Source organism: Symphalangus syndactylus, chromosome 16 (genome assembly GCF_028878055.3).
Source record: "Symphalangus syndactylus isolate Jambi chromosome 16, NHGRI_mSymSyn1-v2.1_pri, whole genome shotgun sequence".
Taxonomy (NCBI): Eukaryota; Metazoa; Chordata; class Mammalia; order Primates; family Hylobatidae; genus Symphalangus; species Symphalangus syndactylus.
This window is the reverse complement of record NC_072438.2, coordinates 5,068,425-5,212,603: the sequence shown is the minus strand read 5'-3', so window position 1 is coordinate 5,212,603 and position 144,179 is coordinate 5,068,425.

Below are 144,179 nucleotides of genomic sequence, written 5' to 3'. Positions count from 1 at the left end.
CTGTAGAAAATGCAAGGGGAGATTCGGAGCGCTAAGAGGGTAATAGTGGAAAAAGGAATGTCTCCAAATATAAACTACACGGAATCATTCTGTGAAACTTCTTTCTGATCTGTGCATTCAGCTAACAGAGTTAAACTATACTTTTGATTGAGCAGATCTGAACACTCTTTCTGTAGAAAATGCAACTGGACATTTGGAGCGCTAAGAGAGTACTAGTGGAAAAAGGAATATATTCAAATATAAACTACACAGAAGCATTCTGTGAAACTTCTTTCTGATCTGAGCATTCATCTAACAGAGTTAAACCATACTTTTGATTGAGCAGTTTTGAAACACTCTGTCTGTAGAAAATGCAACTGGACATTCGTAGCGCTAAGTGGGTAATAGTGGAAAAAAGAATATGTTCAAATATAAACTACACAGAAGCATTGTATGAAACTTTTTTCTGTTCTGTGCATTCAACTAACAGAGTTGAACCTTACTTTTGATTGAGCCGTTCTGAAACAGTCTTTCTGTAGAAACTGCAATTGGACATTCTGAGCGCTAAGGGGCCTATATTGGGAAAAAGAATGTCTACAAATAAAAACTACACAGAAGAATTGTGTGAAACTTCTTTCTGTTCTGTTTGTTCAACTAAAAGTGTTGAACCTTAGTTTTGATTGAGCCGTTCTGAAACACTCTTTCTGTAGAAAATGCAAGTGGAGATTCGGAGCGCTAAGAGGGTAATAGTGGAAAAAGGAATGTCTCCAAATATAAACTACACAGAATCATTCTGTGAAACTTCTTTCTGATCTGTGCATTCAGCTAACAGAGTTAAACCATACTTTTGATTGAGCAGATCTGAACACTCTTTCTGTAGAAAATGCAACTGGACATTTGGAGCGCTAAGAGAGTAGTAGTGGAAAAAGGAATATATTCAAATATAAACTACACAGAAGCATTCTGTGAAACTTCTTTCTGATCTGAGCATTCAGCTAACAGAGTTAAACCATACTTTTGATTGAGCAGTTTTGAAACACTCTGTCTGTAGAAAATGCAACTGGACATTCGTAGCGCCAAGTGGGTAATAGTGGAAAAAAGAATATGTTCAAATATAAACTACACAGAAGCATTGTATGAAACTTCTTTCTGTTCTGTGCATTCAACTAACAGAGTTGAACCTTACTTTTGATTGAGCCTTTCTGAAACACTCTTTCTGTAGAAACTGCAATTGGACATTCTGAGCGCTAAGAGGCCTCTATTGGGAAAAATAATATCTTCAAATAAAAACTACACAGAAGCATTGTGTGAAACTTATTTCTGATATGTTCATTAAGCTAGCAGAGTTAAACCATACTTTTGATTGCGAAGTTCTGAACACCCTTTCTGTAGAAAATGCAAGTGGACATTCGGAGCGCTAAGAGGGTAATAGTGGAAAAAGGAATATATTCAAATATAAACTACACAGTAGCATTCTGTGAAAATTCTTTCTGTTCTGTGCATTCAACTAACAGAGTTGAACCTTACTTTTGATTGAGCCGTTCTGAAACACTCTTTCTGTAGAAACTGCAATTGGACATGCTAAGCGCTAAGAGGCCTACATTGGGAAAAAGAATATCTTCAAATAAAAACTACACAGATGCATTCTGTGAAACTTATTTCTGATCAATAAATTCAGTTAACAGAGATAAAACATATTTTTGATTGAGCAGTTATGAAACACTCTTTTTGTAGAAAATGCAAGTGGAGATTCGGAACGCTATGAGGGTAATAGTGGAAAATGGAATGTCTTCAAATATAAACTACACAGAATAATTCGGTGAAACTTCTTTCTGATCTGTGCATTCAGCTAACAGAGTTAAACCATACTTTTGATTGAGCAGATCTGAACACTCTTTCTGTAGAAAATGCAACTGGACATTTGGAGCGCTAAGAGCGTAGTAGTGGAAAAAGTAATATATTCAAATATAAACTACACAGAAGCATTCTGTGAAACTTCTTTCTGATCTGAGCATTCAGCTAACAGAGTTAAACCATACTTTTGATTGAGCAGTTTTGAAACACTCTGTCTGTAGAAAATGCAACTGGACATTCGTAGCGCTAAGTGGGTAATAGTGGAAAAAAGAATATGTCCAAATATAAACTACACAGAAGCATTGTATGAAACTTCTTTCTGTTCTGTGCATTCAACTAACAGAGTTGAACCTTACTTTTGATTGAGCCGTTCTGAAACACTCTTTCTGTAGAAACTGCAATTGGACATTCTGAGCGCTAAGAGGCCTATATTGGGAAAAAGAATGTCTACAAATAAAAACTACACAGAAGAATTGTGTGAAACTTCTTTCTGTTCTGTTTGATCAACTAAAAGAGTTGAACCTTAGTTTTGATTGAGCCGTTCTGAAACACTCTTTCTGTAGAAAATGCAAGTGGAGATTCGGAGCGCTAAGAGGGTAATAGTGGAAAAAGTAATGTCTCCAAATATAAACTACACAGAATCATTCTCTGAAACTTCTTTCTGATCTGTGCATTCAGCTAACAGAGTAAAACCATACTTTTGATTGAGCAGATCTGAACAGTTTTTCTGTAGAAAATGCAACTGGACATTTGGAGCGCTAAGAGAGTAGTAGTGGAAAAAGGAATATATTCAAATATAAACTACACAGAAGCATTCTGTGAAACTTCTTTCTGATCTGAGCATTCAGCTAACAGAGTTAAACCATACTTTTGATTGAGCAGTTTTGAAACACTCTGTCTGTAGGAAATGCAACTGGACATTCGTAGCGCCAAGTGGGTAATAGTGGAAAAAAGAATATCTTCAAATATAAACTACACAGAAGCATTGTATGAAATTTCTTTCTGTTCTGTGCATTCAACTAACAGAGTTGAACCTTACTTTTGATTGAGCCTTTCTGAAACACTCTTTCTGTAGAAACTGCAATTGGACATTCTGAGCGCTAAGAGACCTATATTGGGAAAAATAATATCTTCAAATAAAAACTACACAGAAGCATTGTGTGAAACTTATTTCGGATATGTTCATTAAGCTAACAGAGTTAAACCATACTTTTGATTGCGCAGTTCTGAACACTCTTTCTGTAGAAAATGCAAGTGGACATTCGGAGCGCTAAGAGGGTAATAGTGGAGAAAGGAATATATTCAAATATAAACTACACAGTAGCATTCTGTGAAAATTCTTTCTGTTCTGTGCATTCAACTAACAGAGTTGAACCTTACTTTTGATTGAGCCATTCTGAAACCCTCTTTCTGTAGAAACTGCAATTATACATGCTAAGCGCTAAGAGGCCTACATTGGGAAAAAGAATATCTTCAAATAAAAACTACACAGATGCATTCTGTGAAACTTATTTCTGATCTGTAAATTCAGTTAACGGAGATAAAACATATTTTTGATTGAGCAGTTATGAAACACTCTTTTTGTAGAAAATGCAAGTGGAGATTCGGAGCGCTAAGTGGGTAATAGGGGAAAAATGAATGTCTTCAAATATAAACTACACAGAATCATTCGGTGAAACTTCTTTCTGATCTGTGCATTCAGCTAACAGAGTTAAACCATACTTTTGATTGAGCAGATCTGAACACTCTTTCTGTAGAAAATGCAACTGGACATTTGGAGCGCTAAGAGCGTAGTAGTGGACAAAGGAATATATTAAAATATAAACTACACAGAAGCATTCTGTGAAACTTCTTTCTGATCTGAGCATTCAGCTGACAGAGTTAAACCATACTTTTGATTGAGCAGTTTTGAAACACTCTGTCTGTAGAAAATGCAACTGGACATTCGTAGCGCTAAGTGGGTAATAGTGGAAAAAAAAATATGTTCAAATATAAACTACACAGAAGCATTGTATGAAACTTCTTTCTGTTCTGTGCATTCAACTAACAGAGTTGAATCTTACTTTTGATTGAGCCTTTCTGAAACACTCTTTCTGTAGAAACTGCAATTGGACATTCTGAGCGCTAAGAGGCCTCTATTGGGAAAAATAATATCTTCAAATAAAAACTACACAGAAGCATTGTGTGAAACTTATTTCTGATATGTTCATTAAGCTAACAGAGTTAAACCATACTTTTGATTGCGCAGTTCTGAACACTCTTTCTGTAGAAAATGCAAGTGGACATTCGCAGCGCTAAGAGGGTAATAGTGGAAAAAGGAATATATTCAAATATAAACTACACAGTAGCATTCTGTGAAAATTCTTTCTGTTCTGTGCATTCAACTAACAGAGTTGAACCTTACTTTTGATTGAGCCGTTCTGAAACACTCTTTCTGTAGAAACTGCAATTGGACATGCTAAGCGCTAAGAGGGCTACATTGGGAAAAAGAATATCTTCAAATAAAAACTACACAGATGCATTCTGTGAAACTTATTTCTGATCTGTAAATTCAGTTAACAGAGATAAAACATATTTTTGATTGAGCAGTTATGAAACAATCTTTTTGTAGAAAATGCAAGTGGAGATTCGGAGCGCTACGAGGGTAATAGTGGAAAAAGTATGTCTTCAAATATAAACTACACAGAATCATTCGGTGAAACTTCTTTGTGATCTGTGCATTCAGCTAACAGAGTTAAACCATACTTTTGATTGAGCAGATCTGAATATTCTTTCTGTAGAAAATGCAACTGGACATTTGGAGCGCTAAGAGCGTAGTAGTGGAAAAAGGAATATATTCAAATATAAACTACACAGAAGCATTCTGTGAAACTTCTTTCTGATCTGAGCATTCAGCTAACAGAGTTAAACCATACTTTTGATTGAGCAGTTTTGAATCACTCTCTCTGTAGAAAATGCAACTGGACATTCGTAGCGCTAAGTGGGTAATAGTGGAAAAAAAAATATGTTCAAATATAAACTACACAGAAGCATTGTATGAAACTTCTTTCTGTTCTGTGCATTCAACTAACAGAGTTGAACCTTACTTTTGATTGAGCCTTTCTGAAACTCTCTTTCTGTAGAAACTGCAATTGGACATTCTGAGCGCTAGGAGGCCTATATTGGGAAAAAGAATGTCTACAAATAAAAACTACACAGAAGAATTGTGTGAAACTACTTTCTGTTCTGTTTGTTCAACTAAAAGAGTTGAACCTTAGTTTTGATTGAGCCGTTCTGAAACACTCTTTCTGTAGAAAATGCAAGTGGAGATTCGGAGCGCTAAGAGGGTAATAGTGGAAAAAGGAATGTCTCCAAATATAAACTACACAGAATTATTCTGTGAAACTTCTTTCTGATCTGTGCATTCAGCTAACAGAGTTAAACCATACTTTTGATTGAGCAGATCTGAACACTCTTTCTGTAGAAAATGCAACTGGACATTTGGAGCGCTAAGAGAGTAGTAGTGGAAAAAGGAATATATTCAAATATAAACTACACAGAAGCATTCTGTGAAACTTCTTTCTGATCTGAGCATTCAGCTAACAGAGTTAAACCATACTTTTGATTGAGCAGTTTTGAAACACTCTGTCTGTAGAAAATGCAACTGGACATTCGTAGCGCTAAGTGGGTAATAGTGGAAAAAAGAATACGTTCAAATATAAACTACACAGAAGCATTTTATGAAACTTCTTTCTGTTCTGTGCATTCAACTAACAGAGTTGAACCTTACTTTTGATTGAGCCTTTTTGAAACACTCTTTCTGTAGAAACTGCAATTGGACATTCTGAGCGCTAAGAGGCCTCTATTGGGAAAAATAATATCTTCAAATAAAAACTACACAGAAGCATTGTGTGAAACTTATTTCTGATATGTTCATTAAGCTAACAGAGTTAAACCATACTTTTGATTGCGCAGTTCTGAACACTCTTTCTGTAGAAAATGCAAGTGGACATTCGGAGCGCTAAGAGGGTAATAGTGGAAAAAGGAATATATTCAAATATAAACTACACAGTAGCATTCTGTGAAAATTCTTTCTGTTCTGTGCATTCAACTAACAGAGTTGAACCTTACTTTTGATTGAGCCGTTCTGAAACACTCTTTCTGTAGAAAATGCAATTGGACATGCTAAGCGCTAAGAGGCCTACATTGGGAAAAAGAATATCTTCAAATAAAAACTACACAGATGCATTCTGTGAAACTTATTTCTGATCTGTAAATTCAGTTAACAGAGATAAAACATATTTTTGATTGAGCAGTTATGAAACACTCTTTTTGTAGAAAATGCAAGTGGAGATTCGGAGCGCTAAGAGGGTAATAGTGGAAAAAGGAATGTCTTCAAATATAAACAACACAGAATTATTCGGTGAAACTTCTTTCTGATCTGTGCATTCAGCTAACAGAGTTAAACCATACTTTTGATTGAGCAGATCTGAACGTTCTTTCTGTAGAAAATGCAACTGGACATTTGGAGCGCTAAGAGCGTAGTAGTGGAAAAAGGTATATATTCAAATATAAACTACTCAGAAGCATTCTGTGAAACTTCTTTCTGATCTGAGCATTCAGCTAACAGAGTTAAACCATACTTTTGATTGAGCAGTTTTGAAACACTCTGTCTGTAGAAAATGCTACTGGACATTCGTAGCGCTAATTTGGTAATAGTGGAAAAAAGAATATGTTCAAATATAAACTACACAGAAGCATTGTATGAAACTTCTTTCTGTTCTGTGCATTCAACTAACAGAGTTGAACCTTAATTTTGATTGAGCCGTTCTGAAACACTCTTTCTGTAGAAACTGCAATTGGACATTCTGAGCGCTAAGGGGCCTATATTGGGAAAAAGAATGTCTACAAATAAAAACTACACAGAAGAATTGTGTGAAACTTCTTTCTGTTCTGTTTGTTCAACTAAAAGAGTTGAACCTTAGTTTTGATTGAGCCGTTCTGAAACACTCTTTCTGTAGAAAATGCAAGTGGAGATTCGGAGCGCTAAGAGGGTAATAGTGGAAAAAGGAATGTCTCCAAATATAAACTACACAGAATCATTCTGTGAAACTTCTTTCTGATCTGTGCATTCAGCCAACAGAGTTAAACCATACTTTTGATTGAGCAGATCTGAACACTCTTTCTGTAGAAAATGCAACTGGACATTTGGAGCGCTAAGAGAGTAGTAGTGGAAAAAGGAATATATTCAAATATAAACTACACAGAAGCATTCTGTGAAACTTCTTTCTGATCTGAACATTCAGCTAACAGAGTTAAACCATACTTTTGATTGAGCAGTTTTGAAACACTCTGTCTGTAGAAAATGCAACTGGACATTCGTAGCGCCAAGTGGGTAATAGTGGAAAAAAGAATATGTTCAAATATAAACTACACAGAAGCATTGTATGAAACTTCTTTCTGTTCTGTGCATTCAACTAACAGAGTTGAACCTTACTTTTGATTGAGCCTTTCTGAAACACTCTTTCTGTAGAAAATGCAATTGGACATTCTGAGCGCTAGGAGGCCTATATTGGGAAAAAGAATGTCTACAAATAAAAACTACACAGAAGAATTGTGTGAAACTACTTTCTGTTCTGTTTGGTCAACTTAAAGAGTTGAACCTTAGTTTTGATTGAGCCGTTCTGAAACACTCTTTCTGTAGAAAATGCAAGTGGAGATTCGGAGCGCTAAGGGGGTAATAGTGGAAAAAGGAATGTCTCCAAATATAAACTACACAGAATTATTGTGTGAAACTTCTTTCTGATCTGTGCATTCAGCTAACAGAGTTAAACCATACTTTTGATTGAGCAGATCTGAACAGTCTTTCTGTAGAAAATGCAACTGGACATTTGGAGCGCTAAGAGAGTAGTAGTGGAAAAAGGAATATATTCAAATATAAACTACACAGAAGCATTCTGTGAAACTTCTTTCTGATCTGAGCATTCAGCTAACAGAGTTAAACCATACTTTTGATTGAGCAGTTTTGAAACACTCTGTCTGTAGAAAATGCAACTGGACATTCGTAGCGCTAAGTGGGTAATAGTGGAAAAAAGAATACCTTCAAATATAAACTACACAGAAGCATTGTATGAAACTTCTTTCTGTTCTGTGCATTCAACTAACAGAGTTGAACCTTACTTTTGATTGAGCCTTTCTGAAACACTCTTTCTGTAGAAACTGCAATTGGACATTCTGAGCGCTAAGAGGCCTATATTGGGAAAAATAATATCTTCAAATAAAAACTACACAGAAGCATTGTGTGAAACTTATTTCTGATATGTTCATTAAGCTTACAGAGTTAAATCATATTTTTGATTGCGCAGTTCTGAACACTCTTTCTGTAGAAAATGCAAGTGGACATTCGGAGCGCTAAGAGGGTAACAGTGGAAAAAGGAATATATTCAAATATAAACTACACAGTAGCATTCTGTGAAAATTCTTTCTGTTCTGTGCATTCAACTAACAGAGTTGAACCTTACTTTTGATTGAGCCGTTCTGAAACACTCTTTCTGTAGAAACTGCAATTGGACATGATAAGCGCTAAGAGGCCTACATTGGGAAAAAGAATATCTTCAAATAAAAACTACACAGATGCATTCTGTGAAACTTATTTCTGATCTGTAAATTCAGTTAACAGAGATAAAACATATTTTTGATTGAGCAGTTATGAAAGATTCTTTTTGTAGAAAATGCAAGTGGAGATTCAGAGCGCTAAGAGGGTAATAGTGGAAAAAGTAATGTCTTCAAATATAAGCTACACAGAATCATTCGGTGAAACTTCTTTCTGATCTGTGCATTCAGCTAACAGAGTTAAACCATACTTTTGATTGAGCAGATCAGAACACTCTTTCTGTAGAAAATGCAACTGGACATTTGGAGCGCTAAGAGCGTAGTAGTGGAAAAAGGAATATATTCAAATATAAACTACACAGAAGCATTCTGTGAAACTTCTTTCTGATCTGAGCATTCAGCTAACAGAGTTAAACCATACTTTTGATTGAGCAGTTTTGAAACACTCTGTCTGTAGAAAATGCAACTGGACATTCGTAGCGCTAAGTGGGTAATAGTGGAAAAAAGAATATGTTCAAATATAAACTACACAGAAGCATTGTATGAAACTTCTTTCTGTTCTGTGCATTCAACTAACAGAGTTGAACCTTACTTTTGATTGAGCCGTTCTGAAACACTCTTTCTGTAGAAACTGCAATTGGACATTCTGAGCGCTAAGGGGCCTATATTGGGAAAAAGAATGTCTACAAATAAAAACTACACAGAAGAATTGTGTGAAACTTCTTTCTGTTCTGTTTGTTCAACTAAAAGTGTTGAACCTTAGTTTTGATTGAGCCGTTCTGAAACACTCTTTCTGTAGAAAATGCAAGTGGAGATTCGGAGCGCTAAGAGGGTAATAGTGGAAAAAGGAATGTCTCCAAATATAAACTACACAGAATCATTCTGTGAAACTTCTTTCTGATCTGTGCATTCAGCTAACAGAGTTAAACCATAATTTTGATTGAGCAGATCTGAACACTCTTTCTGTAGAAAATGCAACTGGACATTTGGAGCGCTAAGAGAGTAGTAGTGGAAAAAGGAATATATTCAAATATAAACTACACAGAAGCATTCTGTGAAACTTCTTTCTGATCTGAGCATTCAGCTAACAGAGTTAAACCATACTTTTGATTGAGCAGTTTTGAAACACTCTGTCTGTAGAAAATGCAACTGGACATTCGTAGCGCCAAGTGGGTAATAGTGGAAAAAAGAATATGTTCAAATATAAACTACACAGAAGCATTGTATGAAACTTCTTTCTGTTCTGTGCATTCAACTAACAGAGTTGAACCTTACTTTTGATTGAGCCTTTCTGAAACACTCTTTCTGTAGAAACTGCAATTGGACATTCTGAGCGCTAAGAGGCCTCTATTGGGAAAAATAATATCTTCAAATAAAAACTACACAGAAGCATTGTGTGAAACTTATTTCTGATATGTTCATTAAGCTAGCAGAGTTAAACCATACTTTTGATTGCGAAGTTCTGAACACCCTTTCTGTAGAAAATGCAAGTGGACATTCGGAGCGCTAAGAGGGTAATAGTGGAAAAAGGAATATATTCAAATATAAACTACACAGTAGCATTCTGTGAAAATTCTTTCTGTTCTGTGCATTCAACTAACAGAGTTGAACCTTACTTTTGATTGAGCCGTTCTGAAACACTCTTTCTGTAGAAACTGCAATTGGACATGCTAAGCGCTAAGAGGCCTACATTGGGAAAAAGAATATCTTCAAATAAAAACTACACAGATGCATTCTGTGAAACTTATTTCTGATCAATAAATTCAGTTAACAGAGATAAAACATATTTTTGATTGAGCAGTTATGAAACACTCTTTTTGTAGAAAATGCAAGTGGAGATTCGGAACGCTATGAGGGTAATAGTGGAAAATGGAATGTCTTCAAATATAAACTACACAGAATAATTCGGTGAAACTTCTTTCTGATCTGTGCATTCAGCTAACAGAGTTAAACCATACTTTTGATTGAGCAGATCTGAACACTCTTTCTGTAGAAAATGCAACTGGACATTTGGAGCGCTAAGAGCGTAGTAGTGGAAAAAGTAATATATTCAAATATAAACTACACAGAAGCATTCTGTGAAACTTCTTTCTGATCTGAGCATTCAGCTAACAGAGTTAAACCATACTTTTGATTCAGCAGTTTTGAAACACTCTGTCTGTAGAAAATGCAACTGGACATTCGTAGTGCTAAGTGGGTAATAGTGGAAAAAAGAATATGTTCAAATATAAACTACACAGAAGCATTGTATGAAACTTCTTTCTGTTCTGTGCATTCAACTAACAGAGTTGAACCTTACTTTTGATTGAGCCGTTCTGAAACACTCTTTCTGTAGAAACTGCAATTGGACATTCTGAGCGCTAAGAGGCCTATATTGGGAAAAAGAATATCTACAAATAAAAACTACACAGAAGAATTGTGTGAAACTTCTTTCTGTTCTGTTTGTTCAGCTAAAAGAGTTGAACGTTAGTTTTGATTGAGCCGTTCTGAAACACTCTTTCTGTAGAAAATGCAAGTGGAGATTCGGAGCGCTAAGAGGGTAATAGTGGAAAAAGGAATGTCTCCAAATATAAACTACACAGAATCATTCTGTGAAACTTCTTTCTGATCTGTGCATTCAGCTAACAGAGTAAAACCATACTTTTGATTGAGCATATCTGAACACTTTTTCTGTAGAAAATGCAACTGGACATTTGGAGCGCTAAGAGAGTAGTAGTGGAAAAAGGAATATATTCAAATATAAACTACACAGAAGCATTCTGTGAAACTTCTTTCTGATCTGAGCATTCAGCTAACAGAGTTAAACCATACTTTTGATTGAGCAGTTTTGAAACACTCTGTCTGTAGGAAATGCAACTGGACATTCGTAGCGCCAAGTGGGTAATAGTGGAAAAAAGAATATCTTCAAATATAAACTACACAGAAGCATTGTATGAAATTTCTTTCTGTTCTGTTCATTCAACTAACAGAGTTGAACCTTACTTTTGATTGAGCCTTTCTGAAGCACTCTTTCTGTAGAAACTGCAATTGGACATTCTGAGCGCTAAGAGGCCTATATTGGGAAAAATAATATCTTCAAATAAAAACTACACAGAAGCATTGTGTGAAACTTATTTCTGATATGTTCATTAAGCTAACAGATTTAAACCATACTTTTGATTGCGCAGTTCTGAACACTCTTTCTGTAGAAAATGCAAGTGGACATTCGGAGCGCTAAGAGGGTAATAGTGGAGAACAGAATATATTCAAATATAAACTACACAGTAGCATTCTGTGAAAATTCTTTCTGTTCTGTGCATTCAACTAACAGAGTTGAACCTTACTTTTGATTGAGCCATTCTGAAACACTCTATCTGTAGAAACTGCAATTGGACATGCTAAGCGCTAAGAGGGCTACATTGGGAAAAAGAATATCTTCAAATAAAAACTACACAGATGCATTCTGTGAAACTTATTTCTGATCTGTAAATTCAGTTAACAGAGATAAAACATATTTTTGATTGAGCAGTTATGAAGCACTCTTTTTGTAGAAAATGCAAGTGGAGATTCGGAGCGCTAAGAGGGTAATAGTGGAAAAAGGAATGTCTTCAAATATAAACTACACAGAATCATTCGGTGAAACTTCTTTCTGATCTGTGCATTCAGCTAACAGAGTTAAACCATATTTTTGATTGAGCAGATCTGAACACTCTTTCTGTAGAAAATGCAACTGGACATTTGGAGCGCTAAGAGCGTAGTAGTGGAAAAAGGAATATATTAAAATATAGACTACACAGAAGCATTCTGTGAAACTTCTTTCTGATCTGAGCATTCAGCTGACAGAATTAAACCATACTTTTGTTTGAGCAGTTTTGAAACACTCTGTCTGTAGAAAATGCAACTGGACATTCGTAGCGCTAAGTGGGTAATAGTGGAAAAAAAAATATGTTCAAATATAAACTACACAGAAGCATTGTATGAAACTTCTTTCTGTTCTGTGCATTCAACTAACAGAGTTGAATCTTACTTTTGATTGAGCCTTTCTGAATCACTCTTTCTGTAGAAACTGCAATTGGACATTCTGAGCGCTAAGAGGCCTCTATTGGGAAAAATAGTATCTTCAAATAAAAACTACACAGAAGCATTGTGTGAAACTTATTTCTGATATGTTCATTAAGCTAACAGAGTTAAACCATACTTTTGATTGCGCAGTTCTGAACACTCTTTCTGTAGAAAATGCAAGTGGACATTCGCAGCGCTAAGAGGGTAATAGTGGAAAAAGGAATATATTCAAATATAAACTACACAGTAGCATTCTGTGAAAATTCTTTCTGTTCGGTGCATTCAACTAACAGAGTTGAACCTTACTTTTGATTGAGCCGTTCTGAAACACTCTTTCTGTAGAAACTGCAATTGGACATGCTAAGCGCTAAGACGCCTACATTGGGAAAAAGAATATCTTCAAATAAAAACTACACAGATGCATTCTGTGAAACTTATTTCTGATCTGTAAATTCAGTTAACAGAGATAAAACATATTTTTGATTGAGCAGTTATGAAACACTCTTTTTGTAGAAAATGCAAGTGGAGATTCGGAGCGCTAAGAGGGTAATAGTGGAAAAAGAATGTCTTCAAATATAAACTACACAGAATCATTCGGTGAAACTTCTTTGTGATCTGTGCATTCAGCTAACAGAGTTAAACCATACTTTTGATTGAGCAGATCTGAACATTCTTTCTGTAGAAAATGCAACTGGTCATTTGGAGCGCTAAGAGCGTAGTAGTGGAAAAAGGAATATATTCAAATATAAACTACACAGAAGCATTCTGTGAAACTTATTTCTGATCTGAGCATTCAGCTAACAGAGTTAAACCATACTTTTGATTGAGCAGTTTTGAAACACTCTGTCTGTAGAAAATGCAACTGGACATTCGTAGCGCTAAGTGGGTAATAGTGGAAAAAAGAATATGTTCAAATATAAACTACACAGAAGCATTGTATTAAACTTCTTTCTGTTCTGTGCATTCAACTAACAGAGTTGAACCTTACTTTTGATTGAGCCGTTCTGAAACACTCTTTCTGTAGAAACTGCAATTGGACATTCTGAGCGCTAAGAGGCCTATATTGGGAAAAAGAATGTCTACAAATAAAAACTACACAGAAGAATTGTGTGAAACTTCTTTCTGTTCTGTTTGTTCAACTAAAAGAGTTGAACCTTAGTTTTGATTGTGCCGTTCTGAAACACTCTTTCTGTAGAAAATGCAAGTGGAGATTCGGAGCGCTAAGAGGGTAATAGTGGAAAAAGGAATGTCTCCAAATATAAACTACACAGAATCATTCTGTGAAACTTCTTTCTGATCTGTGCATTCAGCTAACAGGGTTAAACCATACTTTTGATTGAGCAGATCTGAACACTCTTTCTTTAGAAAATGCAACTGGACATTTGGAGCGCTAAGAGAGTAGTAGTGGAAAAAGTAATATATTCAAATATAAACTACACAGAAGCATTCTGTGAAACTTGTTTCTGATCTGAGAATTCAGCTAACAGAGTTAAACCATACTTTTGATTGCGCAGTTTTGAAACACTCTGTCTGTAGAAAATGCAACTGGACATTCGTAGCGCTAAGTGGGTAATAGTGGAAAAAAGAATATGTTCAAATATAAACTACACAGAAGCATTGTATGAAACTTCTTTCTGTTCTGTGCATTCAACTAACAGAGTTGAACCTTACTTTTGATTGAGCCGTTCTGAAACACTCTTTCTGTAGTAACTGCAATTGGACATTCTGAGCGCTAAGAGGCCTATATTGGGAAAAAGAATGTCTACAAATAAAAACTACACAGAAGAATTGTGTGAAACTTCTTTCTGTTCTGTTTGTTCAACTAAAAGAGTTGAACCTTAGTTTTGATTGAGCCGTTCTGAAACACTCTTTCTGTAGAAAATGCAAGTGGAGATTCGGAGCGCTAAGAGGGTAATAGTGGAAAAAGGAATGTCTCCAAATATAAACTACACAGAATCATTCTCTGAAACTTTTTTCTGATCTGTGCATTCAGCTAACAGAGTAAAACCATACTTTTGATTGAGCAGATCTGAACACTTTTTCTGTAGAAAATGCAACTGGACATTTGGAGCGCTAAGAGAGTAGTAGTGGAAAAAGGAATATATTCAAATATAAACTACACAGAAGCATTCTGTGAAACTTATTTCTGATCTGAGCATTCAGCTAACAGAGTTAAACCATACTTTTGATTGAGCAGTTTTGAAACACTCTGCCTGTAGGAAATGCAACTGGACATTCGTAGCGCCAAGTGGGTAATAGTGGAAAAAAGAATATCTTCAAATATAAACTACACAGAAGCATTGTATGAAATTTCTTTCTGTTCTGTGCATTCAACTAACAGAGTTGAACCTTACTTTTGATTGAGCCTTTCTGAAACACTCTTTCTGTAGAAACTGCAATTGGACATTCTGAGCGCTAAGAGGCCTATATTGGGAAAAATAATATCTTCAAATAAAAACTACACAGAAGCATTGTGTGAAAGTTATTTCTGATATGTTCATTAAGCTAACAGAGTTAAACCATACTTTTGATTGCGCAGTTCTGAACACTCTTTCTGTAGAAAATGCAAGTGGACATTCGGAGCGATAAGAGGGTAATAGTGGAGAAAGGAATATATTCAAATATAAACTACACAGTAGCATTCTGTGAAAATTCTTTCTGTTCTGTGCATTCAACTAACAGAGTTGAACCTTACTTTTGATTGAGCCATTCTGAAACACTCTTTCGGTAGAAACTGCAATTATACATGCTAAGTGCTAAGAGGCCTACATTGGGAAAAAGAATATCTTCAAATAAAAACTACACAGATGCATTCTGTGAAACTTATTTCTGATCTGTAAATTCAGTTAACAGAGATAAAACATATTTTTGATTGAGCAGTTATGAAACACTCTTTTTGTAGAAAATGCAAGTGGAGATTCGGAGCGCTAAGTGGGTAATAGTGGAAAAAGGAATGTCTTCAAATATAAACTACACAGAATCATTCGGTGAAACTTCTTTCTGATCTGTGCATTCAGCTAACAGAGTTAAACCATACTTTTGATTGAGCAGATCTGAACACTCTTTCTGTAGAAAATGCAACTGGACATTTGGAGCGCTAAGAGCGTAGTAGTGGACAAAGGAATATATTAAAATATAAACTACACAGAAGCATTCTGTGAAACTTCTTTCTGATCTGAGCATTCAGCTGACAGAGTTAAACCATACTTTTGATTGAGCAGTTTTGAAACACTCTGTCTGTAGAAAATGCAACTGGACATTCGTAGCGCTAAGTGGGTAATAGTGGAAAAAAAAATATGTTCAAATATAAACTACACAGAAGCACTGTATGAAACTTCTTTCTGTTCTGTGCATTCAACTAACAGAGTTGAATCTTACTTTTGATTGAGCCTTTCTGAAACACTCTTTCTGTAGAAACTGCAATTGGACATTCTGAGCGCTAAGAGGCCTCTATTGGGAAAAAGAATGTCTTCAAATAAAAACTACACAGAAGCATTGTGTGAAACTTATTTCTGATATGTTCATTAAGCTAACAGAGTTAAACCATACTTTTGATTGCGCAGTTCTGAACACTCTTTCTGTAGAAAATGCAAGTGGACATTCGCAGCGCTAAGAGGGTAATAGTGGAAAAAGGAATATATTCAAATATAAACTACACAGTAGCATTCTGTGAAAATTCTTTCTGTTCTGTGCATTCAACTAACAGAGTTGAACCTTACTTTTGATTGAGCCGTTCTGAAACACTCTTTCTGTAGAAACTGCAATTGGACATGCTAAGCGCTAAGAGGCCTACATTGGGAAAAAGAATATCTTCAAATAAAAACTACACAGATGCATTCTGTGAAACTTATTTCTGATCTGTAAATTCAGTTAACAGAGATAAAACATATTTTTGATTGAGCAGTTATGAAACACTCTTTTTGTAGAAAATGCCAGTGGAGATTCGGAGCGCTAAGAGGGTAATAGTGGAAAAAGAATGTCTTCAAATATAAACTACACAGAATCATTCGGTGAAACTTCTTTGTGATCTGTGCATTCAGCTAACAGAGTTAAACCATACTTTTGATTGAGCAGATCTGAACATTCTTTCTGTAGAAAATGCAACTGGTCATTTGGAGCGCTAAGAGCGTAGTAGTGGAAAAAGGAATATATTCAAATATAAACTACACAGAAGCATTCTGTGAAACTTATTTCTGATCTGAGCATTCAGCTAACAGAGTTAAACCATACTTTTGATTGAGCAGTTTTGAAACACTCTGTCTGTAGAAAATGCAACTGGACATTCGTAGCGCTAAGTGGGTAATAGTGGAAAAAAGAATATGTTCAAATATAAACTACACAGAAGCATTGTATTAAACTTCTTTCTGTTGTGTGCATTCAACTAACAGAGTTGAACCTTACTTTTGATTGAGCCGTTCTGAAACACTCTTTCTGTAGTAACTGCAATTGGACATTCTGAGCGCTAAGAGGCCTATATTGGGAAAAAGAATGTCTACAAATAAAAACTACACAGAAGAATTGTGTGAAAGTTCTTTCTGTTCTGTTTGTTCAACTAAAAGAGTTGAACCTTAGTTTTGATTGAGCCGTTCTGAAACACTCTTTCTGTAGAAAATGCAAGTGGAGATTCGGAGCGCTAAGAGGGTAATAGTGGAAAAAGGAATGTCTCCAAATATAAACTACACAGAATCATTCTCTGAAACTTCTTTCTGATCTGTGCATTCAGCTAACAGAGTAAAACCATACTTTTGATTGAGCAGATCTGAACAATTTTTCTGTAGAAAATGCAACTGGACATTTGGAGCGCTAAGAGAGTAGTAGTGGAAAAAGGAATATATTCAAATATAAACTACACAGAAGCATTCTGTGAAACTTCTTTCTGATCTGAGCATTCAGCTAACAGAGTTAAACCATACTTTTGATTGAGCAGTTTTGAAACACTCTGTCTGTAGGAAATGCAACTGGACATTCGTAGCGCCAAGTGGGTAATAGTGGAAAAAAGAATATCTTCAAATATAAACTACACAGAAGCATTGTATGAAATTTCTTTCTGTTCTGTGCATTCAACTAACAGAGTTGAACCTTACTTTTGATTGAACCTTTCTGAAACACTCTTTCTGTAGAAACTGCAATTGGACATTCTGAGCGATAAGAGGCCTATATTGGGAAAAATAATATCTTCAAATAAAAACTACACAGAAGCATTGTGTGAAACTTATTTCTGATATGTTCATTAAGCTAACAGAGTTAAACCATACTTTTGATTGTGCAGTTCTGAACACTCTTTCTGTAGAAAATGCAAGTGGACATTCGGAGCGCTAAGAGGGTAAGAGTGGAGAAAGGAATATATTCAAATATAAACTACACAGTAGCATTCTGTGAAAATCCTTTCTGTTCTGTGCATTCAACTAACAGAGTTGAACCTTACTTTTGATTGAGCCATTCTGAAACCCTCTTTCTGTAGAAACTGCAATTATACATGCTAAGCGCTAAGAGGCCTACATTGGGAAAAAGAATATCTTCAAATAAAAACTACACAGATGCATTCTGTGAAACTTATTTCTGATCTGTAAATTCAGTTAACGGAGATAAAACATATTTTTGATTGAGCAGTTATGAAACACTCTTTTTGTAGAAAATGCAAGTGGAGATTCGGAGCGCTAAGTGGGTAATAGTGGAAAAAGTAATGTCTTCAAATATAAACTACACAGAATCATTCGGTGAAACTTCTTTCTGATCTGTGCATTCAGCTAACAGAGTTAAACCATACTTTTGATTGAGCAGATCTGAACACTCTTTATGTAGAAAATGCAACTGGACATTTGGAGCGAAAAGAGCATAGTAGTGGACAAAGGAATATATTAAAATATAAACTACACAGAAGCATTCTGTGAAACTTCTTTCTGATCTGAGCATTCAGCTGACAGAGTTAAACCATACTTTTGATTGAGCAGTTTTGAAACACTCTGTCTGTAGAAAATGCAACTGGACATTCGTAGCGCTAAGTGGGTAATAGTGGAAAAAAAAATATGTTCAAATATAAACTACACAGAAGCATTGTATGAAACTTCTTTCTGTTCTGTGCATTCAACTAACAGAGTTGAATCTTACTTTTGATTGAGCCTTTCTGAAACACTCTTTCTGTAGAAACTGCAATTGGACATTCTGAGCGCTAAGAGGCCTCTATTGGGAAATATAATATCTTCAAATAAAAAGTACACAGAAGCATTGTGTGAAACTTATTTCTGATATGTTCATTAAGCTAACAGAGTTAAACCATACTTTTGATTGCGCAGTTCTGAACACTCTTTCTGTAGAAAATGCAAGTGGACATTCGCAGTGCTAAGAGGGTAATAGTGGAAAAAGTAATATATTCAAATATAAACTACACAGTAGCATTCTGTGAAAATTCTTTCTGTTCTGTGCATTCAACTAACAGAGTTGAACCTTACTTTTGATTGAGCCGTTCTGAAACACTGTTTCTGTAGAAACTGCAATTCGACATGCTAAGCGCTAAGAGGGCTACATTGGGAAAAAGAATATCTTCAAATAAAAACTACACAGATGCATTCTGTGAAACTTATTTCTGATCTGTAAATTCAGTTAACACAGATAAAACATATTTTTGATTGAGCAGTTATGAAACAATCTTTTTGTAGAAAATGCAAGTGGAGATTCGGAGCGCTACGAGGGTAATAGTGGAAAAAGAATGTCTTCAAATATAAACTACACAGAATCATTCGGTGAAACTTCTTTGTGATCTGTGCATTCAGCTAACAGAGTTAAACCATACTTTTGATTGAGCAGATCTGAACATTCTTTCTGTAGAAAATGCAACTGGACATTTGGAGCGCTAAGAGCGTAGTAGTGGAAAAAGGAATATATTCAAATATAAACTACACAGAAGCATTCTGTGAAACTTCTTTCTGATCTGAGCATTCAGCTAACAGAGTTAAACCATACTTTTGATTGAGCAGTTTTGAAACACTCTGTCTGTAGAAAATGCAACTGGACATTCGTATCGCTAAGTGGGTAATAGTGGAAAAAAGAATATGTTCAAATATAAACTACACAGAAGCATTGTATGAAACTTCTTTCTGTTCTGTGCATTCAACTAACAGAGTTGAACCTTACTTTTGATTGAGCCGTTCTGAAACACTCTTTCTGTAGTAACTGCAATTGGACATTCTGAGCGCTAAGAGGCCTATATTGGGAAAAAGAATGTCTACAAATAAAAACTACACAGAAGAATTGTGTGAAACTCCTTTCTGTTCTGTTTGTTCAACTAAAAGAGTTGAACCTTAGTTTTGATTGAGCCGTTCTGAAACACTCTTTCTGTAGAAAATGCAAGTGGAGATTCGGAGCGCTAAGAGGGTAATAGTGGAAAAAGGAATGTCTCCAAATATAAACTACACAGAATCATTCTCTGAAACTTCTTTCTGATCTGTGCATTCAGCTAACAGAATAAAACCATAGTTTTGATTGAGCAGATCTGAACACTTTTTCTGTAGAAAATGCAAATGGACATTTGGAGCGCTAAGAGAGTAGTAGTGGAAAAAGGAATATATTCAAATATAAACTACACAGAAGCATTCTGTGAAACTTCTTTCTGATCTGAGCATTCAGCTAACAGAGTTAAACCATACTTTTGATTGAGCAGTTTTGAAACACTCTGTCTGTAGGAAATGCAACTGGACATTCGTAGCGCCAAGTGGGTAATAGTGGAAAAAAGAATATCTTCAAATATAAACTACACAGAAGCATTGTATGAAATTTCTTTCTGTTCTGTGCATTCAACTAACAGAGTTGAAACTTACTTTTGATTGAGCCTTTCTGAAACACTCTTTCTGTAGAAACTGCAATTGGACATTCTGAGCGCTAAGAGGCCTCTATTGGGAAAAATAATATCTTCAAATAAAAACTACACAGAAGCATTGTGTGAAACTTATTTCTGATATGTTCATTAAGCTAACAGAGTTAAACCATACTTTTGATTGCGCAGTTCTGAACACTCTTTCTGTAGAAAATGCAAGTGGACATTCGGAGCGCTAAGAGGGTAATAGTGGAGAAAGGAATATATTCAAATATAAACTACACAGTAGCATTCTGTGAAAATTCTTTCTGTTCTGTGCATTCAACTAACAGAGTTGAACCTTACTTTTGATTGAGCCATTCTGAAACACTCTTTCTGTAGAAACTGCAATTATACATGCTAAGCGCTAAGAGGCCTACATTGGGAAAAAGAATATCTTCAAATAAAAACTACACAGATGCATTCTGTGAAACTTATTTCTGATCTGTAAATTCAGTTAACAGAGATAAAACATATTTTTGATTGAGCAGTTATGAAACACTCTTTTTGTAGAAAATGCAAGTGGAGATTCGGAGCGCTAAGTGGGTAATAGTGGAAAAAGGAATGTCTTCAAATATAAACTACACAGAATCATTCGGTGAAACTTCTTTCTGATCTGTGCATTCAGCTAACAGAGTTAAACCATACTTTTGATTGAGCAGATCTGAACACTCTTTCTGTAGAAAATGCAACTGGACATTTGGAGCGCTAAGAGCGTAGTAGTAGACAAAGGAATATATTAAAATATAAACTACACAGAAGCATTCTGTGAAACTTCTTTCTGATCTGAGCATTCAGCTGACAGAGTTAAACCATAATTTTGATTGAGCAGTTTTGAAACACTCTGTCTGTAGAAAATGCAACTGGACATTCGTAGCGCTAAGTGGGTAATAGTGGAAAAAAAATATGTTCAAATATAAACTACACAGAAGCATTGTATGAAACTTCTTTCTGTTCTGTGCATTCAACTAACAGAGTTGAATCTTACTTTTGATTGAGCCTTTCTGAAACACTCTTTCTGTAGAAACTGCAATTGGACATTCTGAGCGCTAAGAGGCCTCTATTGGGAAAAATAATATCTTCAAATAAAAACTACACAGAAGCATTGTGTGAAACTTATTTCTGATATGTTCATTAAGCTAACAGAGTTAAACCATACTTTTTATTGCGCAGTTCTGAACACTCTTTCTGTAGAAAATGCAAGTGGACATTCGCAGCGCTAAGAGGGTAATAGTGGAAAAAGGAATATATTCAAATATAAACTACACAGTAGCATTCTGTGAAAATTCTTTCTGTTCTGTGCATTCAACTAACAGAGTTGAACCTTACTTTTGATTGAGCCGTTCTGAAACACTCTTTCTGTAGAAACTGCAATTGGACATGCTAATCGCTAAGAGGGCTACATTGGGAAAAAGAATATCTTCAAATAAAAACTACACAGATGCATTCTGTGAAACTTATTTCTGATCTGTAAATTCAGTTAACAGAGATAAAACATATTTTTGATTGAGCAGTTATGAAACACTCTTTTTGTAGAAAATGCAAGTGGAGATTCGGAGCGCTAAGAGGGTAATAGTGGAAAAAGAATGTCTTCAAATATAAACTACACAGAATCATTCGGTGAAACTTCTTTGTGATCTGTGCATTCAGCTAACAGAGTTAAACCATACTTTTGATTGAGCAGATCTGAACATTCTTTCTGTAGAAAATGCAACTGGACATTTGGAGCGCTAAGAGCGTAGTAGTGGAAAAAGGAATATATTCAAATATAAACTACACAGAAGCATTCTGTGAAACTTCTTTCTGATCTGAGCATTCAGCTAACAGAGTTAAACCATACTTTTGATTGAGCAGTTTTGAAACACTCTGTCTGTAGAAAATGCAACTGGACATTCGTAGCGCTAAGTGGGTAATAGTGGAAAAAAGAATATGTCCAAATATAAACTACACAGAAGCATTGTATGAAACTTCTTTCTGTTCTGTGCATTCAACTAACAGAGTTGAACCTTACTTTTGATTGAGCCGTTCTGAAACACTCTTTCTGTAGAAACTGCAATTGGACATTCTGAGCGCTAAGAGGCCTATATTGGGAAAAAGAATGTCTACAAATAAAAACTACACAGAAGAATTGTGTGAAACTTCTTTCTGTTCTGTTTGATCAACTAAAAGAGTTGAACCTTAGTTTTGATTGAGCCGTTCTGAAACACTCTTTCTGTAGAAAATGCAAGTGGAGATTCGGAGCGCTAAGAGGGTAATAGTGGAAAAAGTAATGTCTCCAAATATAAACTACACAGAATCATTCTCTGAAACTTCTTTCTGATCTGTGCATTCAGCTAACAGAGTAAAACCATACTTTTGATTGAGCAGATCTGAACAGTTTTTCTGTAGAAAATGCAACTGGACATTTGGAGCGCTAAGAGAGTAGTAGTGGAAAAAGGAATATATTCAAATATAAACTACACAGAAGCATTCTGTGAAACTTCTTTCTGATCTGAGCATTCAGCTAACAGAGTTAAACCATACTTTTGATTGAGCAGTTTTGAAACACTCTGTCTGTAGGAAATGCAACTGGACATTCGTAGCGCCAAGTGGGTAATAGTGGAAAAAAGAATATCTTCAAATATAAACTACACAGAAGCATTGTATGAAATTTCTTTCTGTTCTGTGCATTCAACTAACAGAGTTGAACCTTACTTTTGATTGAGCCTTTCTGAAACACTCTTTCTGTAGAAACTGCAATTGGACATTCTGAGCGCTAAGAGACCTATATTGGGAAAAATAATATCTTCAAATAAAAACTACACAGAAGCATTGTGTGAAACTTATTTCGGATATGTTCATTAAGCTAACAGAGTTAAACCATACTTTTGATTGCGCAGTTCTGAACACTCTTTCTGTAGAAAATGCAAGTGGACATTCGGAGCGCTAAGAGGGTAATAGTGGAGAAAGGAATATATTCAAATATAAATTACACAGTAGCATTCTGTGAAAATTCTTTCTGTTCTGTGCATTCAACTAACAGAGTTGAACCTTACTTTTGATTGAGCCATTCTGAAACCCTCTTTCTGTAGAAACTGCAATTATACATGCTAAGCGCTAAGAGGCCTACATTGGGAAAAAGAATATCTTCAAATAAAAACTACACAGATGCATTCTGTGAAACTTATTTCTGATCTGTAAATTCAGTTAACGGAGATAAAACATATTTTTGATTGAGCAGTTATGAAACACTCTTTTTGTAGAAAATGCAAGTGGAGATTCGGAGCGCTAAGTGGGTAATAGGGGAAAAAGGAATGTCTTCAAATATAAACTACACAGAATCATTCGGTGAAACTTCTTTCTGATCTGTGCATTCAGCTAACAGAGTTAAACCATACTTTTGATTGAGCAGATCTGAACACTCTTTCTGTAGAAAATGCAACTGGACATTTGGAGCGCTAAGAGCGTAGTAGTGGACAAAGGAATATATTAAAATATAAACTACACAGAAGCATTCTGTGAAACTTCTTTCTGATCTGAGCATTCAGCTGACAGAGTTAAACCATACTTTTGATTGAGCAGTTTTGAAACACTCTGTCTGTAGAAAATGCAACTGGACATTCGTAGCGCTAAGTGGGTAATAGTGGAAAAAAAAATATGTTCAAATATAAACTACACAGAAGCATTGTATGAAACTTCTTTCTGTTCTGTGCATTCAACTAACAGAGTTGAAACTTACTTTTGATTGAGCCTTTCTGAAACACTCTTTCTGTAGAAACTGCAATTGGACATTCTGAGCGCTAAGAGGCCTCTATTGGGAAAAATAATATCTTCAAATAAAAACTACACAGAAGCATTGTGTGAAACTTATTTCTGATATGTTCATTAAGCTAACAGAGTTAAACCATACTTTTGATTGCGCAGTTCTGAACACTCTTTCTGTAGAAAATGCAAGTGGACATTCGCAGCGCTAAGAGGGTAATAGTGGAAAAAGGAATATATTCAAATATAAACTACACAGTAGCATTCTGTGAAAATTCTTTCTGTTCTGTGCATTCAACTAACAGAGTTGAACCTTACTTTTGATTGAGCCGTTCTGAAACACTCTTTCTGTAGAAACTGCAATTGGACATGCTAAGCGCTAAGAGGGCTACATTGGGAAAAAGAATATCTTCAAATAAAAACTACACAGATGCATTCTGTGAAACTTATTTCTGATCTGTAAATTCAGTTAACAGAGATAAAACATATTTTTGATTGAGCAGTTATGAAACAATCTTTTTGTAGAAAATGCAAGTGGAGATTCGGAGCGCTACGAGGGTAATAGTGGAAAAAGAATGTCTTCAAATATAAACTACACAGAATCATTCGGTGAAACTTCTTTGTGATCTGTGCATTCAGCTAACAGAGTTAAACCATACTTTTGATTGAGCAGATCTGAATATTCTTTCTGTAGAAAATGCAACTGGACATTTGGAGCGCTAAGAGCGTAGTAGTGGAAAAAGGAATATATTCAAATATAAACTACACAGAAGCATTCTGTGAAACTTCTTTCTGATCTGAGCATTCAGCTAACAGAGTTAAACCATACTTTTGATTGAGCAGTTTTGAAACACTCTGTCTGTAGAAAATGCAACTGGACATTCGTATCGCTAAGTGGGTAATAGTGGAAAAAAGAATATGTTCAAATATAAACTACACAGAAGCATTGTATGAAACTTCTTTCTGTTCTGTGCATTCAACTAACAGAGTTGAACCTTACTTTTGATTGAGCCGTTCTGAAACACTCTTTCTGTAGTAACTGCAATTGGACATTCTGAGCGCTAAGAGGCCTATATTGGGAAAAAGAATGTCTACAAATAAAAACTACACAGAAGAATTGTGTGAAACTTCTTTCTGTTCTGTTTGTTCAACTAAAAGTGTTGAAACTTAGTTTTGATTGAGCCGTTCTGAAACACTCTTTCTGTAGAAAATGCAAGTGGAGATTCGGAGCGCTAAGAGGGTAATAGTGGAAAAAGGAATGTCTCCAAATATAAACTACACAGAATCATTCTGTGAAACTTGTTTCTGATCTGTGCATTCAGCTAACAGAGTTAAAACATACTTTTGATTGAGCAGATCTGAACACTCTTTCTGTAGAAAATGCAACTGGACATTTGGAGCGCTAAGAGAGTAGTAGTGGAGAAAGGAATATATTCATATATAAACTACACAGAAGCATTCTGTGAAACTTCTTTCTGATCTGAGCATTCAGCTAACAGAGTTAAACCACACTTTTGATTGAGCAGTTTTGAAACACTCTGTCTGTAGAAAATGCAACCGGACATTCGTAGCGCCAAGTGGGTAATAGTGGAAAAAAGAATATGTTCAAATATAAACTACACAGAAGCCTTGTATGAAATTTCTTTTGTTCTGTGCATTCAACTAACAGAGTTGAACCTTACTTTTGATTGAGCCTTTCTGAAACACTCTTTCTGTAGAAACTGCAATTGGACATTCTGAGCGCTAAGAGGCCTCTATTGGGAAAAATAATATCTTCAAATAAAAACTACACAGAAGCATTGTGTGAAACTTATTTCTGATATGTTCATTAAGCTAACGGAGTTAAACGATACTTTTGATTGCGCAGTTCTGAACACTCTTTCTGTAGAAAATGCAAGTGGACATTCGGAGCGCTAAGAGGGTAATAGTGGAGAAAGGAATATATTCAAATATAAACTACACAGTAGCATTCTGTGAAAATTCTTTCTGTTCTGTGCATTCAACTAACAGAGTTGAACCTTACTTTTGATTGAGCCGTTCTGAAACACTCTTTCTGTAGAAACTGCAATTCGACATGCTAAGCGCTAAGAGGCCTACATTGGGAAAAAGAATATCTTCAAATAAAAACTACACAGATGCATTCTGTGAAACTTATTTCTGATCTGTAAATTCAGTTAACAGAGATAAAACATATTTTTGATTGAGCAGTTATGAAACACTCTTTTTGTAGAAAATGCAAGTGGAGATTCGGAGCGCTATGAGGGTAATAGTGGAAAAAGGAATGTCTTCAAATATAAACTACACAGAATCATTCGGTGAAACTTCTTTCTGATCTGTGCATTCAGCTAACAGAGTTAAACCATACTTTTGATTGAGCAGATCTGAACACTCTTTCTGTAGAAAATGCAACTGGACATTTGGAGCACTAAGAGCGTGGTAGTGGAAAAAGGAATATATTCAAATATAAACTACACAGAAGCATTCTGTGAAACTTCTTTCTGATCTGAGCATTCAGCTAACAGAGTTAAACCATACTTCTGATTGAGCAGTTTTGAAACACTCTGTCTGTAGAAAATGCAACTGGACATTCGTAGTGCTAAGTGGGTAATAGTGGAAAAAAGAATATGTTCAAATATAAACTACACAGAAGCATTGTATGAAACTTCTTTCTGTTCTGTGCATTCAACTAACAGAGTTGAACCTTACTTTTGATTGAGCCGTTCTGAAACACTCTTTCTGTAGAAACTGCAATTGGACATTCTGAGCGCTAAGAGGCCTATATTGGGAAAAAGAATGTCTACAAATAAAAACTACACAGAAGAATTGTGTGAAACTTCTTTCTGTTCTGTTTGTTCAACTAAAAGAGTTGAACCTTAGTTTTGATTGAGCCGTTCTGAAACACTCTTTCTGTAGAAAATGCAAGTGGAGATTCGGAGCGCTAAGAGGGTAATAGTGGAAAAAGGAATGTCTCCAAATATAAACTCCACAGAATCATTCTGTGAAACTTCTTTCTGATCTGTGCATTCAGCTAACAGAATTAAACCATACTTTTGATTGAGCAGATCTGAACACTCTTTCTGTAGAAAATGCAACTGGACATTTGGAGCGCTAAGAGAGTAGTAGTGGAAAAAGGAATATATTCAAATATAAACTACACAGAAGCATTCTGTGAAACTTCTTTCTGATCTGAGCATTCAGCTAACAGAGTTAAACCATACTTTTGATTGAGCAGTTTTGAAACACTCTGTCTGTAGAAAATGCAACTGGACATTTGGAGCGCTAAGAGAGTAGTAGTGGAAAAAGGAATATATTCAAATATAAACTACACAGAAGCATTCTGTGGAATTTCTTTCTGATCTGAGCATTCAGCTAACAGAGTTAAACCATACTTTTGATTGAGCAGTTTTGAAACACTCTGTCTGTAGAAAATGCAACTGGACATTCGTAGCGCCAAGTGGGTAATAGTGGAAAAAAGTATATGTTCAAATATAAACTACACAGAAGCATTGTATGAAACTTCTTTCTGTTCTGTGCATTCAACTAACAGAGTTGAAACTTAGTTTTGATTGAGCCTTTCTGAAACACTCTTTCTGTAGAAACTGCAATTGGACATTCTGAGCGCTAAGAGGCCTCTATTGGGAAAAATAATATCTTCAAATAAAAACTACACAGAAGCATTGTGTGAAATTATTTCTGATATGTTCATTAAGCTAACAGAGTTAAACCACACTTTTGATTGCGCAGTTCTGAACACTCTTTCTGTAGAAAATGCAAGTGGACATTCGGAGCGCTAAGAGGGTAATAGTGGAAAAAGGAATATATTCAAATATAAACTACACAGTAGCATTCGGTGAAAATTCTTTCTGTTCTGTGCATTCAACTAACAGAGTTGCACCTTACTTTTGATTGAGCCATTCTGAAACACTCTTTCTGTAGAAACTGCAATTGGACATGCTAAGCGCTAAGAGGCCTACATTGGGAAAAAGAATATCTTCAAATAAAAACTACACAGATGCATTCTGTGAAACTTATTTCTGATCTGTAAATTCAGTTAACAGAGATAAAACATATTTTTGATTGAGTAGTTATGAAACACTCTTTTTGTAGAAAATGCAAGTGGAGATTCGGAGCGCTAAGATTGTAATAGTGGCAAAAGTAATGTCTTCAAATATAAACTACACAGAAACATTCTGTGAAACTTCTTTCTGATCTGTGCATTCAGCTAACAGAGTTAAACCATACTTTTGATTGAGCAGATCTGAACACTCTTTCTGTAGAAAATGCAACTGGACATTTGGAGCGCTAAGAGCGTAGTAGTGGAAAAAGGAATATATTCAAATATAAACTACACAGAAGCATTCTGTGAAACTTCTTTCTGATCTGAGCATTCAGCTAACAGAGTTAAACCATACTTTTGATTGAGCAGTTTTGAAACACTCTGTCTGTAGAAAATGCAACTGGACATTCGTAGCGCTAAGTGGGTAATAGTGGAAAAAAGAATATGTTCAAATATAAACTACACAGAAGCATTGTATGAAACTTCTTTCTGTTCTGTGCATTCAACTAACAGAGTTGAACCTTACTTTTGATTGAGCCGTTCTGAAACACTCTTTTTGTAGAAAATGCAATTGGACATTCTGAGCGCTAAGAGGCCTATATTGGGAAAAAGAATGTCTACAAATAAAAACTACACAGAAGAATTGTGTGAAACTTCTTTCTGTTCTGTTTGTTCAACTAAAAGAGTTGAACCTTAGTTTTGATTGAGCCGTTCTGAAACACTCTTTCTGTAGAAAATGCAAGTGGAGATTCGGAGCGCTAAGAGGGTAATAGTGGAAAAAGGAATGTCTCCAAATATAAACTACACAGAATCATTCTGTGAAACTTCTTTCTGATCTGTGCATTCAGCTAACAGATTTAAACCATACTTTTGATTGAGCAGATCTGAACACTCTGTAGAAAATGCAACTGGATATTTGGAGCGCTAAGACAGTATTAGTGGAAAAAGGAATATATTCAAATATAAACTATACAGAAGCATTCTGTGAAACTTCTTTCTGATCTGAGCATTCAGCTAACAGATTTAAACCATACTTTTGATTGAGCAGTTTTGAAACACTCTGTCTGTAGAAAATGCAACTGGACATTCGTAGCGCCAAGTGGGTAATAGTGGAAAAAAGAATATGTTCAAATATAAACTACACAGAAGCATTGTCTGAAACTTCTTTCTGTTCTGTGCATTCAACTAACAGAGTTGAACCTTACTTTTGATTGAGCCTTTCTGAAACACTCTTTCTGTAGAAACTGCAACTGGACATTCTGAGCGCTAAGAGGCCTCTATTGGGAAAAATAATAACTTCAAATAAAAACTACACAGAAGCATTGTGTGAAACTTATTTCTGATATGTTCATTAAGCTAACAGAGTTAAACCATACTTTTGATTGCGCAGTTCTGAACACACTTTCTGTAGAAAATGCAAGTGGACATTCGGAGCGCTAAGAGGGTTATAGTGGAAAAAGGAATATATTCAAATATAAACTACACAGTAGCATTCTGTGAAAATTCTTTCTGTTCTGTGCATTCAACTAACAGAGTTCAACCTTACTTTTGATTGAGCCGTTCTGAAACACTCTTTCTGTAGGAACTGCAATTGGACATGCTAAGCGCTAAGAGGCCTACATTGGGAAAAAGAATATCTTCAAATAAAAACTACACAGATGCATTCTGTGAACTTATTTCTGATCTGTAAATTCAGTTAACAGAGATAAAACATATTTTTGATTGAGCAGTTATGAAACACTCTTTTTGTAGAAAATGCAAGTGGAGATTCGGAGCGCTAAGTGGGTAATAGTGGAAAAAGGAATGTCTTCAAATATAAACTACACAGAATCATTCGGTGAAAATTCTTTCTGATCTGTGCATTCAGCTAACAGACTTAAACCATACTTTTGATTGAGCAGATCTGAACAGTCTTTCTGTAGAAAATGCAACTGGACATTTGGAGCGCTAAGAGCGTAGTAGTGGAAAAAGGAATATATTCAAATATAAACAACACAGAAGAATTCTGTGAAACTTCTTTCTGATCTGAGCATTCAGCTAACAGAGTTAAACCATACTTTTGATTGAGCAGTTTTGAAACACTCTGTCTGTAGAAAATGCAACTGGACATTCGTATCGCTAAGTGGGTAATAGTGGAAAAAAGAATATGTTCAAATGTAAACTACACAGAAGCATTGTATGAAACTTCTTTCTGTTCTGTGCATTCAACTAACAGAGTTGAACCTTACTATTGATTGAGCCGTTCTGATACACTCTTTCTGTAGAAACTGCAATTGGACATTCTGAGCGCTAAGAGGCCTATATTGGGAAAAAGAATGTCTACAAATAAAAACTACACAGAAGAATTGTGTGAAACTTCTTTCTGTTCTGTTTGTTCAACTAAAAGAGTTGAACCTTAGTTTTGATTGTGCCGTTCTGAAACACTCTTTCTGTAGAAAATGCAAGTGGAGATTCGGAGCGCTAAGAGGGTAATAGTGGAAAAAGGAATGTCTCCAAATATAAACTACACAGAATCATTCTGTGAAACTTCTTTCTGATCTGTGCATTCAGCTAACAGAGTTAAACCATACTTTTGATTGAGCAGATCTGAACACTCTTTCTGTAGAAAATGCAACTCGACATTTGGAGCGCTAAGAGAGTAGTAGTGGAAAAAGGAATATATTCAAATATAAACTACACAGAAGCATTCTGTGGAACTTCTTTCTGATCTGAGCATTCAGCTAACAGAGTTAAACCATACTTTTGATTGAGCAGTTTTGAAACACTCTGTCTGTAGAAAATGCAACTGGACATTCGTAGCGCCAAGTGGGTAATAGTGGAAAAAAGAATATGTTCAAATATAAACTACACAGAAGCATTGTATGAAACTTCTTTCTGTTCTGTGCATTCAACTAACAGAGTTGAACCTTACTTTTGATTGAGCCTTTCTGAAACACTCTTTCTGTAGAAACTGCAATTGGACATTCTGAGCGCTAAGAGGCCTCTATTGGGAAAAATAATATCTTCAAATAAAAACTACACAGAAGCATTGTGTGAAACTTATTTCTGATATGTTCATTAAGCTAACAGAGTTAAACCACACTTTTGATTGCGCAGTTCTGAACACTCTTTCTGTAGAAAATGCAAGTGGACATTCGGAGCGCTAAGAGGGTAATAGTGGAAAAAGGAATATATTCAAATATAAACTACACAGTAGCATTCTGTGAAAATTCTTTCTGTTCTGTGCATTCAACTAACAGAGTTGAACCTTACTTTTGATTGAGCCGTTCTGAAACACTCTTTCTGTAGAAACTGCAATTGGACATGCTAAGCGCTAAGAGGCCTACATTGGGAAAAAGAATATCTTCAAATAAAAACTACACAGATGCATTCTGTGAAACTTATTTCTGATCTGTAAATTCAGTTAACAGAGATAAAACATAGTTTTGATTGAGTAGTTATGAAACACTCTTTTTGTAGAAAATGCAAGTGGAGATTCGGAGCGCTAAGATTGTAATAGTGGAAAAAGTAATGTCTTCAAATATAAACTACACAGAATCATTCTGTGAAACTTCTTTCTGATCTGTGCATTCAGCTAACAGAGTTAAACCATACTTTTGCTTGAGCAGATCTGAACACTCTTTCTGTAGAAAATGCAACTGGACATTTGGAGCGCTAAGAGCGTAGTAGTGGAAAAAGGAATATATTCAAATATAAACTACACAGAAGCATTCTGTGAAACTTCTTTCTGATCTGAGCATTCAGCTAACAGAGTTAAACCATACTTTTGATTGAGCAGTTTTGAAACACTCTGTCTGTAGGAAATGCAACTGGACATTCGTAGCGCTAAGTGGGTAATAGTGGAAAAAAGAATATGTTCAAATATAAACTACACAGAAGCATTGTATGAAACTTCTTTCTGTTCTGTGCATTCAACTAACAGAGTTGAACCTTACTTTTGATTGAGCCGTTCTGAAACACTCTTTCTGTAGAAACTGCAATTGGACATTCTCAGCGCTAAGAGGCCTATATTGGGAAAAAGAATGTCTACAAATAAAAACTACACAGAAGAATTGTGTGAAAATTCTTTCTGTTCTGTTTGTTCAACTAAAAGAGTTGAACCTTAGTTTTGATTGAGCCGTTCTGAAACACTCTTTCTGTAGAAAATGCAAGTGGAGATTCGGAGCGCTAAGAGGGTAATAGTGGAAAAAGGAATGTCTCCAAATATAAACTACACAGAATCATTCTGTGAAACTTCTTTCTGATCTGTGCATTCAGCTTACAGAGTTAAACCATACTTTTGATTGAGCAGATCTGAACACTCTTTCTGTAGAAAATGCAACTGGACATTTGGAGCGCTAAGAGAGTAGTAGTGGAAAAAGGAATATATTCAAATATAAACTACACAGTAGCATTCTGTGAAAATTCTTTCTGTTCTGTGCATTCAACTAACAGAGTTGAACCTTACTTTTGATTGAGCCGTTCTGAAACACTCTTTCTGTAGAAACTGCAATTGGACATGCTAAGCGCTAAGAGGCCTACATTGGGAAAAAGAATATCTTCAAATAAAAACTACACAGATGCATTCTGTGAAACTTATTTCTGATCTGTAAATTCAGTTAACAGAGATAAAACATATTTTTGATTGAGCAGTTATGAAACACTCTTTTTGTAGAAAATGCAAGTGGAGATTCGGAGCGCTAAGAGGGTAATAGTGGAAAAAGGAATGTCTTCAAATATAAACTACACAGAATCATTCGGTGAAACTTCTTTCTGATCTGTGCATTCAGCTAACAGAGTTAAACCATACTTTTGATTGAGCAGATCTGAACACTCTTTCTGTAGAAAATGCAACTGGACATTTGGAGCGCTAAGAGCGTAGTAGTGGAAAAAGGAATATATTCAAATATAAACTACACAGAAGCATTCTGTGAAACTTCTTTCTGATCTGAGCATTCAGCTAACAGAGTTAAACCATACTTTTGATTGAGCAGTTTTGAAACACTCTGTCTGTAGAAAATGCAACTGGACATTCGTAGCGCTAAGTGGGTAATAGTGGAAAAAAGAATATGTTCAAATATAAACTACACAGAAGCATTGTATGAAACTTCCTTCTGTTCTGTGCATTCAACTAACAGAGTTGAACCTTACTTTTGATTGAGCCGTTCTGAAACACTCTTTCTGTAGAAACTGCAATTGGACATTCTGAGCGCTAAGAGGCCTATATTGGGAAAAAGAATGTCTACAAATAAAAACTACACAGAAGAATTGTGTGAAACTTCTTTCTGTTCTGTTTGTTCAACTAAAAGCGTTGAACCTTAGTTTTGATTGAGCCGTTCTGAAACACTCTTTCTGTAGAAAATGCAAGTGGAGATTCGGAGCGCTAAGAGGGTAATAGTGGAAAAAGGAATGTCTCCAAATATAAACTACACAGAATAATTCTGTGAAACTTCTTTCTGATCTGTGCATTCAGCTAATAGAGTTAAACCATACTTTTGATTGAGCAGATCTGAACACTCTTTCTGTAGAAAATGCAACTGGACATTTGGAGCGCTAAGAGAGTACTAGTGGAAAAAGGAATATATTCAAATATAAACTACACAGAAGCATTCTGTGAAACTTCTTTCTGATCTGAGCATTCAGCTAACAGAGTTAAACCATACTTTTGATTGAGCAGTTTTGAAACACTCTGTCTGTAGAAAATGCAACTGGACATTCGTAGCGCCAAGTGGGTAATAGTGGAAAAAAGAATATGTTCAAATATAAACTACACAGAAGCATTGTATGAAACTTCTTTCTGTTCTGTGCATTCAACTAACAGAGTTGAACCTTACTTTTGATTGAGCCTTTCTGAGACACACTTTCTGTAGAAACTGCAATTGGACATTCTGAGCGCTAAGAGGCCTCTATTGGGAAAAAAAATATCTTCAAATAAAAACTACACAGAAGCATTGTGTGAAACTTATTTCTGATATGTTCATTAAGCTAACAGAGTTAAACCATACTTTTGATTGCGCAGTTCTGAACACTCTTTCTGTAGAAAATGCAAGTGGACATTCGGAGCGCTAAGAGGGTAATAGTGGAAAAAGGAATATATTCAAATATAAACTACACAGTAGCATTCTGTGAAAATTCTTTCTGTTCTGTGCATTCAACTAACAGAGTTGAACCTTACTTTTGATTGAGCCGTTCTGAAACACTCTTTCTGTAGAAACTGCAATTGGACATGCTAAGCACTAAGAGGCCTACATTGGGAAAAAGAATATCTTCAAATAAAAACTACACAGATGCATTCTGTGAAACTTATTTCTGATCTGTAAATTCAGTTAACAGAGATAAAACATATTTTTGATTGAGCAGTTATGAAACACTCTTTTTGTAGAAAATGCCAGTGGAGATTCGGAGCGCTAAGAGGGTAATAGTGGAAAAAGGAATGTCTTCAAATATAAACTACACGGAATCATTCGGTGAAACTTCTTTCTGATCTGTGCATTCAGCTAACAGAGTTAAACCATACTTTTGATTGAGCAGATCTGAACACTCTTTCTGTAGAAAATGCAACTGGACATTTGGAGCGCTAAGAGCGTAGTAGTGGAAAAAGGAATATATTCAAATATAAACTACACAGAAGCATTCTGTGAAACTTCTTTCTGATCTGAGCATTCAGCTAACAGAGTTAAACCATACTTTTGATTGAGCAGTTTTGAAACACTCTGTCTGTAGAAAATGCAACTGGACATTCGTAGCGCTAAGTGGGTAATAGTGGAAAAAAGAATATGTTCAAATATAAACTACACAGAAGCCTTGTATGAAACTTCTTTCTGTTCTGTGCATTCAACTAACAGAGTTGAACCTTACTTTTGATTGAGCCGTTCTGAAACACTCTTTCTGTAGAAACTGCAATTGGACATTCTGAGCGCTAAGAGGCCTATATTGGGAAAAAGAATGTCTACAAATAAAAACTACACAGAAGAATTGTGTGAAACTTCTTTCTGTTCTGTTTGTTCAACTAAAACAGTTGAACCTTAGTTTTGATTGAGCCGTTCTGAAACACTCTTTCTGTAGAAAATGCAAGTGGAGATTCGGAGCGCTAAGAGGGTAATAGTGGAAAAAGGAATGTCTCCAAATATAAACTACACAGAATCATTCTGTGAAACTTCTTTCTGATCTGTGCATTCAGCTAACAGAGTTAAACCATACTTTTGATTGAGCAGATCTGAACACTCTTTCTGTAGAAAATGCAACTGGACATTTGGAGCGCTAAGAGGGTAGTAGTGGAAAAAGGATTATATTCAAATATAAACTACACAGAAGCATTCTGTGAAACTTCTTTCTGATCTGAGCATTCAGCTAACAGAGTTAAACCATACTTTTGATTGAGCAGTTTTGAAACACTCTGTCTGTAGAAAATGCAACTGGACATTCGTAGCGCTAAGTGGGTAATAGTGGAAAAAAGAATATGTTCAAATATAAACTACACAGAAGCATTGTATGAAACTTCTTTCTGTTCTGTGCATTCAACTAACAGAGTTGAACCTTACTTTTGATTGAGCCTTTCTGAAACACTCTATCTGTAGAAACTGCAATTGGACATTCTGAGCGCTAAGAGGCCTATATTGGGAAAAATAATATCTTCAAATAAAAACAACACAGAAGCATTGTGTGAAACTTATTTCTGATATGTTCATTAAGCTAACAGAGTTAAACCATACTTTTGATTGCGCAGTTCTGAACACTCTTTCTGTAGAAAATGCAAGTGGACATTCGGAGCGCTAAGAGGGTAATAGTGGAAAAAGGAATATATTCAAATATAAACTAAACAGTAGCATTCTGTGAAAATTCTTTCTGTTCGGTGCATTCAACTAACAGAGTTGAACCTTACTTTTGATTGAGCCGTTCTGAAACACTCTTTCTGTAGAAAATGCAAGTGGAGATTCGGAGCGCTAAGAGGGTAATAGTGGAAAAAGGAATGTCTCCAAATATAAACTACACTGAATCATTCTGTGAAACTTCTTTCTGATCTGTGCATTCAGCTAACAGAGTTAAACCATACTTTTGATTGAGCAGATCTGAACACTCTTTCTGTAGAAAATGCAACTGGACAATTGGAGCGCTAAGAGCGTAGTAGTGGAAAAAGGAGTATATTCAAATATAAACTACACAGAAGCATTCTGTGAAACTTCTTTCTGATCTGTGCATTCAGCTAACAGAGTTAAACCATACTTTTGATTGAGCAGTTTTGAAACACTCTGTCTGTAGAAAATGCAACTGGACATTCGTAGCGCTAAGTGGGTAATAGTGGAAAAAAGAATATGTTCAAATATAAACTACACAGAAGCATTGTATGAAACTTCTTTCTGTTCTGTGCATTCAACTAACAGAGTTGAACCTTACTTTTGATTGAGCCTTTCTGAAACACTCTTTCTGTAGAAACTGCAATTGGACATTCTGAGCGCTAAGAGGCCTATATTGGGAAAAATAATATCTTCAAATAAAAAGTACACAGAAGCATTTTGTGAAACTTATTTCTGATATGTTCATTAAGCTAACAGAGTTAAACCATACTTTTCTGAACACTCTTTCTGTAGAAAATGCAAGTGGACATTCGGAGCGCTAATAGGGTAATAGTGGAAAAAGGAATATATTCAAATATAAACTACACAGTAGCATTCTGTGAAAATTCTTTCTGTTCTGTGCATTCAACTAACAGAGTTGAACCTTACTTTTGATTGAGCCGTTCTGAAACACTCTTTCTGTAGAAACTCCAATTGGACATGCTAAGCACTAAGAGGCCTACATTGGGAAAAAGAATATCTTCAAATAAAAACTACACAGATGCATTCTGTGAAACTTATTTCTGATCTGTAAATTCAGTTAACAGAGATAAAACATATTTTTGATTGAGCAGTTATGAAACACTCTTTTTGTAGAAAATGCAAGTGGAGATTCGGAGCGCTAAGAGGGTAATAGTGGAAAAAGGAATGTCTTCAAATATAAACTACACGGAATCATTCGGTGAAACTTCTTTCTGATCTGTGCATTCAGCTAACAGAGTTAAACCATACTTTTGATTGAGCAGATCTGAATACTCTTTCTGTAGAAAATGCAACTGGACATTTGGAGCGCTAAGAGCGTAGTAGTGGAAAAAGGAATATATTCAAATATAAACTACACGGAAGCATTCTGTGAAACTTCTTTCTGATCTGAGCATTCAGCTAACAGAGTTAAACCATACTTTTGATTGAGCAGTTTTGAAACACTCTGTCTGTAGAAAATGGAACTGGACATTCGTAGCGCTAAGTGGGTAATAGTGGAAAAAAGAATATGTTCAAATATAAACTACACAGAAGCATTGTATGAAACTTCTTTCTGTTCTGTGCATTCAACTAACAGAGTTGAACCTTACTTTTGATTGAGCCGTTCTGAAACAGTCTTTCTGTAGAAACTGCAATTGGACATTCTGAGCGCTAAGAGGCCTATATTGGGAAAAAGAATGTCTACAAATAAAAACTACACAGAAGAATTGTGTGAAACTTCTTTCTGTTCTGTTCGTTCAACTAAAAGTGTTGAACCTTAGTTTTGATTGAGCCGTTCTGAAACACTCTTTCTGTAGAAAATGCAAGTGGAGATTCGGAGCGCTAAGAAGGTAATAGTGGAAAAAGGAATGTCTCCAAATATAAACTACACAGAATCATTCTGTGAAACTTCTTTCTGATCTGTGCATTCAGCTAACAGAGTTAAACCATACTTTTGATTGAGCAGATCTGAACACTCTTTCTGTAGAAAATGCAACTGGACATTTGGAGCGCTAAGAGGGTAGTAGTGGAAAAAGGAATATATTCAAATATAAACTACACAGAAGCATTCTGTGAAACTTCTTTCTGATCTGAGCATTCAGCTAACAGAGTTAAACCATACTTTTGATTGAGCAGTTTTGAAACACTCTGTCTGTAGAAAATGCAACTGGACATTCGTAGCGCTAAGTGGGTAATAGTGGAAAAAAGAATATGTTCAAATATAAACTACACAGAAGCATTGTATGAAACTTCTTTCTGTTCTGTGCATTCAACTAACAGAGTTGAACCTTACTTTTGATTGAGCCTTTCTGAAACACTCTTTCTGTGGAAACTGCAATTGGACATTCTGAGCGCTAAGAGGCCTATATTGGGAAAAATAATATCTTCAAATAAAAACTACACAGAAGCATTGTGTGAAACTTATTTCTGATATGTTCATTAAGCTAACAGAGTTAAACCATACTTTTGATTGCGCAGTTCTGAACACTCTTTCTGTAGAAAATGCAAGTGGACATTCGGAGCGCTAAGAGGGTAATAGTGGAAAAAGGAATATATTCAAATATAAACTACACAGTAGCATTCTGTGAAAATACTTTCTGTTCTGTGCATTCAACTAACAGAGTTGAACCTTACTTTTGATTGAGCCGTTCTGAAACACTCTTTCTGTAGAAACTGCAATTGCACATGCTAAGCGCTAAGAGGCCTACATTGGGAAAAAGAATATCTTCAAATAAAAACTACACAGATGCATTCTGTGAAACTTATTTCTGATCTGTAAATTCAGTTAACAGAGATAAAACATATTTTTGATTGAGCAGTTATGAAACACTCTTTTTGTAGAAAATGCAAGTGGAGATTCGGAGCGCTAAGAGGGTAATAGTGGAAAAAGGAATGTCTTCAAATATAAACTACACGGAAACATTCGGTGAAACTTTTTTCTGATCTGTGCATTCAGCTAACAGAGTTAAACCATACTTTTGATTGAGCAGATCTGAACACTCTTTCTGTAGAAAATGCAACTGGACATTTGGAGCGCTAAGAGCGTAGAGGTGGAAAAAGGAATATATTCAAATATAAACTACACAGAAGCATTCTGTGAAACTTCTTTCTGATCTGAGCTTTCAGCTAACAGAGTTAAACCATACTTTTGATTGAGCAGTTTTGAAACACTCTGTCTGTAGAAAATGCAACTGGACATTCGTAGCGCTAAGTGGGTAATAGTGGAAAAAAGAATATGTTCAAATATAAACTACACAGAAGCCTTGTATGAAACTTCTTTCTGTTCTGTGCATTCAACTAACAGAGTTGAACCTTACTTTTGATTGAGCCGTTCTGAAAAACTCTTTCTGTAGAAACTGCAATTGGACATTCTGAGCGCTAAGAGGCCTATATTGGGAAAAAGAATATCTACAAATAAAAACTACACAGAAAAATTGTGTGAAACTTCTTTCTGTTCTGTTCGTTCAACTAAAAGAGTTGAACCTTAGTTTTGATTGAGCCGTTCTGAAACACTCTTTCTGTAGAAAATGCAAGTGGAGATTCGGAGCGCTAACAGAGTAATAGTGGAAAAAGGAATGTCTCCAAATATAAACTACACAGAATCATTCTGTGAAACTTCTTTCTGATCTGTGCATTCAGCTAACAGAGTTAAACCATACTTTTGATTGAGCAGATCTGAACACTCTTTCTGTAGAAAATGCAACTGGACAATTGGAGCGCTAAGAGCGTAGTAGTGGAAAAAGGAATATATTCAAATATAAACTACACAGAAGCATTTTGTGAAACTTCTTTCTGATCTGAGCATTCAGCTAACAGAGTTAAAACATACTTTTGATTGAGCAGTTTTGAAACACTCTGTCTGTCGAAAAAGCAACTGGACATTCGTAGCGCTAAGTGGGTAATAGTGGAAAAAAGATTGTGTTCAAATATGAACTACACAGAAGCATTGTATGAAACTTCTTTCTGTTCTGTGCATTCAACTAACAGAGTTGAACCTTACTTTTGATTGAGCCTTTCTGAAACACTCTTTCTGTAGAAAGTGCAATTGGACATTCTGAGCGCTAAGAAGCCTCTATTGGGAAAAATAATATCTTCAAATAAAAACTACACAGAAGCATTGTGTGAAACTTATTTCTGATATGTTCATTAAGCTAACAGAGTTAAACCATACTTTTGATTGCGCAGTTCTGAACACTCTTTCTGTAGAAAATGCAAGTGGACATTCGGAGCGCTAATAGGGTAATAGTGGAAAAAGGAATATATTCAAATATAATCTACACAGTAGCATTCTGTGAAAATTCTTTCTGTTCCGTGCATTCAACTAACAGAGTTGAACCTTACTTTTGTTTGAGCCGTTCTGAAACACTCTTTCTGTAGAAACTCCAATTGGACATGCTAAACGCTAAGAGGCCTACATTGGGAAAAAGAATATTTTCAAATAAAAACTACACAGATGCATTCTGTGAAACTTATTTCTGATCTGTAAATTCAGTTAACAGAGATAAAACCTATTTTTGATTGAGCAGTTATGAAACACTCTTTCTGTAGAAAATGCAAGTGGAGATTCGGAGCGCTAAGAGGGTAATAGTGGAAAAAGGAATGTCTTCAAATATAAACTACACGGAATCATTCGGTGAAACTTCTTTCTGATCTGTGCATTCAGCTAACAGAGTTAAACCATACTTTTGATTGAGCAGATCTGAACACTCTTTCTGTAGAAAATGCAACTGGACATTTGGAGCGCTAAGAGCGTAGTAGTGGAAAAAGAAATATATTCAAATATAAACTACACAGAAGCATTCTGTGAAACTTCTTTCTGATCTGAGCAGTCAGCTAACAGAGTTAAACCATACTTTTGATTGAGCAGTTTTGAAACACTCTGTCTGTAGAAAATGCAACTGGACATTCGTAGCGCTAAGTGGGTAATAGTGGAAAAAAGAATATGTTCAAATATAAACTACACAGAAGCCTTGTATGAAACTTCTTTCTGTTCTGTGCATTCAACTAACAGAGTTGAACCTTACTTTTGATTGAGCCGTTCTCAAACACTCTTTCTGTAGAAACTGCAATTGGACATTCTGAGCGCTAAGAGGCCTATATTGGGAAAAAGAATGTCTACAAATAAAAACTACACAGAAGAATTGTGTGAAACTTCTTTCTGTTCTGTTTGTTCAACTAAAAGAGTTGAACCTTAGTTTTGATTGAGCCGTTCTGAAACACTCTTTCTGTAGAAAATGCAAGTGGAGATTCGGAGCGCTAAGAGGGTAATAGTGGAAAAAGGAATGTCTCCAAATATAAACTACACAGAATCATTCTGTGAAACTTCTTTCTGATCTGTGCATTCAGCTAACAGAGTTTAACCATACTTTTGATTGAGCAGATCTGAACACTCTTTCTGTAGAAAATGCAACTGGACAATTGGAGCGCTAAGAGCGTAGTAGTGGAAAAAGGAGTATATTCAAATATAAACTACACAGAAGCATTCTGTGAAACTTCTTTCTGATCTGTGCATTCAGCTAACAGAGTTAAACCATACTTTTGATTGAGCAGTTTTGAAACACTCTGTCTGTAGAAAATGCAACTGGACATTCGTAGCGCTAAGTGGGTAATAGTGGAAAAAAGAATATGTTCAAATATAAACTACACAGAAGCATTGTATGAAACTTCTTTCTGTTCTGTGCATTCAACTAACAGAGTTGAACCTTACTTTTGATTGAGCCTTTCTGAAACACTCTTTCTGTAGAAACTGCAATTGGACATTCTGAGCGCTAAGAGGCCTATATTGGGAAAAATAATATCTTCAAATAAAAAGTACACAGAAGCATTTTGTGAAACTTATTTCTGATATGTTCATTAAGCTAACAGAGTTAAACCATACTTTTCTGAACTCTCTTTCTGTAGAAAATGCAAGTGGACATTCGGAGCGCTAAGAGGGTAATAGTGGAAAAAGGAATATATTCAAATATAAACTACACAGTAGCATTCTGTGAAAATTCTTTCTGTTCTGTGCATTCAACTAACAGAGTTGAACCTTACTTTTGATTGAGCCGCTCTGAAACACTCTTTCTGTAGAAACTGCAATTGGACATGCTAAGCGCTAAGAGGCCTACATTGGGAAAAAGAATATCTTCAAATAAAAACTACACAGATGCATTCTGTGAAACTTATTTCTGATCTGTAAATTCAGTTAACAGAGATAAAACATATTTTTGATTGAGCAGTTATGAAACACTCTTTTTGTAGAAAATGCAGGTCTAGATTCGGAGCGCTAAGTGGGTAATAGTGGAAAAAGGAATGTCTTCAAATATAAACTACACGGAATCATTCGGTGAACCTTCTTTCTGTTCTGTGCATTCAGCTAAAAGTGTTAAACCATACTTTTGATTGAGCAGATCTGAACACTCTTTCTGTAGAAAATGCAACTGGATATTTGGAGCGCTAAGAGCGTAGTAGTGGAAAAAGGAATATATTCAAATATAAACTACTCAGAAGCATTCTGTGAAACTTCTTTCTGATCTGAGCATTCAGCTAACAGAATTAAACCATACTTTGATTGAGCAGTTTTGAAACACTCTGTCTGTAGAAAATGCAACTGGACATTCGTAGCGCTAAGTGGGTAATAGTGGAAAAAAGAATATGTTCAAATATAAACTACACAGAAGCATTGTATGAAACTTTTTTCTGTTCTGTGCATTCAACTAACAGAGTTGAACCTTACTTTTGATTGAGCCGCTCTGAAACACTCTTTCTGTAGAAACTGCAATTGGACATTCTGAGCGCTAAGAGGCCTATATTGGGAAAAAGAATGTCTACAAATAAAAACTACACAGAAGAATTGTGTGAAACTTCTTTCTGTTCTGTTTGTTCAACTAAAAGATTTGAACCTTAGTTTTGATTGAGCCGTTCTGAAACACTCTTTCTGTAGAAAATGCAAGAGGAGATTCGGAGCGCTAAGAGGGTAATAGTGGAAAAAGGAATGTCTCCAAATATAAACTACACAGAATCATTCTGTGAAACTTCTTTCTGATCTGTGTATTCAGCTAACAGAGTTAAACCATACTTTTGATTGAGCAGATCTGAACACTCTTTCAGTAGAAAATGCAACTGGACATTTGGAGCGCTAAGAGAGTAGTAGTGGAAAAAGGAATATATTCAAATATAAACTACACAGAAGCATTCTGTGAAACTTCTTTCTGATCTGAGCATTCAGCTAACAGAGTTAAACCATACTTTTGATTGAGCAGTTTTGAAACACTCTGTCTGTAGAAAATGCAACTGGACATTCGTAGCGCCAAGTGGGTAATAGTGGAAAAAAGAATGTGTTCAAATATAAACTACACAGAAGCATTGTATGAAACTACTTTCTGTTCTGTGCATTCAACTAACAGAGTTGAACCTTACTTTTGATTGAGCCTTTCTGAAACACTCTTTCTGTAGAAACTGCAATTGGACATTCTGAGCGCTAAGAGGCCTCTATTGGGGAAAATAATATCTTCAAATAAAAACTACACAGAAGCATTGTGTGAAACTTATTTCTGATATGTTCATTAAGCTAACAGAGTTAAACCATACTTTTGATTGCGCAGTTCTGAACACTCTTTCTGTAGAAAATGCAAGTGGACATTCGGAGCGCTAAGAGGGTAATAGTGGAAAAAGGAATATATGCAAATATAAACTACACAGTAGCATTCTGTGAAAATTCTTTCTGTTCTGTGCATTCAACTAACAGAGTTGAACCTTACTTTTGATTGAGCCGTTCTGAAACACTCTTTCTGTAGAAACTGCCATTGGACATGCTAAGCGCTAAGAGGCCTACATTGGGAAAAAGAATATCTTCAAATAAAAACTACACAGATGCATTCTGTGAAACTTATTTCTGATCTGTAAATTCAGTTAACAGAGATAAAACATATTTTTGATTGAGCAGTTATGAAACACTCTTATTGTAGAAAATGCAAGTGGAGATTCGGAGCGCTAAGAGGGTAATAGTGGAAAAAGGAATGTCTTCAAATATAAACTACACGGAATCATTCGGTGAAACTTCTTTCTGATCTGTGCATTCAGCTAACAGAGTTAAACCATACTTTTGATTGAGCAGATCTGAACATTCTTTCTGTATAAAATGCAACTGGACATTTGGAGCGCTAAGAGCGTAGTAGTGGAAAAAGGAATATATTCAAATATAAACTACACAGAAGCATTCTGTGAAACTTCTTTCTGATCTGAGCATTCAGCTAACAGAGTTAAACCATACTTTTGATTGAGCAGTTTTGAAACACTCTGTCTGTAGAAAATGCAACTGGACATTCGTAGCGCTAAGTGGGTAAGAGTGGAAAAAAGAATATGTTCAAATATAAACTACACAGAAGCATTGTATGAAACTTCTTTCTGTTCTGTGCATTCAAGTAACAGAGTTGAACCTTACTTTTGATTGAGCCTTTCTGAAACACTCTTTCTGTAGAAACTGCAATTGGACATTCTGAGCGCTAAGAGGCCTATATTGGGAAAAATAATATCTTCAAATAAAAAGTACACAGAAGCATTTTGTGAAACTTATTTCTGATATGTTCATTAAGCTAACAGAGTTAAACCATACTTTTGATTGCGCAGTTCTGAACACTCTTTCTGTAGAAAATGCAAGTGGACATTCGGAGCGCTAATAGGGTAATAGTGGAAAAAGGAATATATTCAAATATAAACTACACAGTAGCATTCTGTGAAAATTCTTTCTGTTCTGTGCATTCAACTAACAGAGTTGAACCTTACTTTTGATTGAGCCGTTCTGAAACACTCTTTCTGTAGAAACTGCAATTGGACATTCTGAGCGCTAAGAGGCCTATATTGGGAAAAAGAATGTCTACAAATAAAAACTACACAGAAGAATTGTGTGAAACTTCTTTCTGTTCTGTTTGTTCAACTAAAAGATTTGAACCTTAGTTTTGATTGAGCCGTTCTGAAACACTCTTTCTGTAGAAAATGCAAGTGGAGATTCGGTGCGCTAAGAGGGTAATAGTGGAAAAAGGAATGTCTCCAAATATAAACTACACAGAATCATTCTGTGAAACTTCTTTCTGATCTGTGCATTCAGCTAACAGAGTTAAACCATACTTTTGATTGAGCAGATCTGAACACTCTTTCTGTAGAAAATCAACTGGACATTTGGAGCGCTAAGAGAGTAGTAGTGGAAAAAGGAATATATTCAAATATAAACTACACAGAAGCATTCTGTGAAATTTCTTTCTGATCTGAGCATTCAGCTAACAGAGTTAAACCATACTTTTGATTGAGCAGATTTGAAACACTCTGTCTGTAGAAAATGCAACTGGACATTCGTAGCGCTAAGTGGGTAATAGTGGAAAAAAGAATATGTTCAAATATAAACTACCCAGAAGAATTGTATGAAACTTCTTTCTGTTCTGTGCATTCAACTAACAGAGTTGGACCTTACTTTTGATTGAGCCGTTCTGAAACAGTCTTTCTGTAGAAACTGCAATTCGACATTCTGAGCGCTAAGAGGCCTATATTGGGAAAAAGAATGTCTACAAATAAAAACTACACAGAAGAATTGTGTGAAACTTCTTTCTGTTCTGTTTGTTCAACTAAAAGAGTTGAACCTTAGTTTTGATTGAGCCGTTCTGAAACACTCTTTCTGTAGAAAATGCAAGTGGATATTCGGAGCGCTAAGAGGGTAATAGTGGAAAAAGGAATGTCTCCAAATATAAACTACACAGAATCATTCTGTGAAACTTTTTTCTGATCTGTGCATTCAGCTAACAGAGTTAAAACATACTTTTGATTGAGCAGATCTGAACACTCTTTCTGTAGAAAATGCAACTGGACATTTGGAGCGCTAAGAAAGTAGTAGTGGAAAAAGGAATATATTCAAATATAAACTACACAGAAGCATTCTGTGAAATTTCTTTCTGATCTGAGCATTCAGCTAACAGAGTTAAACCATACTTTTGATTGAGCAGTTTTGAAACACTCTGTCTGTAGAAAATGCAACTGGACATTCGTAGCGCTAAGTGGGTAATAGTGGAAAAAAGAATATGTTCAAATATAAACTACACAGAAGCATTGTATGAAACTTCTTTCTGTTCTGTGCATTCAACTAACAGAGTTGAACCTTACATTTGATTGAGCCGTTCTGAAACACTCTTTCTGTAGAAACTGCAATTGGACATTCTGAGCGCTAAGAGGCCTATATTGGGAAAAAGAATGTCTACAAATAAAAACTACACAGAAGAATTGTGTGAAACTTCTTTCTGTTCTGTTTGTTCAACTAAAAGAGTTGAACCTTAGTTTTGATTGAGCCGTTCTGAAACACTCTTTCTGTAGAAAATGCAAGTGGAGATTCGGAGCGCTAAGAGGGTAATAGTGGAAAAAGGAATGTCTCCAAATATAAACTACACAGAATCATTCTGTGAAACTTCTTTGTGATCTGTGTATTCAGCTAACAGAGTTAAACCATACTTTTGATTGAGCAGATCTGAACACTCTTTCTGTAGAAAATGCAACTGGATATTTGGAGCGCTAAGAGAGTAGTAGTGGAAAAAGGAATATATTCAAATATAAACTACACAGAAACATTCTGTGAAACTTCTTTCTGATCTGAGCATTCAGCTAACAGAGTTAAACCATACTTTTGATTGAGCAGTTTTGAAACACTCTGTCTGTAGAAAATGCAACTGGACATTCGTAGCGCCAAGTGGGTAATAGTGGAAAAAAGAATGTGTTCAAATATAAACTACACAGAAGCATTGTATGAAACTACTTTCTGTTCTGTGCATTCAACTAACAGAGTTGAACCTTACTTTTGATTGAGCCTTTCTGAAACACTCTTTCTGTAGAAACTGCAATTGGACATTCTGAGCGCTAAGAGGCCTCTATTGGGAAAAATAATATCTTCAAATAAAAACTACACAGAAGCATTGTGTGAAACTTATTTCTGATATGTTCATTAAGCTAACAGAGTTAAACCATACTTTTGATTGCGCAGTTCTGAACACTCTTTCTGTAGAAAATGCAAGTGGACATTCGGAGCGCTAAGAGGGTAATAGTGGAAAAAGGAATATATTCAAATATAAACTACACAGTAGCATTCTGTGAAAATTCTTTCTGTTCTGTGCATTCAACTAACAGAGTTGAACCTTACTTTTGATTGAGCCGTTCTGAAACACTCTTTCTGTAGAAACTGCCATTGGACATGCTAAGCGCTAAGAGGCCTACATTGGGAAAAAGAATATCTTCAAATAAAAACTACACAGATGCATTCTGTGAAACTTATTTCTGATCTGTAAATTCAGTTAACAGAGATAAAACATATTTTTGATTGAGCAGTTATGAAACACTCTTATTGTAGAAAATGCAAGTGGAGATTCGGAGCGCTAAGAGGGTAATAGTGGAAAAAGGAATGTCTTCAAATATAAACTACACGGAATCATTCGGTGAAACTTCTTTCTGATCTGTGCATTCAGCTAACAGAGTTAAACCATACTTTTGATTGAGCAGATCTGAACATTCTTTCTGTATAAAATGCAACTGGACATTTGGAGCGCTAAGAGCGTAGTAGTGGAAAAAGGAATATATTCAAATATAAACTACACAGAAGCATTCTGTGAAACTTCTTTCTGATCTGAGCATTCAGCTAACAGAGTTAAACCATACTTTTGATTGAGCAGTTTTGAAACACTCTGTCTGTAGAAAATGCAACTGGACATTCGTAGCGCTAAGTGGGTAATAGTGGAAAAAAGAATATGTTCAAATATAAACTACACAGAAGCATTGTATGAAACTTCTTTCTGTTCTGTGCATTCAAGTAACAGATTTGAACCTTACATTTGATTGAGCCTTTCTGAAACACTCTTTCTGTAGAAACTGCAATTGGACATTCTGAGCGCTAAGAGGCCTCTATTGGGAAAAATAATATCTTCAAATAAAAAGTACACAGAAGCATTTTGTGAAACTTATTTCTGATATGTTCATTAAGCTAACAGAGTTAAACCATACTTTTGATTGCGCAGTTCTGAACACTCTTTCTGTAGAAAATGCAAGTGGACATTCGGAGCGCTAATAGGGTAATAGTGGAAAAAGGAATATATTCAAATATAAACTACACAGTAGCATTCTGTGAAAATTCTTTCTGTTCTGTGCATTCAACTAACAGAGTTGAACCTTACTTTTGATTGAGCCGTTCTGAAACACTCTTTCTGTAGAAACTGCAATTGGACATTCTGAGCGCTAAGAGGCCTATATTGGGAAAAAGAATGTCTACAAATAAAAACTACACAGAAGAATTTTGTGAAACTTCTTTCTGTTCTGTTTGTTCAACTAAAAGATTTGAACCTTAGTTTTGATTGAGCCGTTCTGAAACACTCTTTCTGTAGAAAATGCAAGTGGAGATTCGGTGCGCTAAGAGGGTAATAGTGGAAAAAGGAATGTCTCCAAATATAAACTACACAGAATCATTCTGTGAAACTTCTTTCTGATCTGTGCATTCAGCTAACAGAGTTAAACCATACTTTTGATTGAGCAGATCTGAACACTCTTTCTGTAGAAAATCAACTGGACATTTGGAGCGCTAAGAGAGTAGTAGTGGAAAAAGGAATATATTCAAATATAAACTACACAGAAGCATTCTGTGAAATTTCTTTCTGATCTGAGCATTCAGCTAACAGAGTTAAACCATACTTTTGATTGAGCAGATTTGAAACACTCTGTCTGTAGAAAATGCAACTGGACATTCGTAGCGCTAAGTGGGTAATAGTGGAAAAAAGAATATGTTCAAATATAAACTACACAGAAGAATTGTATGAAACTTCTTTCTGTTCTGTGCATTCAACTAACAGAGTTGGACCTTACTTTTGATTGAGCCGTTCTGAAACAGTCTTTCTGTAGAAACTGCAATTCGACATTCTGAGCGCTAAGAGGCCTATATTGGGAAAAAGAATGTCTACAAATAAAAACTACACAGAAGAATTGTGTGAAACTTCTTTCTGTTCTGTTTGTTCAACTAAAAGAGTTGAACCTTAGTTTTGATTGAGCCGTTCTGAAACACTCTTTCTGTAGAAAATGCAAGTGGATATTCGGAGCGCTAAGAGGGTAATAGTGGAAAAAGGAATGTCTCCAAATATAAACTACACAGAATCATTCTGTGAAACTTCTTTCTGATCTGTGCATTCAGCTAACAGAGTTAAAACATACTTTTGATTGAGCAGATCTGAACACTCTTTCTGTAGAAAATGCAACTGGACATTTGGAGCGCTAAGAAAGTAGTAGTGGAAAAAGGAATATATTCAAATATAAACTACACAGAAGCATTCTGTGAAATTTCTTTCTGATCTGAGCATTCAGCTAACAGAGTTAAACCATACTTTTGATTGAGCAGTTTTGAAACACTCTGTCTGTAGAAAATGCAACTGGACATTCGTAGCGCTAAGTGGGTAATAGTGGAAAAAAGAATATGTTCAAATATAAACTACACAGAAGCATTGTATGAAACTTCTTTCTGTTCTGTGCATTCAACTAACAGAGTTGAACCTTACATTTGATTGAGCCGTTCTGAAACACTCTTTCTGTAGAAACTGCAATTGGACATTCTGAGCGCTAAGAGGCCTATATTGGGAAAAAGAATGTCTACAAATAAAAACTACACAGAAGAATTGTGTGAAACTTCTTTCTGTTCTGTTTGTTCAACTAAAAGAGTTGAACCTTAGTTTTGATTGAGCCGTTCTGAAACACTCTTTCTGTAGAAAATGCAAGTGGAGATTCGGAGCGCTAAGAGGGTAATAGTGGAAAAAGGAATGTCTCCAAATATAAACTACACAGAATCATTCTGTGAAACTTCTTTGTGATCTGTGTATTCAGCTAAAAGAGTTAAACCATACTTTTGATTGAGCAGATCTGAACACTCTTTCTGTAGAAAATGCAACTGGATATTTGGAGCGCTAAGAGAGTAGTAGTGGAAAAAGGAATATATTCAAATATAAACTACACAGAAGCATTCTGTGAAACTTCTTTCTGATCTGAGCATTCAGCTAACAGAGTTAAACCATACTTTTGATTGAGCAGTTTTGAAACACTCTGTCTGTAGAAAATGCAACTGGACATTCGTAGCACCAAGTGGGTAATAGTGGAAAAAAGAATGTGTTCAAATATAAACTACAAAGAAGCATTGTATGAAACTTCTTTCTGTTCTGTGCATTCAACTAACAGAGTTGAACCTTACTTTTGATTGAGCCGTTCTGAAACACTCTTTCTGTAGAAACTGCAATTGGACATTCTGAGCGCTAAGAGGCCTATATTGGGAAAAAGAATGTCTACAAATAAAAACTACACAGAAGAATTGTGTGAAACTTTTTCTGTTCTGTTCGTTCAACTAAAAGAGTTGAACCTTAGTTTTGATTGAGCCGTTCTGAAACACTCTTGCTGTAGAAAATGCAAGTGGAGATTCGGAGCGCTAACAGGGTAATAGTGGAAAAAGGAATGTCTCCAAATATAAACTACACAGAATCATTCTGTCAAACTTCTTTCTGATCTGTGCATTCAGCTAACAGAGTTAAACCATACTTTTGATTGAGCAGACCTGAACACTCTTTCTGTAGAAAATGCAACTGGACAATTGGAGCGCTAAGAGCGTAGTAGTGGAAAAAGGAATATATTCAAATATAAACTACACAGAAGCATTCTGTGAAACTTCTTTCTGATCTGAGCATTCAGCTAACAGAGTTAAACCATACTTTTGATTGAGCAGTTTTGAAACACTCTGTCTGTAGAAAATGCAACTGGACATTCGTAGCGCTAAGTGGGTAATAGTGGAAAAAAGAATATGTTCAAATATAAACTACACAGAAGCATTGTATGAAACTTCTTTCTGTTCTGTGCATTCAACTAACAGAGTTGAACCTTACTTTTGATTGAGCCTTTCTGAAACACTCTTTCTGTAGAAACTGCAATTGGACATTCTGAGCGCTAAGAGGCCTATATTGGGAAAAATAATATCTTCAAATAAAAAGTACACAGAAGCATTTTGTGAAACTTATTTCTGATATGTTCATTAAGCTAACAGAGTTAAACCATACTATTGATTGCGCAGTTCTGAACACTCTTTCTGTAGAAAATGCAAGTGGACATTCAGAGCGCTAATAGGGTAATAGTGGAAAAAGGAATATATTCAAACATAAACTACACAGTAGCATTCTGTGAAAATTCTTTCTGTTCTGTGCATTCAACTAACAGAGTTGAACCTTACTTTTGATTGAGCCGTTCTGAAACACTCTTTGTGTAGAAACTCCAATTGGACATGCTAAGCGCTAAGAGGCCTACATTGGGAAAAAGAATATCTTCAAATAAAAACTACACAGATGCATTCTGTGAAACTTATTTCTGATCTGTAAATTCAGTTAACAGAGATAAAACATATTTTTGATTGAGCAGTTATGAAACACTCTTTTTGTAGAAAATGCAAGTGGAGATTCGGAGCGCTAAGAGGGTAATAGTGGAAAAAGGAATGTCTTCAAATATAAACTACACGGAATCATTCGGTGAAACTTTTTTCTGATCTGTGCATTCAGCTAACAGAGTTAAACCATACTTTTGATTGAGCAGATCTGAACACTCTTTCTGTAGAAAATGCAACTGGACATTTGGAGCGCTAAGAGCGTAGTAGTGGAAAAAGGAATATATTCAAATATAAACTACACAGAAGCATTCTGTGAAACTTCTTTCTGATCTGAGCATTCAGCTAACAGAGTTAAACCATACTTTTGATTGAGCAGTTTTGAAACACTCTGTCTGTAGAAAATGCAACTGGACATTCGTAGCGCTAAGTGGGTAATAGTGGAAAAAAGAATACGTTCAAACATAAACTACACAGAAGCCTTGTATGAAACTTCTTTCTGTTCTGTGCATTCAACTAACAGAGTTGAACCTTACTTTTGATTGAGCCGTTCTGAAACACTCTTTCTGTAGAAACTGCAATTGGACATTCTGAGCGCTAAGAGGCCTATATTGGGAAAAAGAATGTCTACAAATAAAAACTACACAGAAGAATTGTGTGAAACTTCTTTCTGTTCTGTTTGTTCAACTAAAAGAGTTGAACCTTAGTTTTGATTGAGCCGTTCTGAAACACTCTTTCTGTAGAAAATGCAAGTGGAGATTCGGAGCGCTAAGAGGGTAATAGTGGAAAAAGGAATGTCTCCAAATATAAACTACACAGAATCATTCTGTGAAACTTCTTTCTGATCTGTGCATTCAGCTAACAGATTTAAACCATACTTTTGATTGAGCAGATCTGAACACTCTTTCTGTAGAAAATGCAACTGGACATTTGGAGCGCTTAGAGAGTAGTAGTGGAAAAAGGAATATATTCAAATATAAACTACACAGAAGCATTCTGTGAAACTTCTTTCTGATCTGAGCATTCAGCTAACAGAGTTAAACCATACTTTTAATTGAGCAGTTTTGAAACACTCTGTCTGTAGAAAATGCAACTGGACATTCGTAGCGCTAAGTGGGTAATAGTGGAAAAAAGAATATGTTCAAATATAAACTACACAGAAGCATTGTATGAAACTTCTTTCTGTTCTGTGCATTCAAATAACAGAGTTGAACCTTACTTTTGATTGAGCCTTTCTGAAACACTCTTTCTGGAGAAACTGCAATTGGACATTCTGAGCGCTAAGAGGCCTATATTGGGAAAAATAATATCTTCAAATAAAAAGTACACAGAAGCATTTTGTGAAACTTATTTCTGATATGTTCATTAAGCTAACAGAGTTAAACCATACTTTTGATTGCGCAGTTCTGAACACTCTTTCTGTAGAAAATGCAAGTGGACATTCGGAGCGCTAATAGAGTAATAGTGGAAAAAGGAATATATTCAAATATAAACTACACAGTAGCATTCTGTGAAAATTCTTTCTGTTCTGTGCATTCAACTAACAGAGTTGAACCTTACTTTTGATTGAGCCGTTCTGAAACACTCTTTCTGTAGAAACTCCAAATGGACATGCTAAGCGCTAAGAGGCCTACATTGGGAAAAAGAATATCGTCAAATAAAAACTACACAGATGCATTCTGTGAAACTTATTTCTGATCTGTAAATTCAGTTAACAGAGATAAAACATATTTTTGATTGAGCAGTTATGAAACACTCTTTTTGTAGAAAATGCAAGTGGAGATTCGGAGCGCTAAGAGGGTAATAGTGGAAAAAGGAATGTCTTCAAATATAAACTACACGGAATCATTCGGTGAAACTTCTTTCTGATCTGTGCATTCAGCTAACAGAGTTAAACCATACTTTTGATTGAGCAGATCTGAACACCCTTTCTGTAGAAAATGCAACTGGACATTTGGAGCGCTAAGAGCGTAGTAGTGGAAAAAGGAATATATTCAAATATAAACTACACAGAAGCATTCTGTGAAACTTCTTTCTGATCTGAGCATTCAGCTAACAGAGTTAAACCATACTTTTGATTGAGCAGTTTTGAAACACTCTGTCTGTAGAAAATGCAACTGGACATTCGTAGCGCTAAGTGGGTAATAGTGGAAAAAAGAATATGTTCAAACATAAACTACACAGAAGCCTTGTATGAAACTTCTTTCTGTTCTGTGCATTCAACTAACAGAGTTGAACCTTACATTTGATTGAGCCGTTCTGAAACACTCTTTCTGTAGAAACTGCAATTGGACATTCTGAGCGCTAAGAGGCCTATATTGGGAAAAAAAATGTCTACAAATAAAAACTACACAGAAGAATTGTGTGAAACTTCTTTCTGTTCTGTTTGTTCAACGAAAAGAGTTGAACCTTAGTTTTGATTGAGCCGTTCTGAAACACTCTTTCTGTAGAAAATGCAAGTGGAGATTCGGAGCGCTAAGAGGGTAATAGTGGAAAAAGGAATGTCTCCAAATATAAACTACACAGAATCATTCTGTGAAACTTCTTTCTGATCTGTGCATTCAGCTAACAGATTTAAACCATACTTTTGATTGAGCAGATCTGAACACTCTTTCTGTAGAAAATGCAACTGGACATTTGGAGCGCTTAGAAATTAGTAGTGGAAAAAGGAATATATTCAAATATAAACTACACAGAAGCATTCTGTGAAACTTCTTTCTGATCTGAGCATTCAGCTAACAGAGTTAAACCATACTTTTAATTGAGCAGTTTTGAAACACTCTGTCTGTAGAAAATGCAACTGGACATTCGTAGCGCTAAGTGGGTAATAGTGGAAAAAAGAATATGTTCAAATATAAACTACACAGAAGCATTGTATGAAACTTCTTTCTGTTCTGTGCATTCAAATAACAGAGTTGAAACTTACTTTTGATTGAGCCTTTCTGAAACACTCTTTCTGTAGAAACTGCAATTGGACATTCTGAGCGCTAAGAGGCCTCTATTGGGAAAAATAATATCTTCAAATAAAAACTACACAGAAGCATTGTGTGAAACTTATTTCTGATATGTTCATTAAGCTAACAGAGTTAAACCATACTTTTGATTGCACAGTTCTGAACACTCTTTCTGTAGAAAATGCAAGTGGACATTCGGAGCGCTAAGAGGGTAATTGTGGAAAAAGGAATATATTCAAATATAAACTACACAGTAGCATTCTGTGAAAATTCTTTCTGTTCTGTGCATTCAACTAACAGAGTTGAACCTTACTTTTGATTGAGCCGTTCTGAAACACTCTTTCTGTAGAAACTGCAATTGGACATGCTAAGCGCTAAGAGGCCTACATTGGGAAAAAGAATATCTTCAAATAAAAACTACACAGATGCATTCTGTGAAACTTATTTCTGATCTGTAAATTCAGTTAACAGAGATAAAACATATTTTTGATTGAGCAGTTATGAAACACTCTTTTTGTAGAAAATGCAAGTGGAGATTCGGAGCGCTAAGAGGGTAATAGTGGAAAAAGGAATGTCTTCAAATATAAACTACACGGAATCATTCGGTGAAACTTCTTTCTGTTCTGTGCATTCAGCTAAAAGAGTTAAACCATACTTTTGATTGAGCAGATCTGAACACTCTTTCTGTAGAAAATGCAACTGGACATTTGGAGCGCTAAGAGCGTAGTAGTGGAAAAAGGATTATATTCAAATATAAACTACACAGAAGCATTCTGTGAAACTTCTTTCTGATCTGAGCATTCAGCTAACAGAATTAAACCATACTTTGATTGAGCAGTTTTGAAACACTCTGTCTGTAGAAAATGCAACTGGACATTCGTAGCGCTATGTGGGTAATAGTGGAAAAAAGAATATGTTCAAATATAAACTACACAGAAGCATTGTATGAAAATTCTTTCTGTTCTGTGCATTCAACTAACAGAGTTGAACCTTACTTTTGATTGAGCCGCTCTGAAACACTCTTTCTGTAGAAACTGCAATTGGACATTCTGAGCGCTAAGAGGCCTATATTGGGAAAAAGAATGTCTACAAATAAAAACTACACAGAAGAATTGTGTGAAACTTTTTCTGTTCTGTTCGTTCAACTAAAAGAGTTGAACCTTAGTTTTGACTGAGCCGTTCTGAAACACTCTTGCTGTAGAAAATGCAAGTGGAGTTTCGGAGCGCTAACAGGGTAATAGTGGAAAAAGGAATGTCTCCAAATATAAACTAAACAGAATCATTCTGTGAAACTTCTTTCTGATCTGTGCATTCAGCTAACAGAGTTAAACCATACTTTTGATTGAGCAGACCTGAACACTCTTTCTGTAGAAAATGCAACTGGACAATTGGAGCGCTAAGAGCGTAGTAGTGGAAAAAGGAATATATTCAAATATAAACTACACAGAAGCATTCTGTGAAACTTCTTTCTGATCTGAGCATTCAGCTAACAGAGTTAAACCATACTTTTGATTGAGCAGTTTTGAAACACTCTGTCTGTAGAAAATGCAACTGGACATTCGTAGCGCTAAGTGGTTAATAGTGGAAAAAAGAATATGTTCAAATATAAACTACACAGAAGCATTGTATGAAACTTCTTTCTGTTCTGTGCATTCAACTAACAGAGTTGAACCTTACTTTTGATTGAGCCTTTCTGAAACACTCTTTCTGTAGAAACTGCAATTGGACATTCTGAGCGCTAAGAGGAATATATTGGGAAAAATAATATCTTCAAATAAAAAGTACACAGAAACATTGTGTGAAACTTATTTCTGATATGTTCATTAAGCTAACAGAGTTAAACCATACTTTTGATTGCGCAGTTCTGAACACTCTTTCTGTAGAAAATGCAAGTGGACATTCGGAGCGCTAATAGGGTAATAGTGGAAAAAGGAATATATTCAAATATAAACTACACAGTAGCATTCTGTGAAAATTCTTTCTGTTCTGTGCATTCAACTAACAGAGTTGAACCTTACTTTTGATTGAGCCGTTCTGAAACACTCTTTCTGTAGAAACTCCAATTGGACATGCTAAGCGCTAAGAGGCCTACATTGGGAAAAAGAATATCTTCAAATAAAAACTACACAGATGCATTCTGTGAAACTTATTTCTGATCTGTAAATTCAGTTAACAGAGATAAAACATATTTTTGATTGAGCAGTTATGAAACACTCTTTTTGTAGAAAATGCAAGTGGAGATTCGGAGCGCTAAGAGGGTAATAGTGGAAAAAGGAATGTCTTCAAATATAAACTACACGGAATCATTCGGTGAAACTTCTTTCTGATCTGTGCATTCAGCTAACAGAGTTAAACCATACTTTTGATTGAGCAGATCTGAACACCCTTTCTGTAGAAAATGCAACTGGACATTTGGAGCGCTAAGAGCGTAGTAGTGGAAAAAGGAATATATTCAAATATAAACTACACAGAAGCATTCTGTGAAACTTCTTTCTGATCTGAGCATTCAGCTAACAGAGTTAAACCATACTTTTGATTGAGCAGTTTTGAAACACTCTGTCTGTAGAAAATGCAACTGGACATTCGTAGCGCTAAGTGGGTAATAGTGGAAAAAAGAATATGTTCAAACATAAACTACACAGAAGCCTTGTATGAAACTTCTTTCTGTTCTGTGCATTCAACTAACAGAGTTGAACCTTACTTTTGATTGAGCCGTTCTGAAACACTCTTTCTGTAGAAACTGCAATTGGACATTCTGAGCGCTAAGAGGCCTATATTGGGAAAAAGAATGTCTACAAATAAAAACTACACAGAAGAATTGTGTGAAACTTCTTTCTGTTCTGTTTGTTCAACTAAAAGAGTTGAACCTTAGTTTTGATTGAGCCGTTCTGAAACACTCTTTCTGTAGAAAATGCAAGTGGAGATTCGGAGCGCTAAGAGGGTAATAATGGAAAAAGGAATGTCTCCAAATATAAACTACACAGAATAATTCTGTGAAACTTCTTTCTGATCTGTGCATTCAGCTAACAGATTTAAACCATACTTTTGATTGAGCAGATCTGAACACTCTTTCTGTAGAAAATGCAACTGGACATTTGGAGCGCTTAGAGAGTAGTAGTGGAAAAAGGAATATATTCAAATATAAACTACACAGAAGCATTCTGTGAAACTTCTTTCTGATCTGAGCATTCAGCTAACAGAGTTAAACCATACTTTTGATTGAGCAGTTTTGAAACACTCTGTCTGTAGAAAATGCAACTGGACATTCGTAGCGCTAAGTGGGTAATAGTGGAAAAAAGAATATGTTCAAATATAAACTACACAGAAGCATTGTATGAAACTTCTTTCTGTTCTGTGCATTCAACTAACAGAGTTGAACCTTACTTTTGATTGAGCCGTTCTGAAACACTCTTTCTGTAGAAACTGCAATTGGACATTCTGAGCGCTAAGAGGCCTATATTGGGAAAAATAATATCTTCAAATAAAAACTACACAGAAGCATTGTGTGAAACTTATTTCTGATATGTTCATTAAGCTAACAGAGTTAAACCATACTTTTGATTGCGCAGTTCTGAACACTCTTTCTGTAGAAAATGCAAGTGGACATTCGGAGCGCTAAGAGGGTAATAGTGGAAAAAGGAATATATTCAAATATAAACAACACAGTAGCATTCTGTGAAAATTCTTTCTGTTCTGTGCATTCAACTAACAGAGTTGAACCTTACTTTTGATTGAGCCGTTCTGAAACACTCTTTCTGTAGAAACTGCAATTGGACATGCTAAGCGCTAAGAGGCCTATATTGGGAAAAAGAATATCTTCAAATAAAAACTACACAGATGCATTCTGTGAAACTTATTTCTGATCTGTAAATTCAGTTAACAGAGATAAAACATATTTTTGATTGAGCAGTTATGAAACACTCTTTTTGTAGAAAATGCAAGTGGAGATTCGGAGCGCTAAGAGGGTAATAGTGGAAAAAGGAATGTCTTCAAATATAAACTACACGGAATCATTCGGTGAAACTTCTTTCTGATCTGTGCATTCAGCTAACAGAGTTAAACCATACTTTTGATTGAGCAGATCTGAACACACTTTCTGTAGAAAATGCAACTGGACATTTGGAGCGCTAAGAGCGTAGTAGTGGAAAAAGGAATATATTCAAATATAAACTACACAGAAGCATTCTGTGAAACTTCTTTCTGATCTGAGCATTCAGCTAACAGAGTTAAACCATACTTTTGATTGAGCAGTTTTGAAACACTCTGTCTGTAGAAAATGCAACTGGACATTCGTAGCGCTAAGTGGGTAATAGTGGAAAAAAGAATATGTTCAAATATAAACTACACAGAAGCCTTGTATGAAACTTCTTTCTGTTCTGTGCATTCAACTAACAGAGCTGAACCTTACTTTTGATTGAGCCGTTCTGAAACACTCTTTCTGTAGAAACTGCAATTGGACATTCTGAGCGCTAAGAGGCCTATATTGGGAAAAAGAATGTCTACAAATAAAAACTACACAGAAAAATTGTGTGAAACTTCTTTCTGTTCTGTTTGTTCAACTAAAAGAGTTGAACCTTAGTTTTGATTGAGCCGTTCTGAAACACTCTTTCTGTAGAAAATGCAAGTGGAGATTTGGAGCGCTAAGAGGGTAATAGTGGAAAAAGGAATGTCTCCAAATATAAACTACACAGAATCATTCTGTGAAACTTCTTTCTGATCTGTGCATTCAGCTAACAGAGTTAAACCATACTTTTGATTGAGCAGATCTGAACACTCTTTCTGTAGAAAATGCAACTGGACATTTGGAGCGCTAAGAGAGTAGTAGTTGAAAAAGTAATATATTCAAATATAAACTACACAGAAGCATTCTGTGAAATTTCTTTCTGATCCGAGCATTCAGCTAACAGAGTTAAACCATACTTTTGATTGAGCAGTTTTGAATCACTCTGTCTGTAGAAAATGCAACTGGACATTCGTAGCGCTAAGTGGGTAATAATGGAAAAAAGAATATGTTCAAATATAAACTACACAGAAGCATTGTATGAAACTTCTTTCTGTTCTGTGCATTCAACTAACAGAGTTGAACCTTACTTTTGATTGAGCCGTTCTGAAACACTCTTTCTATAGAAACTGCAATTGGACATTCTGAGCGCTAAGAGGCCTATATTGGGAAAAAGAATGTCTACAAATAAAAACTACACAGAAGAATTGTGTGAAACTTCTTTCTGTTCTGTTTGTTCAACTAAAAGAGTTGAACCTTAGTTTTGATTGAGCAGTTATGAAACACTCTTTTTGTAGAAAATGCAAGTGGAGATTCGGAGCGCTAAGAGGTTAATAGTGGAAAAAGGAATGTCTTCAAATATAAACTACACAGAATCATTCGGTGAAACTTCTTTCTGATCTGTGCATTCAGCTTACAGAGTTAAACCATACTTTTGATTGAGCAGAACTGAACTCTCTTTCTGTAGAAAATGCAACTGGACATTTGGAGCGCTAAGAGCGTAGTAGTGGAAAAAGGAATATATTCAAATATAAACTACACAGAAGCATTCTGTGAAACATCTTTCTGATCTGAGCATTCAGCTAACAGAGTTAAACCATACTTTTGATTGAGCAGTTTTGAAACACTCTGTCTGTAGAAAATGCACCTGGACATTCTTAGCGCTAAGTGGGTAATAGTGGAAAAAAGAATATGTTCAAATATAAACTACCCAGAAGCCTTGTATGAAACTTCTTTCTGTTCTGTGCATTCAACTAACAGAGTTGAACCTTACTTTTGATTGAGCCGTTCTGAAACACTCTTTCTGTAGAAACTGCAATTGGACATTCTGAGCGCTAAGAGGCCTATATTGGGAAAAAGAATGTCTACAAATAAAAACTACACAGAAGAATTGTGTGAAACTTCTTTCTGTTCTGTTTGTTCAACTAAAAGAGTTCAACCTTAGTTTTGATTGAGCCGTTCTGAAACACTCTTTATGTAGAAAATGCAAGTGGAGATTCGGAGCGCTAAGAGGGTAATAGTGGAAAAAGGAATGTTTCCAAATATAAACTACACAGAATCATTCTGTGAAACTTCTTTCTGATCTGTGCATTCAGCTAACAGTGTTAAACCATACTTTTGATTTAGCAGATCTGAACACTCTTTCTGTAGAAAATGCAACTGGACATTTGGAGCGCTAAGAGAGTAGTAGTGGAAAAAGGAATATATTCAAATATAAACTACACAGAAGCATTCTGTGAAACTTCTTTCTGATCTGAGCATTCAGCTAACAGAGTTAAACCATACTTTTAATTGAGCAGTTTTGAAACACTCTGTCTGTAGAAAATGCAACTGGACATTCGTAGCGCTAAGTGGGTAATAGTGGAAAAAAGAATATGTTCAAATATAAACTACACAGAAGCATTGTATGAAACTTCTTTCTGTTCTGTGCATTCAACTAACAGAGTTGAACCTTACTTTTGATTGAGCCTTTCTGAAACACTCTTTCTGTAGAAACTGCAATTGGACATTCTGAGGGCTAAGAGGCCTCTATTGGGAAAAATAATATCTTCAAATAAAAACTACACAGAAGCATTGTGTGAAACTTATTTCTGATATGTTCATTAAGCTAACCGAGTTAAACCATACTTTTGATTGCGCAGTTCTGAACACTCTTTCTGTAGAAAATGCAAGTGGACATTCGGAGCGCTAAGAGGGTAATTGTGGAAAAAGGAATATATTCAAATATAAACTACACAGTAGCATTCTGTGAAAATTCTTTCTGTTCTGTGCATTCAACTAACAGAGTTGAACCTTACTTTTGATTGAGCCGTTCTGAAACACTCTTTCTGTAGAAACTGCAATTGGACATGCTAAGCGCTAAGAGGCCTATATTGGGAAAAAGAATATCTTCAAATAAAAACTACACAGATGCATTCTGTGAAACTTATTTCTGGTCTGCAAATTCAGTTAACAGAGATAAAACATATTTTTGATTGAGCAGTTATGAAACAGTCTTTTTGTAGAAAATGCAAGTGGAGATTCGGAGCGCTAAGAGGGTAATAGTGGAAAAAGGAATGTCTTCAAATATAAACTACACGGAATCATTCGGTGAAACTTCTTTCTGATCTGTGCATTCAGCTAACAGAGTTAAACCATACTTTTGATTGAGCAGATCTGAACACTCTTTCTGTAGAAAATGCAACTGGACATTTGGAGCGCTAAGAGCGTAGTAGTGGAAAAAGGAATATATTCAAATATAAACTACACAGAAGCATTCTGTGAAACTTCTTTCTGATCTGAGCATTCAGCTAACAGAGTTAAACCATACTTTTGATTGAGCAGTTTTGAAACACTCTGTCTGTAGAAAATGCAACTGGACATTCGTAGCGCTAAGTGGGTAATAGTGGAAAAAAGAATATGTTCAAATATAAACTACACAGAAGCCTTGTATGAAACTTCTTTCTGTTCTGTGCATTCAACTAACAGAGTTGAACCTTACTTTTGATTGAGCCGTTCTGAAACACTCTTTCTGTAGAAACTGCAATTGGACATTCTGAGCGCTAAGAGGCCTATATTGGGAAAAAGAATGTCTACAAATAAAAACTACACAGAAGAATTGTGTGAAACTTCTTTCTGTTCTGTTTGTTCAACTAAAAGAGTTGAACCTTAGTTTTGATTGAGCAGTTATGAAACACTCTTTTTGTAGAAAATGCAAGTGGAGATTCGGAGCGCTAAGAGGGTAATAGTGGAAAAAGGAATGTTTCCAAATATAAACTACACAGAATCATTCTGTGAAACTTCTTTCTGATCTGTGCATTCAGCTTACAGAGTTAAACCATACTTTTGATTGAGCAGATCTGAACACTCTTTCTGTAGAAAATGCAACTGGACATTTGGAGCGCTAAGAGAGTAGTAGTGGAAAAAGGAATATATTCAAATATAAACTACACAGAAGCATTCTGTGAAACTTCTTTCTGATCTGAGCATTCAGCTAACAGAGTTAAACCATACTTTTAATTGAGCAGTTTTGAAACACTCTGTCTGTAGAAAATGCAACTGGACATTCGTAGCGCTAAGTGGGTAATAGTGGAAAAAAGAATATGTTCAAATATAAACTACACAGAAGCATTGTATGAAACTTCTTTCTGTTCTGTGCATTCAACTAACAGAGTTGAACCTTACTTTTGATTGAGCCTTTCTGAAACACTCTTTCTGTAGAAACTGCAATTGGACATTCTGAGGGCTAAGAGGCCTCTATTGGGAAAAATAATATCTTCAAATAAAAACTACACAGAAGCATTGTGTGAAACTTATTTCTGATATGTTCATTAAGCTAACCGAGTTAAACCATACATTTGATTGCGCAGTTCTGAACACTCTTTCTGTAGAAAATGCAAGTGGACATTCGGAGCGCTAAGAGGGTAATTGTGGAAAAAGGAATATATTCAAATATAAACTACACAGTAGCATTCTGTGAAAATTCTTTCTGTTCTGTGCATTCAACTAACAGAGTTGAACCTTACTTTTGATTGAGCCGTTCTGAAACACTCTTTCTGTAGAAACTGCAATTGGACATGCTAAGCGCTAAGAGGCCTACATTGGGAAAAAGAATATCTTCAAATAAAAACTACACAGATGCATTCTGTGAAACTTATTTCTGATCTGTAAATTCAGTTAACAGAGATAAAACATATTTTTGATTGAGCAGTTATGAAACACTCTTTTTGTAGAAAATGCAAGTGGAGATTCGGAGCGCTAAGAGGGTAATAGTGGAAAAAGGAATGTCTTCAAATATAAACTACACGGAATCATTCGGTGAAACTTCTTTCTGATCTGTGCATTCAGCTAACAGAGTTAAACCATACTTTTGATTGAGCAGATCTGAACACACTTTCTGTAGAAAATGCAACTGGACATTTGGAGCGCTAAGAGCGTAGTAGTGGAAAAAGGAATATATTCAAATATAAACTACACAGAAGCATTCTGTGAAACTTCTTTCTGATCTGAGCATTCAGCTAACAGAGTTAAACCATACTTTTGATTGAGCAGTTTTGAAACACTCTGTCTGTAGAAAATGCAACTGGACATTCGTAGCGCTAAGTGGGTAATAGTGGAAAAAAGAATATGTTCAAATATAAACTACCCAGAAGCCTTGTATGAAACTTCTTTCTGTTCTGTGCATTCAACTAACAGAGTTGAACCTTACTTTTGATTGAGCCGTTCTGAAACACTCTTTGTGTAGAAACTGCAATTGGACATTCTGAGCGCTAAGAGGCCTATATTGGGAAAAAGAATGTCTACAAATAAAAACTACACAGAAGAATTGTGTGAAACTTCTTTCTATTCTGTTTGTTCAACTAAAAGAGTTGAACCTTAGTTTTGATTGAGCCGTTCTGAAACACTCTTTCTGTAGAAAATGCAAGTGGAGATTCGGAGCGCTAAGAGGGTAATAGTGGAAAAAGGAATGTTTCCAAATATAAACTACACAGAATCATTCTGTGAAACTTCTTTCTGATCTGTGCATTCAGCTAACAGAGTTAAACCATACTTTTGATTGAGCAGATCTGAACACTCTTTCTGTAGAAAATGCAACTGGACATTTGGAGCGCTAAGAGAGTAGTAGTGGAAAAAGGAATATATTCAAATATAAACTACACAGAAGCATTCTGTGAAACTTCTTTCTGATCTGAGCATTCAGCTAACAGAGTTAAACCATACTTTTAATTGAGCAGTTTTGAAACACTCTGTCTGTAGAAAATGCAACTGGACATTCGTAGCGCTAAGTGGGTAATAGTGGAAAAAAGAATATGTTCAAATATAAACTACACAGAAGCATTGTATGAAACTTCTTTCTGTTCTGTGCATTCAACTAACAGAGTTGAACCTTACTTTTGATTGAGCCTTTCTGAAACACTCTTTCTGTAGAAACTGCAATTGGACATTCTGAGGGCTAAGAGGCCTCTATTGGGAAAAATAATATCTTCAAATAAAAACTACACAGAAGCATTGTGTGAAACTTATTTCTGATATGTTCATTAAGCTAACCGAGTTAAACCATACTTTTGATTGCGCAGTTCTGAACACTCTTTCTGTAGAAAATGCAAGTGGACATTCGGAGCGCTAAGAGGGTAATTGTGGAAAAAGGAATATATTCAAATATAAACTACACAGTAGCATTCTGTGAAAATTCTTTCTGTTCTGTGCATTCAACTAACAGAGTTGAACCTTACTTTTGATTGAGCCGTTCTGAAACACTCTTTCTGTAGAAACTGCAATTGGACATGCTAAGCGCTAAGAGGCCTATATTATGAAAAAGAATATCTTCAAATAAAAACTACACAGATGCATTCTGTGAAACTTATTTCTGGTCTGCAAATTCAGTTAACAGAGATAAAACATATTTTTGATTGAGCAGTTATGAAACACTCTTTTTGTAGAAAATGCAAGTGGAGATTCGGAGCGCTAAGAGGGTAATAGTGGAAAAAGGAATGTCTTCAAATATAAACTACACGGAATCATTCGGTGAAACTTCTTTCTGATCTGTGCATTCAGCTAACAGAGTTAAACCATACTTTTGATTGAGCAGATCTGAACACTCTTTCTGTAGAAAATGCAACTGGACATTTGGAGCGCTAAGAGCGTAGTAGTGGAAAAAGGAATATGTTCAAATATAAACTACACAGAAGCATTCTGTGAAACTTCTTTCTGATCTGAGCATTCAGCTAACAGAGTTAAACCATACTTTTGATTGAGCAGTTTTGAAACACTCTGTCTGTAGAAAATGCAACTGGACATTCGTAGCGCTAAGTGGGTAATAGTGGAAAAAAGAATATGTTCAAATATAAACTACACAGAAGCCTTGTATGAAACTTCTTTCTGTTCTGTGCATTCAACTAACAGAGTTGAACCTTACTTTTGATTGAGCCGTTCTGAAACACTCTTTCTGTAGAAACTGCAATTGGACATTCTGAGCGCTAAGAGGCCTATATTGGGAAAAAGAATGTCTAAAAATAAAAACTACACAGAAGAATTGTGTGAAACTTCTTTCTGTTCTGTTTGTTCAACTAAAAGAGTTGAACCTTAGTTTTGATTGAGCCGTTCTGAAACACTCTTTCTGTAGAAAATGCAAGTGGAGATTCGGAGCGCTAAGAGGGTAATAGTGGAAAAAGGAATGTCTCCAAATATAAACTACACAGAATCATTCTGTGAAACTTCTTTCTGATCTGTGCATTCAGCTAACAGAGTTAAACCATACTTTTGATTGAGCAGATCTGAACACTCTTTCTGTAGAAAATGCAACTGGACATTTGGAGCGCTAAGAGAGTAGTAGTGGAAAAAGGAATATATTCAAATATAAACTACACAGAAGCATTCTGTGAAATTTCTTTCTGATCCGAGCATTCAGCTAACAGAGTTAAACCATACTTTTGATTGAGCAGTTTTGAAACACTCTGTCTGTAGAAAATGCAACTGGACATTCGTAGCGCTAAGTGGTTAATAGTGGAAAAAAGAATATGTTCAAATATAAACTACACAGAAGCATTGTATGAAACTTCTTTCTGTTCTGTGCATTCAACTAACAGAGTTGAACCTTACTTTTGATTGAGCCGTTCTGAAACACTCTTTCTGTAGAAACTGCAATTGGACATTCTGAGCGCTAAGAGGCCTATATTGGGAAAAAGAAGGTCTACAAATAAAAACTACACAGAAGAATTGTGTGAAACTTCTTTCTGTTCTGTTTGTTCAACTAAAAGAGTTGAAACTTAGTTTTGATTGAGCAGTTATGAAACACTCTTTTTGTAGAAAATGCAAGTGGAGATTCGGAGCGCTAAGAGGGTAATAGTGGAAAAAGGAATGTTTCCAAATATAAACTACACAGAATCATTCTGTGAAACTTCTTTCTGATCTGTGCATTCAGCTTACAGAGTTAAACCATACTTTTGATTGAGCAGATCTGAACACTCTTTCTGTAGAAAATGCAACTGGACATTTGGAGCGCTAAGAGAGTAGTAGTGGAAAAAGGAATATATTCAAATATAAACTACACAGAAGCATTCTGTGAAACTTCTTTCTGATCTGAGCATTCAGCTAACAGAATTAAACCATATTTTTAATTGAGCAGTTTTGAAACACTCTGTCTGTAGAAAATGCAACTGGACATTCGTAGCGCTAAGTGGGTAATAGTGGAAAAAAGAATATGTTCAAATATAAACTACACAGAAGCATTGTATGAAACTTCTTTCTGTTCTGTGCATTCAACTAACAGAGTTGAACCTTACTTTTGATTGAGCCTTTCTGAAACACTCTTTCTGTAGAAACTGCAATTGGACATTCTGAGCGCTAAGAGGACTCTATTGGGAAAAATAATATCTTCAAATAAAAACTACACAGAAGCATTGTGTGAAACTTATTTCTGATATGTTCATTAAGCTAACCGAGTTAAACCATACTTTTGATTGCGCAGTTCTGAACACTCTTTCTGTAGAAAATGCAAGTGGACATTCGGAGCGCTAAGAGGGTAATTGTGGAAAAAGGAATATATTCAAATATAAACTACACAGTAGCATTCTGTGAAAATTCTTTCTGTTCTGTGCATTCAACTAACAGAGTTGAACCTTACTTTTGATTGAGCCGTTCTGAAACACTCTTTCTGTAGAAACTGCAATTGGACATGCTAAGCGCTAAGAGGCCTATATTATGAAAAAGAATATCTTCAAATAAAAACTACACAGATGCATTCTGTGAAACTTATTTCTGGTCTGCAAATTCAGTTAACAGAGATAAAACATATTTTTGATTGAGCAGTTATGAAACACTCTTTTTGTAGAAAATGCAAGTGGAGATTCGGAGCGCTAAGAGGGTAATAGTGGAAAAAGGAATGTCTTCAAATATAAACTACACGGAATCATTCGGTGAAACTTCTTTCTGATCTGTGCATTCAGCTAACAGAGTTAAACCATACTTTTGATTGAGCAGATCTGAACACTCTTTCTGTAGAAAATGCAACTGGACATTTGGAGCGCTAAGAGCGTAGTAGTGGAAAAAGGAATATGTTCAAATATAAACTACACAGAAGCATTCTGTGAAACTTCTTTCTGATCTGAGCATTCAGCTAACAGAGTTAAACCATACTTTTGATTGAGCAGTTTTGAAACACTCTGTCTGTAGAAAATGCAACTGGACATTCGTAGCGCTAAGTGGGTAATAGTGGAAAAAAGAATATGTTCAAATATAAACTACACAGAAGCCTTGTATGAAACTTCTTTCTGTTCTGTGCATTCAACTAACAGAGTTGAACCTTACTTTTGATTGAGCCGTTCTGAAACACTCTTTCTGTAGAAACTGCAATTGGACATTCTGAGCGCTAAGAGGCCTATATTGGGAAAAAGAATGTCTAAAAATAAAAACTACACAGAAGAATTGTGTGAAACTTCTTTCTGTTCTGTTTGTTCAACTAAAAGAGTTGAACCTTAGTTTTGATTGAGCCGTTCTGAAACACTCTTTCTGTAGAAAATGCAAGTGGAGATTCGGAGCGCTAAGAGGGTAATAGTGGAAAAAGGAATGTCTCCAAATATAAACTACACAGAATCATTCTGTGAAACTTCTTTCTGATCTGTGCATTCAGCTAACAGAGTTAAACCATACTTTTGATTGAGCAGATCTGAACACTCTTTCTGTAGAAAATGCAACTGGACATTTGGAGCGCTAAGAGAGTAGTAGTGGAAAAAGGAATATATTCAAATATAAACTACACAGAAGCATTCTGTGAAATTTCTTTCTGATCCGAGCATTCAGCTAACAGAGTTAAACCATACTTTTGATTGAGCAGTTTTGAAACACTCTGTCTGTAGAAAATGCAACTGGACATTCGTAGCGCTAAGTGGTTAAGAGTGGAAAAAAGAATATGTTCAAATATAAACTACACAGAAGCATTGTATGAAACTTCTTTCTGTTCTGTGCATTCAACTAACAGAGTTGAACCTTACTTTTGATTGAGCCGTTCTGAAACACTCTTTCTGTAGAAACTGCAATTGGACATTCTGAGCGCTAAGAGGCCTATATTGGGAAAAAGAAGGTCTACAAATAAAAACTACACAGAAGAATTGTGTGAAACTTCTTTCTGTTCTGTTTGTTCAACTAAAAGAGTTGAAACTTAGTTTTGATTGAGCAGTTATGAAACACTCTTTTTGTAGAAAATGCAAGTGGAGATTCGGAGCGCTAAGAGGGTAATAGTGGAAAAAGGAATGTTTCCAAATATAAACTACACAGAATCATTCTGTGAAACTTCTTTCTGATCTGTGCATTCAGCTTACAGAGTTAAACCATACTTTTGATTGAGCAGATCTGAACACTCTTTCTGTAGAAAATGCAACTGGACATTTGGAGCGCTAAGAGAGTAGTAGTGGAAAAAGGAATATATTCAAATATAAACTACACAGAAGCATTCTGTGAAACTTCTTTCTGATCTGAGCATTCAGCTAACAGAATTAAACCATATTTTTAATTGAGCAGTTTTGAAACACTCTGTCTGTAGAAAATGCAACTGGACATTCGTAGCGCTAAGTGGGTAATAGTGGAAAAAAGAATATGTTCAAATATAAACTACACAGAAGCATTGTATGAAACTTCTTTCTGTTCTGTGCATTCAACTAACAGAGTTGAACCTTACTTTTGATTGAGCCTTTCTGAAACACTCTTTCTGTAGAAACTGCAATTGGACATTCTGAGCGCTAAGAGGCCTCTATTGGGAAAAATAATATCTTCAAATAAAAACTACACAGAAGCATTGTGTGAAACTTATTTCTGATATGTTCATTAAGCTAACCGAGTTAAACCATACTTTTGATTGCGCAGTTCTGAACACTCTTTCTGTAGAAAATGCAAGTGGACATTCGGAGCGCTAAGAGGGTAATTGTGGAAAAAGCAATATATTCAAATATAAACTACACAGTAGCATTCTGTGAAAATTCTTTCTGTTCGGTGCATTCAACTAACAGAGTTGAACCTTACTTTTGATTGAGCCGTTCTGAAACACTCTTTCTGTAGAAACTGCAATTGGACATGCTAAGCGCTAAGAGGCCTATATTGGGAAAAAGAATATCTTCAAATAAAAACTACACAGATGCATTCTGTGAAACTTATTTCTGATCTGTAAATTCAGTTAACAGAGATAAAACCTATTTTTGATTGAGCAGTTATGAAACACTCTTTTTGTAGAAAATGCAAGTGGAGATTCGGAGCGCTAAGAGGGTAATAGTGGAAAAAGGAATGTCTTCAAATATAAACTACACGGAATCATTCGGTGAAACTTCTTTCTGATCTGTGCATTCAGCTAACGGAGTTAAACCATACTTTTGATTGAGCAGATCTGAACACTCTTTCTGTAGAAAATGCAACTGGACATTTGGAGCGCTAAGAGCGTAGTAGTGGAAAAAGGAATATATTCAAATATAAACTACACAGAAGCATTCTGTGAAACTTCTTTCTGATCTGAGCATTCAGCTAACAGAGTTAAACCATACTTTTGATTGAGCAGTTTTGAAACACTCTGTCTGTAGAAAATGCAACTGGACATTCGTAGCGCTAAGTGGGTAATAGTGGAAAAAAGAATATGTTCAAATATAAACTACACAGAAGCCTTGTATGAAACTTCTTTCTGTTCTGTGCATTCAACTAACAGAGTTGAACATAACTTTTGATTGAGCCGTTCTGAAACACTCTTTCTGTAGAAACTGCAATTGGACATTCTGAGCGCTAAGAGGCCTATATTGGGAAAAAGAATGTCTACAAATAAAAACTACACAGAAGAATTGTGTGAAACTTCTTTCTGTTCTGTTTGTTCAACTAAAAGAGTTGAACCTTAGTTTTGATTGAGCCGTTCTGAAACACTCTTTCTGTAGAAAATGCAAGTGGAGATTCGGAGCGCTAAGAGGGTAATAGTGGAAAAAGGAATGTCTCCAAATATAAACTACACAGAATCATTCTGTGAAACTTCTTTCTGATCTGTGCATTCAGCTAACAGATTTAAACCATACTTTTGATTGAGCAGATCTGAACACTCTTTCTGTAGAAAATGCAACTGGACATTTGGAGCGCTTAGAGAGTAGTAGTGGAAAAAGGAATATATTCAAATATAAACTACACAGAAGCATTCTGTGAAACTTCTTTCTGATCTGAGCATTCAGCTAACAGAGTTAAACCATACTTTTAATTGAGCAGTTTTGAAACACTCTGTCTGTAGAAAATGCAACTGGACATTCGTAGCGCTAAGTGGGTAATAGTGGAAAAAAGAATATGTTCAAATATAAACTACACAGAAGCATTGTATGAAACTTCTTTCTGTTCTGTGCATTCAAATAACAGAGTTGAACCTTACTTTTGATTGAGCCTTTCTGAAACACTCTTTCTGGAGAAACTGCAATTGGACATTCTGAGCGCTAAGAGGCCTATATTGGGAAAAATAATATCTTCAAATAAAAAGTACACAGAAGCATTTTGTGAAACTTATTTCTGATATGTTCATTAAGCTAACAGAGTTAAACCATACTTTTGATTGCGCAGTTCTGAACACTCTTTCTGTAGAAAATGCAAGTGGACATTCGGAGCGCTAATAGAGTAATAGTGGAAAAAGGAATATATTCAAATATAAACTACACAGTAGCATTCTGTGAAAATTCTTTCTGTTCTGTGCATTCAACTAACAGAGTTGAACCTTACTTTTGATTGAGCCGTTCTGAAACACTCTTTCTGTAGAAACTCCAAATGGACATGCTAAGCGCTAAGAGGCCTACATTGGGAAAAAGAATATCGTCAAATAAAAACTACACAGATGCATTCTGTGAAACTTATTTCTGATCTGTAAATTCAGTTAACAGAGATAAAACATATTTTTGATTGAGCAGTTATGAAACACTCTTTTTGTAGAAAATGCAAGTGGAGATTCGGAGCGCTAAGAGGGTAATAGTGGAAAAAGGAATGTCTTCAAATATAAACTACACGGAATCATTCGGTGAAACTTCTTTCTGATCTGTGCATTCAGCTAACAGAGTTAAACCATACTTTTGATTGAGCAGATCTGAACACCCTTTCTGTAGAAAATGCAACTGGACATTTGGAGCGCTAAGAGCGTAGTAGTGGAAAAAGGAATATATTCAAATATAAACTACACAGAAGCATTCTGTGAAACTTCTTTCTGATCTGAGCATTCAGCTAACAGAGTTAAACCATACTTTTGATTGAGCAGTTTTGAAACACTCTGTCTGTAGAAAATGCAACTGGACATTCGTAGCGCTAAGTGGGTAATAGTGGAAAAAAGAATATGTTCAAACATAAACTACACAGAAGCCTTGTATGAAACTTCTTTCTGTTCTGTGCATTCAACTAACAGAGTTGAACCTTACATTTGATTGAGCCGTTCTGAAACACTCTTTCTGTAGAAACTGCAATTGGACATTCTGAGCGCTAAGAGGCCTATATTGGGAAAAAAAATGTCTACAAATAAAAACTACACAGAAGAATTGTGTGAAACTTCTTTCTGTTCTGTTTGTTCAACGAAAAGAGTTGAACCTTAGTTTTGATTGAGCCGTTCTGAAACACTCTTTCTGTAGAAAATGCAAGTGGAGATTCGGAGCGCTAAGAGGGTAATAGTGGAAAAAGGAATGTCTCCAAATATAAACTACACAGAATCATTCTGTGAAACTTCTTTCTGATCTGTGCATTCAGCTAACAGATTTAAACCATACTTTTGATTGAGCAGATCTGAACACTCTTTCTGTAGAAAATGCAACTGGACATTTGGAGCGCTTAGAAATTAGTAGTGGAAAAAGGAATATATTCAAATATAAACTACACAGAAGCATTCTGTGAAACTTCTTTCTGATCTGAGCATTCAGCTAACAGAGTTAAACCATACTTTTAATTGAGCAGTTTTGAAACACTCTGTCTGTAGAAAATGCAACTGGACATTCGTAGCGCTAAGTGGGTAATAGTGGAAAAAAGAATATGTTCAAATATAAACTACACAGAAGCATTGTATGAAACTTCTTTCTGTTCTGTGCATTCAAATAACAGAGTTGAAACTTACTTTTGATTGAGCCTTTCTGAAACACTCTTTCTGTAGAAACTGCAATTGGACATTCTGAGCGCTAAGAGGCCTCTATTGGGAAAAATAATATCTTCAAATAAAAACTACACAGAAGCATTGTGTGAAACTTATTTCTGATATGTTCATTAAGCTAACAGAGTTAAACCATACTTTTGATTGCACAGTTCTGAACACTCTTTCTGTAGAAAATGCAAGTGGACATTCGGAGCGCTAAGAGGGTAATTGTGGAAAAAGGAATATATTCAAATATAAACTACACAGTAGCATTCTGTGAAAATTCTTTCTGTTCTGTGCATTCAACTAACAGAGTTGAACCTTACTTTTGATTGAGCCGTTCTGAAACACTCTTTCTGTAGAAACTGCAATTGGACATGCTAAGCGCTAAGAGGCCTACATTGGGAAAAAGAATATCTTCAAATAAAAACTACACAGATGCATTCTGTGAAACTTATTTCTGATCTGTAAATTCAGTTAACAGAGATAAAACATATTTTTGATTGAGCAGTTATGAAACACTCTTTTTGTAGAAAATGCAAGTGGAGATTCGGAGCGCTAAGAGGGTAATAGTGGAAAAAGGAATGTCTTCAAATATAAACTACACGGAATCATTCGGTGAAACTTCTTTCTGTTCTGTGCATTCAGCTAAAAGAGTTAAACCATACTTTTGATTGAGCAGATCTGAACACTCTTTCTGTAGAAAATGCAACTGGACATTTGGAGCGCTAAGAGCGTAGTAGTGGAAAAAGGATTATATTCAAATATAAACTACACAGAAGCATTCTGTGAAACTTCTTTCTGATCTGAGCATTCAGCTAACAGAATTAAACCATACTTTGATTGAGCAGTTTTGAAACACTCTGTCTGTAGAAAATGCAACTGGACATTCGTAGCGCTATGTGGGTAATAGTGGAAAAAAGAATATGTTCAAATATAAACTACACAGAAGCATTGTATGAAAATTCTTTCTGTTCTGTGCATTCAACTAACAGAGTTGAACCTTACTTTTGATTGAGCCGCTCTGAAACACTCTTTCTGTAGAAACTGCAATTGGACATTCTGAGCGCTAAGAGGCCTATATTGGGAAAAAGAATGTCTACAAATAAAAACTACACAGAAGAATTGTGTGAAACTTTTTCTGTTCTGTTCGTTCAACTAAAAGAGTTGAACCTTAGTTTTGACTGAGCCGTTCTGAAACACTCTTGCTGTAGAAAATGCAAGTGGAGTTTCGGAGCGCTAACAGGGTAATAGTGGAAAAAGGAATGTCTCCAAATATAAACTAAACAGAATCATTCTGTGAAACTTCTTTCTGATCTGTGCATTCAGCTAACAGAGTTAAACCATACTTTTTATTGAGCAGACCTGAACACTCTTTCTGTAGAAAATGCAACTGGACAATTGGAGCGCTAAGAGCGTAGTAGTGGAAAAAGGAATATATTCAAATATAAACTACACAGAAGCATTCTGTGAAACTTCTTTCTGATCTGAGCATTCAGCTAACAGAGTTAAACCATACTTTTGATTGAGCAGTTTTGAAACACTCTGTCTGTAGAAAATGCAACTGGACATTCGTAGCGCTAAGTGGTTAATAGTGGAAAAAAGAATATGTTCAAATATAAACTACACAGAAGCATTGTATGAAACTTCTTTCTGTTCTGTGCATTCAACTAACAGAGTTGAACCTTACTTTTGATTGAGCCTTTCTGAAACACTCTTTCTGTAGAAACTGCAATTGGACATTCTGAGCGCTAAGAGGAATATATTGGGAAAAATAATATCTTCAAATAAAAAGTACACAGAAACATTGTGTGAAACTTATTTCTGATATGTTCATTAAGCTAACAGAGTTAAACCATACTTTTGATTGCGCAGTTCTGAACACTCTTTCTGTAGAAAATGCAAGTGGACATTCGGAGCGCTAATAGGGTAATAGTGGAAAAAGGAATATATTCAAATATAAACTACACAGTAGCATTCTGTGAAAATTCTTTCTGTTCTGTGCATTCAACTAACAGAGTTGAACCTTACTTTTGATTGAGCCGTTCTGAAACACTCTTTCTGTAGAAACTCCAATTGGACATGCTAAGCGCTAAGAGGCCTACATTGGGAAAAAGAATATCTTCAAATAAAAACTACACAGATGCATTCTGTGAAACTTATTTCTGATCTGTAAATTCAGTTAACAGAGATAAAACATATTTTTGATTGAGCAGTTATGAAACACTCTTTTTGTAGAAAATGCAAGTGGAGATTCGGAGCGCTAAGAGGGTAATAGTGGAAAAAGGAATGTCTTCAAATATAAACTACACGGAATCATTCGGTGAAACTTCTTTCTGATCTGTGCATTCAGCTAACAGAGTTAAACCATACTTTTGATTGAGCAGATCTGAACACCCTTTCTGTAGAAAATGCAACTGGACATTTGGAGCGCTAAGAGCGTAGTAGTGGAAAAAGGAATATATTCAAATATAAACTACACAGAAGCATTCTGTGAAACTTCTTTCTGATCTGAGCATTCAGCTAACAGAGTTAAACCATACTTTTGATTGAGCAGTTTTGAAACACTCTGTCTGTAGAAAATGCAACTGGACATTCGTAGCGCTAAGTGGGTAATAGTGGAAAAAAGAATATGTTCAAACATAAACTACACAGAAGCCTTGTATGAAACTTCTTTCTGTTCTGTGCATTCAACTAACAGAGTTGAACCTTACTTTTGATTGAGCCGTTCTGAAACACTCTTTCTGTAGAAACTGCAATTGGACATTCTGAGCGCTAAGAGGCCTATATTGGGAAAAAGAATGTCTACAAATAAAAACTACACAGAAGAATTGTGTGAAACTTCTTTCTGTTCTGTTTGTTCAACTAAAAGAGTTGAACCTTAGTTTTGATTGAGCCGTTCTGAAACACTCTTTCTGTAGAAAATGCAAGTGGAGATTCGGAGCGCTAAGAGGGTAATAATGGAAAAAGGAATGTCTCCAAATATAAACTACACAGAATAATTCTGTGAAACTTCTTTCTGATCTGTGCATTCAGCTAACAGATTTAAACCATACTTTTGATTGAGCAGATCTGAACACTCTTTCTGTAGAAAATGCAACTGGACATTTGGAGCGCTTAGAGAGTAGTAGTGGAAAAAGGAATATATTCAAATATAAACTACACAGAAGCATTCTGTGAAACTTCTTTCTGATCTGAGCATTCAGCTAACAGAGTTAAACCATACTTTTGATTGAGCAGTTTTGAAACACTCTGTCTGTAGAAAATGCAACTGGACATTCGTAGCGCTAAGTGGGTAATAGTGGAAAAAAGAATATGTTCAAATATAAACTACACAGAAGCATTGTATGAAACTTCTTTCTGTTCTGTGCATTCAACTAACAGAGTTGAACCTTACTTTTGATTGAGCCGTTCTGAAACACTCTTTCTGTAGAAACTGCAATTGGACATTCTGAGCGCTAAGAGGCCTATATTGGGAAAAATAATATCTTCAAATAAAAACTACACAGAAGCATTGTGTGAAACTTATTTCTGATATGTTCATTAAGCTAACAGAGTTAAACCATACTTTTGATTGCGCAGTTCTGAACACTCTTTCTGTAGAAAATGCAAGTGGACATTCGGAGCGCTAAGAGGGTAATAGTGGAAAAAGGAATATATTCAAATATAAACAACACAGTAGCATTCTGTGAAAATTCTTTCTGTTCTGTGCATTCAACTAACAGAGTTGAACCTTACTTTTGATTGAGCCGTTCTGAAACACTCTTTCTGTAGAAACTGCAATTGGACATGCTAAGCGCTAAGAGGCCTATATTGGGAAAAAGAATATCTTCAAATAAAAACTACACAGATGCATTCTGTGAAACTTATTTCTGATCTGTAAATTCAGTTAACAGAGATAAAACATATTTTTGATTGAGCAGTTATGAAACACTCTTTTTGTAGAAAATGCAAGTGGAGATTCGGAGCGCTAAGAGGGTAATAGTGGAAAAAGGAATGTCTTCAAATATAAACTACACGGAATCATTCGGTGAAACTTCTTTCTGATCTGTGCATTCAGCTAACAGAGTTAAACCATACTTTTGATTGAGCAGATCTGAACACACTTTCTGTAGAAAATGCAACTGGACATTTGGAGCGCTAAGAGCGTAGTAGTGGAAAAAGGAATATATTCAAATATAAACTACACAGAAGCATTCTGTGAAACTTCTTTCTGATCTGAGCATTCAGCTAACAGAGTTAAACCATACTTTTGATTGAGCAGTTTTGAAACACTCTGTCTGTAGAAAATGCAACTGGACATTCGTAGCGCTAAGTGGGTAATAGTGGAAAAAAGAATATGTTCAAATATAAACTACACAGAAGCCTTGTATGAAACTTCTTTCTGTTCTGTGCATTCAACTAACAGAGCTGAACCTTACTTTTGATTGAGCCGTTCTGAAACACTCTTTCTGTAGAAACTGCAATTGGACATTCTGAGCGCTAAGAGGCCTATATTGGGAAAAAGAATGTCTACAAATAAAAACTACACAGAAAAATTGTGTGAAACTTCTTTCTGTTCTGTTTGTTCAACTAAAAGAGTTGAACCTTAGTTTTGATTGAGCCGTTCTGAAACACTCTTTCTGTAGAAAATGCAAGTGGAGATTTGGAGCGCTAAGAGGGTAATAGTGGAAAAAGGAATGTCTCCAAATATAAACTACACAGAATCATTCTGTGAAACTTCTTTCTGATCTGTGCATTCAGCTAACAGAGTTAAACCATACTTTTGATTGAGCAGATCTGAACACTCTTTCTGTAGAAAATGCAACTGGACATTTGGAGCGCTAAGAGAGTAGTAGTTGAAAAAGTAATATATTCAAATATAAACTACACAGAAGCATTCTGTGAAATTTCTTTCTGATCCGAGCATTCAGCTAACAGAGTTAAACCATACTTTTGATTGAGCAGTTTTGAATCACTCTGTCTGTAGAAAATGCAACTGGACATTCGTAGCGCTAAGTGGGTAATAATGGAAAAAAGAATATGTTCAAATATAAACTACACAGAAGCATTGTATGAAACTTCTTTCTGTTCTGTGCATTCAACTAACAGAGTTGAACCTTACTTTTGATTGAGCCGTTCTGAAACACTCTTTCTATAGAAACTGCAATTGGACATTCTGAGCGCTAAGAGGCCTATATTGGGAAAAAGAATGTCTACAAATAAAAACTACACAGAAGAATTGTGTGAAACTTCTTTCTGTTCTGTTTGTTCAACTAAAAGAGTTGAACCTTAGTTTTGATTGAGCAGTTATGAAACACTCTTTTTGTAGAAAATGCAAGTGGAGATTCGGAGCGCTAAGAGGTTAATAGTGGAAAAAGGAATGTCTTCAAATATAAACTACACAGAATCATTCGGTGAAACTTCTTTCTGATCTGTGCATTCAGCTTACAGAGTTAAACCATACTTTTGATTGAGCAGAACTGAACACTCTTTCTGTAGAAAATGCAACTGGACATTTGGAGCGCTAAGAGCGTAGTAGTGGAAAAAGGAATATATTCAAATATAAACTACACAGAAGCATTCTGTGAAACATCTTTCTGATCTGAGCATTCAGCTAACAGAGTTAAACCATACTTTTGATTGAGCAGTTTTGAAACACTCTGTCTGTAGAAAATGCACCTGGACATTCTTAGCGCTAAGTGGGTAATAGTGGAAAAAAGAATATGTTCAAATATAAACTACCCAGAAGCCTTGTATGAAACTTCTTTCTGTTCTGTGCATTCAACTAACAGAGTTGAACCTTACTTTTGATTGAGCCGTTCTGAAACACTCTTTCTGTAGAAACTGCAATTGGACATTCTGAGCGCTAAGAGGCCTATATTGGGAAAAAGAATGTCTACAAATAAAAACTACACAGAAGAATTGTGTGAAACTTCTTTCTGTTCTGTTTGTTCAACTAAAAGAGTTGAACCTTAGTTTTGATTGAGCCGTTCTGAAACACTCTTTATGTAGAAAATGCAAGTGGAGATTCGGAGCGCTAAGAGGGTAATAGTGGAAAAAGGAATGTTTCCAAATATAAACTACACAGAATCATTCTGTGAAACTTCTTTCTGATCTGTGCATTCAGCTAACAGTGTTAAACCATACTTTTGATTTAGCAGATCTGAACACTCTTTCTGTAGAAAATGCAACTGGACATTTGGAGCGCTAAGAGAGTAGTAGTGGAAAAAGGAATATATTCAAATATAAACTACACAGAAGCATTCTGTGAAACTTCTTTCTGATCTGAGCATTCAGCTAACAGAGTTAAACCATACTTTTAATTGAGCAGTTTTGAAACACTCTGTCTGTAGAAAATGCAACTGGACATTCGTAGCGCTAAGTGGGTAATAGTGGAAAAAAGAATATGTTCAAATATAAACTACACAGAAGCATTGTATGAAACTTCTTTCTGTTCTGTGCATTCAACTAACAGAGTTGAACCTTACTTTTGATTGAGCCTTTCTGAAACACTCTTTCTGTAGAAACTGCAATTGGACATTCTGAGGGCTAAGAGGCCTCTATTGGGAAAAATAATATCTTCAAATAAAAACTACACAGAAGCATTGTGTGAAACTTATTTCTGATATGTTCATTAAGCTAACCGAGTTAAACCATACTTTTGATTGCGCAGTTCTGAACACTCTTTCTGTAGAAAATGCAAGTGGACATTCGGAGCGCTAAGAGGGTAATTGTGGAAAAAGGAATATATTCAAATATAAACTACACAGTAGCATTCTGTGAAAATTCTTTCTGTTCTGTGCATTCAACTAACAGAGTTGAACCTTACTTTTGATTGAGCCGTTCTGAAACACTCTTTCTGTAGAAACTGCAATTGGACATGCTAAGCGCTAAGAGGCCTATATTGGGAAAAAGAATATCTTCAAATAAAAACTACACAGATGCATTCTGTGAAACTTATTTCTGGTCTGCAAATTCAGTTAACAGAGATAAAACATATTTTTGATTGAGCAGTTATGAAACACTCTTTTTGTAGAAAATGCAAGTGGAGATTCGGAGCGCTAAGAGGGTAATAGTGGAAAAAGGAATGTCTTCAAATATAAACTACACGGAATCATTCGGTGAAACTTCTTTCTGATCTGTGCATTCAGCTAACAGAGTTAAACCATACTTTTGATTGAGCAGATCTGAACACTCTTTCTGTAGAAAATGCAACTGGACATTTGGAGCGCTAAGAGCGTAGTAGTGGAAAAAGGAATATATTCAAATATAAACTACACAGAAGCATTCTGTGAAACTTCTTTCTGATCTGAGCATTCAGCTAACAGAGTTAAACCATACTTTTGATTGAGCAGTTTTGAAACACTCTGTCTGTAGAAAATGCAACTGGACATTCGTAGCGCTAAGTGGGTAATAGTGGAAAAAAGAATATGTTCAAATATAAACTACACAGAAGCCTTGTATGAAACTTCTTTCTGTTCTGTGCATTCAACTAACAGAGTTGAACCTTACTTTTGATTGAGCCGTTCTGAAACACTCTTTCTGTAGAAACTGCAATTGGACATTCTGAGCGCTAAGAGGCCTATATTGGGAAAAAGAATGTCTACAAATAAAAACTACACAGAAGAATTGTGTGAAACTTCTTTCTGTTCTGTTTGTTCAACTAAAAGAGTTGAACCTTAGTTTTGATTGAGCAGTTATGAAACACTCTTTTTGTAGAAAATGCAAGTGGAGATTCGGAGCGCTAAGAGGGTAATAGTGGAAAAAGGAATGTTTCCAAATATAAACTACACAGAATCATTCTGTGAAACTTCTTTCTGATCTGTGCATTCAGCTTACAGAGTTAAACCATACTTTTGATTGAGCAGATCTGAACACTCTTTCTGTAGAAAATGCAACTGGACATTTGGAGCGCTAAGAGAGTAGTAGTGGAAAAAGGAATATATTCAAATATAAACTACACAGAAGCATTCTGTGAAACTTCTTTCTGATCTGAGCATTCAGCTAACAGAGTTAAACCATACTTTTAATTGAGCAGTTTTGAAACACTCTGTCTGTAGAAAATGCAACTGGACATTCGTAGCGCTAAGTGGGTAATAGTGGAAAAAAGAATATGTTCAAATATAAACTACACAGAAGCATTGTATGAAACTTCTTTCTGTTCTGTGCATTCAACTAACAGAGTTGAACCTTACTTTTGATTGAGCCTTTCTGAAACACTCTTTCTGTAGAAACTGCAATTGGACATTCTGAGGGCTAAGAGGCCTCTATTGGGAAAAATAATATCTTCAAATAAAAACTACACAGAAGCATTGTGTGAAACTTATTTCTGATATGTTCATTAAGCTAACCGAGTTAAACCATACATTTGATTCCGCAGTTCTGAACACTCTTTCTGTAGAAAATGCAAGTGGACATTCGGAGCGCTAAGAGGGTAATTGTGGAAAAAGGAATATATTCAAATATAAACTACACAGTAGCATTCTGTGAAAATTCTTTCTGTTCTGTGCATTCAACTAACAGAGTTGAACCTTACTTTTGATTGAGCCGTTCTGAAACACTCTTTCTGTAGAAACTGCAATTGGACATGCTAAGCGCTAAGAGGCCTACATTGGGAAAAAGAATATCTTCAAATAAAAACTACACAGATGCATTCTGTGAAACTTATTTCTGATCTGTAAATTCAGTTAACAGAGATAAAACATATTTTTGATTGAGCAGTTATGAAACACTCTTTTTGTAGAAAATGCAAGTGGAGATTCGGAGCGCTAAGAGGGTAATAGTGGAAAAAGGAATGTCTTCAAATATAAACTACACGGAATCATTCGGTGAAACTTCTTTCTGATCTGTGCATTCAGCTAACAGAGTTAAACCATACTTTTGATTGAGCAGATCTGAACACACTTTCTGTAGAAAATGCAACTGGACATTTGGAGCGCTAAGAGCGTAGTAGTGGAAAAAGGAATATATTCAAATATAAACTACACAGAAGCATTCTGTGAAACTTCTTTCTGATCTGAGCATTCAGCTAACAGAGTTAAACCATACTTTTGATTGAGCAGTTTTGAAACACTCTGTCTGTAGAAAATGCAACTGGACATTCGTAGCGCTAAGTGGGTAATAGTGGAAAAAAGAATATGTTCAAATATAAACTACCCAGAAGCCTTGTATGAAACTTCTTTCTGTTCTGTGCATTCAACTAACAGAGTTGAACCTTACTTTTGATTGAGCCGTTCTGAAACACTCTTTGTGTAGAAACTGCAATTGGACATTCTGAGCGCTAAGAGGCCTATATTGGGAAAAAGAATGTCTACAAATAAAAACTACACAGAAGAATTGTGTGAAACTTCTTTCTGTTCTGTTTGTTCAACTAAAAGAGTTGAACCTTAGTTTTGATTGAGCCGTTCTGAAACACTCTTTCTGTAGAAAATGCAAGTGGAGATTCGGAGCGCTAAGAGGGTAATAGTGGAAAAAGGAATGTTTCCAAATATAAACTACACAGAATCATTCTGTGAAACTTCTTTCTGATCTGTGCATTCAGCTAACAGAGTTAAACCATACTTTTGATTGAGCAGATCTGAACACTCTTTCTGTAGAAAATGCAACTGGACATTTGGAGCGCTAAGAGAGTAGTAGTGGAAAAAGGAATATATTCAAATATAAACTACACAGAAGCATTCTGTGAAACTTCTTTCTGATCTGAGCATTCAGCTAACAGAGTTAAACCATACTTTTAATTGAGCAGTTTTGAAACACTCTGTCTGTAGAAAATGCAACTGGACATTCGTAGCGCTAAGTGGGTAATAGTGGAAAAAAGAATATGTTCAAATATAAACTACACAGAAGCATTGTATGAAACTTCTTTCTGTTCTGTGCATTCAACTAACAGAGTTGAACCTTACTTTTGATTGAGCCTTTCTGAAACACTCTTTCTGTAGAAACTGCAATTGGACATTCTGAGGGCTAAGAGGCCTCTATTGGGAAAAATAATATCTTCAAATAAAAACTACACAGAAGCATTGTGTGAAACTTATTTCTGATATGTTCATTAAGCTAACCGAGTTAAACCATACTTTTGATTGCGCAGTTCTGAACACTCTTTCTGTAGAAAATGCAAGTGGACATTCGGAGCGCTAAGAGGGTAATTGTGGAAAAAGGAATATATTCAAATATAAACTACACAGTAGCATTCTGTGAAAATTCTTTCTGTTCTGTGCATTCAACTAACAGAGTTGAACCTTACTTTTGATTGAGCCGTTCTGAAACACTCTTTCTGTAGAAACTGCAATTGGACATGCTAAGCGCTAAGAGGCCTATATTATGAAAAAGAATATCTTCAAATAAAAACTACACAGATGCATTCTGTGAAACTTATTTCTGGTCTGCAAATTCAGTTAACAGAGATAAAACATATTTTTGATTGAGCAGTTATGAAACACTCTTTTTGTAGAAAATGCAAGTGGAGATTCGGAGCGCTAAGAGGGTAATAGTGGAAAAAGGAATGTCTTCAAATATAAACTACACGGAATCATTCGGTGAAACTTCTTTCTGATCTGTGCATTCAGCTAACAGAGTTAAACCATACTTTTGATTGAGCAGATCTGAACACTCTTTCTGTAGAAAATGCAACTGGACATTTGGAGCGCTAAGAGCGTAGTAGTGGAAAAAGGAATATGTTCAAATATAAACTACACAGAAGCATTCTGTGAAACTTCTTTCTGATCTGAGCATTCAGCTAACAGAGTTAAACCATACTTTTGATTGAGCAGTTTTGAAACACTCTGTCTGTAGAAAATGCAACTGGACATTCGTAGCGCTAAGTGGGTAATAGTGGAAAAAAGAATATGTTCAAATATAAACTACACAGAAGCCTTGTATGAAACTTCTTTCTGTTCTGTGCATTCAACTAACAGAGTTGAACCTTACTTTTGATTGAGCCGTTCTGAAACACTCTTTCTGTAGAAACTGCAATTGGACATTCTGAGCGCTAAGAGGCCTATATTGGGAAAAAGAATGTCTAAAAATAAAAACTACACAGAAGAATTGTGTGAAACTTCTTTCTGTTCTGTTTGTTCAACTAAAAGAGTTGAACCTTAGTTTTGATTGAGCCGTTCTGAAACACTCTTTCTGTAGAAAATGCAAGTGGAGATTCGGAGCGCTAAGAGGGTAATAGTGGAAAAAGGAATGTCTCCAAATATAAACTACACAGAATCATTCTGTGAAACTTCTTTCTGATCTGTGCATTCAGCTAACAGAGTTAAACCATACTTTTGATTGAGCAGATCTGAACACTCTTTCTGTAGAAAATGCAACTGGACATTTGGAGCGCTAAGAGAGTAGTAGTGGAAAAAGGAATATATTCAAATATAAACTACACAGAAGCATTCTGTGAAATTTCTTTCTGATCCGAGCATTCAGCTAACAGAGTTAAACCATACTTTTGATTGAGCAGTTTTGAAACACTCTGTCTGTAGAAAATGCAACTGGACATTCGTAGCGCTAAGTGGTTAATAGTGGAAAAAAGAATATGTTCAAATATAAACTACACAGAAGCATTGTATGAAACTTCTTTCTGTTCTGTGCATTCAACTAACAGAGTTGAACCTTACTTTTGATTGAGCCGTTCTGAAACACTCTTTCTGTAGAAACTGCAATTGGACATTCTGAGCGCTAAGAGGCCTATATTGGGAAAAAGAAGGTCTACAAATAAAAACTACACAGAAGAATTGTGTGAAACTTCTTTCTGTTCTGTTTGTTCAACTAAAAGAGTTGAAACTTAGTTTTGATTGAGCAGTTATGAAACACTCTTTTTGTAGAAAATGCAAGTGGAGATTCGGAGCGCTAAGAGGGTAATAGTGGAAAAAGGAATGTTTCCAAATATAAACTACACAGAATCATTCTGTGAAACTTCTTTCTGATCTGTGCATTCAGCTTACAGAGTTAAACCATACTTTTGATTGAGCAGATCTGAACACTCTTTCTGTAGAAAATGCAACTGGACATTTGGAGCGCTAAGAGAGTAGTAGTGGAAAAAGGAATATATTCAAATATAAACTACACAGAAGCATTCTGTGAAACTTCTTTCTGATCTGAGCATTCAGCTAACAGAATTAAACCATATTTTTAATTGAGCAGTTTTGAAACACTCTGTCTGTAGAAAATGCAACTGGACATTCGTAGCGCTAAGTGGGTAATAGTGGAAAAAAGAATATGTTCAAATATAAACTACACAGAAGCATTGTATGAAACTTCTTTCTGTTCTGTGCATTCAACTAACAGAGTTGAACCTTACTTTTGATTGAGCCTTTCTGAAACACTCTTTCTGTAGAAACTGCAATTGGACATTCTGAGCGCTAAGAGGCCTCTATTGGGAAAAATAATATCTTCAAATAAAAACTACACAGAAGCATTGTGTGAAACTTATTTCTGATATGTTCATTAAGCTAACCGAGTTAAACCATACTTTTGATTGCGCAGTTCTGAACACTCTTTCTGTAGAAAATGCAAGTGGACATTCGGAGCGCTAAGAGGGTAATTGTGGAAAAAGGAATATATTCAAATATAAACTACACAGTAGCATTCTGTGAAAATTCTTTCTGTTCTGTGCATTCAACTAACAGAGTTGAACCTTACTTTTGATTGAGCCGTTCTGAAACACTCTTTCTGTAGAAACTGCAATTGGACATGCTAAGCGCTAAGAGGCCTATATTATGAAAAAGAATATCTTCAAATAAAAACTACACAGATGCATTCTGTGAAACTTATTTCTGGTCTGCAAATTCAGTTAACAGAGATAAAACATATTTTTGATTGAGCAGTTATGAAACACTCTTTTTGTAGAAAATGCAAGTGGAGATTCGGAGCGCTAAGAGGGTAATAGTGGAAAAAGGAATGTCTTCAAATATAAACTACACGGAATCATTCGGTGAAACTTCTTTCTGATCTGTGCATTCAGCTAACAGAGTTAAACCATACTTTTGATTGAGCAGATCTGAACACTCTTTCTGTAGAAAATGCAACTGGACATTTGGAGCGCTAAGAGCGTAGTAGTGGAAAAAGGAATATGTTCAAATATAAACTACACAGAAGCATTCTGTGAAACTTCTTTCTGATCTGAGCATTCAGCTAACAGAGTTAAACCATACTTTTGATTGAGCAGTTTTGAAACACTCTGTCTGTAGAAAATGCAACTGGACATTCGTAGCGCTAAGTGGGTAATAGTGGAAAAAAGAATATGTTCAAATATAAACTACACAGAAGCCTTGTATGAAACTTCTTTCTGTTCTGTGCATTCAACTAACAGAGTTGAACCTTACTTTTGATTGAGCCGTTCTGAAACACTCTTTCTGTAGAAACTGCAATTGGACATTCTGAGCGCTAAGAGGCCTATATTGGGAAAAAGAATGTCTAAAAATAAAAACTACACAGAAGAATTGTGTGAAACTTCTTTCTGTTCTGTTTGTTCAACTAAAAGAGTTGAACCTTAGTTTTGATTGAGCCGTTCTGAAACACTCTTTCTGTAGAAAATGCAAGTGGAGATTCGGAGCGCTAAGAGGGTAATAGTGGAAAAAGGAATGTCTCCAAATATAAACTACACAGAATCATTCTGTGAAACTTCTTTCTGATCTGTGCATTCAGCTAACAGAGTTAAACCATACTTTTGATTGAGCAGATCTGAACACTCTTTCTGTAGAAAATGCAACTGGACATTTGGAGCGCTAAGAGAGTAGTAGTGGAAAAAGGAATATATTCAAATATAAACTACACAGAAGCATTCTGTGAAATTTCTTTCTGATCCGAGCATTCAGCTAACAGAGTTAAACCATACTTTTGATTGAGCAGTTTTGAAACACTCTGTCTGTAGAAAATGCAACTGGACATTCGTAGCGCTAAGTGGTTAAGAGTGGAAAAAAGAATATGTTCAAATATAAACTACACAGAAGCATTGTATGAAACTTCTTTCTGTTCTGTGCATTCAACTAACAGAGTTGAACCTTACTTTTGATTGAGCCGTTCTGAAACACTCTTTCTGTAGAAACTGCAATTGGACATTCTGAGCGCTAAGAGGCCTATATTGGGAAAAAGAAGGTCTACAAATAAAAACTACACAGAAGAATTGTGTGAAACTTCTTTCTGTTCTGTTTGTTCAACTAAAAGAGTTGAAACTTAGTTTTGATTGAGCAGTTATGAAACACTCTTTTTGTAGAAAATGCAAGTGGAGATTCGGAGCGCTAAGAGGGTAATAGTGGAAAAAGGAATGTTTCCAAATATAAACTACACAGAATCATTCTGTGAAACTTCTTTCTGATCTGTGCATTCAGCTTACAGAGTTAAACCATACTTTTGATTGAGCAGATCTGAACACTCTTTCTGTAGAAAATGCAACTGGACATTTGGAGCGCTAAGAGAGTAGTAGTGGAAAAAGGAATATATTCAAATATAAACTACACAGAAGCATTCTGTGAAACTTCTTTCTGATCTGAGCATTCAGCTAACAGAATTAAACCATATTTTTAATTGAGCAGTTTTGAAACACTCTGTCTGTAGAAAATGCAACTGGACATTCGTAGCGCTAAGTGGGTAATAGTGGAAAAAAGAATATGTTCAAATATAAACTACACAGAAGCATTGTATGAAACTTCTTTCTGTTCTGTGCATTCAACTAACAGAGTTGAACCTTACTTTTGATTGAGCCTTTCTGAAACACTCTTTCTGTAGAAACTGCAATTGGACATTCTGAGCGCTAAGAGGCCTCTATTGGGAAAAATAATATCTTCAAATAAAAACTACACAGAAGCATTGTGTGAAACTTATTTCTGATATGTTCATTAAGCTAACCGAGTTAAACCATACTTTTGATTGCGCAGTTCTGAACACTCTTTCTGTAGAAAATGCAAGTGGACATTCGGAGCGCTAAGAGGGTAATTGTGGAAAAAGCAATATATTCAAATATAAACTACACAGTAGCATTCTGTGAAAATTCTTTCTGTTCGGTGCATTCAACTAACAGAGTTGAACCTTACTTTTGATTGAGCCGTTCTGAAACACTCTTTCTGTAGAAACTGCAATTGGACATGCTAAGCGCTAAGAGGCCTATATTGGGAAAAAGAATATCTTCAAATAAAAACTACACAGATGCATTCTGTGAAACTTATTTCTGATCTGTAAATTCAGTTAACAGAGATAAAACCTATTTTTGATTGAGCAGTTATGAAACACTCTTTTTGTAGAAAATGCAAGTGGAGATTCGGAGCGCTAAGAGGGTAATAGTGGAAAAAGGAATGTCTTCAAATATAAACTACACGGAATCATTCGGTGAAACTTCTTTCTGATCTGTGCATTCAGCTAACGGAGTTAAACCATACTTTTGATTGAGCAGATCTGAACACTCTTTCTGTAGAAAATGCAACTGGACATTTGGAGCGCTAAGAGCGTAGTAGTGGAAAAAGGAATATATTCAAATATAAACTACACAGAAGCATTCTGTGAAACTTCTTTCTGATCTGAGCATTCAGCTAACAGAGTTAAACCATACTTTTGATTGAGCAGTTTTGAAACACTCTGTCTGTAGAAAATGCAACTGGACATTCGTAGCGCTAAGTGGGTAATAGTGGAAAAAAGAATATGTTCAAATATAAACTACACAGAAGCCTTGTATGAAACTTCTTTCTGTTCTGTGCATTCAACTAACAGAGTTGAACATAACTTTTGATTGAGCCGTTCTGAAACACTCTTTCTGTAGAAACTGCAATTGGACATTCTGAGCGCTAAGAGGCCTATATTGGGAAAAAGAATGTCTACAAATAAAAACTACACAGAAGAATTGTGTGAAACTTCTTTCTGTTCTGTTTGTTCAACTAAAAGAGTTGAACCTTAGTTTTGATTGAGCCGTTCTGAAACACTCTTTCTGTAGAAAATGCAAGTGGAGATTCGGAGCGCTAAGAGGGTAATAGTGGAAAAAGGAATGTCTCCAAATATAAACTACACAGAATCATTCTGTGAAACTTCTTTCTGATCTGTGCATTCAGCTAACAGAGTTAAACCATACTTTTGATTGAGCAGATCTGAACACTCTTTCTGTAGAAAATGCAACTGGACGTTTGGAGCGCTAAGAGAGTAGTAGTGGAAAAGGGAATATATTCAAATATAAACTACACAGAAGCATTCTGTGAAATTTCTTTCTGATCCGAGCATTCAGCAAACAGAGTTAAACCATACTTTTGATTGAGCAGTTTTGAAACACTCTGTCTGTAGAAAATGCAACTGGACATTCCTAGAGCTAAGTGGGTAATAGTGGAAAAAAGAATATGTTCAAATATAAACTACACAGAAGCATTGTATGAAACTTCTTTCTGTTCTGTGCATTCAACTAACAGAGTTGAACCTTACTTTTGATTGAGCCGTTGTGAAACACTCTTTCTGTAGAAACTGCAATTGGACATTCTGAGCGCTAAGAGGCCTATATTGGGAAAAAGAATGTCTACAAATAAAAACTACACAGAAGAATTGTGTCAAACTTCTTTCTGTTCTGTTTGTTCAACTAAAAGAGTTGAACCTTAGTTTTGATTGAGCAGTTATGAAACACTCATTTTGTAGAAAATGCAAGTGGAGATTCGGAGCGCTAAGAGGGTAATAGTGGAAAAAGGAATGTCTTCAAATATAAACTACACGGAATCATTCGGTGAAACTTCTTTCTGATTTGTGCATTCAGCTAACAGAGTTAAACCATACTTTTGATTGAGCAGAACTGAACACTCTTTCTGTAGAAAATGCAACTGGACATTTGGAGCGCTAAGAGCGTAGTAGTGGAAAAAGGAATATATTCAAATATAAACTACACAGAAGCATTCTGTGAAACTTCTTTCTGATCTGAGCATTCAGCTAACAGAGTTAAACCATACTTTTGATTGAGCAGTTTTGAAACACTCTGTCTGTAGAAAATGCAACTGGACATTCGTAGCGCTAAGTGGGTAATAGTGGAAAAAAGAATATGTTCAAATATAAACTACCCAGAAGCATTGTATGAAACTTCTTTCTGTTCTGTGCATTCAACTAACAGAGTTGAACCTTACTTTTGATTGAGCCGTTCTGAAACACTCTTTCTGTAGAAACTGCAATTGGACATTCTGAGCGCTAAGAGGCCTATATTGGGAAAAAGAATGTCTACAAATAAAAACTACACAGAAGAATTGTGTGAAACTTCTTTCTGTTCTGTTTGTTCAACTAAAAGAGTTGAACCTTAGTTTTGATTGAGCCATTCTGAAACACTCTTTCTGTAGAAAATGCAAGTGGAGATTCGGAGCGCTAAGAGGGTAATAGTGGAAAAAGGAATGTTTCCAAATATAAACTACACAGAATCATTCTGTGAAACTTCTTTCTGATCTGTGCATTCAGCTAACAGAGTTAAACCATACTTTTGATTGAGCAGATCTGAACACTATTTCTGTAGAAAATGCAACTGGACATTTGGAGCGCTAAGAGAGTAGTAGTGGAAAAAGGAATATATTCAAATATAAACTACACAGAAGCATTCTGTGAAACTTCTTTCTGATCTGAGCATTCAGCTAACAGAGTTAAACCATACTTTTAATTGAGCAGTTTTGAAACACTCTGTCTGTAGAAAATGCAACTGGACATTCGTAGCGCTAAGTGGGTAATAGTGGAAAAAAGAATATGTTCAAATATAAACTACACAGAAGCATTGTATGAAACTTCTTTCTGTTCTGTGCATTCAACTAACAGAGTTGAACCTTACTTTTGATTGAGCCTTTCTGAAACACTCTTTCTGTAGAAACTGCAATTGGACATTCTGAGGGCTAAGAGGCCTCTATTGGGAAAAATAATATCTTCAAATAAAAACTACACAGAAGCATTGTGTGAAACTTATTTCTGATATGTTCATTAAGCTAACCGAGTTAAACCATACTTTTGATTGCGCAGTTCTGAACACTCTTTCTGTAGAAAATGCAAGTGGACATTCGGAGCGCTAAGAGGGTAATTGTGGAAAAAGGAATATATTCAAATATAAACTACACAGTAGCATTCTGTGAAAATTCTTTCTGTTCTGTGCATTCAACTAACAGAGTTGAACCTTACTTTTGATTGAGCCGTTCTGAAACACTCTTTCTGTAGAGACTGCAATTGGACATGCTAAGCGCTAAGAGGCCTATATTGGGAAAAAGAATATCTTCAAATAAAAACTACACAGATGCATTCTGTGAAACTTATTTCTGGTCTGCAAATTCAGTTAACAGAGATAGAACATATTTTTGATTGAGCAGTTATGAAACACTCTTTTTGTAGAAAATGCAAGTGGAGATTCGGAGCGCTAAGAGGGTAATAGTGGAAAAAGGAATGTCTTCAAATATAAACTACACGGAATCATTCGGTGAAACTTCTTTCTGATCTGTGCATTCAGCTAACAGAGTTAAACCATACTTTTGATTGAGCAGATCTGAACACTCTTTCTGTAGAAAATGCAACTGGACATTTGGAGCGCTAAGAGCGTAGTAGTGGAAAAAGGAATATGTTCAAATATAAACTACACAGAAGCATTCTGTGAAACTTCTTTCTGATCTGAGCATTCAGCTAACAGAGTTAAACCATACTTTTGATTGAGCAGTTTTGAAACACTCTGTCTGTAGAAAATGCAACTGGACATTCGTAGCGCTAAGTGGGTAATAGTGGAAAAAAGAATATGTTCAAATATAAACTACACAGAAGCCTTGTATGAAACTTCTTTCTGTTCTGTGCATTCAACTAACAGAGTTGAACCTTACTTTTGATTGAGCCGTTCTGAAACACTCTTTCTGTAGAAACTGCAATTGGACATTCTGAGCGCTAAGAGGCCTATATTGGGAAAAAGAATGTCTACAAATAAAAACTACACAGAAGAATTGTGTGAAACTTCTTTCTGTTCTGTTTGTTCAACTAAAAGAGTTGAACCTTAGTTTTGATTGAGCCGTTCTGAAACACTCTTTCTGTAGAAAATGCAAGTGGAGATTCGGAGCGCTAAGAGGGTAATAGTGGAAAAAGGAATGTCTCCAAATATAAACTACACAGAATCATTCTGTGAAACTTCTTTCTGATCTGTGCATTCAGCTAACAGAGTTAAACCATACTTTTGATTGAGCAGATCTGAACACTCTTTCTGTAGAAAATGCAACTGGACATTTGGAGCGCTAAGAGAGTAGTAGTGGAAAAAGGAATATATTCAAATATAAACTACACAGAAGCATTCTGTGAAATTTCTTTCTGATCCGAGCATTCAGCTAACAGAGTTAAACCATACTTTTGATTGAGCAGTTTTGAAACACTCTGTCTGTAGAAAATGCAACTGGACATTCGTAGCGCTAAGTGGTTAATAGTGGAAAAAAGAATATGTTCAAATATAAACTACACAGAAGCATTGTATGAAACTTCTTTCTGTTCTGTGCATTCAACTAACAGAGTTGAACCTTACTTTTGATTGAGCCGTTCTGAAACACTCTTTCTGTAGAAACTGCAATTGGACATTCTGAGCGCTAAGAGGCCTATATTGGGAAAAAGAAGGTCTACAAATAAAAACTACACAGAAGAATTGTGTGAAACTTCTTTCTGTTCTGTTTGTTCAACTAAAAGAGTTGAAACTTAGTTTTGATTGAGCAGTTATGAAACACTCTTTTTGTAGAAAATGCAAGTGGAGATTCGGAGCGCTAAGAGGGTAATAGTGGCAAAAGGAATGTTTCCAAATATAAACTACACAGAATCATTCTGTGAAACTTCTTTCTGATCTGTGCATTCAGCTTACAGAGTTAAACCATACTTTTGATTGAGCAGATCTGAACACTCTTTCTGTAGAAAATGCAACTGGACATTTGGAGCGCTAAGAGAGTAGTAGTGGAAAAAGGAATATATTCAAATATAAACTACACAGAAGCATTCTGTGAAACTTCTTTCTGATCTGAGCATTCAGCTAACAGAATTAAACCATACTTTTAATTGAGCAGTTTTGAAACACTGTGTCTGTAGAAAATGCAACTGGACATTCGTAGCGCTAAGTGGGTAATAGTGGAAAAAAGAATATGTTCAAATATAAACTACACAGAAGCATTGTATGAAACTTCTTTCTGTTCTGTGCATTCAACTAACAGAGTTGAACCTTACTTTTGATTGAGCCTTTCTGAAACACTCTTTCTGTAGAAACTGCAATTGGACATTCTGAGCGCTAAGAGGCCTCTATTGGGAAAAATAATATCTTCAAATAAAAACTACACAGAAGCATTGTGTGAAACTTATTTCTGATATGTTCATTAAGCTAACCGAGTTAAACCATACTTTTGATTGCGCAGTTCTGAACACTCTTTCTGTAGAAAATGCAAGTGGACATTCGGAGCGCTAAGAGGGTAATTGTGGAAAAAGCAATATATTCAAATATAAACTACACAGTAGCATTCTGTGAAAATTCTTTCTGTTCGGTGCATTCAACTAACAGAGTTGAACCTTACTTTTGATTGAGCCGTTCTGAAACACTCTTTCTGTAGAAACTGCAATTGGACATGCTAAGCGCTAAGAGGCCTATATTGGGAAAAAGAATATCTTCAAATAAAAACTACACAGATGCATTCTGTGAAACTTATTTCTGATCTGTAAATTCAGTTAACAGAGATAAAACCTATTTTTGATTGAGCAGTTATGAAACACTCTTTTTGTAGAAAATGCAAGTGGAGATTCGGAGCGCTAAGAGGGTAATAGTGGAAAAAGGAATGTCTTCAAATATAAACTACACGGAATCATTCGGTGAAACTTCTTTCTGATCTGTGCATTCAGCTAACGGAGTTAAACCATACTTTTGATTGAGCAGATCTGAACACTCTTTCTGTAGAAAATGCAACTGGACATTTGGAGCGCTAAGAGCGTAGTAGTGGAAAAAGGAATATATTCAAATATAAACTACACAGAAGCATTCTGTGAAACTTCATTCTGATCTGAGCATTCAGCTAACAGAGTTAAACCATACTTTTGATTGAGCAGTTTTGAAACACTCTGTCTGTAGAAAATGCAACTGGACATTCGTAGCGCTAAGTGGGTAATAGTGGAAAAAAGAATATGTTCAAATATAAACTACACAGAAGCCTTGTATGAAACTTCTTTCTGTTCTGTGCATTCAACTAACAGAGTTGAACATAACTTTTGATTGAGCCGTTCTGAAACACTCTTTCTGTAGAAACTGCAATTGGACATTCTGAGCGCTAAGAGGCCTATATTGGGGAAAAGAATGTCTACAAATAAAAACTACACAGAAGAATTGTGTGAAACTTCTTTCTGTTCTGTTTGTTCAACTAAAAGAGTTGAACCTTAGTTTTGATTGAGCCGTTCTGAAACACTCTTTCTGTAGAAAATGCAAGTGGAGATTCGGAGCGCTAAGAGGGTAATAGTGGAAAAAGGAATGTCTCCAAATATAAACTACACAGAATCATTCTGTGAAACTTCTTTCTGATCTGTGCATTCAGCTAACAGAGTTAAACCATACTTTTGATTGAGCAGATCTGAACACTCTTTCTGTAGAAAATGCAACTGGACGTTTGGAGCGCTAAGAGAGTAGTAGTGGAAAAGGGAATATATTCAAATATAAACTACACAGAAGCATTCTGTGAAATTTCTTTCTGATCCGAGCATTCAGCAAACAGAGTTAAACCATACTTTTGATTGAGCAGTTTTGAAACACTCTGTCTGTAGAAAATGCAACTGGACATTCATAGCGCTAAGTGGGTAATAGTGGAAAAAAGAATATGTTCAAATATAAACTACACAGAAGCATTGTATGAAACTTCTTTCTGTTCTGTGCATTCAACTAACAGAGTTGAACCTTACTTTTGATTGAGCCGTTGTGAAACACTCTTTCTGTAGAAACTGCAATTGGACATTCTGAGCGCTAAGAGGCCTATATTGGGAAAAAGAATGTCTACAAATAAAAACTACACAGAAGAATTGTGTCAAACTTCTTTCTGTTCTGTTTGTTCAACTAAAAGAGTTGAACCTTAGTTTTGATTGAGCAGTTATGAAACACTCATTTTGTAGAAAATGCAAGTGGAGATTCGGAGCGCTAAGAGGGTAATAGTGGAAAAAGGAATGTCTTCAAATATAAACTACACGGAATCATTCGGTGAAACTTCTTTCTGATCTGTGCATTCAGCTAACAGAGTTAAACCATACTTTTGATTGAGCAGAACTGAACACTCTTTCTGTAGAAAATGCAACTGGACATTTGGAGCGCTAAGAGCGTAGTAGTGGAAAAAGGAATATATTCAAATATAAACTACACAGAAGCATTCTGTGAAACTTCTTTCTGATCTGAGCATTCAGCTAACAGAGTTAAACCATACTTTTGATTGAGCAGTTTTGAAACACTCTGTCTGTAGAAAATGCAACTGGACATTCGTAGCGCTAAGTGGGTAATAGTGGAAAAAAGAATATGTTCAAATATAAACTACCCAGAAGCCTTGTATGAAACTTCTTTCTGTTCTGTGCATTCAACTAACAGAGTTGAACCTTACTTTTGATTGAGCCGTTCTGAAACACTCTTTCTGTAGAAACTGCAATTGGACATTCTGAGCGCTAAGAGGCCTATATTGGGAAAAAGAATGTCTACAAATAAAAACTACACAGAAGAATTGTGTGAAACTTCTTTCTGTTCTGTTTGTTCAACTAAAAGAGTTGAACCTTAGTTTTGATTGAGCCGTTCTGAAACACTCTTTCTGTAGAAAATGCAAGTGGAGATTCGGAGCGCTAAGAGGGTAATAGTGGAAAAAGGAATGTTTCCAAATATAAACTACACAGAATCATTCTGTGAAACTTCTTTCTGATCTGTGCATTCAGCTAACAGAGTTAAACCATACTTTTGATTGAGCAGATCTGAACACTCTTTCTGTAGAAAATGCAACTGGACATTTGGAGCGCTAAGAGAGTAGTAGTGGAAAAAGGAATATATTCAAATATAAACTACACAGAAGCATTCTGTGAAACTTCTTTCTGATCTGAGCATTCAGCTAACAGAGTTAAACCATACTTTTAATTGAGCAGTTTTGAAACACTCTGTCTGTAGAAAATGCAACTGGACATTCGTAGCGCTAAGTGGTAATAGTGGAAAAAAGTATATGTTCAAATATAAACTACACAGAAGCATTGTATGAAACTTCTTTCTGTTCTGTGCATTCAACTAACAGAGTTGAACCTTACTTTTGATTGAGCCTTTCTGAAACACTCTTTCTGTAGAAACTGCAATTGGACATTCTGAGCGCTAAGAGGCCTCTATTGGGAAAAATAATATCTTCAAATAAAAACTACACAGAAGCATTGTGTGAAACGTATTTCTGATATGTTCATTAAGCTAACCGAGTTAAACCATACTTTTGATTGCGCAGTTCTGAACACTCTTTCTGTAGAAAATGCAAGTGGACATTCGGAGCGCTAAGAGGGTAATTGTGGAAAAAGAAATATATTCAAATATAAACTACACAGTAGCATTCTGTGAAAATTCTTTCTGTTCTGTGCATTCAACTAACAGAGTTGAACCTTACTTTTGATTGAGCCGTTCTGAAACACTCTTTCTGTAGAAACTGCAATTGGACATGCTAAGCGCTAAGAGGTCTACATTGGGAAAAAGATTATCTTCAAATAAAAACTACACAGATGCATTCTGTGAAACTTATTTCTGATCTGTAAATTCAGTTAACAGAGATAAAACATATTTTTGATTGAGCAGTTATGAAACACTCTTTTTGTAGAAAATGCAAGTGGAGATTCGGAGCGCTAAGAGGGTAATAGTGGAAAAAGTAATGTCTTCAAATATAAACTACACGGAATCATTCGGTGAAACTTCTTTCTGATCTGTGCATTCAGATAACAGAGTTAAACCATACTTTTGATTGAGCAGATCTGAACACTCTTTCTGTAGAAAATGCAACTGGACATTTGGAGCGCTAAGAGCGTAGTAGTGGAAAAAGGAATATATTCAAATATAAACTACACAGAAGCATTCTGTGAAACTTCTTTCTGATCTGAGCATTCAGCTAACAGAGTTAAACCATACTTTTGATTGAGCAGTTTCGAAACACTCTGTCTGTAGAAAATGCAACTGGACATTCGTAGCGCTAAGTGGGTAATAGTGGAAAAAAGAATATGTTCAAATATAAACTACACAGAAGCCTTGTATGAAACTTCTTTCTGTTCTGTGCATTCAACTAACAGAGTTGAACCTTACTTTTGATTGAGCCGTTCTGAAACACTCTTTCTGTAGAAACTGCAATTGGACATTCTGAGCGCTAAGAGGCCTATATTGGGAAAAAGAATGTCTACAAATAAAAACTACACAGAAGAATTGTGTGAAACTTCTTTCTGTTCTGTTTGTTCAACTAAAAGAGTTGAACCTTAGTTTTGATTGAGCCGTTCTGAAACACTCTTTCTGTAGAAAATACAAGTGGAGATTCGGAGCGCTAAGAGGGTAATAGTGGAAAAAGGAATGTCTCCAAATATAAACTACACAGAATCATTCTGTGAAACTTCTTTCTGATCTGTGCATTCAGCTAACAGAGTTAAACCATACTTTTGATTGAGCAGATCTGAACACTCTTTCTGTAGAAAATGCAACTGGACATTTGGAGCGCTAAGAGAGTAGTAGTGGAAAAAGGAATATATTCAAATATAAACTACACAGAAGCATTCTGTGAAATTTCTTTCTGATCTGAGCATTCAGCTAACAGAGTTAAACCATACTTTTGATTGAGCAGTTTTGAAACACTCTGTCTGTAGAAAATGCAACTGGACATTCGTAGCGCTAAGTGGGTAATAGTGGAAAAAAGAATATGTTCAAATATAAACTACACAGAAGCATTGTATGAAACTTCTTTCTGTTCTGTGCATTCAACTAACAGAGTTGAACCTTACTTTTGATTGAGCCGTTCTGAAACACTCTTTCTGTAGAAACTGCAATTGGACATTCTGAGCGCTAAGAGGCCTATATTGGGAAAAAGAATGTCTACAAATAAAAACTACACAGAAGAATTGTGTGAAACTTCTTTCTGTTCTGTTTGTTCAACTAAAAGAGTTGAACCTTAGTTTTGATTGAGCAGTTATGAAACACTCTTTTTGTAGAAAATGCAAGTGGAGATTCGGAGCGCTAAGAGGGTAATAGTGGAAAAAGGAATGTCTTCAAATATAAACTACACGGAATCATTCGGTGAAACTTCTTTCTGATCTGTGCATTCAGCTAACAGAGTTAAACCATACTTTTGATTGAGCAGAACTGAACACTCTTTCTGTAGAAAATGCAACTGGACATTTGGAGCGCTAAGAGCGTAGTAGTGGAAAAAGGAATATATTCAAATATAAACTACACAGAAGCATTCTGTGAAACTTCTTTCTGATCTGAGCATTCAGCTAACAGAGTTAAACCATACTTTTAATTGAGCAGTTTTGAAACACTCTGTCTGTAGAAAATGCAACTGGACATTCGTAGCGCTAAGTGGGTAATAGTGGAAAAATGTATATGTTCAAATATAAACTACACAGAAGCATTGTATGAAACTTCTTTCTGTTCTGTGCATTCAACTAACAGAGTTGAACCTTACTTTTGATTGAGCCTTTCTGAAACACTCTTTCTGTAGAAACTGCAATTGGACATTCTGAGCGCTAAGAGGCCTCTATTGGGAAAAATAATATCTTCAAATAAAAACTACACAGAAGCATTGTGTGAAACTTATTTCTGATATGTTCATTAAGCTAACCGAGTTAAACCATACTTTTGATTGCGCAGTTCTGAACACTCTTTCTGTAGAAAATGCAAGTGGACATTCGGAGCGCTAAGAGGGTAATAGTGGAAAAAGGAATGTCTTCAAATATAAACTACACGGAATCATTCGGTGAAACTTCTTTCTGATCTGTGCATTCAGCTAACAGAGTTAAACCATACTTTTGATTGAGCAGATCTGAACACTCTTTCTGTAGAAAATGCAACTGGACATTTGGAGCGCTAAGAGCGTAGTAGTGGAAAAAGGAATATATTCAAATATAAACTACACAGAAGCATTCTGTGAAACTTCTTTCTGATCTGAGCATTCAGCTAACAGAGTTAAACCATACTTTTGATTGAGCAGTTTTGAAACACTCTGTCTGTAGAAAATGCAACTGGACATTCGTAGCGCTAAGTGGGTAATAGTGGAAAAAAGAATATGTTCAAATATAAACTACACAGAAGCATTGTATGAAACTACTTTCTGTTCTGTGCATTCAACTAACAGAGTTGAACCTTACTTTTGATTGAGCCGTTCTGAAACACTCTTTCTGTAGAAACTGCAATTGGACATTCTGAGCGCTAAGAGGCCTATATTGGGAAAAAGAATGTCTACAAATAAAAACTACACAGAAGAATTGTGTGAAACTTCTTTCTGTTCTGTTTGTTCAACTAAAAGAGTTGAACCTTAGTTTTGATTGAGCCGTTGTGAAACACTCTTTCTGTAGAAAATGCAAGTGGAGATTCGGAGCGCTAAGAGGGTAATAGTGGAAAAAGGAATGTCTCCAAATATAAACTACACAGAATCATTCTGTGAAACTTCTTTCTGATCTGTGCATTCAGCTAACAGAGTTAAACCATAGTTTTGATTGAGCAGATCTGAACACTCTTTCTGTAGAAAATGCAACTGGACATTTGGAGCGCTAAGAGAGTAGTAGTGGAAAAAGGAATATATTCAAATATAAACTACACAGAAGCATTCTGTGAAATTTCTTTCTGATCCGAGCATCCAGCTAACAGAGTTAAACCATACTTTTGATTGAGCAGTTTTGAAACACTCTGTCTGTAGAAAATGCAACTGGACATTCGTAGCGCTAAGTGGGTAATAGTGGAAAAAAGAATATGTTCAAATATAAACTACACAGAAGCATGGTATGAAACTTCTTTCTGTTCTGTGCATTCAACTAACAGAGTTGAACCTGACTTTTGATTGAGCCGTTCTGAAACACTCTTTCTGTAGAAACTGCAATTGGACATTCTGAGCGCTAAGAGGCCTATATTGGGAAAAAGAATGTCTACAAATAAAAACTACACAGAAGAATTGTGTGAAACTTCTTTCTGTTCTGTTTGTTCAACTAAAAGAGTTGAACCTTAGTTTTGATTGAGCAGTTATGAAACACTCTTTTTGTAGAAAATGCAAGTGGAGATTCGGAGCGCTAAGAGGGTAATAGTGGAAAAAGGAATGTCTTCAAATATAAACTACACGGAATCATTCGGTGAAACTTCTTTCTGATCTGTGCATTCAGCTAACAGAGTTAAACCATACTTTTGATTGAGCAGAACTGAACACTCTTTCTGTAGAAAATGCAACTGGACATTTGGAGCGCTAAGAGCGTAGTAGTGGAAAAAGGAATATATTCAAATATAAACTACACAGAAGCATTCTGTGAAACTTCTTTCTGATCTGAGCATTCAGCTAACAGAGTTAAACCATACTTTTGATTGAGCAGTTTTGAAACACTCTGTCTGTAGAAAATGCAACTGGACATTCGTAGCGCTAAGTGGGTAATAGTGGAAAAAAGAATATGTTCAAATATAAACTACCCAGAAGCATTGTATGAAACTTCTTTCTGTTCTGTGCATTCAAATAACAGAGTTGAACCTTACTTTTGATTGAGCCGTTCTGAAACACTCTTTCTGTAGAAACTGCAATTGGACATTCTGAGCGCTAAGAGGCCTATATTGGGAAAAAGAATGTCTACAAATAAAAACTACACAGAAGAATTGTGTGAAACTTCTTTCTGTTCTGTTTGTTCAACTAAAAGAGTTGAACCTTAGTTTTGATTGAGCCGTTCTGAAACACTCTTTCTGTAGAAAATGCAAGTGGAGATTCGGAGCGCTAAGAGGGTAATAGTGGAAAAAGGAATGTTTCCAAATATAAACTACACAGAATCATTCTGTGAAACTTCTTTCTGATCTGTGCATTCAGCTAACAGAGTTAAACCATACTTTTGATTGAGCAGATCTGAACACTCTTTCTGTAGAAAATGCAACTGGACATTTGGAGCGCTAAGAGAGTAGTAGTGGAAAAAGGAATATATTCAAATATAAACTACACAGAAGCATTCTGTGAAACTTCTTTCTGATCTGAGCATTCAGCTAACAGAGTTAAACCATACTTTTAATTGAGCAGTTTTGAAACACTCTGTCTGTAGAAAATGCAACTGGACATTCGTAGCGCTAAGTGGGTAATAGTGGAAAAAAGAATATGTTCAAATATAAACTACACAGAAGCATTGTATGAAACTTCCTTCTGTTCTGTGCATTCAACTAACAGAGTTGAACCTTACTTTTGATTGAGCCTTTCTGAAACACTCTTTCTGTAGAAACTGCAATTGGACATTCTGAGCGCTAAGAGGCCTCTATTGGGAAAAATAATATCTTCAAATAAAAACTACACAGAAGCATTGTGTGAAACTTATTTCTGATATGTTCATTAAGCTAACCGAGTTAAACCATACTTTTGATTGCGCAGTTCTGAACACTCTTTCTGTAGAAAATGCAAGTGGACATTCGGAGCGCTAAGAGGGTAATTGTGGAAAAAGGAATATATTCAAATATAAACTACACAGTAGCATTCTGTGAAAATTCTTTCTGTTCTGTGCATTCAACTAACAGAGTTGAACCTTACTTTTAATTGAGCAGTTTTGAAACACTCTGTCTGTAGAAAATGCAACTGGACATTCGTAGCGCTAAGTGGGTAATAGTGGAAAAAAGAATATGTTCAAATATAAACTACACAGAAGCATTGTATGAAACTTCCTTCTGTTCTGTGCATTCAACTAACAGAGTTGAACCTTACTTTTGATTGAGCCTTTCTGAAACACTCTTTCTGTAGAAACTGCAATTGGACATTCTGAGCGCTAAGAGGCCTCTATTGGGAAAAATAATATCTTCAAATAAAAACTACACAGAAGCATTGTGTGAAACTTATTTCTGATATGTTCATTAAGCTAACCGAGTTAAACCATACTTTTGATTGCGCAGTTCTGAACACTCTTTCTGTAGAAAATGCAAGTGGACATTCGGAGCGCTAAGAGGGTAATTGTGGAAAAAGGAATATATTCAAATATAAACTACACAGTAGCATTCTGTGAAAATTCTTTCTGTTCTGTGCATTCAACTAACAGAGTTGAACCTTACTTTTGATTGAGCCGTTCTGAAACACTCTTTCTGTAGAAACTGCAATTGGACATGCTAAGCGCTAAGAGGCCTATATTGGGAAAAAGAATATCTTCAAATAAAAACTACACAGATGCATTCTGTGAAACTTATTTCTGATCTGTAAATTCAGTTAACAGAGATAAAACATATTTTTGATTGAGCAGTTATGAAACACTCTTTTTGTAGAAAATGCAAGTGGAGATTCGGAGCGCTAAGTGGGTAATAGTGGAAAAAGGAATGTCTTCAAATATAAACTACACGGAATCATTCGGTGAAACTTCTTTCTGATCTGTGCATTCAGCTAACAGAGTTAAACCATACTTTTGATTGAGCAGATCTGAACACTCTTTCTGTAGAAAATGCAACTGGACATTTGGAGCGCTAAGAGCGTAGTAGTGGAAAAAGGAATATATTCAAATATAAACTACACAGAAGCATTCTGTGAAACTTCTTTCTGATCTGAGCATTCAGCTAACAGAGTTAAACCATACTTTTGATTGAGCAGTTTTGAAACACTCTGTCTGTAGAAAATGCAACTGGACATTCGTAGCGCTAAGTGGGTAATAGTGGAAAAAAGAATATGTTCAAATATAAACTACACAGAAGCCTTGTATGAAACTTCTTTCTGTTCTGTGCATTCAACTAACAGAGTTGAACCTTACTTTTGATTGAGCCGTTCTGAAACACTCTTTCTGTAGAAACTGCAATTGGACATTCTGAGCGCTAAGAGGCCTATATTGGGAAAAAGAATGTCTACAAATAAAAACTACACAGAAGAATTGTGTGAAACTTCTTTCTGTTCTGTTTGTTCAACTAAAAGAGTTGAACCTTAGTTTTGATTGAGCCGTTCTGAAACACTCTTTCTGTAGAAAATGCAAGTGGAGATTCGGAGCGCTAAGAGGGTAATAGTGGAAAAAGGAATGTCTCCAAATATAAACTACACAGAATCATTCTGTGAAACTTCTTTCTGATCTGTGCATTCAGCTAACAGAGTTAAACCATACTTTTGATTGAGCAGATCTGAACACTCTTTCTGTAGAAAATGCAACTGGACATTTGGAGCGCTAAGAGAGTAGTAGTGGAAAAAGGAATATATTCAAATATAAACTACACAGAAGCATTCTGTGAAATTTCTTTCTGATCTGAGCATTCAGCTAACAGAGTTAAACCATACTTTTGATTGAGCAGTTTTGAAACACTCTGTCTGTAGAAAATGCAACTGGACATTCGTAGCGCTAAGTGGGTAATAGTGGAAAAAAGAATATGTTCAAATATAAACTACACAGAAGCATTGTATGAAACTTCTTTCTGTTCTGTGCATTCAACTAACAGAGTTGAACCTTACTTTTGATTGAGCCGTTCTGAAACACTCTTTCTGTAGAAACTGCAATTGGACATTCTGAGCGCTAAGAGGCCTATATTGGGAAAAAGAATGTCTACAAATAAAAACTACACAGAAGAATTGTGTGAAACTTCTTTCTGTTCTGTTTGTTCAACTAAAAGATTTGAACGTTAGTTTTGATTGAGCAGTTATGAAACACTCTTTTTGTAGAAAATGCAAGTAGAGATTCGGAGCGCTAAGAGGGTAATAGTGGAAAAAGGAATGTCTTCAAATATAAACTACACGGAATCATTCGGTGAAACTTCTTTCTGATCTGTGCATTCAGCTAACAGAGTTAAACCATACTTTTGATTGAGCAGAACTGATCACTCTTTCTGTAGAAAATGCAACTGGACATTTGGAGCGCTAAGAGCGTAGTAGTGGAAAAAGGAATATATTCAAATATAAACTACACAGAAGCATTCTGTGAAACTTCTTTCTGATCTGAGCATTCAGCTAACAGAGTTAAACCATACTTTTGATTGAGCAGTTTTGAAACACTCTGTCTGTAGAAAATGCAACTGGACATTCGTAGCGCTAAGTGGGTAATAGTGGAAAAAAGAATATGTTCAAATATAAACTACCCAGAAGCCTTGTATGAAACTTCTTTCTGTTCTGTGCATTCAACTAACAGAGTTGAACCTTACTTTTGATTGAGCCTTTCTGAAACACTCTTTCTGTAGAAACTGCAATTGGACATTCTGAGCGCTAAGAGGCCTCTATTGGGAAAAATAATATCTTCAAATAAAAACTACACAGAAGCATTGTGTGAAACTTATTTCTGATATGTTCATTAAGCTAACCGAGTTAAACCATACTTTTGATTGCGCAGTTCTGAACACTCTTTCTGTAGAAAATGCAAGTGGACATTCGGAGCGCTAAGAGGGTAATTGTGGAAAAAGGAATATATTCAAATATAAACTACACAGTAGCATTCTGTGAAAATTCTTTCTGTTCTGTGCATTCAACTAACAGAGTTGAACCTTACTTTTGATTGAGGCGTTCTGAAACACTCTTTCTGTAGAAACTGCAATTGGACATGCTAAGCGCTAAGAGGCCTATATTGGGAAAAAGAATATCTTCAAATAAAAACTACACAGATGCATTCTGTGAAACTTATTTCTGATCTGTAAATTCAGTTAACAGAGATAAAACATATTTTTGATTGAGCAGTTATGAAACACTCTTTTTGTAGAAAATGCAAGTGGAGATTCGGAGCGCTAAGAGGGTAATAGTGGAAAAAGGAATGTCTTCAAATATAAACTACACGGAATCATTCGGTGAAACTTCTTTCTGATCTGTGCATTCAGCTAACAGAGTTAAACCATACTTTTGATTGAGCAGAACTGAACACTCTTTCTGTAGAAAATGCAACTGGACATTTGGAGCGCTAAGAGCGTAGTAGTGGAAAAAGGAATATATTCAAATATAAACTACACAGAAGCATTCTGTGAAACTTCTTTCTGATCTGAGCATTCAGCTAACAGAGTTAAACCATACTTTTGATTGAGCAGTTTTGAAACACTCTGTCTGTAGAAAATGCAACTGGACATTCGTAGCGCTAAGTGGGTAATAGTGGAAAAAAGAATATGTTCAAATATAAACTACCCAGAAGCCTTGTATGAAACTTCTTTCTGTTCTGTGCATTCAACTAACAGAGTTGAACCTTACTTTTGATTGAGCCGTTCTGAAACACTCTTTCTGTAGAAACTGCAATTGGACATTCTGAGCGCTAAGAGGCCTATATTGGGAAAAAGAATGTCTACAAATAAAAACTACACAGAAGAATTGTGTGAAACTTCTTTCTGTTCTGTTTGTTCAACTAAAAGAGTTGAACCTTAGTTTTGATTGAGCCGTTCTGAAACACTCTTTCTGTAGAAAATGCAAGTGGAGATTCGGAGCGCTAAGAGGGTAATAGTGGAAAAAGGAATGTTTCCAAATATAAACTACACAGAATCATTCTGTGAAACTTCTTTCTGATCTGTGCATTCAGCTAACAGAGTTAAACCATACTTTTGATTGAGCAGATCTGAACACTCTTTCTGTAGAAAATGCAACTGGACATTTGGAGCGCTAAGAGAGTAGTAGTGGAAAAAGGAATATATTCAAATATAAACTACACAGAAGCATTCTGTGAAACTTCTTTCTGATCTGAGCATTCAGCTAACAGAGTTAAACCATACTTTTAATTGAGCAGTTTTGAAACACTCTGTCTGTAGAAAATGCAACTGGACATTCGTAGCGCTAAGTGGTAATAGTGGAAAAAAGTATATGTTCAAATATAAACTACACAGAAGCATTGTATGAAACTTCTTTCTGTTCTGTGCATTCAACTAACAGAGTTGAACCTTACTTTTGATTGAGCCTTTCTGAAACACTCTTTCTGTAGAAACTGCAATTGGACATTCTGAGCGCTAAGAGGCCTCTATTGGGAAAAATAATATCTTCAAATAAAAACTACACAGAAGCATTGTGTGAAACGTATTTCTGATATGTTCATTAAGCTAACCGAGTTAAACCATACTTTTGATTGCGCAGTTCTGAACACTCTTTCTGTAGAAAATGCAAGTGGACATTCGGAGCGCTAAGAGGGTAATTGTGGAAAAAGAAATATATTCAAATATAAACTACACAGTAGCATTCTGTGAAAATTCTTTCTGTTCTGTGCATTCAACTAACAGAGTTGAACCTTACTTTTGATTGAGCCGTTCTGAAACACTCTTTCTGTAGAAACTGCAATTGGACATGCTAAGCGCTAAGAGGTCTACATTGGGAAAAAGATTATCTTCAAATAAAAACTACACAGATGCATTCTGTGAAACTTATTTCTGATCTGTAAATTCAGTTAACAGAGATAAAACATATTTTTGATTGAGCAGTTATGAAACACTCTTTTTGTAGAAAATGCAAGTGGAGATTCGGAGCGCTAAGAGGGTAATAGTGGAAAAAGTAATGTCTTCAAATATAAACTACACGGAATCATTCGGTGAAACTTCTTTCTGATCTGTGCATTCAGATAACAGAGTTAAACCATACTTTTGATTGAGCAGATCTGAACACTCTTTCTGTAGAAAATGCAACTGGACATTTGGAGCGCTAAGAGCGTAGTAGTGGAAAAAGGAATATATTCAAATATAAACTACACAGAAGCATTCTGTGAAACTTCTTTCTGATCTGAGCATTCAGCTAACAGAGTTAAACCATACTTTTGATTGAGCAGTTTCGAAACACTCTGTCTGTAGAAAATGCAACTGGACATTCGTAGCGCTAAGTGGGTAATAGTGGAAAAAAGAATATGTTCAAATATAAACTACACAGAAGCCTTGTATGAAACTTCTTTCTGTTCTGTGCATTCAACTAACAGAGTTGAACCTTACTTTTGATTGAGCCGTTCTGAAACACTCTTTCTGTAGAAACTGCAATTGGACATTCTGAGCGCTAAGAGGCCTATATTGGGAAAAAGAATGTCTACAAATAAAAACTACACAGAAGAATTGTGTGAAACTTCTTTCTGTTCTGTTTGTTCAACTAAAAGAGTTGAACCTTAGTTTTGATTGAGCCGTTCTGAAACACTCTTTCTGTAGAAAATACAAGTGGAGATTCGGAGCGCTAAGAGGGTAATAGTGGAAAAAGGAATGTCTCCAAATATAAACTACACAGAATCATTCTGTGAAACTTCTTTCTGATCTGTGCATTCAGCTAACAGAGTTAAACCATACTTTTGATTGAGCAGATCTGAACACTCTTTCTGTAGAAAATGCAACTGGACATTTGGAGCGCTAAGAGAGTAGTAGTGGAAAAAGGAATATATTCAAATATAAACTACACAGAAGCATTCTGTGAAATTTCTTTCTGATCTGAGCATTCAGCTAACAGAGTTAAACCATACTTTTGATTGAGCAGTTTTGAAACACTCTGTCTGTAGAAAATGCAACTGGACATTCGTAGCGCTAAGTGGGTAATAGTGGAAAAAAGAATATGTTCAAATATAAACTACACAGAAGCATTGTATGAAACTTCTTTCTGTTCTGTGCATTCAACTAACAGAGTTGAACCTTACTTTTGATTGAGCCGTTCTGAAACACTCTTTCTGTAGAAACTGCAATTGGACATTCTGAGCGCTAAGAGGCCTATATTGGGAAAAAGAATGTCTACAAATAAAAACTACACAGAAGAATTGTGTGAAACTTCTTTCTGTTCTGTTTGTTCAACTAAAAGAGTTGAACCTTAGTTTTGATTGAGCAGTTATGAAACACTCTTTTTGTAGAAAATGCAAGTGGAGATTCGGAGCGCTAAGAGGGTAATAGTGGAAAAAGGAATGTCTTCAAATATAAACTACACGGAATCATTCGGTGAAACTTCTTTCTGATCTGTGCATTCAGCTAACAGAGTTAAACCATACTTTTGATTGAGCAGAACTGAACACTCTTTCTGTAGAAAATGCAACTGGACATTTGGAGCGCTAAGAGCGTAGTAGTGGAAAAAGGAATATATTCAAATATAAACTACACAGAAGCATTCTGTGAAACTTCTTTCTGATCTGAGCATTCAGCTAACAGAGTTAAACCATACTTTTAATTGAGCAGTTTTGAAACACTCTGTCTGTAGAAAATGCAACTGGACATTCGTAGCGCTAAGTGGGTAATAGTGGAAAAATGTATATGTTCAAATATAAACTACACAGAAGCATTGTATGAAACTTCTTTCTGTTCTGTGCATTCAACTAACAGAGTTGAACCTTACTTTTGATTGAGCCTTTCTGAAACACTCTTTCTGTAGAAACTGCAATTGGACATTCTGAGCGCTAAGAGGCCTCTATTGGGAAAAATAATATCTTCAAATAAAAACTACACAGAAGCATTGTGTGAAACTTATTTCTGATATGTTCATTAAGCTAACCGAGTTAAACCATACTTTTGATTGCGCAGTTCTGAACACTCTTTCTGTAGAAAATGCAAGTGGACATTCGGAGCGCTAAGAGGGTAATAGTGGAAAAAGGAATGTCTTCAAATATAAACTACACGGAATCATTCGGTGAAACTTCTTTCTGATCTGTGCATTCAGCTAACAGAGTTAAACCATACTTTTGATTGAGCAGATCTGAACACTCTTTCTGTAGAAAATGCAACTGGACATTTGGAGCGCTAAGAGCGTAGTAGTGGAAAAAGGAATATATTCAAATATAAACTACACAGAAGCATTCTGTGAAACTTCTTTCTGATCTGAGCATTCAGCTAACAGAGTTAAACCATACTTTTGATTGAGCAGTTTTGAAACACTCTGTCTGTAGAAAATGCAACTGGACATTCGTAGCGCTAAGTGGGTAATAGTGGAAAAAAGAATATGTTCAAATATAAACTACACAGAAGCATTGTATGAAACTACTTTCTGTTCTGTGCATTCAACTAACAGAGTTGAACCTTACTTTTGATTGAGCCGTTCTGAAACACTCTTTCTGTAGAAACTGCAATTGGACATTCTGAGCGCTAAGAGGCCTATATTGGGAAAAAGAATGTCTACAAATAAAAACTACACAGAAGAATTGTGTGAAACTTCTTTCTGTTCTGTTTGTTCAACTAAAAGAGTTGAACCTTAGTTTTGATTGAGCCGTTGTGAAACACTCTTTCTGTAGAAAATGCAAGTGGAGATTCGGAGCGCTAAGAGGGTAATAGTGGAAAAAGGAATGTCTCCAAATATAAACTACACAGAATCATTCTGTGAAACTTCTTTCTGATCTGTGCATTCAGCTAACAGAGTTAAACCATAGTTTTGATTGAGCAGATCTGAACACTCTTTCTGTAGAAAATGCAACTGGACATTTGGAGCGCTAAGAGAGTAGTAGTGGAAAAAGGAATATATTCAAATATAAACTACACAGAAGCATTCTGTGAAATTTCTTTCTGATCCGAGCATCCAGCTAACAGAGTTAAACCATACTTTTGATTGAGCAGTTTTGAAACACTCTGTCTGTAGAAAATGCAACTGGACATTCGTAGCGCTAAGTGGGTAATAGTGGAAAAAAGAATATGTTCAAATATAAACTACACAGAAGCATGGTATGAAACTTCTTTCTGTTCTGTGCATTCAACTAACAGAGTTGAACCTGACTTTTGATTGAGCCGTTCTGAAACACTCTTTCTGTAGAAACTGCAATTGGACATTCTGAGCGCTAAGAGGCCTATATTGGGAAAAAGAATGTCTACAAATAAAAACTACACAGAAGAATTGTGTGAAACTTCTTTCTGTTCTGTTTGTTCAACTAAAAGAGTTGAACCTTAGTTTTGATTGAGCAGTTATGAAACACTCTTTTTGTAGAAAATGCAAGTGGAGATTCGGAGCGCTAAGAGGGTAATAGTGGAAAAAGGAATGTCTTCAAATATAAACTACACGGAATCATTCGGTGAAACTTCTTTCTGATCTGTGCATTCAGCTAACAGAGTTAAACCATACTTTTGATTGAGCAGAACTGAACACTCTTTCTGTAGAAAATGCAACTGGACATTTGGAGCGCTAAGAGCGTAGTAGTGGAAAAAGGAATATATTCAAATATAAACTACACAGAAGCATTCTGTGAAACTTCTTTCTGATCTGAGCATTCAGCTAACAGAGTTAAACCATACTTTTGATTGAGCAGTTTTGAAACACTCTGTCTGTAGAAAATGCAACTGGACATTCGTAGCGCTAAGTGGGTAATAGTGGAAAAAAGAATATGTTCAAATATAAACTACCCAGAAGCATTGTATGAAACTTCTTTCTGTTCTGTGCATTCAAATAACAGAGTTGAACCTTACTTTTGATTGAGCCGTTCTGAAACACTCTTTCTGTAGAAACTGCAATTGGACATTCTGAGCGCTAAGAGGCCTATATTGGGAAAAAGAATGTCTACAAATAAAAACTACACAGAAGAATTGTGTGAAACTTCTTTCTGTTCTGTTTGTTCAACTAAAAGAGTTGAACCTTAGTTTTGATTGAGCCGTTCTGAAACACTCTTTCTGTAGAAAATGCAAGTGGAGATTCGGAGCGCTAAGAGGGTAATAGTGGAAAAAGGAATGTTTCCAAATATAAACTACACAGAATCATTCTGTGAAACTTCTTTCTGATCTGTGCATTCAGCTAACAGAGTTAAACCATACTTTTGATTGAGCAGATCTGAACACTCTTTCTGTAGAAAATGCAACTGGACATTTGGAGCGCTAAGAGAGTAGTAGTGGAAAAAGGAATATATTCAAATATAAACTACACAGAAGCATTCTGTGAAACTTCTTTCTGATCTGAGCATTCAGCTAACAGAGTTAAACCATACTTTTAATTGAGCAGTTTTGAAACACTCTGTCTGTAGAAAATGCAACTGGACATTCGTAGCGCTAAGTGGGTAATAGTGGAAAAAAGAATATGTTCAAATATAAACTACACAGAAGCATTGTATGAAACTTCCTTCTGTTCTGTGCATTCAACTAACAGAGTTGAACCTTACTTTTGATTGAGCCTTTCTGAAACACTCTTTCTGTAGAAACTGCAATTGGACATTCTGAGCGCTAAGAGGCCTCTATTGGGAAAAATAATATCTTCAAATAAAAACTACACAGAAGCATTGTGTGAAACTTATTTCTGATATGTTCATTAAGCTAACCGAGTTAAACCATACTTTTGATTGCGCAGTTCTGAACACTCTTTCTGTAGAAAATGCAAGTGGACATTCGGAGCGCTAAGAGGGTAATTGTGGAAAAAGGAATATATTCAAATATAAACTACACAGTAGCATTCTGTGAAAATTCTTTCTGTTCTGTGCATTCAACTAACAGAGTTGAACCTTACTTTTAATTGAGCAGTTTTGAAACACTCTGTCTGTAGAAAATGCAACTGGACATTCGTAGCGCTAAGTGGGTAATAGTGGAAAAAAGAATATGTTCAAATATAAACTACACAGAAGCATTGTATGAAACTTCCTTCTGTTCTGTGCATTCAACTAACAGAGTTGAACCTTACTTTTGATTGAGCCTTTCTGAAACACTCTTTCTGTAGAAACTGCAATTGGACATTCTGAGCGCTAAGAGGCCTCTATTGGGAAAAATAATATCTTCAAATAAAAACTACACAGAAGCATTGTGTGAAACTTATTTCTGATATGTTCATTAAGCTAACCGAGTTAAACCATACTTTTGATTGCGCAGTTCTGAACACTCTTTCTGTAGAAAATGCAAGTGGACATTCGGAGCGCTAAGAGGGTAATTGTGGAAAAAGGAATATATTCAAATATAAACTACACAGTAGCATTCTGTGAAAATTCTTTCTGTTCTGTGCATTCAACTAACAGAGTTGAACCTTACTTTTGATTGAGCCGTTCTGAAACACTCTTTCTGTAGAAACTGCAATTGGACATGCTAAGCGCTAAGAGGCCTATATTGGGAAAAAGAATATCTTCAAATAAAAACTACACAGATGCATTCTGTGAAACTTATTTCTGATCTGTAAATTCAGTTAACAGAGATAAAACATATTTTTGATTGAGCAGTTATGAAACACTCTTTTTGTAGAAAATGCAAGTGGAGATTCGGAGCGCTAAGTGGGTAATAGTGGAAAAAGGAATGTCTTCAAATATAAACTACACGGAATCATTCGGTGAAACTTCTTTCTGATCTGTGCATTCAGCTAACAGAGTTAAACCATACTTTTGATTGAGCAGATCTGAACACTCTTTCTGTAGAAAATGCAACTGGACATTTGGAGCGCTAAGAGCGTAGTAGTGGAAAAAGGAATATATTCAAATATAAACTACACAGAAGCATTCTGTGAAACTTCTTTCTGATCTGAGCATTCAGCTAACAGAGTTAAACCATACTTTTGATTGAGCAGTTTTGAAACACTCTGTCTGTAGAAAATGCAACTGGACATTCGTAGCGCTAAGTGGGTAATAGTGGAAAAAAGAATATGTTCAAATATAAACTACACAGAAGCCTTGTATGAAACTTCTTTCTCTTCTGTGCATTCAACTAACAGAGTTGAACCTTACTTTTGATTGAGCCGTTCTGAAACACTCTTTCTGTAGAAACTGCAATTGGACATTCTGAGCGCTAAGAGGCCTATATTGGGAAAAAGAATGTCTACAAATAAAAACTACACAGAAGAATTGTGTGAAACTTCTTTCTGTTCTGTTTGTTCAACTAAAAGAGTTGAACCTTAGTTTTGATTGAGCCGTTCTGAAACACTCTTTCTGTAGAAAATGCAAGTGGAGATTCGGAGCGCTAAGAGGGTAATAGTGGAAAAAGGAATGTCTCCAAATATAAACTACACAGAATCATTCTGTGAAACTTCTTTCTGATCTGTGCATTCAGCTAACAGAGTTAAACCATACTTTTGATTGAGCAGATCTGAACACTCTTTCTGTAGAAAATGCAACTGGACATTTGGAGCGCTAAGAGAGTAGTAGTGGAAAAAGGAATATATTCAAATATAAACTACACAGAAGCATTCTGTGAAATTTCTTTCTGATCTGAGCATTCAGCTAACAGAGTTAAACCATACTTTTGATTGAGCAGTTTTGAAACACTCTGTCTGTAGAAAATGCAACTGGACATTCGTAGCGCTAAGTGGGTAATAGTGGAAAAAAGAATATGTTCAAATATAAACTACACAGAAGCATTGTATGAAACTTCTTTCTGTTCTGTGCATTCAACTAACAGAGTTGAACCTTACTTTTGATTGAGCCGTTCTGAAACACTCTTTCTGTAGAAACTGCAATTGGACATTCTGAGCGCTAAGAGGCCTATATTGGGAAAAAGAATGTCTACAAATAAAAACTACACAGAAGAATTGTGTGAAACTTCTTTCTGTTCTGTTTGTTCAACTAAAAGATTTGAACGTTAGTTTTGATTGAGCAGTTATGAAACACTCTTTTTGTAGAAAATGCAAGTAGAGATTCGGAGCGCTAAGAGGGTAATAGTGGAAAAAGGAATGTCTTCAAATATAAACTACACGGAATCATTCGGTGAAACTTCTTTCTGATCTGTGCATTCAGCTAACAGAGTTAAACCATACTTTTGATTGAGCAGAACTGATCACTCTTTCTGTAGAAAATGCAACTGGACATTTGGAGCGCTAAGAGCGTAGTAGTGGAAAAAGGAATATATTCAAATATAAACTACACAGAAGCATTCTGTGAAACTTCTTTCTGATCTGAGCATTCAGCTAACAGAGTTAAACCATACTTTTGATTGAGCAGTTTTGAAACACTCTGTCTGTAGAAAATGCAACTGGACATTCGTAGCGCTAAGTGGGTAATAGTGGAAAAAAGAATATGTTCAAATATAAACTACCCAGAAGCCTTGTATGAAACTTCTTTCTGTTCTGTGCATTCAACTAACAGAGTTGAACCTTACTTTTGATTGAGCCTTTCTGAAACACTCTTTCTGTAGAAACTGCAATTGGACATTCTGAGCGCTAAGAGGCCTCTATTGGGAAAAATAATATCTTCAAATAAAAACTACACAGAAGCATTGTGTGAAACTTATTTCTGATATGTTCATTAAGCTAACCGAGTTAAACCATACTTTTGATTGCGCAGTTCTGAACACTCTTTCTGTAGAAAATGCAAGTGGACATTCGGAGCGCTAAGAGGGTAATTGTGGAAAAAGGAATATATTCAAATATAAACTACACAGTAGCATTCTGTGAAAATTCTTTCTGTTCTGTGCATTCAACTAACAGAGTTGAACCTTACTTTTGATTGAGGCGTTCTGAAACACTCTTTCTGTAGAAACTGCAATTGGACATGCTAAGCGCTAAGAGGCCTATATTGGGAAAAAGAATATCTTCAAATAAAAACTACACAGATGCATTCTGTGAAACTTATTTCTGATCTGTAAATTCAGTTAACAGAGATAAAACATATTTTTGATTGAGCAGTTATGAAACACTCTTTTTGTAGAAAATGCAAGTGGAGATTCGGAGCGCTAAGAGGGTAATAGTGGAAAAAGGAATGTCTTCAAATATAAACTACACGGAATCATTCGGTGAAACTTCTTTCTGATCTGTGCATTCAGCTAACAGAGTTAAACCATACTTTTGATTGAGCAGAACTGAACACTCTTTCTGTAGAAAATGCAACTGGACATTTGGAGCGCTAAGAGCGTAGTAGTGGAAAAAGGAATATATTCAAATATAAACTACACAGAAGCATTCTGTGAAACTTCTTTCTGATCTGAGCATTCAGCTAACAGAGTTAAACCATACTTTTGATTGAGCAGTTTTGAAACACTCTGTCTGTAGAAAATGCAACTGGACATTCGTAGCGCTAAGTGGGTAATAGTGGAAAAAAGAATATGTTCAAATATAAACTACCCAGAAGCCTTGTATGAAACTTCTTTCTGTTCTGTGCATTCAACTAACAGAGTTGAACCTTACTTTTGATTGAGCCGTTCTGAAACACTCTTTCTGTAGAAACTGCAATTGGACATTCTGAGCGCTAAGAGGCCTATATTGGGAAAAAGAATGTCTACAAATAAAAACTACACAGAAGAATTGTGTGAAACTTCTTTCTGTTCTGTTTGTTCAACTAAAAGAGTTGAACCTTAGTTTTGATTGAGCCGTTCTGAAACACTCTTTCTGTAGAAAATGCAAGTGGAGATTCGGAGCGCTAAGAGGGTAATAGTGGAAAAAGGAATGTCTCCAAATATAAACTACACAGAATCATTCTGTGAAACTTCTTTCTGATCTGTGCATTCAGCTAACAGAGTTAAACCATACTTTTGATTGAGCAGATCTGAACACTCTTTCTGTAGAAAATGCAACTGGACATTTGGAGCGCTAAGAGAGTAGTAGTGGAAAAAGGAATATATTCAAATATAAACTACACAGAAGCATTCTGTGAAATTTCTTTCTGATCTGAGCATTCAGCTAACAGAGTTAAACCATACTTTTGATTGAGCAGTTTTGAAACACTCTGTCTGTAGAAAATGCAACTGGACATTCGTAGCGCTAAGTGGGTAATAGTGGAAAAAAGAATATGTTCAAATATAAACTACACAGAAGCATTGTATGAAACTTCTTTCTGTTCTGTGCATTCAACTAACAGAGTTGAACCTTACTTTTGATTGAGCCGTTCTGAAACACTCTTTCTGTAGAAACTGCAATTGGACATTCTGAGCGCTAAGAGGCCTATATTGGGAAAAAGAATGTCTACAAATAAAAACTACACAGAAGAATTGTGTGAAACTTCTTTCTGTTCTGTTTGTTCAACTAAAAGAATTGAACCTTAGTTTTGATTGAGCAGTTATGAAACACTCTTTTTTAGAAAATGCAAGTGGAGATTCGGAGCGCTAAGAGGGTAATAGTGGAAAAAGGAATGTCTTCAAATATAAACTACACGGAATCATTCGGTGAAACTTCTTTCTGATCTGTGCATTCAGCAAACAGAGTTAAACCATACTTTTGATTGAGCAGAACTGAACACTCTTTCTGTAGAAAATGCAACTGGACATTTGGAGGGCTAAGAGCGTAGTAGTGGAAAAAGGAATATATTCAAATATAAACTACACAGAAGCATTCTGTGAAACTTCTTTCTTATCTGAGCATTCAGCTAACAGAGTTAAACCATACTTTTGATTGAGCAGTTTTGAAACACTCTGTCTGTAGAAAATGCAACTGGACATTCGTAGCGCTAAGTGGGTAATAGTGGAAAAAAGAATATGTTCAAATATAAACTACCCAGAAGCCTTGTATGAAACTTCTTTCTGTTCTGTGCATTCAACTAACAGAGTTGAACCTTACTTTTGATTGAACCGTTCTGAAACACTCTTTCTGTAGAAACTGCAATTGGACATTCTGAGCGCTAAGAGGCCTATATTGGGAAAAAGAATGTCTACAAATAAAAACTACACAGAAGAATTGTGTGAAACTTCTTTCTGTTCTGTTTGTTCAACTAAAAGATTTGAACCTTAGTTTTGATTGAGCCGTTCTGAAACACTCTTTCTGTAGAAAATGCAAGTGGAGATTCGGAGCGCTAAGAGGGTAATAGTGGAAAAAGGAATGTTTCCAAATATAAACTACACAGAATCATTCTGTGAAACTTCTTTCTGATCTGTGCATTCAGCTAACAGAGTTAAACCATACTTTTGATTGAGCAGATCTGAACACTCTTTCTGTAGAAAATGCAACAGGACATTTGGAGCGCTAAGAGAATAGTAGTGGAAAAAGGAATATATTCAAATATAAACTACACAGAAGCATTCTGTGAAACTTCTTTCTGATCTGAGCATTCAGCTAACAGAGTTAAACCATACTTTTAATTGAGCAGTTTTGAAACACTCTGTCTGTAGAAAATGCAACTGGACATTCGTAGCGCTAAGTGGGTAATAGTGAAAAAAAGAATATGTTCAAATATAAACTACACAGAAGCATTGTATGAAACTTCCTTCTGTTCTGTGCATTCAACTAACAGAGTTGAAAATTACTTTTGATTGAGCCTTTCTGAAACACTCTTTCTGTAGAAACTGCAATTGGACATTCTGAGCGCTAAGAGGCCTCTATTGGGAAAAATAATATCTTCAAATAAAAACTACACAGAAGCATTGTGTGAAACTTATTTCTGATATGTTCATTAAGCTAACCGAGTTAAACCATACTTTTGATTGCGCAGTTCTGAACACTCTTTCTGTAGAAAATGCAAGTGGACATTCGGAGCGCTAAGAGGGTAATTGTGGAAAAAGGAATATATTCAAATATAAACTACACAGTAGCATTCTGTGAAAATTCTTTCTGTTCTGTGCATTCAACTAACAGAGTTGAACCTTACTTTTGATTGAGCCGTTCTGAAACACTCTTTCTGTAGAAACTGCAATTGGACATGCTAAGCGCTAAGAGGCCTATATTGGGAAAAAGAATATCTTCAAATAAAAACTACACAGATGCATTCTGTGAAACTTATTTCTGATCTGTAAATTCAGTTAACAGAGATAAAACATATTTTTGATTGAGCAGTTATGAAACACTCTTTTTGTAGAAAATGCAAGTGGAGATTCGGAGCGCTAAGTGGGTAATAGTGGAAAAAGGAATGTCTTCAAATATAAACTACACGGAATCATTCGGTGAAACTTCTTTCTGATCTGTGCATTCAGCTAACAGAGTTAAACCATACTTTTGATTGAGCAGATCTGAACACTCTTTCTGTAGAAAATGCAACTGGACATTTGGAGCGCTAAGAGCGTAGTAGTGGAAAAAGGAATATATTCAAATATAAACTACACAGAAGCATTCTGTGAAACTTCTTTCTGATCTGAGCATTCAGCTAACAGAGTTAAACCATACTTTTGATTGAGCAGTTTTGAAACACTCTGTCTGTAGAAAATGCAACTGGACATTCGTAGCGCTAAGTGGGTAATAGTGGAAAAAAGAATATGTTCAAATATAAACTACACAGAAGCCTTGTATGAAACTTCTTTCTGTTCTGTGCATTCAACTAACAGAGTTGAACCTTACTTTTGATTGAGCCGTTCTGAAACACTCTTTCTGTAGAAACTGCAATTGGACATTCTGAGCGCTAAGAGGCCTATATTGGGAAAAAGAATGTCTACAAATAAAAACTACACAGAAGAATTGTGTGAAACTTCTTTCTGTTCTGTTTGTTCAACTAAAAGAGTTGAACCTTAGTTTTGATTGAGCCGTTCTGAAACACTCTTTCTGTAGAAAATGCAAGTGGAGATTCGGAGCGCTAAGAGGGTAATAGTGGAAAAAGGAATGTTTCCAAATATAAACTACACAGAATCATTCTGTGAAACTTCTTTCTGATCTGTGCATTCAGCTAACAGGGTTAAACCATACTTTTGATTGAGCAGATCTGAACACTCTTTCTGTAGAAAATGCAACTGGACATTTGGAGCGCTAAGAGAGTAGTTGTGGAAAAAGGAATATATTCAAATATAAACTACACAGAAGCATTCTGTGAAACTTCTTTCTGATCTGAGCATTCAGCTAACAGAGTTAAACCATACTTTTGATTGAGCAGTTTTGAAACACTCTGTCTGTAGAAAATGCAACTGGACATTCGTAGCGCTAAGTGGGTAATAGTGGAAAAAAGAATATGTTCAAATATAAACTACACAGAAGCATTGTATGAAACTTCTTTCTGTTCTGTGCATTCAACTAACAGAGTTGAACCTTACTTTTGATTGAGCCTTTCTGAAACACTCTTTCTGTAGAAACTGCAATTGGACATTCTGAGCGCTAAGAGGCCTCTATTGGGAAAAATAATATCTTCAAATAAAAACTACACAGAAGCATTGTGTGAAACTTATTTCTGATATGTTCATTAAGCTAACCGAGTTAAACCATACTTTTGATTGCGCAGTTCTGAACACTCTTTCTGTAGAAAATGCAAGTGGACATTCGGAGCGCTAAGAGGGTAATTGTGGAAAAAGGAATATATTCAAATATAAACTACACAGTAGCATTCTGTGAAAATTCTTTCTGTTCTGTGCATTCAACTAACAGAGTTGAACCTTACTTTTGATTGAGCCGTTCTGAAACACTCTTTCTGCAGAAACTGCAATTGGACATGCTAAGCGCTAAGAGGCCTATATTGGGAAAAAGAATATCTTCAAATAAAAACTACACAGATGCATTCTGTGAAACTTATTTCTGATCTGTAAATTCAGTTAACAGAGATAAAACATATTTTTGATTGAGCAGTTATGAAACACTCTTTTTGTAGAAAATGCAAGTGGAGATTCGGAGCGCTAAGAGGGTAATAGTGGAAAAAGGAATGTCTTCAAATATAAACTACACAGAATCATTCGGTGAAACTTCTTTCTGATCTGTGCATTCAGCTAACAGAGTTAAACCATACTTTTGATTGAGCAGTTTTGAAACACTCTGTCTGTAGAAAATGCAACTGGACATTCGTAGCGCTAAGTGGGTAATAGTGGAAAAAAGAATATGTTCAAATATAAACTACCCAGAAGCCTTGTATGAAACTACTTTCTGTTCTGTGCATTCAACTAACAGAGTTGAACCTTACTTTTGATTGAGCCGTTCTGAAACACTCTTTCTGTAGAAACTGCAATTGGACATTCTGAGCGCTAAGAGGCCTATATTGGGAAAAAGAATGTCTACAAATAAAAACTACACAGAAGAATTGTGTGAAACTTCTTTCTGTTCTGTTTGTTCAACTAAAAGAGTTGAACCTTATTTTTGATTGAGCCGTTCTGAAACACTCTTTCTGTAGAAAATGCAAGTGGAGATTCGGAGCGCTAAGAGGGTAATAGTGGAAAAAGGAATGTTTCCAAATATAAACTACACAGAATCATTCTGTGAAACTTCTTTCTGATCTGTGCATTCAGCTAACAGAGTTAAACCATACTTTTGATTGAGCAGATCTGAACACTCTTTCTGTAGAAAATGCAACTGGACATTTGGAGCGCTAAGAGAGTAGTAGTGGAAAAAGGAATATATTCAAATATAAACTACACAGAAACATTCTGTGAAACTTCTTTCTGATCTGAGCATTCAGCTAACAGAGTTAAACCATACTTTTAATTGAGCAGTTTTGAAACACTCTGTCTGTAGAAAATGCAACTGGACATTCGTAGCGCTAAGTGTGTAATAGTGGAAAAAAGAATATGTTCAAATATAAACTACACAGAAGCATTGTATGAAACTTCCTTCTGTTCTGTGCATTCAACTAACAGAGTTGAACCTTACTTTTGATTGAGCCTTTCTGAAACACTCTTTCTGTAGAAACTGCAATTGGACATTCTGAGCGCTAAGAGGCCTCTATTGGGAAAAATAATATCTTCAAATAAAAACTACACAGAAGCATTGTGTGAAACTTATTTCTGATATGTTCATTAAGCTAACCGAGTTAAACCATACTTTTGATTGCGCAGTTCTGAACACTCTTTCTGTAGAAAATGCAAGTGGACATTCGGAGCGCTAAGAGGGTAATTGTGGAAAAAGGAATATTTTCAAATATAAACTACACAGTAGCATTCTGTGAAAATTCTTTCTGTTCTGTGCATTCAACTAACAGAGTTGAACCTTACTTTTGATTGAGCCGTTCTGAAACACTCTTTCTGTAGAAACTGCAATTGGACATGCTAAGCGCTAAGAGGCCTATATTGGGAAAAAGAATATCTTCAAATAAAAACTACACAGATGCATTCTGTGAAACTTATTTCTGATCTGTAAATTCAGTTAACAGAGATAAAACATATTTTTGATTGAGCAGTTATGAAACACTCTTTTTGTAGAAAATGCAAGTGGAGATTCGGAGCGCTAAGTGGGTAATAGTGGAAAAAGGAATGTCTTCAAATATAAACTACACGGAATCATTCGGTGAAACTTCTTTCTGATCTGTGCATTCAGCTAACAGAGTTAAACCATACTTTTGATTGAGCAGATCTGAACACTCTTTCTGTAGAAAATGCAACTGGACATTTGGAGCGCTAAGAGCGTAGTAGTGGAAAAAGGAATATATTCAAATATAAACTACACAGAAGCATTCTGTGAAACTTCTTTCTGATCTGAGCATTCAGCTAACAGAGTTAAACCATACTTTTGATTGAGCAGTTTTGAAACACTCTGTCTGTAGAAAATGCAACTGGACATTCGTAGCGCTAAGTGGGTAATAGTGGAAAAAAGAATATGTTCAAATATAAACTACACAGAAGCCTTGTATGAAACTTCTTTCTGTTCTGTGCATTCAACTAACAGAGTTGAACCTTACTTTTGATTGAGCCGTTCTGAAACACTCTTTCTGTAGAAACTGCAATTGGACATTCTGAGCGCTAAGAGGCCTATATTGGGAAAAAGAATGTCTACAAATAAAAACTACACAGAAGAATTTTATGAAACTTCTTTCTGTTCTGTTTGTTCAACTAAAAGAGTTGAACCTTAGTTTTGATTGAGCCGTTCTGAAACACTCTTTCTGTAGAAAATGCAAGTGGAGATTCGGAGCGCTAAGAGGGTAATAGTGGAAAAAGGAATGTCTCCAAATATAAACTACACAGAATCATTCTGTGAAACTTCTTTCTGATCTGTGCATTCAGCTAACAGAGTTAAACCATACTTTTGATTGAGCAGATCTGAACACTCTTTCTGTAGAAAATGCAACTGGACATTTGGAGCGCTAAGAGAGTAGTAGTGGAAAAAGGAATATATTCAAATATAAACTACACAGAAGCATTCTGTGAAATTTCTTTCTGATCTGAGCATTCAGCTAACAGAGTTAAACCATACTTTTGATTGAGCAGTTTTGAAACACTCTGTCTGTAGAAAATGCAACTGGACATTCGTAGCGCTAAGTGGGTAATAGTGGAAAAAAGAATATGTTCAAATATAAACTACACAGAAGCATTGTATGAAACTTCTTTCTGTTCTGTGCATTCAACTAACAGAGTTGAACCTTACTTTTGATTGAGCCGTTCTGAAACACTCTTTCTGTAGAAACTGCAATTGGACATTCTGAGCGCTAAGAAGCCTCTATTGGGAAAAAGAATGTCTACAAATAAAAACTACACAGAAGAATTGTGTGAAACTTCTTTCTGTTCTGTTTGTTCAACTAAAAGAGTTGAACCTTAGTTTTGATTGAGCAGTTATGAAACACTCTTTTTGTAGAAAATGCAAGTAGAGATTCGGAGCGCTAAGAGGGTAATAGTGGAAAAAGGAATGTCTTCCAATATAAACTACACGGAATCATTCGGTGAAACTTCTTTCTGATCTGTGCATTCAGCTAACAGAGTTAAACCATACTTTTGATTGAGCAGAACTGAACACTCTTTCTGTAGAAAATGCAACTGGACATTTGGAGCGCTAAGAGCGTAGTAGTGGAAAAAGGAATATATTCAAATATAAACTACCCAGAAGCATTCTGTGAAACTTCTTTCTGATCTGAGCATTCAGCTAACAGAGTTAAACCATACTTTTGATTGAGCAGTTTTGAAACACTCTGTCTGTAGAAAATGCAACTGGACATTCGTAGCGCTAAGTGGGTAATAGTGGAAAAAAGAATATGTTCAAATATAAACTACCCAGAAGCCTTGTATGAAACTTCTTTCTGTTCTGTGCATTCAACTAACAGAGTTGAACCTTACTTTTGATTGAGCCGTTCTGAAACACTCTTTCTGTAGAAACTGCAATTGGACATTCTGAGCGCTAAGAGGCCTATATTGGGAAAAAGAATGTCTACAAATAAAAACTACACAGAAGAATTGTGTGAAACTTCTTTCTGTTCTGTTTGTTCAACTAAAAGAGTTGAACCTTAGTTTTGATTGAGCCGTTCTGAAACACTCTTTCTGTAGAAAATGCAAGTGGAGATTCGGAGCGCTAAGAGGGTAATAGTGGAAAAAGGAATGTTTCCAAATATAAACTACACAGAATCATTCTGTGAAACTTCTTTCTGATCTGTGCATTCAGCTAACAGAGTTAAACCATACTTTTGATTGAGCAGATCTGAACACTCTTTCTGTAGAAAATGCAACTGGACATTTGGAGCGCTAAGAGAGTAGTAGTGGAAAAAGGAATATATTCAAATATAAACTACACAGAAGCATTCTGTGAAACTTCTTTCTGATCTGAGCATTCAGCTAACAGAGTTAAACCATACTTTTAATTGAGCAGTTTTGAAACACTCTGTCTGTAGAAAATGCAACTGGACATTCGTAGCGCTAAGTGGGTAATAGTGGAAAAAAGAATATGTTCAAATATAAACTACACAGAAGCATTGTATGAAACTTCTTTCTGTTCTGTGCATTCAACTAACAGAGTTGAACCTTACTTTTGATTGAGCCTTTCTGAAACACTCTTTCTGTAGAAACTGCAATTGGACATTCTGAGCGCTAAGAGGCCTCTATTGGGAAAAATAATATCTTCAAATAAAAACTACACAGAAGCATTGTGTGAAACTTATTTCTGATATGTTCATTAAGCTAACCGAGTTAAACCATACTTTTGATTGCGCAGTTCTGAACACTCTTTCTGTAGAAAATGCAAGTGGACATTCGGAGCGCTAAGAGGGTAATTGTGGAAAAAGGAATATATTCAAATATAAACTACACAGTAGCATTCTGTGAAAATTCTTTCTGTTCTGTGCATTCAACTAACAGAGTTGAACCTTACTTTTGATTGAGCCGTTCTGAAACACTCTTTCTGTAGAAACTGCAATTGGACATGCTTAGCGCTAAGAGGCCTATATTGGGAAAAAGAATATCTTCAAATAAAAACTACACAGATGCATTCTGTGAAACTTATTTCTGATCTGTAAATTCAGTTAACAGAGATAAAACATATTTTTGATTGAGCAGTTATGAAACACTCTTTTTGTAGAAAATGCAAGTGGAGATTCGGAGCGCTAAGAGGGTAATAGTGGAAAAAGGAATGTCTTCAAATATAAACTACACGGAATCATTCGGTGAAACTTCTTTCTGATCTGTGCATTCAGCTAACAGAGTTAAACCATACTTTTGATTGAGCAGATCTGAACACTCTTTCTGTAGAAAATGCAACTGGACATTTGGAGCGCTAAGAGCGTAGTAGTGGAAAAAGGAATATATTCAAATATAAACTACACAGAAGCATTCTGTGAAACTTCTTTCTGATCTGAGCATTCAGCTAACAGAGTTAAACCATACTTTTGATTGAGCAGTTTTGAAACACTCTGTCTGTAGAAAATGCAACTGGACATTCGTAGCGCTAAGTGGGTAATAGTGGAAAAAAGAATATGTTCAAATATAAACTACACAGAAGCCTTGTATGAAACTACTTTCTGTTCTGTGCATTCAACTAACAGAGTTGAACCTTACTTTTGATTGAGCCGTTCTGAAACACTCTTTCTGTAGAAACTGCAATTGGACATTCTGAGCGCTAAGAGGCCTATATTGGGAAAAAGAATGTCTACAAATAAAAACTACACAGAAGAATTGTGTGATACTTCTTTCTGTTCTGTTTGTTCAACTAAAAGAGTTGAACCTTAGTTTTGATTGAGCCGTTCTGAAACACTCTTTCTGTAGAAAATGCAAGTGGAGATTCGGAGCGCTAAGAGGGTAATAGTGGAAAAAGGAATGTTTCCAAATATAAACTACACAGAATCATTCTGTGAAACTTCTTTCTGATCTGTGCATTCAGCTAACAGAGTTAAACCATACTTTTGATTGAGCAGATCTGAACACTCTTTCTGTAGAAAATGCAACTGGACATTTGGAGCGCTAAGAGAGTAGTAGTGGAAAAAGGAATATATTCAAATATAAACTACACAGAAGCATTCTGTGAAACTTCTTTCTGATCTGAGCATTCAGCTAACAGAGTTAAACCATACTTTTACTTGAGCAGTTTTGAAACACTCTGTCTGTAGAAAATGCAACTGGACATTCGTAGCGCTAAGTGGGTAATAGTGGAAAAAAGAATATGTTCAAATATAAACTACACAGAATCATTGTATGAAACTTCTTTCTGTTCTGTGCATTCAACTAACAGAGTTGAACCTTACTTTTGATTGAGCCTTTCTGAAACACTCTTTCTGTAGAAACTGCAATTGGACATTCTGAGCGCTAAGATGCCTCTATTGGGAAAAATAATATCTTCAAATAAAAACTGCACAGAAGCATTGTGTGAAACATATTTCTGATATGTTCATTAAGCTAACCGAGTTAAACCATACTTTTGATTGCGCAGTTCTGAACACTCTTTCTGTAGAAAATGCAAGTGGACATTCGGAGCGCTAAGAGGGTAATTGTGGAAAAAGGAATATATTCAAATATAAACTACACAGTAGCATTCTGTGAAAATTCTTTCTGTTCTGTGCATTCAACTAACAGAGTTGAACCTTACTTTTGATTGAGCCGTTCTGAAACACTCTTTCTGTAGAAACTGCAATTGGACATGCTAAGCGCTAAGAGGCCTATATTGGGAAAAAGAATATCTTCAAATAAAAACTACACAGATGCATTCTGTGAAACTTATTTCTGATCTGTAAATTCAGTTAACAGAGATAAAACATATTTTTGATTGAGCAGTTATGAAACACTCTTTTTGTAGAAAATGCAAGTGGAGATTTGGAGCGCTAAGAGGGTAATAGTGGAAAAAGGAATGTCTTCAAATATAAACTACACGGAATCATTCGGTGAAACTTCTTTCTGATCTGTGCATTCAGCTAACAGAGTTAAACCATACTTTTGATTGAGCAGTTTTGAAACACTCTGTCTGAAGAAAATGCAACTGGACATTCGTAGCGCTAAGTGGGTAATAGTGGAAAAAAGAATATGTTCAAATATAAACTACACAGAAGCCTTGTATGAAACTTCTTTCTATTCTGTGCATTCAACTAACAGAGTTGAACCTTACTTTTGATTGAGCCGTTCTGAAACACTCTTTCTGTAGAAACTGCAATTGGACATTCTGAGCGCTAAGAGGCCTATATTGGGAAAAAGAATGTCTACAAATAAAAACTACACAGAAGAATTGTGTGAAACTTCTTTCTGTTCTGCTTGTTCAACTAAAAGAGTTGAACCTTAGTTTTGATTGAGCCGTTCTGAAACATTCTTTCTGTAGAAAATGCAAGTGGAGATTCGGAGCGCTAAGAGGGTAATAGTGGAAAAAGGAATGTTTCCAAATATAAACTACACAGAATCATTCTGTGAAACTTCTTTCTGATCTGTGCATTCAGCTAACAGAGTTAAACCATACTTTTGATTGAGCAGATCTGAACACTCTTTCTGTAGAAAATGCAACTGGACATTTGGAGCGCTAAGAGAGTAGTAGTGGAAAAAGGAATATATTCAAATATAAACTACACAGAAACATTCTGTGAAACTTCTTTCTGATCTGAGCATTCAGCTAACAGAGTTAAACCATACTTTTGATTGAGCAGTTTTCAAACACTCTGTCTGTAGAAAATGCAACTGGACATTCGTAGCGCTAAGTGGGTAATAGTGGAAAAAAGAATATGTTCAAATATAAACTACACAGAAGCCTTGTATGAAACTTCTTTCTGTTCTGTGCATTCAACTAACAGAGTTGAACCTTACTTTTGATTGAGCCGTTCTGAAACACTCTTTCTGTAGAAACTGCAATTGGACATTCTGAGCGCTAAGAGGCCTATATTGGGAAAAAGAATGTCTACAAATAAAAACTACACAGAAGAATTGTATGAAACTTCTTTCTGTTCTGTTTGTTCAACTAAAAGAGTTGAACCTTAGTTTTGATTGAGCCGTTCTGAAACACTCTTTCTGTAGAAAATGCAAGTGGAGATTCGGAGCGCTAAGAGGGTAATAGTGGAAAAAGGAATGTCTCCAAATATAAACTACACAGAATCATTCTGTGAAACTTCTTTCTGATCTGTGCATTCAGCTAACAGAGTTAAACCATACTTTTGATTGAGCAGATCTGAACACTCTTTCTGTAGAAAATGCAACTGGACATTTGGAGCGCTAAGAGAGTAGTAGTGGAAAAAGGAATATATTCAAATATAAACTACACAGAAGCATTCTGTGAAATTTCTTTCTGATCTGAGCATTCAGCTAACAGAGTTAAACCATACTTTTGATTGAGCAGTTTTGAAACACTCTGTCTGTAGAAAATGCAACTGGACATTCGTAGCGCTAAGTGGGTAATAGTGGAAAAAAGAATATGTTCAAATATAAACTACACAGAAGCATTGTATGAAACTTCTTTCTGTTCTGTGCATTCAACTAACAGAGTTGAACCTTACTTTTGATTGAGCCGTTCTGAAACACTCTTTCTGTAGAAACTGCAATTGGACATTCTGAGCGCTAAGAGGCCTATATTGGGAAAAAGAATGTCTACAAATAAAAACTACACAGAAGAATTGTGTGAAACTTCTTTCTGTTCTGTTTGTTCAACTAAAAGAGTTGAACCTTAGTTTTGATTGAGCAGTTATGAAACACTCTTTTTGTAGAAAATGCAAGTAGAGATTCGGAGCGCTAAGAGGGTAATAGTGGAAAAAGGAATGTCTTCAAATGTAAACTACACGGAATCATTCGGTGAAACTTCTTTCTGATCTGTGCATTCAGCTAACAGAGTTAAACCATACTTTTGATTGAGCAGAACTGAACACTCTTTCTGTAGAAAATGCAACTGGACATTTGGAGCGCTAAGAGCGTAGTAGTGGAAAAAGGAATATATTCAAATATAAACTACACAGAAGCATTCTGTGAAACTTCTTTCTGATCTGAGCATTCAGCTAACAGAGTTAAACCATACTTTTGATTGAGCAGTTTTGAAACACTCTGTCTGTAGAAAATGCAACTGGACATTCGTAGCGCTAAGTGGGTAATAGTGGAAAAAAGAATATGTTCAAATATAAACTACCCAGAAGCCTTGTATGAAACTTCTTTCTGTTCTGTGCATTCAACTAACAGAGTTGAACCTTACTTTTGATTGAGCCGTCCTGAAACACTCTTTCTGTAGAAACTGCAATTGGACATTCTGAGCGCTAAGAGGCCTATATTGGGAAAAAGAATGTCTACAAATAAAAACTACACAGAAGAATTGTGTGAAACTTCTTTCTGTTCTGTTTGTTCAACTAAAAGAGTTGAACCTTAGTTTTGATTGAGCCGTTCTGAAACACTCTTTCTGTAGAAAATGCAAGTGGAGATTCGGAGCGCTAAGAGGGTAATAGTGGAAAAAGGAATGTTTCCAAATATAAACTACACAGAATCATTCTGTGAAACTTCTTTCTGATCTGTGCATTCAGCTAACAGAGTTAAACCATACTTTTGATTGAGCAGATCTGAACACTCTTTCTGTAGAAAATGCAACTGGACATTTGGAGCGCTAAGAGAGTAGTAGTGGAAAAAGGAATATATTCAAATATAAACTACACAGAAACATTCTGTGAAACTTCTTTCTGATCTGAGCATTCAGCTAACAGAGTTAAACCATACTTTTAATTGAGCAGTTTTGAAACACTCTGTCTGTAGAAAATGCAACTGGACATTCGTAGCGCTAAGTGGGTAATAGTGGAAAAAAGAATATGTTCAAATATAAACTACACAGAAGCATTGTATGCAACTTCTTTCTGTTCTGTGCATTCAACTAACAGAGTTGAACCTTACTTTTGATTGAGCCTTTCTGAAACACTCTTTCTGTAGAAACTGCAATTGGACATTCTGAGCGCTAAGAGGCCTCTATTGGGAAAAATAATATCTTCAAATAAAAACTACACAGAAGCATTGTGTGAAACTTATTTCTGATATGTTCATTAAGCTAACCGAGTTAAACCATACTTTTGATTGCGCAGTTCTGAACACTCTTTCTGTGGAAAATGCAAGTGGACATTCGGAGCGCTAAGAGGGTAATTGTGGAAAAAGGAATATATTCAAATATAAACTACACAGTAGCATTCTGTGAAAATTCTTTCTGTTCTGTGCATTCAACTAACAGAGTTGAACCTTACTTTTGATTGAGCCGTTCTGAAACACTCTTTCTGTAGAAACTGCAATTGGACATGCTAAGCGCTAAGAGGCCTATATTGGGAAAAAGAATATCTTCAAATAAAAACTACACAGATGCATTCTGTGAAACTTATTTCTGATCTGTAAATTCAGTTAACAGAGATAAAACATATTTTTGATTGAGCAGTTATGAAACACTCTTTTTGTAGAAAATGCAAGTGGAGATTCGGAGCGCTAAGAGGGTAATAGTGGAAAAAGGAATGTCTTCAAATATAAACTACACGGAATCATTCGGTGAAACTTCTTTCTGATCTGTGCATTCAGCTAACAGAGTTAAACCATACTTTTGATTGAGCAGATCTGAACACTCTTTCTGTAGAAAATGCAACTGGACATTTGGAGCGCTAAGAGCGTAGTAGTGGAAAAAGGAATATATTCAAATATAAACTACACAGAAGCATTCTGTGAAACTTCTTTCTGATCTGAGCATTCAGCTAACAGAGTTAAACCATACTTTTGATTGAGCAGTTTTGAAACACTCTGTCTGTAGAAAATGCAACTGGACATTCGTAGCGCTAAGTGGGTAATAGTGGAAAAAAGAATATGTTCAAATATAAACTACACAGAAGCCTTGTATGAAACTTCTTTCTGTTCTGTGCATTCAACTAACAGAGTTGAACCTTACTTTTGATTGAGCCGTTCTGAAACACTCTTTCTGTAGAAACTGCAATTGGACATTCTGAGCGCTAAGATGCCTATATTGGGAAAAAGAATGTCTTCAAATAAAAACTACACAGAAGAATTGTGTGAAACTTCTTTCTGTTCTGTTTGTTCAACTAAAAGAGTTGAACCTTAGTTTTGATTGAGCCGTTCTGAAACACTCTTTCTGTAGAAAATGCAAGTGGAGATTCGGAGCGCTAAGAGGGTAATAGTGGAAAAAGGAATGTCTCCAAATATAAACTACACAGAATCATTCTGTGAAACTTCTTTCTGATCTGTGCATTCAGCTAACAGAGTTAAACCATACTTTTGATTGAGCAGATCTGAACACTCTTTCTGTAGAAAATGCAACTGGACATTTGGAGCGCTAAGAGAGTAGTAGTGGAAAAAGGAATATATTCAAATATAAACTACACAGAAGCATTCTGTGAAATTTCTTTCTGATCTGAGCATTCAGCTAACAGAGTTAAACCATACTTTTGATTGAGCAGTTTTGAAACACTCTGTCTGTAGAAAATGCAACTGGACATTCGTAGCGCTAAGTGGGTAATAGTGGAAAAAAGAATATGTTCAAATATAAACTACACAGAAGCATTGTATGAAACTTCTTTCTGTTCTGTGCATTCAACTAACAGAGTTGAACCTTACTTTTGATTGAGCCTTTCTGAAACACTCTTTCTGTAGAAACTGCAATTGGACATTCTGAGCGCTAAGAGGCCTCTATTGGGAAAAATAATATCTTCAAATAAAAACTACACAGAAGCATTGTGTGAAACTTATTTCTGATATGTTCATTAAGCTAACCGAGTTAAACCACACTTTTGATTGCGCAGTTCTGAACACTCTTTCTGTAGAAAATGCAAGTGGACATTCGGAGCGCTAAGAGGGTAATTGTGGAAAAAGGAATATATTCAAATATAAACTACACAGTAGCATTCTCTGAAAATTCTTTCTGTTCTGTGCATTCAACTAACAGAGTTGAACCTTACTTTTGATTGAGCCGTTCTGAAACACTCTTTCTGTAGAAACTGCAATTGGACATGCTAAGCGCTAAGAGGCCTATATTGGGAAAAAGAATATCTTCAAATAAAAACTACACAGATGCATTCTGTGAAACTTATTTCTGATCTGTAAATTCAGTTAACAGAGATAAAACACATTTTTGATTGAGCAGTTATGAAACACTCTTTTTGTAGAAAATGCAAGTGGAGATTCGGAGCGCTAAGAGGGTAATAGTGGAAAAAGGAATGTCTTCAAATATAAACTACACGGAATCATTCGGTGAAACTTCTTTCTGATCTGTGCATTCAGCTAACAGAGTTAAACCATACTTTTGATTGAGCAGATCTGAACACTCTTTCTGTAGAAAATGCAACTGGACATTTGGAGCGCTAAGAGCGTAGTAGTGGAAAAAGGAATATATTCAAATATAAACTACACAGAAGCATTCTGTGAAACTTCTTTCTGATCTGAGCATTCAGCTAACAGAGTTAAACCATACTTTTGATTGAGCAGTTTTGAAACACTCTGTCTGTAGAAAATGCAACTGGACATTCGTAGCGCTAAGTGGGTAATAGTGGAAAAAAGAATATGTTCAAATATAAACTACACAGAAGCCTTGTATGAAACTTCTTTCTGTTCTGTGCATTCAACTAACAGAGTTGAACCTTACTTTTGATTGAGCCGTTCTGAAACACTCTTTCTGTAGAAACTGCAATTGGACATTCTGAGCGCTAAGAGGCCTATATTGGGAAAAAGAATGTCTACAAATAAAAACTACACAGAAGAATTGTGTGAAACTTCTTTCTGTTCTGTTTGTTCAACTAAAAGAGTTGAACCTTAGTTTTGATTGAGCCGTTCTGAAACACTCTTCATGTAGAAAATGCAAGTGGAGATTCGGAGCGCTAAGAGGGTAATAGTGGATAAAGGAATGTCTCCAAATATAAACTACACAGAACCATTCTGTGAAACTTCTTTCTGATCTGTGCATTCAGCTAACAGAGTTAAACCATACTTTTGATTGAGCAGATCTGAACACTCTTTCTGTAGAAAATGCAACTGGACATTTGGAGCGCTAAGAGAGTAGTAGTGGAAAAAGGAATATATTCAAATATAAACTACACAGAAGCATTCTGTGAAATTTCTTTCTGATCTGAGCATTCAGCTAACAGAGTTAAACCATACTTTTGATTGAGCAGTTTTGAAACACTCTGTCTGTAGAAAATGCAACTGGACATTCGTAGCGCTAAGTGGGTAATAGTGGAAAAAAGAATATGTTCAAATATAAACTACACAGAAGCATTGTATGAAACTACTTTCTGTTCTGTGCATTCAACTAACAGAGTTGAACCTTACTTTTGATTGAGCCGTTCTGAAACACTCTTTCTGTAGAAACTGCAATTGGACATTCTGAGCGCTAAGAGGCCTATATTGGGAAAAAGAATGTCTACAAATAAAAACTACACAGAAGAATTGTGTGATACTTCTTTCTGTTCTGTTTGTTCAACTAAAAGAGTTGAACCTTAGTTTTGATTGAGCCGTTCTGAAACACTCTTTCTGTAGAAAATGCAAGTGGAGATTCGGAGCGCTAAGAGGGTAATAGTGGAAAAAGGAATGTTTCCAAATATAAACTACACAGAATCATTCTGTGAAACTTCTTTCTGATCTGTGCATTCAGCTAACAGAGGTAAACCATACTTTTGATTGAGCAGATCTGAACACTCTTTCTGTAGAAAATGCAACTGGACATTTGGAGCGCTAAGAGAGTAGTAGTGGAAAAAGGAATATATTCAAATATAAACTACACAGAAGCATTCTGTGAAACTTCTTTCTGATCTGAGCATTCAGCTAACAGAGTTAAACCATACTTTTAATTGAGCAGTTTTGAAACACTCTGTCTGTAGAAAATGCAACTGGACATTCGTAGCGCTAAGTGGGTAATAGTGGAAAAAAGAATATGTTCAAATATAAACTACACAGAATCATTGTATGAAACTTCTTTCTGTTCTGTGCATTCAACTAACAGAGTTGAACCTTACTTTTGATTGAGCCTTTCTGAAACACTCTTTCTGTAGAAACTGCAATTGGACATTCTGAGCGCTAAGATGCCTCTATTGGGAAAAATAATATCTTCAAATAAAAACTACACAGAAGCATTGTGTGAAACATATTTCTGATATGTTCATTAAGCTAACCGAGTTAAACCATACTTTTGATTGCGCAGTTCTGAACACTCTTTCTGTAGAAAATGCAAGTGGACATTCGGAGCGCTAAGAGGGTAATTGTGGAAAAAGGAATATATTCAAATATAAACTATACAGTAGCATTCTGTGAAAATTCTTTCTGTTCTGTGCATTCAACTAACAGAGTTGAACCTTACTTTTGATTGAGCCGTTCTGAAACACTCTTTCTGTAGAAACTGCAATTGGACATGCTAAGCGCTAAGAGGCCTATATTGGGAAAAAGAATATCTTCAAATAAAAACTACACAGATGCATTCTGTGAAACTTATTTCTGATCTGTAAATTCAGTTAACAGAGATAAAACATATTTTTGATTGAGCAGTTATGAAACACTCTTTTTGTAGAAAATGCAAGTGGAGATTCGGAGCGCTAAGAGGGTAATAGTGGAAAAAGGAATGTCTTCAAATATAAACTACACGGAATCATTCGGTGAAACTTCTTTCTGATCTGTGCATTCAGCTAACAGAGTTAAACCATACTTTTGATTGAGCAGATCTGAACACTCTTTCTGTAGAAAATGCAACTGGACATTTGGATCGCTAAGAGCGTAGTAGTGGAAAAAGGAATATATTCAAATATAAACTACACAGAAGCATTCTGTGAAACTTCTTTCTGATCTGAGCATTCAGCTAACAGAGTTAAACCATACTTTTGATTGAGCAGTTTTGAAACACTCTGTCTGTAGAAAATGCAACTGGACATTCGTAGCGCTAAGTGGGTAATAGTGGAAAAAAGAATATGTTCAAATATAAACTACACAGAAGCCTTGTATGAAACTTCTTTCTGTTCTGTGCATTCAACTAACAGAGTTGAACCTTACTTTTGATTGAGCCGTTCTGAAACACTCTTTCTGTAGAAACTGCAATTGGACATTCTGAGCGCTAAGAGGCCTATATTGGGAAAAAGAATGTCTACAAATAAAAACTACACAGAAGAATTGTGTGAAACTTCTTTCTGTTCTGTTTGTTCAACTAAAAGAGTTGAACCTTAGTTTTGATTGAGCCGTTCTGAAACACTCTTTCTGTAGAAAATGCAAGTGGAGATTCGGAGCGCTAAGAGGGTAATAGTGGAAAAAGGAATGTTTCCAAATATAAACTACACAGAATCATTCTGTGAAACTTCTTTCTGATCTGTGCATTCAGCTAACAGAGTTAAACCATACTTTTGATTGAGCAGATCTGAACACTCTTTCTGTAGAAAATGCAACTGGACATTTGGAGCGCTAAGAGAGTAGTTGTGGAAAAAGGAATATATTCAAATATAAACTACACAGAAGCATTCTGTGAAACTTCTTTCTGATCTGAGCATTCAGCTAACAGAGTTAAACCATACTTTTAATTGAGCAGTTTTGAAACACTCTGTCTGTAGAAAATGCAACTGGACATTCGTAGCGCTAAGTGGGTAATAGTGGAAAAAAGAATATGTTCAAATATAAACTACACAGAAGCATTGTATGAAACTTCTTTCTGTTCTGTGCATTCAACTAACAGAGTTGAACCTTACTTTTGATTGAGCCTTTCTGAAACACTCTTTCTGTAGAAACTGCAATTGGACATTCTGAGCGCTAAGAGGCCTCTATTGGGAAAAATAATATCTTCAAATAAAAACTACACAGAAGCATTGTGTGAAACTTATTTCTGATATGTTCATTAAGCTAACCGAGTTAAACCATACTTTTGATTGCGCAGTTCTGAACACTCTTTCTGTAGAAAATGCAAGTGGACATTCGGAGCGCTAAGAGGGTAATTGTGGAAAAAGGAATATATTCAAATATAAACTACACAGTAGCATTCTTTGAAAATTCTTTCTGTTCTGTGCATTCAACTAAGAGAGTTGAACCTTACTTTTGATTGAGCCGTTCTGAAACACTCTTTCTGCAGAAACTGCAATTGGACATGCTAAGCGCTAAGAGGCCTATATTGGGAAAAGGAATATCTTCAAATAAAAACTACACAGATGCATTCTGTGAAACTTATTTCTGATCTGTAAATTCAGTTAACAGAGATAAAACATATTTTTGATTGAGCAGTTATGAAACACTCTTTTTGTAGAAAATGCAAGTGGAGATTCGGAGCGCTAAGAGGGTAATAGTGGAAAAAGGAATGTCTTCAAATATAAACTACACGGAATCATTCGGTGAAACTTCTTTCTGATCTGTGCATTCAGCTAACAGAGTTAAACCATACTTTTGATTGAGCAGAACTGAACACTCTTTCTCTAGAAAATGCAACTGGACATTTGGAGCGCTAAGAGCGTAGTAGTGGAAAAAGGAATATATTCAAATATAAACTACACAGAAGCATTCTGTGAAACTTCTTTCTGATCTGAGCATTCAGCTAACAGAGTTAAACCATACTTTTGATTGAGCAGTTTTGAAACACTCTGTCTGTAGAAAATGCAACTGGACATTCGTAGCGCTAAGTGGGTAATAGTGGAAAAAAGAATATGTTCAAATATAAACTACCCAGAAGCCTTGTATGAAACTTCTTTCTGTTCTGTGCATTCAACTAACAGAGTTGAACCTTACTTTTGATTGAGCCGTTCTGAAACACTCTTTCTGTAGAAACTGCAATTGGACATTCTGAGCGCTAAGAGGCCTATATTGGGAAAAAGAATGTCTACAAATAAAAACTACACAGAAGAATTGTGTGAAACTTCTTTCTGTTCTGTTTGTTCAACTAAAAGAGTTGAACCTTAGTTTTGATTGAGCCGTTCTGAAACACTCCTTCTGTAGAAAATGCAAGTGGAGATTCGGAGCGCTAAGAGGGTAATAGTGGAAAAAGGAATGTTTCCAAATATAAACTACACAGAATCATTCTGTGAAACTTCTTTCTGATCTGTGCATTCAGCTAACAGAGTTAAACCATACTTTTGATTGAGCAGATCTGAACACTCTTTCTGTAGAAAATGCAACTGGACATTTGGAGCGCTAAGAGAGTAGTAGTGGAAAAAGGAATATATTCAAATATAAACTACACAGAAGCATTCTGTGAAACTTCTTTCTGATCTGAGCATTCAGCTAACAGAGTTAAACCATACTTTTAATTGAGCAGTTTTGAAACACTCTGTCTGTAGAAAATACAACTGGACATTCGTAGCGCTAAGTGGGTAATAGTGGAAAAAAGAATATGTTCAAATATAAACTACACAGAATCATTGTATGAAACTTCCTTCTGTTCTGTGCATTCAACTAACAGAGTTGAACCTTACTTTTGATTGAGCCTTTCTGAAACACTCTTTCTGTAGAAACTGCAATTGGACATTCTGAGCGCTAAGATGCCTCTATTGGGAAAAATAATATCTTCAAATAAAAACTACACAGAAGCATTGTGTGAAACTTATTTCTGATATGTTCATTAAGCTAACCGAGTTAAACCATACTTTTGATTGCGCAGTTCTGAACACTCTTTCTGTAGAAAATGCAAGTGGACATTCGGAGCGCTAAGAGGGTAATTGTGGAAAAAGGAATATATTCAAATATAAACTACACAGTAGCATTCTGTGAAAATCCTTTCTGTTCTGTGCATTCAACAAACAGAGTTGAACCTTACTTTTGATTGAGCCGTTCTGAAACACTCTTTCTGTAGAAACTGCAATTGGACATGCTAAGCGCTAAGAGGCCTATATTGGGAAAAAGAATATCTTCAAATAAAAACTACACAGATGCATTCTGTGAAACTTATTTCTGATCTGTAAATTCAGTTAACAGAGATAAAACACATTTTTGATTGAGCAGTTATGAAACACTCTTTTTGTAGAAAATGCAAGTGGAGATTCGGAGCGCTAAGAGGGTAATAGTGGAAAAAGGAATGTCTTCAAATATAAACTACACGGAATCATTCGGTGAAACTTCTTTCTGATCTGTGCATTCAGCTAACAGAGTTAAACCATACTTTTGATTGAGCAGAACTGAACACTCTTTCTGTAGAAAATGCAACTGGACATTTGGAGCGCTAAGAGCGTAGTAGTGGAAAAAGGAATATATTCAAATATAAACTACACAGAAGCATTCTGTGAAACTTCTTTCTGATCTGAGAATTCAGCTAACAGAGTTAAACCATACTTTTGATTGAGCAGTTTTGAAACACTCTGTCTGTAGAAAATGCAACTGGACATTCGTAGCGCTAAGTGGGTAATAGTGGAAAAAAGAATATGTTCAAATATAAACTACCCAGAAGCCTTGTATGAAACTTCTTTCTGTTCTGTGCATTCAACTAACAGAGTTGAACCTTAGTTTGATTGAGCCGTTCTGAAACACTCTTTCTGTAGAAACTGCAATTGGACATTCTGAGCGCTAAGAGGCCTATATTGGGAAAAAGAATGTCTACAAATAAAAACTACACAGAAGAATTGTGTGAAACTTCTTTCTGTTCTGTTTGTTCAACTATAGAGTTGAACCTTAGTTTTGATTGAGCCGTTCTGAAACACTCTTTCTGTAGAAAATGCAAGTGGAGATTCGGAGCGCTAAGAGGGTAATAGTGGAAAAAGGAATGTTTCCAAATATAAACTACACAGAATCATTCTGTGAAACTTCTTTCTGATCTGTGCATTCAGCTAACAGAGTTAAACCATACTTTTGATTGAGCAGATCTGAACACTCTTTCTGTAGAAAATGCAACTGGACATTTGGAGCGCTAAGAGAGTAGTAGTGGAAAAAGGAATATATTCAAATATAAACTACACAGAAGCATTCTGTGAAACTTCTTTCTGATCTGAGCATTCAGCTAACAGAGTTAAACCATACTTTTAATTGAGCAGTTTTGAAACACTCTGTCTGTAGAAAATGCAACTGGACATTCGTAGCGCTAAGTGGGTAATAGTGGAAAAAAGAATATGTTCAAATATAAACTACACAGAAGCATTGTATGAATCTTCTTTCTGTTCTGTGCATTCAACTAACAGAGTTGAACCTTAATTTTGATTGAGCCGTTCTGAAACACTCTTTCTGTAGAAACTGCAATTGGACATTCTGAGCGCTAAGAGGCCTCTATTGGGAAAAATAATATCTTCAAATAAAAACTACACAGAAGCATTGTGTGAAACTTATTTCTGATTTTTTCATTAAGCTAACCGAGTTAAACCATACTTTTGATTGCGCAGTTCTGAACACTCTTTCTGTAGAAAATGCAAGTGGACATTCGGAGCGCTAAGAGGGTAATTGTGGAAAAAGGAATATATTCAAATATAAACTACACAGTAGCATTCTGTGAAAATTCTTTCTGTTCTGTGCATTCAACTAACAGAGTTGAACCTTACTTTTGATTGAGCCGTTCTGAAACACTCTTTCTGTAGAAACTGCAATTGGACATTCTGAGCGCTAAGAGGCCTATATTGGGAAAAAGAATGTCTACAAATAAAAACTACACAGAAGAATTGTGTCAAACTTCTTTCTGTTCTGTTTGTTCAACTAAAAGAGTTGAACCTTAGTTTTGATTGAGCAGTTATGAAACACTCTTTTTGTAGAAAATGCAAGTGGAGATTCGGAGCGCTAAGAGGGTAATAGTGGAAAAAGGAATGTCTTCAAATATAAACTACACGGAATCATTCGGTGAAACTTCTTTCTGATCTGTGCATTCAGCTAACAGAGTTAAACCATACTTTTGATTGAGCAGAACTGAACACTCTTTCTGTAGAAAATGCAACTGGACATTTGGAGCGCTAAGAGCGTAGTAGTGGAAAAAGGAATATATTCAAATATAAACTACACAGAAGCATTCTGTGAAACTTCTTTCTGATCTGAGCATTCAGCTAACAGAGTTAAACCATACTTTTGATTGAGCAGTTTTGAAACACTCTGTCTGTAGAAAATGCAACTGGACATTCGTAGCGCTAAGTGGGTAATAGTGGAAAAAAGAATATGTTCAAATATAAACTACCCAGAAGCCTTGTATGAAACTTCTTTCTGTTCTGTGCATTCAACTAACAGAGTTGAACCTTACTTTTGATTGAGCCGTTCTGAAACACTCTTTCTGTAGAAACTGCAATTGGACATTCTGAGCGCTAAGAGGCCTATATTGGGAAAAAGAATGTCTACAAATAAAAACTACACAGAAGAATTGTGTGAAACTTCTTTCTGTTCTGTTTGTTCAACTAAAAGAGTTGAACCTTAGTTTTGATTGAGCCGTTCTGAAACACTCTTTCTGTAGAAAATGCAAGTGGAGATTCGGAGCGCTAAGAGGGTAATAGTGGAAAAAGGAATGTTTCCAAATATAAACTACACAGAATCATTCTGTGAAACTTCTTTCTGATCTGTGCATTCAGCTAACAGAGTTAAACCATACTTTTGATTGAGCAGATCTGAACACTCTTTCTGTAGAAAATGCAACTGGACATTTGGAGCGCTAAGAGAGTAGTAGTGGAAAAAGGAATATATTCAAATATAAACTACACAGAAGCATTCTGTGAAACTTCTTTCTGATCTGAGCATTCAGCTAACAGAGTTAAACCATACTTTTAATTGAGCAGTTTTGAAACACTCTGTCTGTAGAAAATGCAACTGGACATTCGTAGCGCTAAGTGGGTAATAGTGGAAAAAAGAATATGTTCAAATATAAACTACACAGAAGCATTGTATGAATCTTCTTTCTGTTCTGTGCATTCAACTAACAGAGTTGAACCTTACTTTTGATTGAGCCTTTCTGAAACACTCTTTCTGTAGAAACTGCAATTGGACATTCTGAGCGCTAAGAGGCCTCTATTGGGAAAAATAATATCTTCAAATAAAAACTACACAGAAGCATTGTGTGAAACTTATTTCTGATATGTTCATTAAGCTAACCGAGTTAAACCATACTTTTGATTGCGCAGTTCTGAACACTCTTTCTGTAGAAAATGCAAGTGGACTTTCGGAGCGCTAAGAGGGTAATTGTGGAAAAAGGAATATATTCAAATATAAACTACACAGTAGCATTCTGTGAAAATTCTTTCTGTTCTGTGCATTCAACTAACAGAGTTGAACCTTACTTTTGATTGAGCCGTTCTGAAACACTCTTTCTGTAGAAACTGCAATTGGACATGCTAAGCGCTAAGAGGCCTATATTGGGAAAAAGAATATCTTCAAATAAAAACTACACAGATGCATTCTGTGAAACTTATTTATGATCTGTAAATTCAGTTAACAGAGATAAAACATATTTTTGATTGAGCAGTTATGAAACACTCTTTTTGTAGAAAATGCAAGTGGAGATTCGGAGCGCTAAGAGGGTAATAGTGGAAAAAGGAATGTCTTCAAATATAAACTACACGGAATCATTCGGTGAAACTTCTTTCTGATCTGTGCATTCAGCTAACAGAGTTAAACCATACTTTTGATTGAGCAGATCTGAACACTCTTTCTGTAGAAAATGCAACTGGACATTTGGAGCGCTAAGAGAGTAGTAGTGGAAAAAGGAATATATTCAAATATAAACTACACAGAAGCATTCTGTGAAACTTCTTTCTGATCTGAGCATTCAGCTAACAGAGTTAAACCATACTTTTAATTGAGCTGTTTTGAAACACTCTGTCTGTAGAAAATGCAACTGGACATTCGTAGCGCTAAGTGGGTAATAGTGGAAAAAAGAATATGTTCAAATATAAACTACACAGAAGCATTGTATGAATCTTCTTTCTGTTCTGTGCATTCAACTAACAGAGTTGAACCTTACTTTTGATTGAGCCTTTCTGAAACACTCTTTCTGTAGAAACTGCAATTGGACATTCTGAGCGCTAAGAGGCCTCTATTGGGAAAAATAATATCTTCAAATAAAAACTACACAGAAGCATTGTGTGAAACTTATTTCTGATATGTTCATTAAGCTAATCGAGTTAAACCATACTTTTGATTGCGCAGTTCTGAACACTCTTTCTGTAGAAAATGCAAGTGGACATTCGGAGCGCTAAGAGGGTAATTGTGGAAAAAGGAATATATTCAAATATAAACTACACAGTAGCATTCTGTGAAAATTCTTTCTGTTCTGTGCATTCAACTAACAGAGTTGAACCTTACTTTTGATTGAGCCGTTCTGAAACACTCTTTCTGTAGAAACTGCAATTGGACACGCTAAGCGCTAAGAGGCCTATATTGGGAAAAAGAATAACTTCAAATAAAAACTACACAGATGCATTCTGTGAAACTTATTTCTGATCTGTAAATTCAGTTAACAGAGATAAAACATATTTTTGATTGAGCAGTTATGAAACACTCTTTTTGTAGAAAATGCAAGAGGAGATTCGGAGCGCTAAGAGGGTAATAGTGGAAAAAGGAATGTCTTCAAATATAAACTACACGGAATCATTCGGTGAAACTTCTTTCTGATCTGTGCATTCAGCTAACAGAGTTAAACCATACTTTTGATTGAGCAGATCTGAACACTCTTTCTGTAGAAAATGCAACTGGACATTTGGAGCGCTAAGAGCGTAGTAGTGGAAAAAGGAATATATTCAAATATAAACTACACAGAAGCATTCTGTGAAACTTCTTTCTGATCTGAGCATTCAGCTAACAGAGTTAAACCCTACTTTTGATTGAGCAGTTTTGAAACACTCTGTCTGTAGAAAATGCAACTGGACATTCGTAGCGCTAAGTGGGTAATAGTGGAAAAAAGAATATGTTCAAATATAAACTACACAGAAGCCTTGTATGAAACTTCTTTCTGTTCTGTGCATTCAACTTACAGAGTTGAACCTTACTTTTGATTGAGCCGTTCTGAAACACTCTTTCTGTAGAAACTGCAATTGGACATTCTGAGCGCTAAGAGGCCTATATTGGGAAAAAGAATGTCTACAAATAAAAACTACACAAAAGAATTGTGTGAAACTTCTTTCTGTTCTGTTTGTTCAACTAAAAGAGTTGAACCTTAGTTTTGATTGAGCCGTTCTGAAACACTCTTTCTGTAGAAAATGCAAGTGGAGATTCGGAGCGCTAAGAGGGTAATAGTGGAAAAAGGAATGTCTCCAAATATAAACTACACAGAATCATTCTGTGAAACTTCTTTCTGATCTGTGCATTCAGCTAACAGAGTTAAACCATACTTTTGATTGAGCAGAACTGAACACTCTTTCTGTAGAAAATGCAACTGGACATTTGGAGCGCTAAGAGCGTAGTAGTGGAAAAAGGAATATATTCAAATATAAACTACACAGAAGCATTCTGTGAAACTTCTTTCTGATCTGAGAATTCAGCTAACAGAGTTAAACCATACTTTTGATTGAGCAGTTTTGAAACACTCTGTCTGTAGAAAATGCAACTGGACATTCGTAGCGCTAAGTGGGTAATAGTGGAAAAAAGAATATGTTCAAATATAAACTACCCAGAAGCCTTGTATGAAACATCTTTCTGTTCTGTGCATTCAACTAACAGAGTTGAACCTTACTTTTGATTGAGCCGTTCTGAAACACTCTTTCTGTAGGAACTGCAATTGGACATTCTGAGCGCTAAGAGGCCTATATTGGGAAAAAGAATGTCTACAAATAAAAACTACACAGAAGAATTGTGTGAAACTTCTTTCTGTTCTGTTTGTTCAACTATAGAGTTGAACCTTAGTTTTGATTGAGCCGTTCTGAAACACTCTTTCTGTAGAAAATGCAAGTGGAGATTCGGAGCGCTAAGAGGGTAATAGTGGAAAAAGGAATGTTTCCAAATATAAACTACACAGAATCATTCTGTGAAACTTCTTTCTGATCTGTGCATTCAGCTAACAGAGTTAAACCATACTTTTGATTGAGCAGATCTGAACACTCTTTCTGTAGAAAATGCAACTGGACATTTGGAGCGCTAAGAGAGTAGTAGTGGAAAAAGGAATATATTCAAATATAAACTACACAGAAGCATTCTGTGAAACTTCTTTCTGATCTGAGCATTCAGCTAACAGAGTTAAACCATACTTTTAATTGAGCAGTTTTGAAACACTCTGTCTGTAGAAAATGCAACTGGACATTCGTAGCGCTAAGTGGGTAATAGTGGAAAAAAGAATATGTTCAAATATAAACTACACAGAAGCATTGTATGAATCTTCTTTCTGTTCTGTGCATTCAACTAACAGAGTTGAACCTTAATTTTGATTGAGCCGTTCTGAAACACTCTTTCTGTAGAAACTGCAATTGGACATTCTGAGCGCTAAGAGGCCTCTATTGGGAAAAATAATATCTTCAAATAAAAACTACACAGAAGCATTGTGTGAAACTTATTTCTGATTTTTTCATTAAGCTAACCGAGTTAAACCATACTTTTGATTGCGCAGTTCTGAACACTCTTTCTGTAGAAAATGCAAGTGGACATTCGGAGCGCTAAGAGGGTAATTGTGGAAAAAGGAATATATTCAAATATAAACTACACAGTAGCATTCTGTGAAAATTCTTTCTGTTCTGTGCATTCAACTAACAGAGTTGAACCTTACTTTTGATTGAGCCGTTCTGAAACACTCTTTCTGTAGAAACTGCAATTGGACATTCTGAGCGCTAAGAGGCCTATATTGGGAAAAAGAATGTCTACAAATAAAAACTACACAGAAGAATTGTGTCAAACTTCTTTCTGTTCTGTTTGTTCAACTAAAAGAGTTGAACCTTAGTTTTGATTGAGCAGTTATGAAACACTCTTTTTGTAGAAAATGCAAGTGGAGATTCGGAGCGCTAAGAGGGTAATAGTGGAAAAAGGAATGTCTTCAAATATAAACTACACGGAATCATTCGGTGAAACTTCTTTCTGATCTGTGCATTCAGCTAACAGAGTTAAACCATACTTTTGATTGAGCAGAACTGAACACTCTTTCTGTAGAAAATGCAACTGGACATTTGGAGCGCTAAGAGCGTAGTAGTGGAAAAAGGAATATATTCAAATATAAACTACACAGAAGCATTCTGTGAAACTTCTTTCTGATCTGAGCATTCAGCTAACAGAGTTAAACCATACTTTTGATTGAGCAGTTTTGAAACACTCTGTCTGTAGAAAATGCAACTGGACATTCGTAGCGCTAAGTGGGTAATAGTGGAAAAAAGAATATGTTCAAATATAAACTACACAGAAGCCTTGTATGAAACTTCTTTCTGTTCTGTGCATTCAACTTACAGAGTTGAACCTTACTTTTGATTGAGCCGTTCTGAAACACTCTTTCTGTAGAAACTGCAATTGGACATTCTGAGCGCTAAGAGGCCTATATTGGGAAAAAGAATGTCTACAAATAAAAACTACACAAAAGAATTGTGTGAAACTTCTTTCTGTTCTGTTTGTTCAACTAAAAGAGTTGAACCTTAGTTTTGATTGAGCCGTTCTGAAACACTCTTTCTGTAGAAAATGCAAGTGGAGATTCGGAGCGCTAAGAGGGTAATAGTGGAAAAAGGAATGTCTCCAAATATAAACTACACAGAATCATTCTGTGAAACTTCTTTCTGATCTGTGCATTCAGCTAACAGAGTTAAACCATACTTTTGATTGAGCAGATCTGAACACTCTTTCTGTAGAAAATGCAACTGGACATTTGGAGCGCTAAGAGAGTAGTAGTGGAAAAAGGAATATATTCAAATATAAACTACACAGAAGCATTATGTGAAATTTCTTTCTGATCTGAGCATTCAGCTAACAGAGTTAAACCATACTTTTGATTGAGCAGTTTTGAAACACTCTGTCTGTAGAAAATGCAACTGGACATTCGTAGCGCTAAGTGGGTAATAGTGGAAAAAAGAATATGTTCAAATATAAACTACACAGAAGCATTGTATGAAACTTCTTTCTGTTCTGTGCATTCAACTAACAGAGTTGAACCTTACTTTTGATTGAGCCGTTCTGAAACACTCTTTCTGTAGAAACTGCAATTGGACATTCTCAGCGCTAAGAGGCCTATATTGGGAAAAAGAATGTCTACAAATAAAAACTACACAGAAGAATTGTGTCAAACTTCTTTCTGTTCTGTTTGTTCAACTAAAAGTGTTGAACCTTAGTTTTGATTGAGCAG